General features: G+C 55.9%; 3 protein-coding genes across 7 annotated transcripts; 1 reads left to right on the forward strand and 2 right to left on the reverse strand.

Moving 5' to 3' along the window:
* The first annotated feature begins 2,599 nt into the window (after nt 1–2,599).
* On the forward strand, nt 2,600–20,354 carry MDFI (MyoD family inhibitor). 4 transcript variants are annotated; one of them, XM_047796806.1, is made up of 5 exons: nt 2,600–2,806; nt 4,369–4,455; nt 12,343–12,525; nt 16,131–16,355; nt 19,441–20,108. In XM_047796806.1, the coding sequence occupies exons 2-5, from the start codon at nt 4,380–4,382 to the stop codon at nt 19,695–19,697; spliced, it is 741 nt and encodes a 246-aa protein (XP_047652762.1). In that variant the 5' UTR covers nt 2,600–2,806; nt 4,369–4,379; the 3' UTR covers nt 19,698–20,108. The 4 variants fall into 4 exon arrangements, with proteins under 4 accessions (XP_047652762.1, XP_047652764.1, XP_047652765.1 ...); XM_047796808.1 differs by lacking the exon at nt 2,600–2,806 and adding an exon at nt 3,161–3,422; XM_047796807.1 differs by lacking the exon at nt 2,600–2,806 and adding an exon at nt 4,046–4,235 and having other exon boundaries at nt 19,441–20,354.
* A 23,682-nt stretch (nt 20,355–44,036) lies between these two features.
* Nucleotides 44,037–94,242, reverse strand: TFEB (transcription factor EB). 2 transcript variants are annotated; one of them, XM_047794916.1, is made up of 9 exons: nt 93,968–94,242; nt 51,025–51,247; nt 50,685–50,939; nt 50,098–50,175; nt 48,176–48,296; nt 48,019–48,075; nt 47,407–47,482; nt 46,361–46,508; nt 44,037–45,148 (listed from the first exon to the last, which is right to left on the reverse strand). In XM_047794916.1, the coding sequence occupies exons 2-9, from the start codon at nt 51,229–51,231 to the stop codon at nt 44,660–44,662; spliced, it is 1,431 nt and encodes a 476-aa protein (XP_047650872.1). In that variant the 5' UTR covers nt 51,232–51,247; nt 93,968–94,242; the 3' UTR covers nt 44,037–44,659. The 2 variants fall into 2 exon arrangements, with proteins under 2 accessions (XP_047650872.1, XP_047650873.1); XM_047794917.1 differs by having other exon boundaries at nt 93,944–94,242.
* Nucleotides 94,243–95,639: 1,397 nt separating this feature from the next.
* Nucleotides 95,640–106,282, reverse strand: PGC (progastricsin). Its single transcript, XM_047797296.1, has 9 exons — nt 105,628–106,282; nt 103,414–103,564; nt 102,888–103,005; nt 101,600–101,718; nt 100,934–101,133; nt 99,129–99,251; nt 98,176–98,323; nt 97,354–97,452; nt 95,640–95,927 (listed from the first exon to the last, which is right to left on the reverse strand). The coding sequence occupies exons 1-9, from the start codon at nt 105,699–105,701 to the stop codon at nt 95,775–95,777; spliced, it is 1,185 nt and encodes a 394-aa protein (XP_047653252.1). The 5' UTR covers nt 105,702–106,282; the 3' UTR covers nt 95,640–95,774.
* Nucleotides 106,283–122,432: the final 16,150 nt, after the last annotated feature.

The following is a 122,432-nucleotide window of genomic DNA, read 5'->3' on the forward strand; positions in this document are numbered from 1 at the left end:
GTCTGGAGTGTGGCATGAAAAAAGACAAAAAATAAAAATAAAAAAATGTCTAAAAATGGCAGGAGCCACTTCATTAAATAAATAAACAGGAAAAGAAGTGAAAAGTTTATGAAGAATAATGACATGGTGGGAGGGGACAGAGTGGGGGGTTCTGGGACAGCCTCTCTGAGAAGACGACACAAGCAGAAGAAAAAAGGAAGGGGCCATGTGTCTATCTAAGGGAGGCAGGTTCTGCGCAGAGGGAAGAGCAGATGCAAAGGCCCTGAGGCAAGCTGAGTAAACAAACTCAGGAAGCAAGGAGGCTGGAAGGAAATGAGTGAGGAGAGATGAAGGCAAAGGCAGGTAGAGCCCAGCTCTGAGAGCCTGAAAGACTTTGTGAGGCCTTTCTTTGCATTTGATGCTGAACTGATCTGTGGGCCCCAGGAAAGCTAGTCCTGGGCTTGAATGCAGAGCCCACCTGGTGTTGTGTGTGTGGGTGAAATATCTTCAGACGCCACTCATTTACTCTAAGGTCCTGTCCAGGTTCTTCAGGAAGAAGACAGCACTGGCCAGGGACAAGGTTGAGGTGTGCAGGGCCTAGAGTGAGTGAGGCATTTGGCCCACATGCAGAACTTGAAGGAACATCAAAAAAACTCAGTAATCAAGACAAACAATACTTGGAAGTTGCCCTCTGGCACAGTGGATCTGGCGTTGCAGGTTGCAGCTGCAGGATGTGTTCAATCCCTGGTCCAGAAACTTCCATATGCCATGGGCATGGCCAAAGCAAGATAAACAGTATTTTCCTGCAATATATCTAAACATCAAAATGAATGCAAAAAAAAAAAATCCATAAAGAATAAAATGCCAATATTGAAAATAAAGACAGGATCTAACCCTGAACTTGTATGATTCCATCTCACTCCCTTTGCCCTAATCCAGGCCCTGGTTCCAATAAAATTTTATAAAAATAGGCAGTTGGCTGGCAGAGCTATAATTTGCTGATTTGTTGAGTTCTTGTTTTTGTCTTTTGTCTTTTTAGGGCCACACCCATGGCATATGGAAGTTCCCAGGCTAGGGGTCGAATCAGAGCTACAGCTGCTGTTCTATGCCACAGCCATAGCAACACAGGATCCCAGATGCGCCTGTGACCTACACCACAGCTCACAGCCATGCCAGATCCTCAACCCACTGAGTAAGGCCAGGGACTGAACCTGTGTCCTCATGGATACTAGTCGGGCCAGTTAACCGCTGAGTCACGACGGAACGCCTGTTGAATTTTTTTTTTTTTAATATTGATTTGAAATATTTTTTTATCTTGGCATTGTCCAAAGTTTCGAGCCCCAGGCTGGTGTTCTACTCACCTAACCCTAGGCCTGGTCCTGGATAACAGTGACACTGCTGGGTTTCACTTTGAGGGCCCCAGTGTTAATCCCTCTGAGGCTCAGAGAGGTAAAGGGACTTCCCCAAGGAAACACGTGGATGATGGAGTTGGGATCCGAACTAGAGTCCTATGTCAAGGCCCATCACCTGGTTGTCACACCCACACCGTACTGTGTTGTCTAGAATATTGATTTGAACGAGTGTTGATTTTTTTGTGTGGTGTCTTTTTGTCTTTTTAGGGCCGCACCAGAAGCATACAGAGGTTCCCAGGCTAGGGGTCTAATTGGAAGTACAGCTGCCAGCCTATGCCAGAGCCACAGCAACGCCAGATCTGAGCCTCGTCTGCGACCTACACCACAGCTCATGGCAACACTGGCTCCTTAAGCCAATGAGCAAGGCCAGGGATCGAACCCTCAACCTCATGGTTCCTAGTCAGATTCGTTTCCGCTGCACCACAATGGAAACTCCTAACGTGTTGATTAAAAAAATTTTTTTTTTTTTTGGTCTTTTTAGGGCTGTCCCTGAGGCATATGGAGTTCCCAGGCTAGGGGCTGAATCAGAGCTGCAGCTGCAGGCCAACACCACAGCCACAGCACCACAAGGCAGATCCCAGCGGTGTCTGTGACCTATCCCACAGCTTGTGGCCACGCCAGATCCTTAACCCACTAAGTGAGGCCAGGGATCAAACCCACATCCTCATGGATACTAGTTGGGTTCTTAACCCATTGAGCCATCGGGAATCCCTTAAAACTTTATTCATGTATAATAGTCATACAAAACCATTTTATGTACCTTAAATGTTCAGCTTGCTTGCTTTTCACAAACCTGAGCACACCTATATAACCATGTGGGATTAAACAAAGTATATTTTACATTTCCAACAAACCAAATATATTAATTAATGCTGGGCCAGATTCAGAAGGCTGCTGATCTCAAGCAGGTGATTTTGGACAGTAACACTGGGAGACTGGGCTGATCCAGAGTTTAGGGGCCCTGAATAGAAGCTGAAAAGCAGGAGAGGAGGGAAGTGGTGCAGCTCTAGGGGCTCCCCACTTGCAGGAGCCCGACAGAGAGAGACATGGGGGCTGCCCCGGAGACAACTGCCCATCTCCCTTTCACCCTCCCACTCCCACTTTTGGAGGCAGATGAGGCCAAGCCGGCGGGCCCAGGTAAGCCAGCAAGAATGCTGCAGTGGCCAAGTCCCGCGGGTGCGCCGGGTGACTCAGCCCTTGCCGGGAAGGGGGGAGTCCACCCTGCTCCCCAGAACTTCCAGACAGCAGCCTGATCTGGGCTGGCTCCCGGGGCTCCAGGCCAGGCCCCTCAGCAGGCAGCCCGGCCAGGGAGCGGGACCCTCTCCACCCGGCCTGGGGCCCCCATTTCCGGGCAAAGCTACCTGGGCCCATCGCGGGGGCGTGACGGCCCAGCGAGGAGAGGTCCTCTGAGCTTGGTAAGTAACGACTGCGGGGGCTGAGGGACACCTATGAGAGGCCCCAAGTCCCTAACAGGGTCCTGGCGCCCCAGTCCCCAGTTTCAAGCCCGGGCTGGAAGGCGGAACCGGGAGAACTGGCCTGACGCCGCTGCAGCCGCCGCCGCCTCCCTAATAGCTCACGGGCCCTCGTGGTGCGGAGCCCAGACTCCAGGCTCCGAGGCGTCCTCGGCCAAGCGTAGCCAAGTCACTGTCACCCCCGCGGGTAGCCCTACCTGAGAACCATCCCACGGGCCCTCCCACCCCATCTCCTGCCCACACCCGGCGGGTGGCAGGGTCCCTGCCCACCCCTATCCTCCAGGACCTGGCCCCGGAGCGAGGCTGAGAGTCCTTGAGTTCCCCCCCCACTCCACCGCGACCGCCCCTTCCTACCCCCGGCCCAGAGGAGGGACCAGCTCACAATTCCAGATGTGTCGCCTGGCTGCCCCAGCCTGGAGGGGCTCCTTCGCTCCCCTTTGCCGCGCACGCGAAATCTGGAAGGGCTCAGATTCCAGTCTGGAGCCAAAAGACGAGCTGAACTCCAGAACCTCTCGGCCTCCAAAGTTGGGTTTCTGACCCATATTCCCACGCACGGCTGGTAGGGGTGCGGGCACGCTCAGGGCTGCTCTAGGACACAGGAGGCTAGATAGTCATTTAACCGGATTTCCCGAAGGGACAACTAATAGCGGGGTGGGCACCAGGACTGTGTCAGGGCTTAGGACCCCGGGGGGAGACCGAGGGGGTAGACAAAGGGTGCCTGAGAAACTTGATCGCTTCCATCTTTGGGACAGCGAGGTTTGGGGCCTCAAGTTTTCAGACAATTGGCTCGAGGTAGCCGTGGTCAGCGTGCTTTCTCTCTGGTTCTCTTGCTTTTGTGAAAACTTTTCAGAGTTTAGAACAGGAGAGGGGGAACACGCGGCACTGTTTGCAGTCCCTCGGAGCCCTGGGCCTGGGAGGGGGGCGGAGATTTGGGGAGCCTGGGGCCCAGCTCCGAGAGCGCGGAGGAAGCGCGCGGAGCCGGCTTCCTGTGGGGGCTCCGGCCGCGGCGCCCCGCGGACAGACGTGTCCGGCCCTGGCTGCGCCTAGTCGGACGCGTTGGGGGGGGCAGGGGCGCGGTGGGGGGGGGCGCCCTGGGAAGGCCAAGAGGGGGCGGGGAGAGGGTGGGCCGGCGGGAGGGGAGGGGAGAGCCGAGTGGGGGAGGAGCGAGGGGGCTGCCGCGAGAAGAGGCAGAAAGAAGGGGGCGAGCGGCGCGCGCTGGCGCCGAAATGGGAGAAAGGAGCGAGTGAAAGGGGAGGGGCGCCGGGCGAGCGCGGAGGAGCCGAGTGGCCCCTGGGGCTCCGCGGCCGGCGCGCATGGCAGGCCCCGCGCGGTGATCTTCGCGGGGCGGAAGAGCAGCGCGCAGCTTCCACGAGTAAGTCAGTCGGGGGCCGCGCCGGGAAGCGGGAAAGAGAGAGGCTGCGGCTGGATCGCCCCCTGTCCGGCCCCTTTTCCCCGGCACGCGCGCAGGACCGTCCCCCCAGCCCGCTAAGCTCTGTCTCCCGCAGGTCCCGGGCCGATGTCCCAGGTGAGTGGCCAGCGTCCCCCTCACTGCGACGCGCCTCATGGAGCCCCCAGCGCAGCCCCGGACCCAGGTAGGATCGGGGATGGAGATCGAGGCTGGAAGGGAGCGGGTTAGGCGGCTGGGGGAGGGAGGATTCTCCTCCCTTCTCCCTCAGAAGTGGGGAGACAGTTCGGGGGAGCTTGGGTGAAGGTGAGGGCGAGGACTCTGGGTATGGAGGACAGGGTCCGAGGAGACTGGAGGGCTGGGGCGGTGGGGTCAGCGCCCGAGCGGAGGCGGTGGCAGCGCCAAGTTGGCTCCAACTCCCCCCCCCCACACACACACACACCAGACACACACACACCGCAGTGTCTGTGGGTCCTCCTTGGATTTGTGTCCCAACAGTTTCTGCCCAGTGTGTAAATATTTATGGGGGCCTGAGGCGGGGGTGGGGGTGTCTGAGTCTTCTCTCCTTCCCTTCCCCCAACCCAGCCGAGCAGAGCGCTTCCCGAAAACTTTTGTCCGCAGCTAGCGGCTGCGGGACCCGGCCCTCCCCTCCTTGCCTCCTCTGCTCGCCTTCCTCTCCGCCTGGGCCTGGCCAGTCCCGGCCACTCCTACTCTGCAGGCACACACAGACACGCACAGACACACACCTTCCATCTCTCTCTCCACCAAGTACCTACAACCGGAGTGACATGTCCCTTCCCCCAAGTCTTGGGCTCTTTAACCCCCCCTGGGATTCCTGCAGGAGCCTCCCAAACCAGGAGGGTTTGTGACTCCCTGCTGGAGATTTGGGGGGCCAGGGAAGAGTCCTGGGGCTGTGGCTCTTGATTCTCTCCTCACAGTACAAATGTGAGCTTACAGTGTAACACAGGGTCAGGGAGGAGTCAGGAACATCTGGGCTTGTTCAGGGACAGCAGGGATGGCGTGCAGAAGTACAGGCCCAGATTTCGTGCCTTTCATCCCAGCTCTAGGTTAGTCTAATCTGCCTTCCTCTCACCCACCCCCCCATTCCCGCTCCCTCCCTCTTTGAGTCTCTGAATAATCTGGAGGTCTGGTTCTGGACCTCTGGCACCAACTCCCTGCATGGCCTTGGATGAGTTCCCTTCCCCTCTCTGGCCTCCGACTCCACATCTGCCCATAGGCGCTGGTCCACCTGTTTGGAGAGGCCTAGAACTACCTGGTGTGGGTGCTGGCACTCTAGAGACCCAGGGCTGTGGAGGTGGAGGCAGGGCGGGGGGTCTCCAAAAGCAGAGTGAGGACAAGTGGGAGACGTCGGGCCAGGGGCCAGCACATTCGTGAGGCTGATGTGTCTGTCTGCTGTGCATCCCGCCAGCCCTCAGATCCCCCCGCCCCGTGGGGGCCCTGGAGCAGGGGCTTGTGGGGGATAAACTCCAAGAACTGGGCTCCTGCAGCCTGAAGAGAGAGCTGGCGGCAGGGGCCCGGGGAGGCCCTTTCTCTCTGTCTGAGAGTTTTCTCTCTCCCTCTCTTTCGCTCCTCCTCTCTTTCTCGGCCTCCGGCTTCTTTCCCACCCTCCCACTCTCCTCTGCTTTCTTCCTCGGCTTATCCATTTTCTCTGCTCCTTCCACCGCTCCCTTCTTCCAAGATCCTCTCCCCTGTGTGACCCGTTTGGAGCCCCAGCAGGGAGAGGAGGGGCTGGAAGTGCTTTGGGCCTGGGACTGGGGCCAGGGTGGGCCACTGGGAGGGTTCAGCCCTGGGCTGTAACTTGAGGCCCATCCCCACCCCCACCCCAGCGAGCCCCCTCCCCAGCCTGGGCTGGGCCAGACAATGTGGCTTTCATAACACGAGAAGGTCTGGCTCTGCCGCTTTGGGAGAATGAGCCTGCTGCCCAGGAAGCCCAAACCGCAGGAGACCCAGCCAAACCCCCACAGACGCCTGAATCCGAGACCAGAATCCCCCACGCTCCCTGCCGAGCGCTGACAGAACAGCAAGGCCACAGCACTGCCCCGCTGGGGCCCTGTTGGCAGGACAGCTAGGGAGCAAGTCAGCCCCTCCCTCAGCCGCCCAGGGCACAGACGGGGTGCAGAGGGACTCAGCGGCGCAGCTCTGGTTGCGGCAGGCGGCCAAGCCCCCACACCCTTGGCTCCCCCAGTGGCCTCCTCCTCACCTACCCTGAGAGCCCCCAGAGCCTGGCTCCATAACCCACAGCAGATTTCTGCCCAGCGTTGGGGCGTCACATTCCTGCTCTTGGTTCTAAATTGAATTTCCTGGGGAATTGGAGCCTTCAGACCTAAAATAAAACCAACCGGACCCGGCCTAACGGGCCAATTCAGTCCCGCTCCAGTCCTCAGCCTGGTAGTCTGAGACGGACCTGTATGTCACAGATATATGTCAAGCGAGCCCGTGTTGTTGCCTCCTTGGTGCCAGATCCCAGCCCTAATCCTCACCTTCGTGTTTCCTGGCCTTCCCCTGATCTGGGGCTTTCCAGGCTCCAGAACTGTCCTCACCAACAGACATGGGCTGAGCATCCACTACGATGGGTGTAGAGATGGACATGGACCCGCCCAAGGGAGGGAGCTGGGGAGGGCTGCAGTCGGGTTGACCCCCTGGAATTTGCTACCAAGTTATGATTTCCGAAGGGGAACCCTGGGCGCTAAGTTCTCAGTGAGCCACTCAGAGGAGGATGAGAGAAGGCTTTCTGGAGAAAGAGATGGAGCTCCAGCGGGGTCATGAAAGATGAGTTGGATTCGGGGTGAGGGAAAGGGTAGGAAGACCTCAATATAAGAGGACGTCAAGGAGTTCCCATCATGGCGCAGTGGTTAACGAATCCAACTAGGAACTATGAGGTTGCAGGTTCGATCCCTGATGTTGCTCAGTGGGTTGAGGATCTGGCGTTGCCGTGAGCTGTGGTGTAGGTCGCAGATGCGGCTCGGATCTGCTGTAGCTGTGGCCGTGGTGTAGGCCAGTGGCTACAGCTTTGATTAGACCCCTAGCCCGGGAACTCCATATGCTGCGGGTGTGGCCCTAAAAAGACCAAAAAAAAAAAAACAAAAACAAAACAGAGGAAGTCAATATAAGCTTGGATGGGTTAGGCGGAAGGCTGGTGGTGGCCTGGGGCCATGCCAAGGTCGGGTGGCCTGGAACACAGGATCCTTGTCCATTGATTAGGTTGAATTCATAGAGACTGGAGGCCTTGAATACCTGGCCAAAGAGAGACCGGAATCTGGGGTTCTGGTCACCCCTCTCGGAGTGGATGGGATCCCGGTCCTCTCTCTGCAGAGGTGGTCAGATCTCCAAGGGGAAGGGCTAGGTCCACTGTCCACAAAGGTAGTGGAGAGGGACTAGGCCTGGGAGCTTGGGGACAAGGACCCTGGGGGCACTTTCCAGGCATGGAGTAAACCCTTCCTTCGTGGGAGAGATCCCCCTAATTCCTTCTTGGTCCAGGAACAGCGGCCAGAGGGAGCACGTGGGATCCGGCTGAAATTTTGAGTCTTGGTTTCCCTCTTGGGCTTAGGGTTTTCTTTCTTTTTTTTTTTTTTTTGGTCTTTTTGCCTTTTCTAGGGCCGCTCCTACAGCATATGAAGGTTCCCAGGCTAGGGGTCTAATGGGAGCTGTAGCCGCTGGCCTACACCAGAGCCACAGCAACGCAGAATCTGAGCCGTGTCTGCGATCTACACCACAGCTCACGGCAACGCCAGATACTCAACCCACTGAGCAACATCAGGGATCGAATGCGCAACCTCATCATTCCTAGTCAGATTCGTTAACCACTGAGCCATGACGGGAACTCCGGCTTAGGGATTTAACATGACTTTTCCACCCTCTCCTGGGACTAGCCTTTCCAGAACTCAGGGCCTTGTCCGGAACCTTTTCCTGTGTTAGAGGTGAGAATGCATCAAAGCAGAGGGGTTCTTGCCTTTCTGTGTTTCTCCTTTGGGGATGGGGACCCTTGAAAGAAATGCAGGCTGGGGCTTCTGCTCAGAGGGGCCACCAGCACTGGAGCCCCCCGCCCCCCAGCACGTTAGAAAAAGGTTGTTCTCTGGGCAGGCGGAGCGGGTGTGCCACTGGGTGAGCAGAGGGCACCTCCGGGAAGGGCGGGGCCTTAACCTGGGACTCCAGCCCCGCTCCGACTCCCACCTCATCCCTTCCTGCACAACCCTTGGCCGTTGCTGGCCCCCCTGCTGTCTGGGAGTTTCTTCTCGGAGATGTTCTCCCCACTGAGGCTGGATGGTGCGGGTCTTCTGGTCACAGGAGGGCTCTTTTGGTCTCTTGGTGGTTGGGCACATGGGCTCCGCCTCTTGCGTGGCTTTTCTGCACCATGTACTCCCAGCAAGAGCAGTTTGTTGGAATCTGACTAGTATCCAGGTTCGATCACTGGCCTTGCTCAGTGAGTTAAGGATCCAGTGTGTCCGTGAGCTGTGGTGTAGGTGAAGACATGGCTCAAGTCTGATGTGGCTGTGGCTGTGGTGTAGACCGGCAGCTGTAGCTCCGATCTGACCCCTAGCCTGGGAACCTCCATATGCCGCAGGTGCGGCCCTAAAAAGAAAAAAGAAAAGAAAATTCAAACCATTCAGAAATTTAAAAAAAGAGAGAGAGAGAGAACGGTTTCTTGGTCCAGCATCTTGGCATTAGAGCCTCTGGGCAGCATGTCATCCGCAGACCAAGTCTCCTGCCACTCTTTTTTGTTTGTTTGTTTGTTGTTTGGCTGCCCCACAGCATATGGAGTTCCCAGGCCAGGGATCAAATCTGAGCCTGAGCTGTGACTTACGCCACAGCTGCAGCAATGCAGCAATTCTTAACCCACTGCGCTGAGCCGGGGATCGAACTGGTATCCCTGCTGCTGAGGAGACACTATCCATCCCGTTGCACCACAGCAGGAACTCCTTCCTGTCAGTTCTTGTTCCCTGTCATTCGGCTTCTGTGTCCCTGGGCCCTCAGCACAGCTTCCTCTCTCTGCCCTTACTGTTGCTCCCCCAGGCATCTGCTGGGTCCCCTCGGCTGCCCTCCTGGCTCCAGAAGGTCTGTCTGTCTGTGTTTCCAGGTCAAGATGCCTGGACTGGATTTTCTTCCTCCCTGGTTTCCTTCCAAGGTCTGAGGCTCACCCCAGAATGGCAGGTTTCCTGCAGGAGGGGCCTCCTGGGGAGTCATCTATCCTCTGTAATTTCCTGTTCCCAACAGAGGTCCCCAGCCCTGAAGGTGACTATTAGGAGAGGTTGCCCAGAGAGTGGCAGGCAGGTGACCTGCAGGGAGGAGGGCAGAGGAGACAACCAGTCTCCCCAACGCCTCTTTCTCTCCTCCCTGCCTCTCCACCCTTGGGGGCCAAGAGAGCTGCCATCCTGACTCCTTCCACCATGGAACTAACTAACGGTGTCACCTCTGTGCGCCCCGGCGACCTCAGGAGAAAGCCTGGGAAGTGACCTCGAAGCCCGCCACGCCCTGGTTATCATTCTAGTTTCCCTTCTTCACGCTGCAGCTCTTCCCACCAGGGATTCCCAACCGTTTCTGCTGCTGTCCTCTAAACATCCTTTTCCCTTTCTTTGCTGACCAATTATTCAGGACCCAGGGTGGGCATTGCCTTCTCCAGGAAGCCCCTCCTAGACACCCCCACCACCACCTGGGATAAGTGCCACCGTCTGTGCTTCCGCAGTTCTTAGAGGCCCCTGCTGAGCTCCCGCCCCTCAGCGGGTGCACTGTCCCCCACCCCCACCCTGACGGAGGAGCCCCCGGGCAGCGACCTGGTCTTTCTCATGTGGGCCCACCCAGCGCTTGACGGTATTGGGATTACACCAAACAGCACAGGAAGGAAGGAAGGAGGAAAGGAAGGAAGGGAGAGGAGAGAGGGCGGGCGGGGGAGGGGTGGATGGCCCTCCTTTGGCGGGGGCACTGCTGAGGGATTCATTTACTCTTTGAAACTTCGAAGCACCAGCCTTAGGAGCCCCCTTTCCACACAAGGTGACCCAAGTCCTAGTACCTCGCCCAAGCTGGCATCTGATAAAACCCAGGGCTTGGGTCTTTTGAGCTCCTCACTCAGGCTTTTGTCCTTACGACACCCGGGAGGGCCAGCCCTGCTCTTCATTCAGGGCCAGCGCTTCGCTTAGGCTCCAAGGCTGGGTGGTCTCATCCCTTCCTGAGGATTAGGACGCAAGCCGAGCTTCCCTCTTCATGTCAGCCTGGTCTTGGCCCTCGAGAGCCCTGTCCATGCTGCCAGAGACCAGGCTCTGGGCTGGGAGAGGTGTCACGGAGCAGACAGCCTGGCTCCCCCTTGGGGGTCCTCTCCCCTGGCCTGCTCCCCCTGGTGCCAGCCCTGCCATCTTTAGAAAGCCACCTGCCTTCCCATTAACCCAGGCAGTGAGAGGGACTCTCCATGGGCCCAAGGGAATAGATGGAGCTGGAGGGACCTGCCCTCTGCCTTCCTCGGCACCCGGAGGCTGTCCCAGCATATAGAGGCTGCCTTCCAGGGGCGACTGGAGCCCCAGCCCACCCTCTCCCTGTCCCCGCTTCTGGCTCCAGGCGGGGCCAGGGGTTCCCCTGGGCGGGTGGGAGCATGCCTGCTGCTGTCCGTGGGACTCACATGGAGCCTTTGTCCCCTGGGCCACGGGAGACCAGGATGTGCAGAGCCAGGATTGCTCAGGCCTCGTCCCCTCCCTTGAGGACACTCCATCCCCCGAGGCCTGCGTGCCCCAAAGGGTCCCTCGAGTATCTCCCTCCCCCGCTCCCTCTCATTGCGAGGCTCAGAGAAGGACACCTGTGTAAGGGCCCCTGGGCTCTGTGACTGGTTCCGTTGCCATTTCCAAGACTAGCCTTGGTCTCCCACAGTCCCTGCAGATGTGTCTCGTGATCTCTGTGTGTGGGGTTAGGGCGGCCACTGGCTCATCGCCCTTTCTCTCCATCTTTCTCCATGTCTCCCTGTGTCCCTCTCCTCTCCCTGAGCCCTTTGGCCTCTGTCTCTCTCTGAGTGTCTCTGGCTGCGCCTTGTCCTTGCCCAGCCTGGCCCCTGGCCCTGTGCCCCCAGGCTTCACCCTCCTTGTCCACCCTCGGGCCTTCCCACACTTTTTTCCGTGTCCCCCTTCTGCCTCCTTGCCCCAGCTCCCAGCCCCCAGAACATTCGCCCCCCTCCCCGGGCCCAGGGGGCCCTAGTCCTGCCACCTCAGGAACTGTGGCTCCATATCTGCCTTCCGCCCACCCCACGCGGAGGGGCCGAGCCGCTCACTGTAATTACCTGTGGCTGCCGGCTGCCTCGTCCAGCGCGCTCGGGCCATCTCCCTGTCTCCGTCTCCCTGTCTCTCTTCCTGCCCGTGGCCCCTCCGCCTCACCGCCAGGCTCCTCTGCCTCTCCCTCCTGCTGTCATCCTCTCTCTGACCCAATTTCTCACTGTCTGTCTCCTCCCGCTCTGTCTGCATCCCCCTCCTTCGCCATCGCCTCTGCCTCCGACCCCCGCTTTATCTTTCTCTTCATCGCTGACTTTCATGCGGCGGCTGAGCCTCCCGCCTGTCCTGGGCTGTCTGTCACTGAGTGTCTGGGGTCCCTCTCCCTCTGTGTCTGGTCTCCCACCTTCTGATGTGCTGTCTCGCTTTGCTTCTGCCTTCCCCCCTGTCCCTCTGATCTTTCTCTCTCCAGGTCACTCTGGATGGCTGTCCCTACCTCTTCATTGCTGGCCATCCGTCACTTCTCTCCTGTGCTGTTTCTGCCTCACTTCTCTCCTATGCTGTTTCTGCCTCCTCCCCTGACTTTCCTTTGTGTGGCGCATCTCTGGCCCCCTCCCCGCCAGCACGCATGCATGTGCACACGCGCGCGCGCGCACACACACACACACACACACACACACACAGCCTTGCTTGCTCACGGGCTGTGGTTTGGGAACTTTCTATTTTAGAGTCTGGCGCTGTTGCCACATAGGGTAAGGGCTGGGTAACTGAGACCAAGAGTGAGGGCTTCTGCTGGGCTGTGGGAAGGGGACCGGGGCTGGGCAAACAGGAGGGCACCGGGAAAATGTCCCTCAGTCTGTCTGCTTTTTCCCTAGCCCAGACCACATCCCTCCTGCCTGGGCTGGAGGTAGTGACAGGACCTGCTCATCCTGTGGAGGCAGCGCTAGAGGAGGGCTCCCTGGAGGAGGCGGCACCCCCCATGCCCCAAGGCAATGGCCCTGGGATCTCCCAGGCCCTGGACAGCACTGACCTCGATGTCCCCATAGAAGCTGTGACACGTGAGTCCTAGGGGACCAGGGGACTGGCCTGGCAACATGTAGGGGTTGCATTAGAGAATCCAGTCTAGATGGGATTGCAGAAATGCCATGGGCGCCCGTGGGAGCTGAGCGGGGAGCAAGGACCTGGAGGTGCCGACAGGGGGGAAGAGGTGGGACGCTGTCACTGTCCTTGCTGTCTAGGAAGAAGACCTCCACAGACAACATGCTTAGTATAAAATTAGTTTAAAATGAGTGTGGACAGGCTCCGGGCAATATAGTCCAGGATGGAGAGCATGAGGCTTATGGAGAGAGGCTGGGGATCAGGGCAGGGAGCTGGAGCGGGAGGCAGCCCAGTCTTCAGAGTCTCAGGAGCAAAACGGCAGGAGAGAGGCCCCCACTTGCTCTGGATAGACAGGAGCAAAACTCAGCTCTAGCCCCGGGTTTGGTTCAGTGTCTCCAAGAAGATCCTGGAGGAGGAGAATTCGCCCCCATCCCCCTCAGAAGCAGGGGAAGGGGCAGTCGGAGTCATTTGGTCATTTTGGCAAAATCTATAGGCATATTGGCACGTGCTAGATTTCTTTCCCTGAATGAAATGCCCACCTGCTCTCCATATCAGCCCCCAGCGAGGCCACAGGATAGCTCCTGCCAAGCCCATTTTCCGGATGAGGAAACTGAGGCATGAAGCCCCATGCTCAGCCCTGGACACACTGGGGAGCTCCGATCTCCCAGCTCAGTGCTGGATCCGATGCCTACCAGCCTAGCTGGCACAGCTGAGCGGGGAGCTGCCTTCAGCCAGGGCATCTGGGGTTAAGCTGGACTCCCTGGAAGCCAGGGTTACTAAATCCTGCTAGTGCACTGCCCTCAGCCTCCTCCAGACACAGCCCCCAATGGAACTGAGAGAAAGAGGTGAGCGCCACGGCCACGGAGAAGGGGGCCTGGAAGGGAACTGGACAGACACGCCTGTGTCTCCCGGCCCCGAGTGTTTGCTCTGTGACTCAGCCCCCACGGCCACCCCCACGGCCATGGCCACAGGCAAGCTCTGTGTCTGCCTGAGCCTCTCGGGGCATCTCAGCTCACCACAGGCTCCCGCCCGCTGGTGTCTGTGCCCATGTTTAGGCAGCAGGGCAGAGGGCACCAAAACTGGCCCAGGACTCAGCCCAGTCACCCCCCGTGGGGCCAGGAGGTGGGGCCAGGATGATTCAGGCTTGGCCACTTCCCACAGCCTAACCCCTGTTTACCCAGATGTAGGCACAGCTCAGGGCCAAAGGCTCCCCACATGGAGCGTCCGCAGAGCCCTGTCTCCCATCCTCTGCCTGGTTCTCAGCTTCTTTCTCCCCACCTCCATCCCCTCCCTGCTCCACTTCCAAGCTGTGGAACCTCTGGCAAGTTTTACCCTCTCTGGGCGTCAGTTTTTTCACCTGTGAAATGGGGCAGTACTAGGTCTCTTTGATGCTTAAGGAAGTTAAGCTCAAGACCTGTCAGCTACTGGTTGTAAGAGTAGTGATGGTGGTGGTAGCAGCTTATTCCTCAGACCCTTGTCTCCCAGCCTCTGCCCCCTCCTTGCCTCTCTGCCCTTGGAGTTCCAACTTTTAGCCTCCAGGATGGTCCCACCTCTGACCCTTAGCTGTGTGACCTTGGACAAGTCACTGTACTTCTTTAGGGCGCAATTTCCTCATGTGTAAAAGGAGGATATTCGGAGTTCCCCTTATGGCTCAGTGGGTTAAGAACCTGACTAGTATCCATGAGAATGAGGGTTTGATCCCTGGCCTTGCTCAGTGGGTTAAATATCCAGCATTGCCATGAGCTGTGGTGTAGGCCGGTAGCTGCAGCTCCAATTTGACCCCTAGCCTGGGAACTTCCAAGTGCCACAGGTGCAGCCCTTAAAAAAAAAAAAGAGAGAGAGAGAGAGAATACTGCTCTATAGAGATGCTGAGGCTAATTCTCATGTTGGAATTCCCATTGTGGCTCAGCAGAAAACCGGACATAGTGTCCCTGAGGATGCGGGTTTGATTCCTGGGTTAAGGACCCAGCATTGCCACAAGCTCCAGCATAGGTTCCAGATGTGGCTCAGATCCAGTGTTGCTGTGGCTGTGGTGTAAGCCGGCAGCCTGGGAACTTCCATATGCCGCAGGTGCGATACTAAAACAAAACAAAATTATCACGTCAAATGCACAGAACAGTGGCCAGCAAGCAGGGAGTGCCCAGCCGCCTGCTACCACCATCAGTAGAAGGCCTGGCCCCGCAGTCAGGGGCAGCACGGAGGCCCCGTTCTGCTCTCCTCAGCCTCCCAGCCCATCCCCCCTATCTCTTCCAGAAACAATCCAAACCCAGAGGCCTGGTGCTGGGGGAGCAGGGATCCAGACCCCAGAATCTGAGAGATGGAGGTGCCCCCATGTTTACGCGTTTCCGGAGGTCTCAGAGCCACTGGGTCCCGAGAGGAATCAGGGGCCCTGAGCAGCCAGGGGGAGTCCCCCAGCTCTTGTGACCCCCGACACACACACACACACACACACACATACACACACACACACACACCCCTGGCCTTGTCTCTTGAGAAGCGAGCCGTGCCATCCAGATGGGCACGCTGAGTGAGGGGAGGATCTCCAGAGCCAGCGTCCCTGCACACCACTGCTAAGGCTGAAGCTCAGTCCCTCAGCCTGAGATGGGGACCCAGGCTTCCCAGCCTTGGGGTCTCTCTGCTGGCCTTCCTTTTCCCTTCTTCTCCCCCTCCTCACCCAGACCCCAGAGGCCCCTCAGCAATCTCTGCTGCTGCCACAAGGCAGAGGCCCGGATCAGCAGGGAAGCTGGGGGCGGAAGGAGCAGGGGACCAGGGGCTGCTGTGAGGAGCCCGTGGATTCCAGGGCCAGGGCATTCATCTCCAAACAGATGTCTCCAGTAAATCACCCAGCACACGAAGGGCAAAAACAGCTGGGGGCCTGGCAGGGGCCAAGGTGATATTAACCACTTCCCTACTGTTGATCCACCCCAACTGCCACCATTCTTGCCAAAAACCCCAGGACCAGAGTTGCCATTGTGGCTCAGCAATAACAAACCTGACTAGTACCCATGAAGACTCGGGTTTGATCCCAGGCCCTGCTCAGTGGGTTAAGAATCTGGCATTGCCATGAGCTATGGCATAGGTTGCAGACGCAGCTTGGATCTGGTGTGGCAGTGGCTGTGGCGTAGGCCGGCAGCTGTAGCTCTGATTCGACCTCTAGCCTGGGGACTTCCATAGGCTGCAGGTGTGGCCCTAAAAAAAGAAAGAAGAAAAAAAAAATCCTAGGACCCCAAGAGCAGGAGAGTGCATTTAATGTGGGGTGAGAAGGTGGGATCCAGGGCTCTGAACCTCTCCCCTTGCCTTGTACCTCTGTATTTTCCGGAATAAGCACTGGTGTGGGAGTCAGGAGCCAGGCTCTACTCTGCCGCTGTTCAGTGACGTGCCTCTGGTCAAGTCACTTCCGCTCTCTGGGCCTCCATGTCCCCCTCTGCAGGATACAGATGAGCTGAGTGACCCGTGGTGTATCTAGGGATGGAGCAGGCAGGATGAAAGCAGAGCTGGGAGGCTGTGCACCCACCTCGTCCCCATCCCCCATTTCCTCCATTGTCCTTTCTTATCATCTCTCCAGGCCAGCCTCAGGGGAATCCCTTGAGCTGCACCCCACTAGTGGCGAATGGCTCTGGCCACCCCTCAGAGCTGGGCGGTGCCAGGCGGACGGGGAACGGTGCCCTGGGTGGCCCCAAGGTCCACCGGAAGCTGCAGACACACCCGTCCCTCGCCAGCCAGGGCAGCAAGAAGAGCAAGGGCAGTACCAAGTCCGCTGCCTCCCAGATCCCTCTCCAGGCGCAGGAAGGTAAGCACTCCCTCCTGCCTCCCCCTGGGAAACGCCACCAAAGCTGGGTCCTTCTGAGGCTGAGGCAGGGACCAACAGCAGCCTCTTTACCAGGTTGCTGCTTGGAAGGGCAGCATTTCAGCCCCACACCAGTCATCTTGTTCATAAAGGGGTATTCATGCATTTAAAATGTACTGGGCCTTGCAGTTCCTGCTGTGGCACAAGGGGATCTGCAGCATCTCTGCAGCACTGGGACTCAGGTTAGATCCCTGGCCCCACAGTGGGTTAAGGTTCCGGCATTGCCATAGCTACAATGGAGGTTGCAACTGCAGCTTGGATCTGATCCCTGGCCTGGGAACTCCATATGCCACAGGACAGCCAAAAAATAAAAATAAAAAATAAAGTGCACTGGGCCTCCCTTATGAGCCAGGCTCTGCACTGTGTGCCCAGTAACTCCCCTCGGAAATCTCTCGTGCCAGAGAGGTAATCACCCTCTGATGTGCTAAATGATACAGCCAAACACACGGAATGCTGTAAACACAGAGACATCCACACCAGCCCAGAAAGCTGGGAAGGGGAGTCTGGGAGGGCTCTGGAGGTGTTTGAGCAAACTTTAAAGGACCAGTAGGAGGATCTAGCTGGGGGCATTAGCACAGAGGTGAGAACTGGCTAGTGTGGTTAGATTATGAAGTTCAAGTTGAGGAATTGTGGGAGGTGAGACTCTAAGCAGACAGCACCTGGACTCTGGGGTATGTTGTAGGGGGGTGCTTGGTAAGCCATGTAGTGGACCTTGATTTCACCTGGGGGACAGTAGGGAGCATTGAAGGGTTTTAAACAAGGTAGCAGTCTCATCAGATTTGCAACTGAAGAGCTTCCTTATCCAGTTTGCAGTTAGATAGCAGGGGTTCGAACTGCACTGCACAAGCCCCTGTTCCTTGTACACAGGGACCGGGGTGGGGGGCGTCAGAGCCTCCTTGGCTGTGGGAGACTCCCACAGGACCAGCAGCCTGTGCCAGGGATCTGCCAGTGGCCCCAGGAGGGGGGTCAGCCCAGCATCCTGGCAGCAAGCTAAGCGGTTCAGAACCAGCCCCCCCTCCACTTACCAGCTGAGTACCCGAGGGCAGGATCATGCATTAATTCACTTCCTGTGAATTCCGATGTACCAGGAGCTGTTCCGGGGACTATAACTGGCAAAGATGCTCACCCTTGTGCTTACCCTGTGGTAGGCGGGGAGAGCGGTGGAGGTGGTGGAAGGTGGTGAGCCCCGGGCAGGGAAGCAAAGCCAGCAGTGCCAGGGCTGGGGCCCGGGGGGCAGCTTGCAGTATTCAAGAGGGTGCCAACGCTGTTACTTTTTTTTTTTGGTCTTTTTGTCTTTTTAGGGCCGCACTCGTGGCATATGGAGGTTCCCAGGCTAGGAGTCTAATCAGAGCTACAGCCACCAGCCTACACCACAGCACAGCAACGTCCGAGCCGTGTCTGCGAACTACACCACAGCTCACAGCAACATCGGATCCTTAATTCACTGAGCGAGGCCAAAGATCAAACCTGCAACCTCATGGTACCTAGTCAGATTCGTTTCCACTGCGCCACAACGGGAACTCCAACACTGTTACGTTTAGAATGGATAAGCAATGAGGTCTTCCTGTACTGGAACTGTATCCAATTGCTTGGGGTAGAACATGAAGATAGATAGTATGAGAAAAAGAATGTATGTATACGAATGTCTGGGTCACTTTGCTGTACAGCAGAAATTAGCACAACATTGTAAATCCACTATACTTAAATTGACAAAATTAAAAACGGGTGTTCCCACTGTGGCTCAGCGAGTTACAAACCTGACTAGTATCCATGAGGTTGCGGGTTCGATCCCTGGCCTTGCTCAGTGGGTTAAGGATCCGGTGTTGCCGTGAGCTGTGGTGTAGGTCACAGACACGGCTCGGATCCCCAGTTGCTGTGGCTGTGGTGTAGGCTGGCAGCTGTAGCTCTCATTTGACCGGGAACTTCCATGTGCCCCAGGTGCAGCCCTAAAAAGCAAAAAAAAAAAAAAAAAAAATTAAGTTAAATTTAAAAAAAAGAGAGAGGGCGCCAAGGAAGGCCTCACTGAGAGGAGACCTTTGCGGAAGAAGGGGTGGTGGGGCACAGAGTGAGCCGAGCATACATCCGATGCCAGTGCGCTAACGGGACAGGGGGCAACACCTGCATGGCCAGAAGTAGCCCATGTGGCCACAGCAGAGAAATGGGGGCGGATCTGCAGGGGCCACTATGACCTCTGGTGCTCTTACCCCTGGTGAGGCGGAAGCCCCTAGAGGGACCTGAGTGCTGGAGGGCAAAATCTGCGTGACATTTTTCAAAGGTCCCTCTGGCCTCCTTGTGGGGAGTGGATGGGGAGAGGGGTGGTCAAAGGTGTGGAGTGGGGAAACCCGTGAGAACGCAGCTGATGCCTGGTGAGAGATGATAGAGTAGTAGGATTCTGCATAGATTTTCAAGTGACTTTCCTGTGCCTGAGTTTCTTCATCTATGAAGAGGGGCTAATACTGCCCCATTTCTAGGAGCTTTTGCAACTTTGTTTGTTTGTTTTTTTGTGCTTTTGGTTTCTTTAGGACTGAACCCACAGCATATGGAGGTTCCCAGGCTACGGGTCGAATTGGAGCTGTAGCCGCTGGCCTCCGCCACAGCCACAGCAACACAGGATCTGAGCCGCATCTGCGACCTATACCACAGCTCCTGGCAACGCCAGATCCTTGACCCACTGAGCGAGGCCAGGGATCGAACCTGTGTCCTCATGAATACTAGTCGGGTTCGTTACCGCCGAGCCCCAACGGGAAGTCTCTGTTGCAAGTTTAAATGAGTTTAATTTATGCGCACTGCTTAGAACAGTTCCTGGAACGTGTCATCACTGCATGTTCCCTAAGTATGTGACTGAGGGTGGTTAAGGGAGGGACCCAGGACCCAGACTGTCCTGGCTCAGACCTTCGGCCCACTTCCCTCTCTGTGCCTCAGGGTCGTCACCTGGGAGGTGGGTCCCCACTTCATGGGGCTGGCACAGGCTGGTCGAGCACTGGGCAAGGTCCCTCCTGCTTGAGTGAGCCCGGCCCTCTCTCCGCAGACTGTTGCGTCCACTGCATCCTATCCTGCCTGTTCTGCGAGTTCCTGACGCTGTGCAACATCGTCCTGGACTGCGCCACGTGCGGCTCCTGCAGCTCGGAGGACTCGTGCCTCTGCTGCTGCTGCTGCGGCTCCGGCGAGTGCGCTGACTGCGACCTGCCCTGCGACCTGGACTGTGGCATCCTGGACGCCTGCTGTGAGTCGGCCGACTGCCTGGAGATCTGCATGGAGTGCTGCGGGCTCTGCTTCTCCTCCTGACCCCCCTCCCCTAGGCGCCCCCCCTCCACCCAGGGCCCTCCCAGACCCCAGCCCAGTGACAGGGGTTGTGGGGGGGTGCCTGTCCTCCTCGCTGGTTTCCAAGGACAACAGCACGGAGGACCTGGGCAGGGGTGGGATTGGAGGACCAGTCCTGGATCAGCTGCCAGGGCTGCGGAACACTGTGAAAGTTGGGGGGGCGGGGCAGGGACACGGGGGGAGGCTTGGACGAGGGGCTGTGTCTACCTCTCACTGCCCCTGTGCCTGCCTCCCATCACCCCCACCACCACCACCAGGCTTAGAGGACAGCAAAATGTGAAAAGAGACACCCCACCCGACCTCAGCCAAGCACCTCCCCAGGCTCCTCCCTGACCCGGACTGGGACCCAGAGGGCGGGGCTGGGCTTGGGCTCGGGGCAGGGTGGGATGGGATGGGGTGGGGTGGGTGGGAACCGGTATAGAAAAGACTGGAGGAGTTCCCATCGTGGCGCAGCGGAAATGAACCCAACTAGTACCCACCCGTGAGGATGTGGGTTCGATCCCTGGCCTTGCTCAGTGGGTTAAGGATCTGGCATTGCTGTGGCTGTGGTGCAGGCCGGCAGCTGCCGCTCTGATTCAACCCCTAGCCTGGGAACTTCCATATGCTGCAAGTGCAGCCCTAAAAAAAAAAGCAAAAAAATAAAAAAATTAAAAAAATAACTGGAAGGGGAGAGGGAGGGAATGACTGGGGGGAGGGTCTGTTCTACTTGTTGCTGTAAATAAAGATACATGTCCATCTCAGATTTCCCCAGGACGCATGAATACTGGTCAGGGACCATGACTTTCAAAAGCAAATGCGCCACAACCCCGCTACAAAGTCCCCAAAAGGAAGGGGCTTCCCTGGCCTGCAGGGGCCTCCTCCCTTGTTTCACGTTCCGTTCTAAATGGAGGAAGAGGGGTCTCTACTCCCCACCCTTATTTCCCTCTTCCCGCCAAAGGGACGGAGAAACCAGAAAGGGAAGAGTTAACCCTTGGCATTGAATTAATTAACAGCAGATGTGTTCGGGTTTTGATTAATTAATCTCCTGCTGACTTCAGCTTCTCAAAGCCACGATGGCTCCAAGGCACAGGGTGACGCCTGTGTCAGCGGCAGAGCTGTGCCTGGGGAGGGGGCAATCCTAGGCCTGGCACAGCCTGGGCTGCTCTGGGAGGCAAGTTTGGCCTGAGTGGGGGTCACATGACGCAGCTGCAGTTGTCCCCCTGATTGCCGGGGGGCTGAGATAGAAGAAAACTGGACTGTCTGGTGCCTCAGGGGCCATGTGTCCAGTGCCCTTGGTGTGTGGGGGTCGGGGGCGGGCAAAGCCAAGCACCAAGGTGGAGGGTGGGGTGTCTGTCTGGGCTGAGCCCCTCTCCACCCTCTCCTGGTCCTGGAGGAAGCCAGGAGGGTGCAGGGTGAGTGAGAAGACGTCTCATGGTGGGACAAGAATTGCCCTGAGGAGACATGGCTGAAGAAGGTCTTGAAAAGTGGAGACCTCACCCCAAATTGGGGGGGGGGGCACTGCTTCCAGAAACAAAGGCTGGAGTGGCCCAGAGGGATTCTAGAGGAAGGCGGGAGCTCAGGAAAAGGGCCAGATGAAATCTGAACTCTCTTAAGGAATGCCTCACAACGGGGCAGCCCAGGGCGTAGGGCGTAGGTTGCAGTGTCAGCAGGGAGGTGACAAGAGGTGCGGAGGACTACCCCCCACCCCCCTGCCACCGCCCCCATACCCCCCCACGCCCATCTCCATTCATGCACATGGACACAGGCCTCACTTCGCCAACATCAAGGCTCTCTCACCTCTGGGACCGCATAGGAAACTCAGGACCACATAGGAGACTCAGGAAGCGACCTCCCTGGGATCACAGAGTAAAGATCAAAGGCAGGAGAGGAGTTCCCGTCGTGGCGCAGTGGTTAACGAATCCGACTAGGAACCATGAGGTTGTGGGTTCGGTCCCTGCCCTTGCTCAGTGGGTTAATGATCCGGCGTTGCCGTGAGCTGTGGTGTAGGTTGCAGACGCGGCTCGGATCCTGCACTGCTGTGGCTCTGGCGTAGGCCGGTGGCTACAGCTCCGATTCAACCCCTAGTCTGGGAACCTCCATATGCCGCGGGAGCGGCCCAAGAAATAGCAACAACAACAACAACAACCAAAAAAAAAAAGACAAAGGCAGGAGAGATGGCCTGTCTTCTAGGGCCCCGGCGTTCATTTATCTATCTGTTCATTTATCTCAGGTCATTATTTCTCCTTTAGTTATTGTTCACCCAAAGTACAAAAGGTGCAAAAACCTAAACTGCATTTACAACTTTTGACACCGTTTTCTCTTCTATTTTTAACCAAATTTTCAGAATCCCATGCACACTGCAGCCTAGTTATCACTTGACCATTTGGGGCTCCTCCTCATCACAATTGAGGAGCCCCTGGAGTTTCACACAGGGGGAGGCGGGGTCCGGCTTCATCCCTTCCATCCACTTCTGCCATAAACAAGGGAGAGCAGAAGGTGTCCTTTTGCACAAATGAGCTGTGTCTGTGGACTAGGCCTGAAGGTACGATTGCTGGGCCACAGGGCACATGCATTTGTGATTTTGCCACAATGTGTGTGCGGGGGGAGGGGGGGTGCCCGTCGGCCCCCATGACCTCAGGGAGCATCCACTTCTCTCACAGCCACAGGAGGGCTGCCCTTCGGTTCCCGCTCAACCCAGGTCCTCCGCCAAGGCTCGGGTCCCAGGGATGTTAGGGTGGCCGGGGCGGTGGGGTTGGGGGGTTGCTCCTAACCCGCTGGAGGCCTGGTCCAGGTGGGCAGGAAGGCCCCCTCCCAGCCCTCTGCCCTCAGCGGGAGCGGTGGCAGGAAGAGACACCCCTGCCGTCTAAATCGTGATTTCCTGCTACAGGACAGTGGCTGAAACCGGGAGGCTGAGCTGGGGGGAGCGAGACCCAGGAGCAGGGCTCAGCCAGCCTCCCCTGGCACGCACGCGCGCACACACACTCTCTTACACCCACATACTCACATACAGTCCACAAAGTCACACACGCACACTCTCTCTCTCCTTACAGCCACATACATACATTGCACAAAATCACCCCCCCACACACACACATGCACACACGTACCCACTCTCTCTCACATACATTCTGCATACATTCTACAAAGTCTTACACACAAACTCACACACACAACACATGATATGATGTACACACACAAACACACTTTCTCTCACAGCCATATACACACATTCCACAAAGTCGCACACACGACACACGATATGATGTACACACACGCACACACACACACATGGCCTCTCTCCTTACAGCCACAAACTCACATACAGTGCACAAAGTCAGCCCCCCACCCCCGCCACATGCACCCACACATTACACAGTTCAGAGCCCCCAACGCCCCAGCCCTGCTCAGCCTGACCTGGTACCCGCCCTCGATGCCTGCCCTGCCTCGGCCGCTCCCGAGCCCTTGCTCATCTCCCCTGGGAAGCAGCTGGTGTTTATCTCAGGGGCCATCCACCCACCCACGAGCCCAGGCTCTGGACCCTCCCCTCCAGGCCCTTCTCTGCTGCCTCTGGTCTCTGCCTCCAACCAGTTGGCCTGGGCCAGGCTCTGCCGTGGGCCCTGGGAGGAGGCCCTGCAGCCTCGTCTCCTGGGTACCACGAGGCTCTGGAGAGCGGATGCGGCTGCAATGGCCAGGAAAGGGCCTGCTTCTCGGGTTTCCTTCCACCTGTGGGGCACAGACCGGCCCCACTTGGCTCAGGAGACCTCTTGAGGGCCACCCTCCTGCCCTGCATTGTCTAAGATGGGCATTGCCACATTTGTGGCAGGACAGGGTGGTGAGGCCAGCTTGAGTTGTCCTGGCTAGGACTGCCTGTGACTGCTGGGTGATCAAACCCAAGAGTGCCAGGGGCTGGCTCTTGAGGGGAGGGCTGGTCAGCAAACCTACCCCCCCTTCATAGCCTCCCTCAGCTTCTTCCCATTGGCATCCCCAGAATTCCCGTCGTGGCTCAGAACTAGTATCCATGAGGTTGTGGGTTCCATCCCTGACCTCACTCAGTGGGTTAAGGATCCAGCATTGCCATGAGCTGTGGTGTGGGTCGCAGACTCGGCTTGTATCTGGCGTTGCCGTGGCTGTGGTGTAGGCTGGCAGCTGCAGCTCCGATTCGACCCCGAGCCTGGGGACCTCCATATGCTGCGGGTGCGGCCCTAAAAACAAACAGTCATCCTCTGTGCTTACACTCAGAGCTGGGCCGACTCAGCTTCAGGCCCTGACAGCCCATGGCTCCAGGGCCCCGAGGGAACACCTTTAAGCAGCCTCAGTGCTGGAGTGCTTGCAGCCGGGGACCTTCACCAGCTCCCTAGAGGGGATGAGTTGGTCTCCGCGGCTCGGGACGGTTGCTGAAGACACCCACAGTGGCTGAGCAGCGGGGAAGAGCGTGGTCCTCTCAGGACTGGCCCAGGCAAGGAGGGGACAGGAAGATATAGGCACAGGAGCCTCGGCACAGGAGGGGGCAGCAGAGGGAAGAGAAGTCACAGACCTGGCCCTCGTCACTTCTGTGTTTCTGTTCCTTTTCTCATGCCGACTGTCCTGGGATGATACGGAGACAGGCACGGGATGGCACCTATGGCCACAGCCCTCCCATTACCCCACCTGTCCGCCCCCCCAAGAGCGAAGCCCCCTCCCAGCCTTCCTTGGCCCTCACCCGGTTTTCCTACCTTTCCCACCCCTGTAGTGACCTCTACACCCCACAATTCCAGCCATCTCTGGGTTACAGCCTCATCCCTTCCCAGTGCAGACAGGTAGGGTGTTCACATGCTGTGTCTACCTGGCATCTCTCAGTGTTGCCACCTCAGGGGGCCCAGGGAAGGCGCTATGGCCCATCCCAGGTCCAGGCACTTTGTCAGCAGACAGACGGCAACCCTGTAGCCAGAGGGTGGGTTACATGGCTGCCTCTTCAGAATCCCGTGGGCATGTTTCCCAAAGAAGTCGGGGTGCTCTGACCAAAAAGGGAGGAAAGGAGGGCAGAGTGAAATGACAGAAGTCACAGGAGTTCCCTGGTCACCTAGCATTTAAGGACCCAGCGTTGTCATAGCTGTGGCACAGGTTCGATCCCTGGCCCAGAAACTTCTGCATGAGGCCAACCCCCCCCCCCCGCCGCCCCAAAACCCTGAAGTCACTCTCAGTGGGTCCAGAGGAGGCACCTGGGTAGGGGAGGCCTGGTTGGAAACCCTGAGCTGTTGAATACAGCTCAGGGCATTGGGCTGGAGAAGGGACGCCAAGGACTAGAACTCTTTCCAAATTCGAAGGCTGGGAGGAGAGGGAGGCTGCCGCAGACTCCACGAGGCAGACGGAAGAAGGAGCACGGGGGTTACAGGTGGCTCCTGTGACTCCCGCCAAGCCAGACCTTCCGTGGCTCAAGGATGCAGCCAGTGACTGTCTGATAAAGAGAAACAGAGACGGACAGTAGACAAGAGATGGAGTGAGATGAAGAAAGAGGAGAAGAGCCAGCAAGGCGGATGGGATGGCACAGACAAAGCATCCCCAAGGCCCCGAAGACCGAAAAGCGAAGGAGGCAGGCTGTGGGCACACGTCCCTCAGCTGCTCCCAAGGTCACCCACCGGGGCCGCAGGGGCAGCGGTGCCCCTCCTCGGTCCCAGGGCCCTCTTGTGCCCTGAGCCTCCACAGCGTCGGGCAGCTCGGCATTAATTAGGGGCCCGGCTGATGGCTCGGAAGATTGGACCGTTCCAGGGACGCTGCTGAATAGAGACCTCGGTGAGATTTATTCCTAATTATCTCATTTGTCTCCCCCCATTACTCTTTATGGCTGGGATTTATGGGGCCATTAATGGGGCCTGGTCAGGCCAGGAGGAGCGTGAGCCTTGAGATGCTTCATAATAATAACAATAACAACATTCACCCTGGCTGGATTAATGGGTCCTTGCCCTCCCCACCCCCTGTCCTTGGGACCCCAGCTGCCTGCTGCCCAAACGTCCTCAGCTCTGGGTCCTCGGCCACCTGTGGCGTTCAAGCCTTGTGGCCCTTCCTCTGCCCCCCTCCACCCCAATCCTCTCTCTTAGCCCTTCTCTGGTGCTGCCGATTGGAGGTCTTGGGGAGTGTGGAGTCCCATGGTAATGTCTCTGGGACAAGGCCTGAATCAGTCATTGATGAGTCTGGCTGCCAGCAGCAGAAAACCCAGAGAAAGCTGGCTTCATCTCTAAGGATCATTGCAGAGGTAGGAGATCTGGGCTGATCGGGAAACTCCAAGACGCTGTCAAAGAGCTTCGCTTCCCTCCTTTTGCCCTGTTATCCTCAGCATGTGGTCCCCGTCTCCTCTCCTTGTCACAAAGTGGCTACCACAGCCCCAGGCATCAAGCTCACACAGCATCTGCAAGGACAAAAAAGGCAGAGAGAGAAGGAGAGACCTTCTCCTCCTAAACTATTTACCAGCACAGGGAAAAACATTTCCAGAAGCTCCTGACAGGTCTGCTTACCTTTACCCAGACTGGTCACATGTGGTCATAGGTCAGCTTCCCCAGACGCAGGCCCTAGACAAGGCTTCAAGTGCAAGTGCATTGGTTTTGTTTGTTTGTTTTGTCTTTTTAGGGCCGCACCTGTGGCATATGGAGGTTCCCAAGCTTAGGGGTCCAATTGGAGCTGTAGCCACTGGCCTACACCACAGCCCACGGCAATGCCAGATCCTTAGCCCACTGTGTGAGGCCAGGGATTGAACCCAAAACCTCATGGTTCCTAGTCGGATTCGTTTCTGCTGAGCCATGATGGGAACTCCCAGGTATGTTTGTTTAGGAGGGGATTCCAGGAAACAGCAGTAGGAGGGGAGTGAGACCGGGGCTGGGGGGGGGGGGGCAATAACGTGTATGTTGTCAAATTGGTTACTGTGTTCCATGCACACAGATTGGAAAAAGAATTTTCCAGCTTAGCAAGGTGAAGAGAAAGAAGAGTTTATTGCGATGAGATGCACTAGCACAGCGGGATGAATTCCTAAGGATCAGGGTGGGGTTGTGTGTCTGTCTTTATAGCCCAGGGAGACGAGAGGTCTTGTGATACACCTGCTGACCTGCTGACTGGTTGGGAAAGAGGGGATACACTTGCTGGTTGGTTGGGGGGCATGTAAGGAGTGAGGAATGGGCCATATCCCTTTCCTAGTCTGGGGCAGGAAGGAATAGGCCAGATTGTCAAGTTGGGGGAGGGCATTTCAACAAGATGGGTGAGGCGCTGAGGAGGAGGAGGGTCTGGGCCAGAGGTATTGGGTTGCATATCCTCGAAGGGGACTTGAAGTCCCACAGTTACTACCGTGTGCAGGTGGCACTCAGTCGTTCCTTTGAGGGAGCGGAAGTATTTACACACCAAACCCATGGTCACTGGTTGAGGGCAGTTCCCGAAGGTGTGGCAATTCTCTGGCACTTGTTGCCTGCCTGGGCTGCAGAAGGAAGCCCTCAGGCAAAGGGGTAGAGGTGCTGACAGGCAGAGAGCTCGGCACTGGTAGGGCCTGAGGGGACAGGCAGCCCTGTCACCCACGGTGGGTATGCAATGACTAGTAGACAGACCCTTCTGTTTCCCTGTTGGGCAGGGAGGAGGGGACGGGCTGCTGGGGAGGCCACCACGAGGTCTGTTACAGACTCCCCCCACTGCTCTCCAGGACTGAGCCTCCGCCACCACAAGCCAGTCACAGGGGCTGAGCTACGTCCACTTCCATGTCAGGAGAACAAGCAACAAAATAAACAATAAACAAGAAGGACTCCATCCTCTGCAAGCCAAAGAAGCTACGGACAAAATGAAAAGACAGCCTAGAGAATGGGAGAAAAATATTTGCAAACCATCTATCTGAAAAGGGGTTAATATTCAAAAAATATGAAAAACTCATACAATTCAAAATCAAAGAAACAAATGACCCAATATTTAAAAGGTCAAAGGACCCGAATAGACGTTTTTACAGGTAGGCCAACAAGTACATGAAAAAATTCTCAACGTTGGAGTTCCCACTGCAGCACAGTGGGTTAAGGATCCAGTGTTGCCACAGCTGTGGCATAGGTTGGTTTGGATTCAGTCCCTGGCCTGGGAACTTCCATATGCCAGTGGGGTTGGGGGGGACAAAAAAAATAAAGGTGGTGAACATCACTAGTCATTAGGGAAATGCAAATTAAAACCACCTTGAGACATCACCTCACGCCTGTTAGAGCGGCCGCCCTCTATAAGACAAGTGATAACAAGTGCTGGCGACAATATAGAGAAAAGGGAACACTGCACAGGTGGTGCAGCCACTGTGAAAAACAATAGGGAGGGGCCTCCAAAAATTAAAAATAGAACTACCAGGAGTTCCTGCTGTGGCTCAGCGGTAATGAATCTGACTAGTATCCCTGAGGATGGGGTTTCCATTCCTGGCCTCACTCAGTGGGTTAAGAATCTGGCGTTGCTACAAGCTGGGGCGTAGGCCAACAGCTGCAGCTCCGATTCAACCCCTAGCCAACCACCAGACATTTCCATATGCCTCAGGTGCAGCCCTAAAAAAAAAAAGACTCCAACTGCAGCAGCTCAGGTTGCTATGGAGGTGTAGGTTCGATCCCCAGCTGGGTGCCATGAGTTAAGTATCCAGCGTAGCTGCAGCTGTGGCTTGGATTCAAATTTTGTAATTTCCATATATCACCAGTGCGGCCACCAAAAAAAAAAAAAAAAAGAAAGGAAAAAAGAAAACATACTGACTGATTTACTTCCCCTCCTGTGACGTTAGCTGCTCTATGAGAGAAAAGAGTTTGTCCCAACGTCTTGCTTCCCTGGCGAGGAATCCAGAGAGATGTGTCTACCACGCCTGTGACAGAAATCCTATGTAAACCAACTTAAATAAAAAAGGAATTTATTGGCACTCGTAGATGGAAGGAAGAGTCTGGTACTTGAAAAATTAAGACAAGTTGATTCTAAAACTCATGTAGAATCTGCAGCCATACCCTGAATGCGCCTGATGCGTAACTTCGTGAAGCTAAGCAGGGTCAGGCCTGGTTAGTATTTGGATGGGAGACCACCTGGAAATACAAGGTTGGAGGCTTTTAAACAAATAAAAAATAAAATAAAATAAAAATCCATATAGGGACAAGTGACATAGAACAGCCAAAACAAATTTTGAAAGGAACAGCAATTTGAAGAACTTACACTCTCTGCTTTATAAATCTACAGTAATCAGGGCAAATTGATGGAAATGACAGATGGACAAATAGATCAGTGGAAGAGAATGGAAAGTCCAGAAATAGACAATGCGTATATGATCCATTTATTTTCAACCAAGGAGCCAAAGCTATTCCTTTTTTTTTTTTTTTTTGGTCTTTTTAGGGCCACACCCAAGGCATATGGAAATTCCCAGGCTAGGAGTTGAACCAGAGCTGCAGCTGCTGGCCTACACCACAGCCACAGAAATGCAGGCTCCAAGCCTCGTCTGTAAACTACACCACAGCTCAGGGCAACGCCGGATCCTTAACCCACTGAGCAAGGCCAGGAATCAAACCCACGTCCTCATGAATACTAGTCAGGCTCTTAACCCACTGAGCCACAATGGGAACTCCAAAAGCAATTCATATTTCCCAGATGGCCCCTTCCTAGTCCCCAACACATAGGAATTCTGTCACCAAAAGACCCCATTTCCCTGTGGTGTTGGCTGATGGATGCCAACTTGATTGCCAGCTCCTGGAGCTCAGGCCCCAGGAAGCAGACACAGACCAGGGGAGGCTTGGGGAGGCCCAGGCCCAGGGGGAGAGTGGGGGATGGGGGGTGGTTAAAGGCAGAAGAGAGAGCTCAGAACTCCTAGCTTGTTTTCCGGGCAAAGCCACCAGGACAGAGAAATCCTAAATGTTGTGACACCATATTTCTTCCCCAAATTTCATCCTGGTAGAATTACTGGCCAGTAATTACCTAGCAAATTAGAGAATCTACCAGGACCCTAATTAGGCACCTGAGGACATAATTGGTCCCTAATTAGAAAAAGTTGTTGAACGGGAACAATTATCTCAGTTCGCCTTCATTTCCCCCCTCCTTAAGCCAAATCACTCAGCTTCCCCTCCCCGACTGGGCCTTCCTGCTACTCTTGCTTCTGGGAGACGGGTGGGGGTGGTGGGGGCAGGAGGCAGCATCTCCTCTCACCACCGCTAGTGCCAGCCCAGGAGGCAGTACCAGGGTCCTGTCCTATGTTCCCAGGAGCCCCATGCCCTCACCCACTTGCCTTCAAAGGGTCTGTTCACTTGTCTCTCCCACTAAACCACAGGCTCCCTGCGGGCATGGGTTTGTCTTACCTATCTCGAGGTCCCCAACCTAGCTTAGGGCCTGGCTTCCAGAACAGGGCTTAGAAAAGACTGTTGAGATGAAATGAGGACTCTGGGCCCCTGAGCGATGGTGCTGAGCATCTCTATCCAAGCACAGAGGGGGCTGACTGCATGACTTCCCCACGGCCCAGGGTCGCCATCCTGCCCACACCCCGCGGAGGACGCCTGGCGGGAGGCATGTGTGAGCTCAGCCAGCCGCCCGCCTTGCTCTGAGGCTGGAGACATCACTTCTGGGTTGGGGGGTCAGGGAAAGCTTTAAGGACACAGGTGAGGAGGCTGGTCTGGCCGAATTACTGGACGTTTGCAAGAAGGAAGGGAGGAAGGAAAGAAGGGAGGGAAGGAGGGAGAGAAGGAGACGGGAAGGAAAGAGGCTGATTTGGGGTTTTTTTGGCCACGCCCATGGCATGCGGAAGTTCCTGAGCCAGGGATGGAACCCAACACCACAGCAGTGACAATGCCCGGATCCTTTAACGGCTAAGCCGCTGGGGAATTCTGGGGCTGGGGGTTTTGATAAACCTTGAAGGACCACCAAGAAGCATGGGCTTCATCCCACAGGCCCTGGGAAACCATCCAGCCAAGACATTCCTGGAAGCTGAATCCAGAGTCCGTGCTCACGACAGAATCCAGAGGAGAAAGATGACGGGCAGAGAAGGTCTAGATGGAGCAGGGGAATGTCCCAGGGGCTAGAGGAAGGCGGCTATCACAGGCGCGGGTGGCCCCCCCGCAACCCCCCCTTAGACAGTGAAGACAGGAGTAGAGCAAAACTTTTGTCCCAGCAACTTCCCTACTAGGAATTTACTCTAAAGGATTATTCGACAGGCGCCTAGAGGTCTTGTGTTCCATGATGTCCATCACAGCTATCATTTCCAACAATATTGGAGCTCCCGCTGTGGCAGTGGGTTCATGATCCAGCTTATTTCTGGGTTCGATTCCCAACCCGGTGCAGTGGGTTAAGGATCTGGCCTTACTGCAACTGCGGCTCAGATTCGATCCCTGGCCTGGGCACGTTCATATACTATGGGTGTCGCCAAAAAATACAATCGTATTAACAAGAGAGGGGAAACACTATGCTACATTAAAGAAGCCAGTCACAGAAGATCACATCTTCTTTGGTCCTTTTTTTTTTTTTGTCTTTTTGTCTTTTTGCTATTTCCCAGGCTAGGGGTCGAATCGGAGCTGTAGCCGCCGGCCTACGCCAGAGCCACAGCAACGCGGGATCCGAGCCGCGTCTGCAACCTATACTACAGCTCATGGCAACGCCGAATCCTTAACCCACTGAGCAAGGGCAGGGACCGAACCCGCAACCTCATGGTTCCTAGTCGGATTCGTTAACCATGGCGCCACGATGGAAACTCCTGGTCCCTTTTTTTTTGGCCACATTCGAGGCATGCGGAAACTCCCCGGGCCAGGGATCGAACCCACACCACATCTGTGGCAACACTGGATCCTTAACCTGCTGCGCCACCAGGGACCTTCCTTTTGGTCCCATTTATATGAAAAGTCCAGAGCAGGCGTATCAGTAGAGAGAGAAACAAACTAGTGGTTGCCTAGGTTGGGGAGGAGGGCGAATTAAGGGATGACGGCTAATGGATCCTGGGTTCTGTTTGGGGATGGTGAAAATGTTCTCAAAATAGATTATGGTGCTGGTCAGACAATTCTAAATACACCAAAAGCCACGGCATTTACATCTAAAACAAGAGAACTTTGGGAATTTCCATTTGGTGCAGAGGAAACGAATCCGACTAGTAACCATGAGGTTGCAGGTTCAATCCCTGGTTGCTACGAGCTGCGGTGTAGATTGCAGATGCGGCTTGGATCTGGTGTTGCTGTGGCTGTGGTGTAGGACGGCAGCTGCAGCTCTGATTCATCCCCTAGCCTGGGAATCTCCATATTCTGCAGGTGTGGCCCTAAAAATAAAATAAAATAAAATAAAATAAAAGGCAAAAAAATAAAATGAGTGAATTTTGAAGTTCCCTGGTGGCTCAGTAGGTAGTTAAGGATCCAGGGTTGTCACCCCTGAGGCGCAAGTTCCATCCCCGGCCGGAGAACTTCCGAATGCCACAGGCATGGCTAAATAAACAAATAACTAACTAATAAATAAATAAAACACATGAAGTTTATGGTTTGCAAATTATACCTCAACAAAACTGATCAAATTGTGAAAGGGCAGGGGAATCCTGTGCACTGTGAGAAAAGGGGTTTTTTGCCCAAAGCCACGGTCAGCACTGCACCCGACAGAAAACGAAGCCACCATGCTTTAGGAGATGGAGGCCCTCTGGGAGAGAGTGGGACGAGGCGGACGGAGCCTCAGGGAAACGGCTGGCTGGGAGCAGAAGAGTGAGAGGAGAACCTCCAAGTGGGATGCTCCAGAGATGACTATCATCCCAAGTCCCTCCCTCGTGGTCAGCCAAGCAGCTGGGGCCCTGCCACCTGCTCAGCCTGCAGCCTGCCGTCTGCAGGAGGACAACCCCAGTTGCTCTGCACCCAGCCACCAGGCCAGGTCCCTGCTGAGCAACAGAGGCAGGTGGGGTGCTCAGGTAGGGAGAGGAGGAGAGAGAAGTAAGAAGAAAGAAACTGACAATCCTGGGGTGAAATCCCAGATCTACCACGTAACTGGCTGCGTGACCTTCAGCAAGTTACTCAACCTCTCTGGGTTGCAGTTTCCTCACCTTCCTCAAGGGGGAGCTGTTGAAGTCACCCACTTTAGCAGGTGTGGCAAATGCGGTGCAGTGTCTTAAGGGCCCCTTCCACAGGAGCTGCTCAGGGGCGTTATCACTCTAGCTGGGGTGAGCAAACCCTGGTGATGGGGGGATCCTCAGGGAGCCCCCAAATCACGACCAGAGCCAGTGGGGTTGGGGCCAGGGGTCAATAAATTACTGGTCCCAGAACTGCAGGGGGTACAAGAGGAAGAGGGGGTCCCCCTGCCACACCCCACATCTCTCCTTACATCCACCTCCCCACCACCCCCTCTACCTTCCATTCCAGAAGCTTTCAGCATGAGGGTCTTTCAGTCTTCTCCAAAGGAGGGACTAATTAGACCTTAATTGACACAGCACTAATTAGCTTCTTAATTACACGGAACCACATGATAAGCCACTCAGCAGACACTAAGTGTTCATTAGGAGGGAGCTGCCCCTCTCCCCTTCCCTTTTCTAGAACCTATCAGCTAAGGTACCTGAGGGCCCATGGTAGGCGGTGCCCCGGGGCCCCAGCCCAGTCACTGATCCCACCCTGATCAAGGGGGACGGGGGTGCCCGACAAGTTCACGCTGCCCCCCGCCCCGAAGGCAGGTGCCCTTCTGTGACGATAATCTAAATAACAACTTCTACCATTTTGAGCATCTCAGATTCAGGAATCTGCAGCCTTCCTCCTTCAAAAGCTCCAGCCAAGGAAGTTCCCACTGTGGCTCAGCAGGTTAAGAATCTGACTAGCATCCATGAGGATGCAGGTTTGATCCCTGGCCCTACTCAGTGGTTTAAAGGATCTGGCATTGCCACAGCTGTGGTGTAGGCTGGCGGCTGCAGCTATGATTCAACACCTAGGCTGGGAACGTCCATATACCACTGGTGCAGCCCCCAAAAGAAAAACAAAAAATGGAATTGTGTGGAGTTCCCTTTGTGGCTCAGTGGTTAACAAACCCGACTAGGATCCATGAGGATTCGGGTTCTTACCCTTGCTCAGTGGGTTAAGGATCCTGTGTTTCTGTGAGCTGTGGTGTAGGCTGCAGACGCAGCTCGGATCCTGGTTGCTGTGGCTGTGGCTGTGGCCAGCAGCTATAGCTCCGATTCGATCCCTAGCCTGGGAACCTCCGTATGCTGCAGGTGCAGCCCTAAAAAAAAAAAGAATTGTGGGCTCTGAACACCCACCCACCTACCTCAGTTTCATCTGGATCCTCTGACACACGACAGAACAGGTATTTTCCAGAAGGGGAGACTGAGGCTCCATGAGCGTGAGAAATGTACCCGGGGTTCACACAGCTAGGAAGCCATGGAGCCAGATGCAAAGCTGGGTCTGGCTCCAAAGCCCAGCTACTTCCTACAAGGCCTGCTGCTTCCCACAGAATTTCCCGGATCTCACGAAGTACAGAATTGGGACTTGGATGGAAAGTGACTTGCCCCTCCCCGTGGAGCCACTTGCCTCCAGGGACACAGCTTATCTTCTCTATAAGCCACAGCAGGGCCTCAGGGAACAGGGACAGGCCACCCGGGTTCAGATTCCAGCTCTCCCTAAGTTACTCGTCCCCTGGGTGCCTCAGCTTTCTCTCTGTACAGTGGGGATAATGAGTGCCACTCCCCACACCCACCGAGGCTGGGTGTGACAATGAGGGGAGCATGGAAAGTGCTCGGAGGAGGATCTGCCTGGCAAAGCCAGTGCTTATAAGGGTGACAGTTACCAGTTTCTGTAATGGGGTTGTTGGTACCCCCAGGAGAGCATCTTGGGATTTGGGGTCCCCTACCCATCTTCCCACCTCTCATATTTCCTCTCTCGGGTCTAGCCTTGGAAGCCACCCTCAATAGCTAGGATGTCCCTACCCCCTCAAGAGATTCTACCCCAGCTGTGACCCTCTCTACATGCATCCCACGTGCCAGACAGTGCTGGCTCCCGAGGGCCCCCAGGTGGCCAAGCCTACTGGCCAATGGGAGCGCATGACCACCCTAGCTCATCCTACCAGAGCTGTGGGCAGGAAGGGGAGGGACCCTGTGTAGAGATCTAGTGACCACACAGCCTGCTTCTCCCCAGACAGGCCTAGTTCTCACCTGCTGCCCTGATGCAATCAATCATCCACAGGGCCCCCTTCCCCCCTTCCAGGGTCCTGCTCTGGACAATAAATGATATGTTCCCACAAGGTCAGCCCCTCCCCTGCCTGCCATGGGCCAGGTGCTGTACCCACCACTCCTGGGGAATCCTTAGCCTGGGGGGTTGGGTTGTTGCCCCCCCACCTCCAATCAACAGAAGAAGGAAGAAAACAGCGATATGGGTGGAGGACTTTCCCAGATTCCCGCCACCAGAAAGGGGAAGGGCTGAGATGTAACCCCTGACTTGCGGCCTCAGAAGCCCCGCCACTTCTCCTCCTGCCCCCTCCCCGCAAGGGTCATGTGGGATGTGGGGGCCAGGGCTCCCTGTGGGGGGTGCGGCTAGGGCACACTGGGGTTTATTTTTTTATTTTATTTTTTTGCTTTTTAGGGCCGCACCTGCAGCACATTGACGTTCCCAGAGCTGCAGGTGCCAGCTTACACCACAGCCACAGCAACGGGATTCCAGCAGCATCTGTGACCTAAACTTCAGCTCATAGCAGCACCAGATCCTTAACCCTTTCAGTTAGGCGGGGGATCGAACCTGAGTCCTCATGAATACTAGTCGGGCTTATTACCGCTGAGCCACACAGGAACTCCCCACATGGGGATTTAGAGAAAGAGGTTAAAACTGCTTAATGTCTGGGGTAAAGACTGCGGGTGGCGGGGGGGAGGCAGGTGACCAGATGGATTGGGAGCAGGTATGAGGGAGGACCTGCAGAGGGCAGGGGACAGGGGCTGAGGCCAGATATCCAACCAACTGCCCAAGCGGATGAGGGGCATTCCCTAACTGGTGTTCACTTGCTGCCTGAGGACTTGAGATACTTATGCAGGGTGGAGGGGCCCCAAAGGGCCTGAACCAAGAGAGCTCTGTGGAAGATGGGGCACTTAGGTGGGCTGGGTCTCGAAAAACATACCACAAGTGGGAAAAGCTTGTGCAAACACTGAAAAATACATCTCTGAGCTCTTTTTTTTTTTTTTTGGTCTTTTTGAATTTTCTAGGTCCATTCCTGCGGCATATGGAGTTCCCAGGCTAGGGGTCCAATCAGAGCTATAGCCACTGGCCTATGCCCCAGCCACAACGCGGGATCCGAGCCGTGTCTGCAACCCACACCACAGCTCAGGGCAATGCCAGATCCTCAACCCACCAAGCAAGGCCGGGGATCAAACCCGCAACCTCATGGTTCCTAGTCCGATTCGTTAACCACTGCGCCACCACGGGAACTCCTACATCTCTGATCTCTTTGAGGATGACGACTGGACCAGCTTGGCAGGTCTTGGGCTGCTTTAATGGACATGAGGCCAAACAGGACATTGGGCCGATTGCAGGGAGAGCCTTGGGTGCCCTGCTGAGCATTTATTCCTTATGGAGGAACCCAAGGGAGCCAGCCCGGGAATGCGGCCCTGCTGGCTTGGGGGGACAGTGGCAGACAGAGATATGGCCCCTCACCACCTCCTCCAACGTGCCTTCTTGCCCTCCCGAGTCCTCTTCCAGTCCCTCTCCTGAGGGTCAGGCCTGGTGTCCAGGGGCCAGGATGCTCAGGATGACCCAGCCCTTCCCTGATTGGTCCTGGGCGGGAAGAGGGGAAGGAGAAGCAGCTCCAGCTCCTGCGGGCAGTGCTGGCCACCCCACCCCCACTAGGTCCCTGGTGTCCCCGCCAGAGACACAGCAATTAGGTCAGAACGCCCCTCCAGATGCTCCCCCCTTCTCATTATCTGGAAACTGGTACAGTGTACCAACGAGAGCCCCCGGGAGGCATTTTCCCATCTGTTGCTCTATTTCTGACACATGCTGCTCTCGCGTCCGGAATTCCTCGCCCCTCCTCTCCTCTCAGCCCCTCCTGTCCTCGGACAACTTACCTAATGTGTCTGTACCTTTTTCGCCTCATCCGTAATGTGGATATGCCAGTAACCGCCTCCTGGGGCTCACAGAGAACTTGGGGGATTAATTCACACCAAGTGTTTTGCACAGAGCCTGGCACAGAGTAGATGCTTGATAAATGGTGGCTACAGTTCTCAAGGCCCAGCCCAAAGCCCTCTTCCTCCAGGAAGCCCTCCCTGACCACCCCAGGCTTAAGTACTCCATCTTCTGCCTTCCACTGCCCACCTCTCAGTACCTGTCACATCCTGACCTGCATCGTGGGGGAGGGACCCCTGCACCCAATGCAGGATCCAAGCCAAGTCTGCAACCTACACCGCAGTTCACGGCAACACCAGACCCCTGACCCACTGAGCGAGGCCAGGGATTGAACCCGCACGGTATCCCTATCCCATTTTACAGAGGAAGAAAACGAGACACAGAGAGATTAAGTAACTTGCCCAAGATCACACAGCAAGTAAAGTGATGGAGCCATGCCAAGAACCCAAGCCCTCCCTCTCCAAAGTCCATGCTTTTACCCTCTATTGTTATCAGGTTGATAAACATTTTCTCCAGGGCAGGGATGGGGTGGGGGGGTAGGATATACACATGACAAGTAACTATGGGCTTTGTGGAGTTTCCAGTTCCACTGCTGTGCACACTTGGGGCTCGAAACCAGGGCTGTGTATGTGTGTTCAGTGCACATGGATTGTGTCTGTACAGAAATATGTCTGCATGTTGCATGCACGGAGGGCTTAGACACCACGAGATCAGAGTGTATGCATGTCTGTACATGCGCCCAGTGTATGTTTCTGCAGGGGGCGGGGGGTTTAGGAGGGCACATCACACTCCCTTGTGTAGCTGTCATTCTGCCCTAACAATTGCTGGGGAGGGAGGTGGAGCAGGACCTATTTCTCCTTCTTTAGAAACTGAGATGCTGGACTTGGAGTGGCTGCCTGACTAGCAGCGTGTGTGCACACGGAGTGTGAACACAGTGCTATCCAAGCACGTTCATACATGTGTGTGACTATGTGTGTGTGTGTGTGCTAAATCCACCTGTGCATCTGTGTGTGTCAACAGTGCTAGGTCAATGTCTGCCCAGCGCATGGCTTTTGTTTTTTTCTTGTTAGGGCTGCACCTGCAGCACATGGATGTTCCCAGGCTAGGGGTTGAATCAGAGCTGCAGTTGAGGCCCACGCCACAGCCGCAGCCACGCCAGATCCGAGCCACATCTGCAACCTATGCCACAGCCTGCAGCAACACCGACCCTTAACCCGCTAAGTGAGGCCAGGGATTGAACCCGCATCCTCACAAACGCTCTATCTGATTCTTAACCTGCTGAGCTATGACAGGAAATCCTGCCCAGCACACTAGGAGCTGTATTTGGGTGCACAGAGGAGATAGGTGACCTCTTGTATGAGAAATACACTTGCACACCCAGGCATGCGTGTGTCTGTACATGGAAAGGTGTACACACAGGCACACAGAAGAGGTAACACTGTGGGTGCCAAGACTGCAACGTAAGACAGACCTGACTTCACTGCCGCCTCTGCCACTGTCCAGATGTGTGATCCAGCACAAGTTGCTCCCCCCGCTCAGGGTCCGTGTCAGAAAATGGGACTAGGGGAGTATCCATGAGGACGCAGGTTTGATCCCTGGCCTCCCTCAGTGGTTTAAGGATCCCGCCTTGATGTGAGCTGTAACGTAGGTCGCAGACGAGGCTGGGATCCCAGTTGCTGTGGCTGTGGAGCAGGCCATCAGCTACAGCTACGATTTGACCCCTAGCCTGGGAACCTCCATAAGCTGTGACCCTAAAAAGACAAAAAAAAAGAAAAGAAAAAGAAAATGGGACTAGTGGTGCCCAGCTCAGGAGAGAGAGCCGAGAGGGGAGGATGAGCGGTAACACGCGTGAAGCACAGGGGTGCTCGACGCGTGGGTGCTCTTTGAGGACGCGTGTGTGTCCGCACGTTCGTGGGTGGACGGCGAGCTGTGTGTGTTCGCAGGGTGTGGATGGGGGTGGGAGCATGGTGGGGTGAGCACGGGTGTGCCTGTTGGTGCTGAGCCCAGGCTGTGGGGTGCACAGCGGGTGACTCCGTGTGCCTGGCGGGGGCGGGGGCGAGGGCCGCTGGGCCCCAGGCCCGGGGGGTTTCGGGTGGGGCGGGAGTTGCGGGGCCTGGAGGGCGGAGGGGGGTATCTCTGGCTGTCAGGCCCGCGGCGCGGGTGGGGGGCGCCGGGGCGGCGGGGATGGAGCCCCCGCTCTCCCACCAGGCCTGCCAAAATACAGCGAGACAGGGTGTAATTACCGGCACTTACCGCGGCCATTACCCCCCTTGCCGCCGCGCGTGACACACGACCCGTCAGCTCGGCGTTCGCACCATTAAGGGGCCTCATTAGCATCCCGGCTCAGAAGCAAAATTACCCTCACTGCTCATTTCAAGATGTCATCAATTTTAATTTAGGGCCCAAAGATAGTACAATGGGAAGGCCCTCCCGGCCCGCCGCACACGGAAAGGGAGGAGAGGGTGGGGGCGGGGAGGGGGCCGCCAGGGCCGAGGCGGGCGGGGACCTGGAGGGAGCGACGAGGGGAGGAAAACGCTGGACTCCCTCTCTGCCCCAGAGATCCCCAGGCCAGGGCCTCGCTAGCGCCCCCTTGGGAGGAAGCAGGAATTGCGGGCACAACCGAGAACAGGGTCCTGACCCCCCCCCCACCCCCGAAGGGACGTCTGTCTGGACCACCCGTTGAGCGAAAGGATGTGCCTGGGCTTCCTTTCAGGTCGTCCTTTGGTTCCCACAACAGCCCTAGGAGATAGAGATCCCCAGCCCCCGTGGCAGAAGGGGAAACTGAGGCAGAGAAGGTCTCCCCCACTCCCCTTAACGGGCACGCCATGGCCCAGCCCACATGAGCCCACATTTCAGCTCAAGCACCTGTGGTTTTGCTGTTCCCGGCTTTCCTGGACCCAGAACCCATGCCTGGTAGAAGAGTCTTCCGGTCAATGCCTGGGCCCCCAGCCGCGCCTGCTGCCAGACTCACCAGCCCTCCAATCCGCAGACGCCCCTGTCCCTCAGGCCTTCACGCACTGTGGCCGCCCCCCCAACCCCCTTCAGCCTGTTCCTCACGATTGACTTTCCATCACATCTGCCTTCCTTAAACCCTTCACTGAATCATCACGGCTGTTCATGCCTCTGTCTCCTTGCCCCACCTGCCTGGGCACTGGCTCCTAGAGAGTAGGGACTGTCCCTCATCCACCCAGGGAATCCCCAGCACCCAGCATGCAGCCGGCTTTACATAGTGTCAGGGTTTGCTGAGGGCATGAAAGACCACAATCTTCCAGCAAGTCTTCCTGCCCCCAAGCGGAGGCGAAGGGAGGGCTGCTCTCTGGGCGGAAAGCATCCTCAGCCCACTCAGAGGAGCACCTGGAGCTCAAGATGTGATGGGCGGGGCCTCCAGAAGAGCTATTTCCGTTTGTGCACAACGAAAGGGTGCGCAAATGTTTGTTGAATGACTGAATACATGGATGCATGTGCAAGCAGATGAGAAGCACCTTTCCCCGGGGGCACTTTCGGATCCCTTCAGGCCTCACAGCAACTTGACTTAGCAGCACTGCTGGGGCATGTTCGTCTTACAAGCAGAGCCTGGGCTCTGCCCTCAGCCTCTTTCAGAAAGGGGAACTTCACAGGCCAGTGGAGATTTTCCCAGAAGGCTTGGTGTGGGAGATGGGGGGAGACCCTTTTCATTATTTCCAGAGAGCTCTGCCACCCCTGCCTATCTTAACTCATAGTGGGGTTCAGGTCAGGGGCCTCAGTTTCTCCAGGTGCAATGGAGGAGGCCATAACCCATAGTGTGAGGCTCAGTGACGGGGCAGCCAGAGGGCCAGGCCTGGGGCACCGGCCGAGGGGAAAAGTCACTGCCAGTCGTGGACTGGGTCCTGCCTGCCTCTCCCAGCTCCCTGGCCACCATCAGGTTGAGGGTTGAGAGGAGAGGAAGGCCCCCCACCCTGAGCCCGGAGACAGGGTCCTCGCTGGCGGCCGGTGCCGCTCCCCGGCCTCAAAGAAGACGGATCGCTCCCTTAATCACTCTGGAAAAGAACCCCAAGCTGATATAATATTATAATTAATTAATTCACTAAAAAGGTATTAAATTTCTCTCCCCCCTGTGGATATTATCTGAATTCATTGACCTTTAGAAAAATCACCCTCTAATTGTAACCAGGTCCAAAAGCATTTGCAGCCCGTCCCTTTTACATTAATAATATCTTCCCGGACTTGGCTCTGGCTGCTTAAATATTGTATAAATTCCACTGCCCCCCTCGGAAAAGAGAGAGCAAAGAAAAAGATGAGGCTGGAGGAGCCTGAGAGGGGGATGGGGGCTGGATCCCCTCGAGGCGAAGGTCTCAGGAGGTGAGGGACGGGATGGGGCAGGCCAGGTGGCATGGCACGGCCCCGGCTCTGAGACAGGGAGGGAGGCATGGGGTCGGGAGCAGGAGGGTTAGACTTGGGGCGTGTTTTTAGGAGGCTGCGGGTCGGGTGAGGGAGAGGTGAAGATCCATAGTGTGTATCAGACTCTCATCCGAGCCAGTGGCTCCAAACAGTGAAGAGTTTCTGATTTAAAAGAATGCTGGGTGGGAGCTCCCGTTGTGGCTCAGCAGTAAAGAACCTGACTAGGATCCACAAGGATGCGGGTTCGATCCCTGGCCTCACTCAGTGGGTTAAGGAGCCGAGAGGCAGTGCCACCCCCACCCATCTGCAGCTGGGCCAGAGCCCCCTCTTGGGCCTCTGTCCCAACGAGCAGGGAGATGCTCTGTGCACAGCAGGGGTGGAAAGCCACCTTCCTGTGTGTACACCCAAGTGAGTGGGTCTGTCTTATTTTGTGGGCGTCGAATCCCCACTGCCTCTCAGGTCAAGAGGTGAGTAGCTGGCAGCTGGTGAGAAAGGACAGGCAGATTCAGGAAGTAGAGCTGAGGGTGGCGGGACCCTCTCACCCTGTGCACCTGCTTGGCTGTGGGGCGCCACAGGTGACCCAAGGAAGCTGTCTGTAGCTGTTTGTCCTCCCCCGACAGGGCTTGAATCTCTTCCCAGACCCCACTGCTTTTTCACACTTTTGCTTGTTCTCGAGGCCGTCGTCGGGGCTTCCTCAGTGAAATGAGAGGGTTAGACAGGTCTATTTCCTCTTTCATACCAGCCCTCACCCACTCCACCTTTTTACAAACAATTTCCTCCTTCGTGGACCTGACGTCTGAAAAGGGGTTGTCTACCAAATAAAGGGCGTGGATGAAGACTGCATCCTCGTAGTGCTCTTGTGGCACAGCAGGTTAAAGATCCAGCATTGGCACTGGGGTTGCTCAGGTCGCTACTATGGCATGGGTTTGATCTCTGGCCAGGGAACTTCCACATGCTGTAGGCAGAGCCACACAAGGGGAGAAAAACATCTCTGCCTGTTCAGGAGTTCACAAGAATTCTACAGGGCCAGGTCAATGGATTAAAAAAAGAAGAAGAAAACTCTTCCTATTTAAGAAGAGATGTTCATAGCCACCAGTGGGAAGCTGTCAACCTCCGTTCTAGCCACTGGCTAAGGGTCATGCAGACCAGTCCCAGATACACGAACGCTTTCTGGTGGCTTGTTGAAATTCTGGAGGGAGCCCCTGTGCCTGCCTTAAGCACACTGGTAGGACTGCAGAGCCGGCAACTAGGCGAGAGTCCTCAGTGGCCATCAGATGGGCCGGCAGCTGCCTGCTCCTGGCCCTGTGGCGCCCTCTTGTGGGAAGAACCCTGACTTACACCCTGAGTACCGCCCAGTGGGCGGTCCAGACCCTGCTCCCCAAGCTGCAGGTGGTGGCCAGACTGAAGGAACCACGGGGCAGAAAGCCAGCAGGCAGGTGCTCTGCTTTCCACTCCACTGAGTCAGTCCCCAGGGTGAAGGGAATAACAGACAGGGGTAGGAGAGAGTCCTCCATGGCCCAAAGGACAGGCCTTGGAATTCCCACACCCCCATGCTCCCCAGCAGGTATCTCCCAGCCAGAGTCCTGGTCTTGCCCCAGAAGGGGCTGAGGGTGTGTGTGAGGCAGGAAGAATCTCAGGCCGTGGGCAGGTCCTGGCAGTGGGGCGGGGCCTGGAACTGGAAGGAGGTGTCAGTGAGGGCCTGGGCTGGCTCCACCTCCGCAAGGTCATCCACGCTCTATCTGACCTTGAGATTAATCCCCAGCCCAGCCGCCATCAGCACCCACCCGTCAGGCCCCCTTTCCTTCTCTCCCACACACGTTAATTGCTCCAACATTGATTTGATCTCTCATTCTGCAAGGAGGAAATTGCCCTCTTAGCCATTTTCATCCTGGGATTTTTTTTTTTTTTTTCCTTTAAATTAGGCCTCTTTGGCCTCTCAGGGCCTCATGAGGAGGAAGCTGTTTTGGTCCAAAGAGACTCTGGAAAGTTGAGGGAGAACTAGACAAAGCCCCCAAAGACTCTCTCCTCCCCCACCCCACCAGCCCCCTAGGGCTCGAAAAGCTCACGCCCCCCCCCCCCGCCCCCGTCATCACCCCTCTCTGCCCCAAGCCCATTTCCCCATCCTTGGTGAGATCATGAAGTCCCAGGATCCTGGAGCAGAGGCCTGGGGAACTATGATTGGGGCAGGGCAGGGCAGGGGGCTTTAGTCCAAAGAGAGGAAAGATTTTGCAGAGACTTATTCCCCAGGATAGAGCTGGAGCAAGACCCACGCCCCTGGCTCCAATCAGCCTCCTGCACTCCCGCCTCCCCATAGACTATTCATGTGGGTTCCCCGTTTCCCCAGATCCACAGACAGACACAGCCCCTCACTTCCTAGGGAGCCTGTCCTGCTTGAGATACTTTCAGAAAGCAGGAGGCGCTGCCTCCCCAGACCAGGCAGCCACCCACAGAGGGGAAAGACCTGATGAGATCACCACTGGAACTGGGGGTGGGGAGAGGAGAAACATGCCGCTCGTCCCCTGCCAGGGGCAGCCTGGACCAACAGTGCCCCAGAGCAGCTGCTAGGAACAGTAGCGGAGGTTACAGCAACAGGGTTTCGCCCAGCTCAGCGGTCTCAGGCCAGAGCTAGAGGTGACCAGCGAGGCTGCAGCGCCACCTTGTGGCCACGAGGAGGGACAGTGCCCCCAGCAGCACCCAAGCCCCCTAAGCAAGGCTAGATCTCCATCCCGCTTCCTACAGGGCAGGGCTGGGGAGCTGGGGGAACCCGGGTGATGGACTTGGTCTCTCCTGTCTGTATTTGCCATCCCTGATTCCCACTGGGGGCCTTTGAACTTTGAATCCAGAAAGGAGCCCCTTGGGTTAAATCCTCCCGTCTCTGTCAGCCCCAGACCCCCTCCAAAGAGACAGGACACGTGGATACAAAGCACAGTGTTTACTAAAGGCACAAAGTGGGGAGCCTTGGAGGGGAGCTGCTCTTCCAGCAGTGACCCCACACTCTAACTTGAACCCAGCACTGCCCCCCCCCTTTCTGGCCACCCCCGCCCTCACATCACCTGGTGGAGAGCTGTTAGCACCAAAGGGGGGTGGGAGTGCCCCACCTGTGCGGGGGCGGGGGACAGTGCCAGGCTGGAGGACAGGCTTGTTGCCATTGGAGTCCCAGAAAGGCAGGAGGCCTGGGCACCCCCTGGACCAGTCACTACCTCAGGGAAAGAACTTCTGAACCCCTTATTCCAACGAGGCCCCCTCCATTGGTGGGGGGGCCAGACCCAGAGGCCAGGTCCTCTTCTTACCTCCCTTCCCCTCACGATTTCACCTCCAGGAGCCGGCTTGAAACCTACTCCCACCCAGCCCCATCCAGAGGGCTGCCCGTGGGTGGGGGGCTCCCGACCCCACAGGATGCCAAGCGGGCACTAAGTCCAAACGGGGGGACCGACAAGGAGGAGGGAGGCAGGGCTACTTCACACTCAAGTGCAGCCTGGAGGGTGGGAAGGAGCGGCCCTGGCCCTCCCAGCCCCCCCAGGCCTGCCCCCGGAGCCCCGGTCACAGCACCTCGCCCTCCTCCATGCTGAAGCTGCTCCTGCGGCTGCTGGCCTTGGAGGCCTCAGGGGACATGGTGGAGAAGAGGGGGTCGGAGGCCAGTGGTAGCAGTGAGTCGTCCAGAAGCATGAGGTCCAGATCCTTCTTGGATAGGTTGGGGAACGGGGAGCCGTGCTCGGGCCCCAGAGGTTCAGGGTAGCCTGGGGGCCCTTCGGTGCCCCCGCCCCCAAAGCTCAGGCCGTGGCTGAAGTCCAGGTGGTGGAATGGGGAGGGGGGCTGGGGCGGCTGGGCTGGTGGGGGCAGCTGGGCCTGGGGGGGCAGGGCCGGCAGGGGCTCCGGGTCCGGGACCTCAGCCCCCAGCAGCAGGGCCTCCCCGGGCCCCTCCTCACTGGGCAGCTCCTGCTTCACCACCTGCTGGGCCAGCTCGGCCATGTTCATGCCCGACGGGGAGGTGGTGGGGAGGCCGTGCACGCGAGCCTGCATCTCCAGCTCCTGCAGGTGGGGGAGAGAGAGGGCTGGAAGCAGACACCCAGGGGCGCCAGCTGCAGCCTGGCACCCAGGACCACAAAACACCTCAGCTGGGAGGAAGCACAGGGCAGCCCTAGAGTTTAGACCAGTGTTTTTTCAAATTCCAAGTCACATCTCATTAGTGGGTTGTGAAACCACCTTAGTGAGTCTTGACCAACTCTCTTTCTGTTTTCTTTTTTTAATTGAAATGGACTTGCCTGGGCTAGACTAGACTAGAAATTATCAGAATGCATTGCATCTATGATGGATGAGGGTTCTTTCATGAAACTTTGATTTTTCACTCGGAGGCTTGCTATGTGTGCTAGATTGTAATATAAATTGGGAAAAATGTAAAGCTGCAGTCCAGCAGCACCCCCCCTTTTTTTTAGGGCCGTACCTGCAGCATATGGAAGTTCCCAGGCTAGGGGTCAAGTTGGAGCTGTAGCTGCCAGCCTACACCACACCCACAGCCATGCCCGATCCAAGCCACATCTGTGACCTACATCACAGCTCATGACAACACCGGATCCTTGACGCACTGAGTGAGGCCAGGGATTGAACCCAAGTCCTCACGGATACTAATCGGGTTCATTATGCTAAGTCATGACGGGAACCACCAGTCACCTGCTATATAGATGACCAATGTCAAGTCCAAAGAGGACAAGAGGCCTTTAACACAGAGCCAGGGCTGGGAAGCTCCAGGTGGAAGGATTGACTCTCTCGAGCCTTTGTCCTTTTGCTCGCCCTGTGTGATGAGTCTTAGCACCACCCACCAAATAGCTCCAGCTCTCTGCCTCCCACAGGGGTAGGTTGGCCCTTTCCTGCCCCCTTGAGCTTAGGTAGGCATGTACTTGAAGCAATCAAGGAAATGTGAGCAGAAGGAGCAAGTGTCGCCCTAAGAGTGACACAAGGCTTGAAGAGCCAGCTCTAGATGGGTCTGTCCATCAGCCTGGGTTCCGGTTCTGGAATGAGGATCTCCCAGAGCAGAACCTCGAGCTGATATTTGTTGCTTAAAGTGGCTGGGGATTGTTTGTTACCAAACTATAGCCTCCTGACTGATACATCTTCCCTCCTCATGGGCCTCACCCCCACATCTCCAACTTCAGAAGTGTAAGCACTGCCCCTGGGGTCAGGACCCAGGCCAGGGGTCAGGAGTGAGCGCTACCCAAGAAGTCCAAGGGCAGGCAGGAGCCAGACCTGGATGCGGAGCCAGAGCTGCTTGTTGGTCATTTCCAGGCGCCGAGAGTGGTTCTCCAGCTCCCGGGACTTCTGCAGGTCCTTCTGCATCCTCCGGATGTAGTCAACAGAGGCCTTGAGGATGGTGCCCTTGTTCCAGCGCACGTCCCTGCAGGCCAGGCAGAATCAGAGATGCGTGCTCAGAAGAGCGGCCAAGTATTTGCTGGGAGCTTGGTGGGTGCAAATAAGACCCTGCTTTGGTTTCAGAAGCCTCTGTCGCCTGCCTGTCCCAATTTTGCCCCAAACCCCAGTCGTGGCCATCCTGCTTATGGAGGCGGCTGATCTCCATCTGCACAGAACAGGCCCTCCCGTGACTAAGGTGCCACCACCCACCTCGCTAATCCCAAGAACCAAGCCATTCGGAACAGCTTCCTTCCCCAGGCCTTTCCTTCCTGCCACCAAAACCCACACCCGGAGTTCCCGTCGTGGCTCAGTGGTTAACGAATCCGACTAGGAACCATGAGGTTGTGGGTTCAATCCCTGGCCTTGCTCAGTGGGTTAAGGATCTGGTGTAGCCGTGAGCTGTGGTGTAGGTTGCAGACGAGGCTCCAATCCTGAGTTGCTGTGGCTCTGGTGTAGGCCAGTGGCTACAGTTGCGATTAGTCCCCTAGCCTGGGAAACTCCATAAGCCGAGGGAGTGGCCCTAGAAAAGGCAAAAAGACAAAACAAACAAACAAACAAACAAAAACCACACCCATCCCCAACTCTAACTACTCCTGCACCACCTCTGCACCAGTCCCAGGCCCTCGCCAAAATTTCCCAGCCTGACTCCTCCTCCAGGAAGCCTCCCTTGACCCCACTCTCACTTCCAGGACATCTACCCCTCCATAAAGTGTAAATGGAGGGGTCTTCTTTTCCCCCCACAAATGATAAGCTCTTTAAGGCAGCAACATGGGATTCTCTTCTGTCCCTTGTCCCTTCCCGCTGACATCCGGCAAGATGCTGGGTGCAGATAATACCTGTCAGCTGCTGCCCGCCCCACCCCTTCCTCCAGGAAGCCCACTCACAAGTCGTTGGCCTTGGGGATCAGCATTCCCAACTCCTTGATGCGGTCATTGATGTTGAACCTCCGTCTCCTTTCAACTAAAGGTAACAGATTCCAGAAGGAGCAATTAGAGGGGTGAAGCCCCCCCCCACCGGGGGAGTAGGGCAGAGCCTTACGGAGGGGCACCTTAGCCCTCCTGGGAAGGAACTAGTGACCAGCCAAATGGGATTCCTATGAGGGGGAGGGGGTTGGCGAGGCCAGACACAAGCAAGGGGGTCAGACTGTGGCCGCAGAGCTTGTGTGGGGAGGACTCCCTCCCCTGCTCAGAATTCCACCCCCCCACCCCCCCACCCCCCCCACCCCCCGCCCCAGGTCCCACGCCCTAAAGAAGACAATCTGATCAGAATAGACCCTCGGCAGGGCTAGGAGTTTCATGCATATCTCTTCCCCGGAGCGCCTTCCCACCCCCTCCTGGACACAGCCGCTGGGAAGAGGGCAGGGCCGACCCAGCCGCCAGTGCCAGGATTTTAAGGCTTCCAGTGGTGAATCCTCTCTAGAACCCGTGCCCATGCTGGTCAGAGTGGCTCTTTAGCCAGCCCAGGGGAGAGGAGGAAGGGGGGCCAGTGAGACTCACTGAGGTTGTGATTGTCCTTCTTCTGTCGCTCCTTGGCCAGGGCCCGGCTCTCGGCATCTGGAGGCCAGGGGAAGAGAGAGGAGCTGGGAGGGAGGGGGACCAGGAGGGGGACCCCCCGAGACGGGACATGGGGCGGGGCAGGGCAGGGAGGTGGTACCTGTGAGCTCTCGCTTCTGGGTCAGGTCAGCCGGGCAGGAGCTGCTGGTGACGCCCACCAGGGAGGCGGTGACCTGGGGGTCTCCACTGTACACGTTCAGGTGGCTGCTGGACAGGGGCAGCTGTGGGCGGAGGAGGGGCAGGGGATCCGGTGAGCAGCCCCCTGTCCGAGGGGGGCTCTCTCCAGGGCTCATTGTCCCAGGAACAGCAATTCCCGAGGACAAAGGGGGAAGCGGCACTGGGTTCAGTCAGTCCCGGGAAGAGTCCAGAGCTGAATAAGATGCAGCTCTGCCTCAAGGAGCCGCCAGCCCGGGCCGGAAGCCGTGGAGAGAGAGCAGAAGGGGAGAGGATTTGGCCCAGGGCCTTAGGAAGCCCAGGGGAGCGGCACCTAATCTACTCTGGACCTTCTAGAAGGTTTCCAGAGGGCGTGGTAAGGAAGGGCACTACAGGCAGGAAGGGCACTTCTCCCGAGCAGAGAAGCCGGGCTGCCAGAGCCCAGAGAAGCGCAGAGTGATGCGGGGGACAGGAGACACGGCCGGATTCTGAATGCAGGTTCTGCTTGCAAATACCCTGGGGTTTTGTGATGAGCGGCCATTGAAGGTTCAAACAGGGGTCCCCAGGGGACAGATTTGAGCTCTGGAAAGATCTCCCAGAACCTGCCACAGATCCACACAGAGCAAAACCACAGGCCCAGAACCCTACGGGGTTCACAGGAGCCACTGAAGGGGTCAGATGCTCGTGCCCTGGGCCCTCCCCTTCCAGGCCCTCCCTGCCCCTGCCAGCAGCAGGCTTCCCACCCATTGGCCCTGGCGAGCTCCTCCTGAGCCACTGGGCACCATCACCTTGACTCCCCACTGCAAGAATTGGGGACTTTGCCTCAGTGGAGCAGGTCACAGGGGCAGGAATGAGCAGCTGAGGTTCAGGGGTCTCCAAAAAAGGAAGGCGACACCCAAAATTCCACCTGCTCGGTGTAAATTCTTGCCCCCTTTATACAGAGCCAGCCCCTAGTTTCTTTTTTTTTCTTTTTAGGGCCAAACCTATGGCATATGGAGGTTCCCAGGCTAGTGGTCCAATAGGTGCTATAGCTGATGGCCTGCACCACAGCCACAGCAACATGGGATCTGAGTCGCATCTGCCACCCACACCGCAGCTCATGGCAACGCCGGATCCTTGACCCACTGAGTGAGGCCAGGGATCAAACCCGCAACGTCATGGTTCCCAATCAGATTCGTTTCCGCTGCGCCACAACAGGAACTCCCAGCCCCCAATTTCTTGCCTCATCTAATTTTCCCACCATCCTCTGGGTAGAAAGCATCATGCCCAGGGGCTCAGAACAGTTAAGGGGCTTCCCAAAGTCACAGCCAAAGCCAGACTCCAGGCTTCTTGAGTCCAAGCCTGGCCCCTTTGCACCTGCCCGAGAAGCCCAGAGAGCATTAATGCTGCCAGGAGGCTGCCAGAGGCAGGGGACAAAGCCAGCCTGATATCACCTGTCCCTTGGAGAGAGGGACAAAGCCCATGCTTGCTGGGCCCTGGGCTTGGGTGTGTGTCGGGGTGAAGGGTGGCGGTTGGGGGGTTCATAACCCAAAGGAACCCATCAGCTCCAGGTCCTCCTGTGCCACACTGCTCCCCTCTGCTGAGGCCCAGCCCCGGGCGTCCTGCCCACACCCCAACTCAGGAAGCCCTCCCCAGCTACCTCTCCCAGCAGAGCCCCGCCCTGAACACAGGCTCAGGCAGGTCTCTCTGGATCCATAACTCTCCTTGGCCCTGCGCCCTGGCCCCATGATTTGATGGCGGCAACTCGCATCTCTTCAGCGAGATGCGCGCTCTACCCAGGTGGGGACCCGTCTCTAGGTCTCTCCGGGCTCCCGGCTGTGGCAGGGCCTCTGCCCCTCCGACACCCCACCCCGTGCTGGCCACCAATACCGTGTTGGGCATCTGAGTTTCAGGATTGATGAAGCCCAGGACATCGTCCAGACACATGATGTTGTCGATGACATCGAACTGAAATGGGAAATAGAAGTCCGTACTGGGGAGGCCCACCCCCACAAGGGCAGGGGGCAAGGGGTACTGGGGCAGCCACCCACCTGAAGGGACCCTGAAGCCCACCTCACCCCACCTGCTCACCTGGGGGGAAGGAAACAGGCCTAGAGAGAGGATGAGCTGTCCAGGTTCCCCAGGCCCCAAAGCCTAGGCCCAAGGAGCCAAGTTGCCCAGAGAGGTGACTTTATATATTCCTTCTGTCAGGACAGGGCTTTGCAGATGTGCTAGGCTTTCCTGTGTGAGTCACCTGTGTCTCCCTTGTAGAGCTTTCTAAAGTAGGGACGATGTGAGACTGGGGTCCCCGAGGCAGGGCTGTGTCTCCCTTCAGACGGGGGCTCCCTGAGGCAGGGCTGTGTCTCCCCCTCACCCTGAGGGCTGTACCTCGCCTCTTCCATTAGACTAGGAGTCGCAGGAGCACAGCAGCTGCCCCAGCCCTGCTAGCGGCAGCCACCAGCAAGCTCCTCACTCACCTCCCGCTCAGGGTTGGAGCCGATGTGCAGCATGGCCATGGGGCTGTTGGGAGCACTGTTGCCGGCTGAGGAAGACAACACGTGTCCGGCCCGCACCCCTGGGGAGGCAGCTGGCAGGGGCTTTGGGGAGCCCTGGGCGGGGCTGATGTGGGCGGCAAACTTGTTCCCGTAGGTCTCGGACAGGTACTCCCGCACCTTCTGGTCCCGGGACTGCTGCAGGTGGTAGGAGGTGGGGTTCTCCAGGTAGGACTGCACCTGAGAGTGGGGAGGAGGCAAAGGTTCAAGGCCAGGGCTCGGAGGACCAAGGCGCCAGGGGACAGGCCAGAGCAGGAGGCCCTACCTTGAGTACCTCCCCAGGCACTGGTGGCGGAGACTGGAAGTGGACGGGGGTGTTGATGGCGGGGGTAGGTGGCCCCCCCAGCTGCTGCTGCTGCTGCTGCTGCTGCATGTAATGCATAACGGCCTGCTGCTGCATGCGCTCCCGCTGCTCCTCCTGCTGCGCCTGCTCCCGCATGAGCTGCATGCGGAGCCCAATGCGCGACGCCATAGTGGCTGCTGGCTCCCTGTGGACAGAAGCGGGCAGGGCTGTAAGGCACTGTCCCCTTCAACGCGCACGGGGTCTTAGGGAGGGGACTCGGACAAGAGGGACCACGCTGCCTAGGAGAGAGGGAGGGATTTGCCCAAGGTCACCAAGCAGCTGGGTGACAGGGCTGACTTGAACCCAAGGATCCTGGTTCTTGGGCCAGAGATGGAGACTCTCTCTTCTTGGCTCCTTGAAGTCGATCAGCCTCCAAAACTTGGAGGTGACCTTGACTCCTCTCTTTCTCTCACGCCACATGGTGATCCTGCCAGATCTGACCTCAAGAACAACCTCCTCTGCCAACACCTTGCTGCCAAGGGTGTATGCCAGCCTCTGCCACGCCTCACCCGGCCTCCCGAGGTGCCTCCTCCCTCCTGTCTTGCCCCACAACATTCTACTTGTGACTCAGTAATTAGAGGGATCCTGTTAAAACCGAAGTTAGATCCTGTCCCTCTCTAGGTCAGCACGCTCTGTGGCTCCCATGTCATTCAGCACAGAAGCCAATGCCCTTACCATAAAAAGTCCTCTATGATCTGTCCCTGCCTCACAGTCTCCTGTGACCCCATCACCTCCTATTTTCCTCCTTGTTCCACCTGCTCCAGCTGCACTCGAGCCCTCAAACACACCAGGTGTGCTTCCTACCTCAGGGCCTTTGCACCTGCGTTTCCCTCTGCCTGGGGTGCTCATCCCCCTCCTTTACCCCCACAGCTCAAGCGTCACCTCCGTACAGAAGTTAAAATTGCAAAACATCCACTAGCCCCCTTCTTTATGCCCCTTCTCAGTTTTATGTTTCTCCTGTCACTTATCTTTATCTTAAATATTACGCATTTTTGCTTAGTTATTTCATTCATCCTCTATCTCTCTCTTGCTAGGAATGCAAACTCCCCCAAGGGCAGGCATTTTGTCTATCTTGTTCACTGTTGTGCCTCCGGCCCCTGTGAACGTGTGCCGTGTGCAGGGTATGATTGCTATTTATGAACCAGCACTGGCCACTCAGCAGGGGCCCAGCTGCAGTCCCTGAGCTGGTGGTGTCCACAGTCCAGTAATGAGAAAGGCAAACAAAAAAAGAAAAAAGAAATGAGAAAGGCAAGTCCTCAGGTCATTATAACTCTGCAAAGGGAGGGCCACTTCAGGGCACCCAATCCTGCCTGAACCCAGGGAGGGCTTAACAGCCACCCAGCCCATCAGCCCTGATGCTTTTTTTCCCCCCCCCACTTTTAGCACCTGCAGCACATGGAGGTTCCCAGGCTAGGGTTCGAAACGGAGCTGTTCCCCTGGCCTACTCCACAGTCACAGCAACACAGTATCCAAGCTACATCTGTGACCTACACCACAGCTCATGGCAATGCCGCATCCGTGACCCACTGAGCGTCAAGGCCAGGGATTGAACCTGCATCTTCATGTATACTAGTCAGATTCATTTCCGCTGAGCCACAAAGGGAACTCCCAGCCCTGATCTTTCAAGGGTCTCAGGAGGACAGAGGACTAAAGCTTCCAGGCCTTGTCTAGAGGGGGGCAGGAATCCCACAGCTGGGCCCACTCTGTCCCTAGCTCACTGAGTGACTTTGGGCACATCCCTGCCCTTCTCTGAGCCTCCATCTCCCCATCCACAAAAATGAAACGGCTGGACTAGGTGATTTTTTTTTCACTTTTTTGGCCACCCCACAGCATATGGCATTCCCCATTCAGGGATCAGATCCCAAGCTGTAGTTGAAGCAATGCCAGATCCTTAACCCACTGTGCAAGGCCAGGGATTGAACCTGCATCCCAGCACTCCTGTTGCACCATGGTGGGGACTGGGTGATTCCTAAGGTCTTTCCCAGCTGGGATGGGCTGAGACTCTGACAGGTGCAGGGGGTCTGGAGGTGCCCAGACACCATAAAAGTCCTGGTGGGGGCTGGAGAGTCCCCTATCAGCCATATTGCAAGAGGCAGTGTCACTTCACAGTTGAACAAGTGCTGTCAAACAGCGCTCGAATCCCAGCTCTGCCACTTCTTTGCTTTGTGGCCTTGGGCAAGTCTCTTAACATCTCTGAGCCTCAGTAGCCTCATATGTAGAGTGTCAGAAGACTGATAAGAGTGTGAAATGAAAATATGCACAGTGCGTGGCACTTGGCAAGCGGAGTAGGTGAGTGACAGATCGGCACAAGCCTGGCAGGTCAGCCGCAACAGAGACCAGAGCCCAGAGCCGTACCCCCAAGTTTCCTAAGAGTGAGTCCCAAACTTCTGGGGTGGCAAAGGAGGTCAGCACAGGCTGACAGATTCTGCCTCATGCCAGATACCAGACTAAGTCAGCAGGAGCAGAAGGTACTGGCAAATATTCAGTGAAAATCACCAGATCATGGAAATAATAATTTGCATCTCTTTGAGCATTTACTGTGTGCCAGGCACTGTTCAAGCACTTTAACCTCAAACAACCCCACTTGGTAGCTGTGGTTATTATTCTCCTCCTATAGAGAAGGAGAGACAGAAGCATATTTTGCAGCAGGGACAGTGTTGGGACCCAGTCCCACAGGCTGGATCCCCAGCCCACGGTGGGTGGGGGTGGGGGGCTCGGCAGAGCATCGTGTCTCCATGCAGAGCTGGGAAGGCCTGGGCCCCAAACTGCAGGTCTGCTTGCTCCCAGGCCAAGAATGGAGCCCAGGCCACGTGACCCTCAAGCCATGGTTCGTTCTCCCACTGCAGCTGCTGCCCTACAAAGTATGGGCACCTCGAGGGCTGGGTATGCAGCGGCTCTTCCCTCATCTCCCTTCCTGCCTTCTCTGCCCCACTAGGCCAGGAATTAGCAAAGAAACTGCCTTAGGGCCCGGGGTCTCCCAAAGAGAAAGGAGCAGACCCCCCGCCCCCCGCTTCTCTCCCTCCTCCATCCTGCAGCAGGACACAGCTGCAGCCTATCCTGTGCTGCTACAGAGGGGCAGCCTGTCTTTGCTCCCTCCCGCCCCTCGAACTGCAGCCCTACAGACCTCACAGGCTCTGACCCCAGCCCGGGCCACTCCCCCGGCAGCCGCCCCCCTGCACCCGCTCACATGCAGCGCTGGGGGCCCCTCTCCCCCAGGAACAATCTGACTTCAGTTGGTCCCTGGGGCTGGGGGAGGTGCCGACAGAGGGCCTGGCACTGCCAGCCAGCACAGGGAGGAGTGGGGAGAACGAGCCCCTTGTTTCTCTGACAAAAGGCTGAATGAGAACCCAGGCTCGGCCCTGCTCAGCCTCTCACTGGCTGTGCCAGCCTCAGTTTGCTCGTTTGTGAAGTGGACGCAGGAATCCCCACCCCCACCACTCACTGGCGTCTGCAAGGGCCTCCTGGCAGGGGATACTGAATTGTGAACAGGGAGGGGTCTGTGTCTCAAAGAGTATCAGAAGCCTTAGCCTGTCTCCTGTCCTCTGACAGAGGGTAGCTCTCCCACCCCCACCCCCATTGTCAAAGCTGTCGCCCCCCTGGCAGAGCCTCTGCTACCTGCAGAGTCCCCGCTACCCAGGGTCCCAGCCCCTCCCCAGCTGCAGACTGGGCTGCTCTGAGCATGGCCCGGGGGGGAGGACCGGGGTGGGGTTAAGGGTAGGACCTGAGAGGGGAGCAGATCTGAGGGCAGATAGGGGTCGTCCAGGAAAGACCCCCATGCTAACCAGCATCTCTCCAGCCCCCAAGTACACCTGCTCACTCAAAGCCTGAGGCTCACTCGCAGCCTCCCCAGGGCCCCATCTGGTCAGGAGGAGCTGAGAGGGACACCGGAGACCCCCCCGCCCCACCATCTGATCCCCAGACCTACCAGGTCTGGAAAGGGTGCACCATGCATGTACCCATGAACTTGAGTGCCCGCTATGATGCAGACACCAGGGTTAGGGTGTTTCCATGAAAAACTTCTCCCCTGCTGCCTCCTCCTCCTGAGGGGACCAGGGGGCCGGACGCCCCAGAAAATTCCTGCCCTTGCCCAGTCGCATAGAAAACATGGCAGGGGCTGAAGTTCTGGCCGAGGCAATGACGGCCACCCCTTCTGCACCCTCGGAGCCCATGGCCGCTTCCCGCTGCAGTTCACCCGGAACCTCCCACCCAGCTCTATTTGCCCTAAGCTGTATCTGGGCTCTAGTTTAGTTGGGTCCAAAATGGGCCTCACAGTTTAACAGAGGTGGCTGAAGTGCCTGCTCCACCTTTACCAGCTGGGTGACTATAGGAAAGCCACTTAACCTCTCTGTGCCTTGGGTTTCTTCCTTGGTAAAATGGAGCCAATAATGGCACCCGCTTCACGGGACTGTGAGGATTCAAGGAGGCACAGCGAGTGTGCAGAACTCACTCAGTAGCCCTTAGGCAGTCAATAAACAGGTGGATCCTGGCTCCCCTTCGATCCTGGCTCTCTGCTCACGGGCAGAGCTGATTTCATACCAGTCAGTATGAGGGCCTCCCTCATCAGCCATTTACACCTTAGTAAGAACAGGCTGGTCAGAACCTTTCCCAAGGGAAGATGTGAAAAGAGGGAGGGAAAAGACAGGAGGAATCAGTGGATTCCATGAGGAGAGGCAAGTAGAGAGAAGGTTCCAGAACAGGAAAGTCTCAGACAGAGGGAAGAACATCTCAAAGACACAGCTCTGAGTGGGCAAAGCAAACTGCAGAAGAAAATGTATAGCTGGAGCCCATGTAGGCAGGATATGAGTAAATGCAGAGAAAAGACTAGAAGAATCAGGATGCATCTTGAATGCTTGCCATGGGTCAAGCTGGGCTCAGCGCTACTAACTCATCTAGGAGTTCCCATCGTGGCTCAGTGGAAACAAACCTGACGAGTAGGCATGAGGACACAGGTTCTCTTCCTGGCCTCACTCAGTGGGTTAAGGATCCAGCATTGCCGTGGGCTGTGGTGTAGGCCGGCAGCTACAGCTCCAATTTGACCCCTAGCCTGGGAACCTCCATATGCCATGAATATGGCCCTAAAAAACAAAACAAAAACAAACAAAGATGCATCTTGAATGCTTGCCATAGGTCAGGGACAGGCTAGGTGCTTTTCAAATATTAACTCATCTGTTCTTCACAACAACCCTAGGAAGTAACTACTATTGCCCTTGATTTTCAGGGAGAAACTGGGCACAGAGAGGTGAAGTCACTGGCCTGAAGTTACACAGCTGATAAGTAGCAGGATGGCGAGATTTGTACCACGCAGCCTGGTTCGCAGCCCTCACACTTTATCCACTAACCTGGGCCCCCCAACACCCAGACTGTGCACTGTTGTACCTCTGGGGAGAGATGGTAGAGTGGGGAGAAACAGAGGGGGTCTTACAAGTTCTCATTCCACTTCGAAAGCACATAGCTCTTTGCATTGCAGATGCGCTATTTGCATGATTCTCTTCACGAGGAAAGGAAGTAGGGCAGCTTCTCAGGGTTTGTGAGGGGTTCAGCCTGCTTCCAATCACTTCCAATGTTGGGGTCCCCCAGCTCACCTGGAGTCTGGCCCAAGCCCTGCCCTGCTCAGTGTGATGGCTGTCAGGACAGTCAGGGACCCCAGGTGAGGACACTGAGTAGCCTCAGGAGGCACCAGCCAGGGTCAGAAGCCACAAGCCAGTTGGAGCTGGAGGGCCAGGACCAGGACCCCGGGCCCTCCAGGGGCCCATTTCCACTCCAGCCCCAGACATGAGCCTTCAGAGGGGGCTTCATGTGGTCCCCCCTAAACAGCCCTTAGCTGAGTCCCTTCAATTGCTTGTGGGGCCTGAACAGCCCTGGGAAATTTTCTGCCTTCCAGGTGATCCTTTAAAAACATGAGCAGGGGAGCTCCCGCTGTGGCTCAATGGGATAGGCAGCATCTTGGGAGCGCTGTGTTGCAGGTTCCATCCCCAGCCTGGCGCAGCAGGTTAAGGATCCAGTGTTACCACAGCTGCGGCTTAAGTTATGACTGCGGCTGGGATCTGATCCCTGGACCAGGAACTCCATATGCCGTGGGACAGCCAAAAATGAAAAAAAAAAAAACAGAAAACAAAAACATGAGCAGGAAGCCGAAAATACAGAGACCCCATGAGGCAGCAACTCGGTTCCTAAGTTTCTGCCCAGCAGGAAAGCATCCATGTGGACACAGAGGACATAGACTAGAATGTTCATGGCAGCAAGGGCACTATGGAGAGTGGCCAAAACTGGACACCAGCCAAATGTCCATCAACAGGAAGGTGGGTAAAGAAGCTGTGGTACCTCCGCGCCCTGGAATGCCCCTTGGCAATGGGAGGGAACCAGCTATTGCTACACGCAACTCAGATGACTCCCGCAGACATGACAGCGAACAAAATCAGCCAAACACACACAGAGCGTGATCGACGTATGTGCAGTTCAAAAACAGGCGAAAGGCACCTTTTGTGTCAGAAGTCAGGGTCCTGCTTACCCCTCGGGGGAGTGACGGGGAGGTGGCCCAGGACAGCTTGAGGTGGGGGTGGGGATTAGGAATGTCCTGTAATTTGATGCAGGTGTTGGTGACATGGGAGTGCGGAGTTTATGAAAATGTATCCAGATGCTCACTGGATTTGTACACTGTTCTGTGGGTGTGTCACACTTCCATTAAAATTTTACATAAGAAGGAGAGCAGACCTTACATAATGTAAAAGAAGAGCCGAGCAAATTACCCTCCCCCCTTCCTCCATCCAAGTGGAGCTACAACATTAAAATGCCTTTGGTACCAGGTAGCTTCAACACAGCTGGTACGTCCTCTTTGGAAGAGCAATTTGGCAATATGTATCAATGCCTTAAAAAACAGCCACTAGCTGGAAGGAATCACAAGGGCAGAAAAGGCTCTGATGCACAAAGATGCCCATCCCATTAAAGAGGAAAAAAATCAAAAATAATCTCGATGTCCAGCCATAGGATGGTTAAATCAGGTTGTGTTCCTGCTCATGGAATGTTGTGTTTACCAGGGGATATGTCAAGTGAAAAAAGTAGGATGCCAAATTCCATATAAAATCTGGGATTTCCCGTTGTGGCGCAGCGGAAACAGATCCGACTAGGAAGCATGAGGTTGCGGGTTCGATCTCTGGCCCCACTCAGTGGGTTAAGGATCTGGCGTTGCTGTGAGCTATGGTATAGGTGGCAGACGTGGCCTCAGATCTGATGTTACTGTGGCTGTGGCATAGGCTGGCAGCTGTAGCTCTGATTGGACCCCTAGCCTGGGAACCTCCGTATGCCACAGGCGCGGCCCTAAAAAAAAAAAAAAAGAAAGAAAGAAAAAAGAAAAAAATCTGATCAGGAATTCCCACTGGGGCACAAAAGGATTGGTGGTGTCTCTGCAGTGCCAGGACACAGGTTTGATCCCTAGGCCGGGACAATGGGTTAAAGGATTCAGTGTTGCCACAGCTGTGGCGGAGGCCACAACTGCAGCTTGGATCTGATCCTTGGCCCTGGAACTTCATATGCCATAGGATGGCCAAAAATTAAAAAAAAAAAAAAAAAGAAAGAAAGAAAGACAAAGAAAACAAAATCTGATCATAGGAGTTTGCTGGTGGCCTACTGGTCACTGCTGTGGCTTGGGCTCAACCTCTGGCCTGGGGACGTCTGCACACCCATGGGCCCAGCCAATAAATAAAATAAAATTTATAAATATAAATAAAATTTGATCATTATCACGTACAAATACATGTAGAAAACCTCTTGGGAGGTAATATACTAAAATATTACTGATATCACAAGTGATTTTTTTTTCCTTTTGGAATGTTCTTTTTCTATATGAACATGTATATCTTTCCAACCAAGAAAAATATTTAATACTAATAGCTAATGCTTAGAGAGTACTTACAAGGCGCCAGGTATGGGTCGAAGCATCTTACTTAGTCACCACAATTACTTCCTAACGTGAGCATCAGTCCTGTCCCCCCTTTTACTGATGAGGAAACAGTCACAGAGAAGCAGTCACTTGTCAAAAGTCCCAGAGCTCATGAGCAGCGAGGCTGGACTTTGGCTGTCTGGCTCCATCACCCTCATCCTGGGTCCTGCACTTGGGGCAGGGTTGCCACATTTTATTTTAGGAACCCCCACTGAAGAAGTTCCCCTACAATCAAAGGTCTTTCATCCAGCCAAGGGGCCAGAGGGTACCCAGGACGATGGAATGGTCTGGAATCCCCAAACACGAGCAGAAAAAACTCTGCCCTTCCTCAAAGGGCAGAGATAATTTCCTGTATTCCCAGAAAAAAAGAAAAAAAAAACATATGTCTGGCGGCTGAAACAACAAAGTGTGTGGAGGCTCGGCGACCAGGGATGCCTGGTTAAGCCATTTATTACGTTCTGCGCCTCTGCGGTTGGAACAAGTTCTCCTCTGATCCAGCCCGTTACAAACTACCACTTGTGTGGGAGCTGCCCAGTCGTGGCGGAGGGGAAATCAACCAAGCCCTGAAGGAAGGCCTCCAGAGCAGGTGCCGAGGCTCCCGGAGGCAGCGGAAGGGACCCCATGACTGCCTGGGCGAACTTTCTGCCCTGGAAAGGGGAGAGAGGGGAAGATGCCAGGGCTGGGGTTTGTTTTGTCTTCTCGGAGCCCCTCTGGCAGAGGAGGTAGCAAAGGAAAGCTTGACAAACTAGGAAACAGAACAAGAATGTCCACCCAATCCCCACACCTCAGGACACGGTGGTCACCGGTCCCCACAGGGCCTGGGGAACATCAGCTGGGCTGGACCCAAAGTTCTCTAGGGGCAGAGGGGGTGTTGTAAGATTGCATTCCTCAGTCACTGTTGACTGTCACTCCATCCATGCCCACTGGGGGCGTCCCTTGGTGAGTCTCCTCGTTCTGCTTTTTGTTGTTGTTGTTGTTTAGGGCTGCACCTGCAGCATATGGAAGTTCCCAGGCTAGAGGTTGAATTGGAGCTGCAGCTGCCGGCCTAAACCACAGCCACAGCAACATGGGATCTGAGTTGCCTGCGACCAACACCACATCCTTAACCCACTGAGTGAGGCCAGGGATCAAACCTGTGTCCTCATGGATACTAGTCAGGTTCTTAACCCACTGAGCCACAAAGAGAACTCCCTCCCCATTCTGTTCTTAAGTTTCTTTCTTTATTTCTTTTCTTTTTTTTTTTTTTTTTGCTTTTTAGGGCTACACCCACAGCATATGGAGGTTCCCAGGCTAGGGGTTGAATCGGAGCTATAGCTGCCAGCCTACACCACAGCCACAGCAATGCAGGATCACGTCTGCGACTGACAGATATCACAGCTCAAGGCCAGGGATCGAACCCGTGTCCTCATGGATACTAGTCAGGTTCTTAACTCACTGAGCCACAATGGGAACTCCTGCTCTTAAGTTTCATTTGAGAAAAGGATCATATCCATTCCCTGATACACACACACACACACCCACATCAAGGCCTCAGTAGGCAAGGGCCGCGCTGCCTAGCAGTCACCCCAGCCACTCTCTCTCCTTACAGACTGGCCAGAAGCAGGAAGACCTCAGCCAGTTTTCCCCAGACCAGGCACCCACTTTGGTTCCTCTCCAGAAGTCTTGGGTTTTAAAAAGATTTTCTTTTCCGAAGCTTGTGTATTACCCACCCTTCACTAGGGGAGAGGCAGGTGGGAAAGAGCGACCCCCACCCCTCTGGGCACTAATGAGATCCAGGCTGGCAGAGCACTGAGCCTGGCGCCTGGCACACTGGAGATACACTGCATGCAGGTCGTTATTATATTAGCTGACCCCCTGGTCCCCTAGGGGTCAGGAAAGGCAACAATGGGCCCTCTGCCTGCTTCCGGCCCTGATAAAAAGCAAGTGGGAGTCACACTGGCCCTGGGAAGTGTGCACCCCCCAGAACACTGCCCGCCCTGGCGGTGGGGGGAGGACAGTCAGGGGCTTGTTTTTAGACAAGCCTGAACACAGGCGGGAGGTGAGGAGGAGGGGAAGGAAGAGAGGGAGGCGAAGGGCAGGGGCGGCAGCTCCCGGCCTGCCGAGTGGCCCCAGGGCCCACAGCTCAGGCCCATCAGCCTGTCGACCAGGCTCCCATCCCACAGGAAAGGGTGGGAGCTGGCGCCTCCTGGCTGGCCCGGGGCAAGCAGGGCAGCTTCAAAGGCAGTCCCAGACCAGAGAGGCGCCCGTCTTGTCCCATAGGGATCAGCTGGGCCCTGGCATGAGGCCGGCCTCAGGAGGCCCGCCACTGGGCTTTGAAGGACGGGGGACCAGGGGGACACAGGGCTGAGGGAAACCTGGAGGGTAGAAACCAGAAAGGTCCTGCGAGGGTCCACCCTTGTCCTGTGTAGACTCAGCCCAGCCCCGCACACAGAGCCTCTGGTGTCTGTCTGTCTCTCTCACACACAGACACACACGTTGTAGATCCCTGCCCCCGTTGCTCAGTGGGTTGGAGGGGGACCGGGGAACTGAAACCCCTTCTTTCCCTTCTCCCATGCCCCCCTCCTGGACACGCCGTCCACTCGAGAGGCCTCCCTGCAGCCACACTGCGTTGTCCTCCAGTTGCTTCCTGGTCGGCTCCCATCTCCCCAGGAAGCTCCCAGAGAAATCAGCGTTCTTCTTAGGACCTCCACCCCACCTCAGAGCACGGACTTCCCAGAATGAGACTCGGGCCCCAGGAGGCTGTCCATCCAATGACGCATCATGCGCGCAATTCCACCTTATCCAGCAAACACCCCGTGTCCCCACGATGGACCTGGCTCTGGGCTCAGCTCACAACAGCTATCAGATCTCACCCGTCCCCCACAAACACGTCACAGGACAAACAGAACTTCTGCAGATGAGAAAACCAGGACTCAGAGAGGGGAAGGGACCCAGGCGAGGCCACGCTGCAAGAACCTGGGGAAGCGGGGAGACCAGGTCCCCTCAGGTGGGCAACCACCACCAGCCCCAGCCCCAAGAGGAAACCAGGGGCCCACAGGGAAGACCCATGTAGACGGATTATTGTTCCCATAAGCTCCCAGTCCTGCCTCACTCCCCCGACCCCATGTTGTCCTCAGTGAATCCCACAGAGGGTCCCAGAGGGGCCTGCACCCCCCTCGGCCCTCCCAGATGCCCCAGAACACGGGCCAGGCCCCGTCCACCGGCAGACCCTCTTCTGCTCCCCAGCCAGGACGGGTCCATGCCCAGGGCTCAAAAGGTCACAGATCTGGGTGTCACTGAGGCAGTTAACACGGGCCACAAGAGGGCCTCGGGGGGGGAAATCATAGCAAACTGGCTGGACAGAAATGTGATTACATGGACCAGAGACCTGGCACCGGACGGCAGTCGAGGTGTGTGTGCAGAGGGAGGGGCTGGGAGGGGCACAGACAGCAACCCAGACAGGAAAGGGACCTGAAGAGCAGGAGAAGGGTTTCTAGACTGGGACTCAGGAGTTCCCTTTGTGGCTCAGTGGAAACGAATCCAACTAGCATCCATGAGGATGAGGGTTTGATCCCTGGCCTTGCTCAGTGGGTTAAGGATCCAGCGTTGCCTTGAGCCGTGGTGTAGGCCACAGAGGTGGCTCAGATCTGGTGTTGCTGTGGCTGTGGCATAGGCTGGCAGCTATAGCTTCAACTTGACCCCAAGCCTTAGAACATTTATATGCTGTGGGTGTGGCCCTAAAAAGCAAAAAAAAAAAAAAAGACTGGAGCTCTCCAAGAGCCCCAAGCTCCATGTGACCTCCTCCCTTGGCCACCTCAGCCCACCTGATCCTGTCCCCCTGCTGAGGAAAGATCAGCTAAGTCCTGATGGATGATAGGTCAGCCCATAAGCTCACTGATGCCATCCCCCCAGGGAAGACAAGGCCCAAGAGTCCCTCCTGACTGGCCATTGTGTGCCATCATGGATTTGGGGCCCGAGAGTTTGGACCCTCTGGCGTGAGCCTGCTCCAAAAGGGCAGAGTGGAGTTGGAAAACTGCATTTGGCTCTCCCACTGGCAGCTGTGTGACCTCAGGCACGTCCTGTTCCTTCTCCCAGGTGGACCCCTGGTTGATCACGGGAGGGGCTGGAGGGGACCCGTGCTGGGCCCCTTCCTGCTCTGTCTGGGCATGCGCAGGCTTCCAGCAGCACAGGTGTGTCCCGGGCAGGTGCCTGCAGGGCTGGGACAGGGAGAGAGGCCGGCGCTGCTTTCCAGCACTCAGGAACTCCCTCTCCAGAGCTGCGTCAGCCTTGGGGACACAGCCTTTGCCTGCCCATCTCTTCAGGAGAGAGGAATCCACACTCCAGCCCTTCCTTGGGCCGCTTGAGCAGATCCAGGTGTGAGAGGATGCAAAGGGCAGAGAGGAGTGGCTTCTGGCCCAGCCCCGGCCCACAGCACCCCTGCTGCCATTGGGGGCTTCCTCGGCTCCCTCCCCGCTGCCTCGGCCTCTCCAATCTCCAGCCTCCCTGCAGCAGCTTGGCCACTGCAATGAACTCCTACGGTTCAGCTTCCTTTGGAAGAATTTAATCTGCCTCTGAGAACTTTGAAAACAACCTCTCGATAATTGAGGTATCCAGGCTTTGCCTAATTAAAGAAGACACTGGAAGAGCAGAGGGGAAAAGGGAGGAAGAAAAACACCTATGAGCCTGGATGATTGCATCAAGTTCACAACCAAGCTCGAGCAATTCCCTTGTACCAGGCATAGTTCTGAGCGGATACTGTTACTGAGACGACCCTCAAATCACACACTCCTGGGGAAGGAGTAATAATACATCCCCCAGGTCACAGAGGCAGAGAGGCTGACACCTGGCCCAAGGTCCCATGCTGGTGGGCAGTGGAGCTGAGGCCCCTGGCCTGGGGGTCTGCACACCCCATCTCCGCCTGCTCGGGCTGCTGAGTGCATGGGGCACAGCAGCTGGCTGGGTGCCTAGGTGAGCAGTCAGTCAGGACAGGACCTGAGGAGGCAGGTAGGGAGTCGGAAGCCCACTGGCAGAGGGGCCCTGGGCTAGGCAGATGCGGCTGGATGCTGTTCCCTGACAACTTCGTCTCAGCCTTCTGAGTCCGCTCTCTGGAAGACGGCTGGGTTTAGTGGAATGCGCCTATGCGCTGGACCTGATGGACCAGAGTTCAAGTCTGGCTTTTCCACTTACTAGCTGTGTGACCCAGGACAGGTGCTTAACTTTCTTTCTTTGTTTTCTTTTCTTTTTTTTTTTTTTGTCTTTTTAGGGCTGCAGCATATGGAAGTTTCCAGGCTAGGAGTTGAATTGCAGCTGTAGCTGCCAGCCAACACTACAGCCACAGCAACGCGGGATCTGAGCTGCATCTGCAACCTACACCACAGCTCACAGCAATGCTGGATCCTTAACCCACTGAAGGAGGCCAGGGATCAAACTCACATCCTCATGGATACTAGTCGGTTTCCTCAGTCAACTCCTGAGCCAAACAAAAATTTCCGTATTGAAGCGCTCAGAGCCTCAGTTTCCCCATTTGTAAAAGAGGATGGCAGTAATGCCACCTCCCATAGAGTAGGTGAGGCGATCAAAGGAGCAGACGTGTGTGGGGCGCCTGGCAGCTCAGTGGTGGCCCGTGAGTGTTAGCTCCCTGGTGAGGGGGTGAGCAGCGTCCACCTGGCTGGATGGAAGTGGGGCTTTGAAGACTCCACCACTCAAAGCATGAAAAACAGGCCTCACAGAGAGCTGGCCAGACCTTCGGGCTCTCAGGCCCCAGCCCAGACCTCTTGAGTCGGAATCTGCATTTTAACACAGCATCCTGGGCACATTAAAGTTACTTTACTTGCAGCTTGCTGGGGGCTGGGTCACCTAGAGGTTCCAAGGTGGCAGGTGGGCAGGGAGAGCAGGAAGGTTCAGGCCCCTAAGGGACGTATTTTGAGGCAGCCCTTCTGAGCCCCATAGTGAATCTGAGCAAACAGTTCAACATTTTAGGCCCAGGAGCCAAGGTGGAGGTGGGAACGCAGAGCCCAGCCCCTCTGCCCTCATGGTGTCAGGAACTCTGGCCTGGGGAAGGGGAAAACAACTGTCTGGAAGGTGATTGGGTTACCGGGGGAAATGAATTCAGACAGGCCTTGAGAGACACACCCACTCACACACACACACACAGCATCTCCTACACACACACCACTGTACACACATGCACACTTACCAGCACACACACAGCACCCCAGGACTTGCCTGCCTAGAGAACGGCTCCAGCAGAGGGCAGACAACCTTGAGGACAGGCTGTGCCTGGACACGGTGGTGTATGCGCCCCAGAGGTGGGGGGGGGGCAGTGCCCCCCCCCGCCGCAACGGGCCTGGGAGACCCCCTATCCCCCCCGCATTGCTCTGCCCCTCCCCGCCCCAAACCCAGCTAAACAATGAGAAACCTAAGTCCTGCTCACCTGAGCTTAACAGGGACCCACATTCTAATTAGTCACCTGCAACGTGCCTGCTAACAGCGCCCCCCACCCACTGCCCCAGTGCATGAAACCAAGCACCCCAGGCTGCTTGGAGGGTAAATAGCCAAGTGGAGCACTGACCTCAGGGTCCCCCTGAGAGGCGGCGAGACCCAGCGGACGGAGGCTGCACCCCTGTCCTGGGTACACATGCATGCAGAGCAATAGCAAGGCCCACCCTCTGTTGACCACACAGTTTCGAGCAGCAAGGCCCCCAGTCCCCCAGACTCACCCACGGGTGGGTAACACTCTCACCTATACACCCCCATCTTCAGCTCAGAAACACACACCCGCTGACCTCTTTCACCACCACAGGCGGGAAGGCCAGGGGTCCCCAGGCTCATGAAGACTCCAAAGAAACCCTACAACGTGGAGCCTTTAAGCAGGCCTAGGATGCCCAAGAAAGAACCATTGACTAGGGGGTCGGTGGGGCTGTTGGAGGGTGCGTGATGTCACGGGTTCTGGAAAGGCCCTCGGCCCCAAAATATCTCCCCTCCGGGTCCGGAAATCCCTCCCAAACCTCTCCGAGTCACTGCCGGGCGAGGCTCCCACCTGAAGCTCTTGTCAGCTCCCAGCCCAGGGAGAGGCGGCTGACAGCTGGCCTGACAGCGGCGGAGGAGGGGCAGGCCGGGCGCCTGCCAGCCCAGCAGGGCCGCCTGAGAGCCGCTGACCGTCTCGTACCCGGCCTGCCAGCTCCCACCGGGAGGGGGCGCTCTGCCCTCCTGACACCCTAGGAGCCGGTTCCGGAGAACCCGGCACCTCTTGGCCAAGGAGGCAGGGGTGGTCCAGCAAGGGGAGGAGCTTTAAGCAACGCCCCCCACCCCCATCCATGCCAGGGACATCAAGTCCCCGCCCCAATGGTCCGCTCGAGGAAGGCCAAGAGCCGGTGACCAGTAGGGGGTGGGAGCCCTGAGTGAAGAGAGCTGAGGGGAGAGGAGGGGGAATTAACCAGGTTCCAAAATAGCACTGCTAGTTCTGCCTGGCTTCACCCTGTGCAATGTCTGGCAGCTTCTGCTTTCGGTCTGACTCATGCCTTGTGGGGGCAGGACAGGGCGGCCAGAGCAGGCAGGGGCGGCTGGACAACCACAGGCTCTTCTCCCCCGGCTACCCGCACCCACCGGCTGGGTCCCCTCCCCGGCCCCGCCCCCGCCATGAGCTGGGCTTCTGGGAATGGTCGGTAGGGGCGCGAAATCCAGGGGCTCCCTGGCCCGGGTCCTCGCTCAGCCCTCACTCGGCCCAGGGCTTCCCCCGTGGCAGCTGCCCCAGGCCGAGAACTCGGCTTCCCTCCCGCCCTGCCCGGGCACCCAGCTGCCACCTCTAGGCCATCTCCCTCTGGAAGCCAGAGGAGATCTCTCCCGCTAAAGTGAGAAAAGACCCTGGATGGCAGTGTCCCGCCCCTCCCCGCAGGCGACAGAGCGCGGGAGCCGCGTCCACCTGCCCCATCCCCGCCCCCAACACACACAGGTATGAGATGAACCCTGCGGTGGGCTCACTCTCAAAAGGCACACAGCGGCTCACCCAACCCTTATCTGTCCTAAAACAGCACAAGAAGCCCTTGGCCTCTGCCGAGCAGAGAGAGGAACCGATCGATCGTGTGGAGCTGGGTGGGGGAGGGGCACCTGTCACTCCGCTCCCCCCATTCAGCATCTCCTACCATGGTGTCCTCCCGCCTGCCCAGCTTCCCCACAGCGGTGGGACACGGGCAGCCCACCTGCAGCCTCCTTACCCTCCTCCCTGGACCAAAAGATGCTTAAGCTCCAACCTGAGACAAACCAAAACCCTCATCCTAAGTCCCCCCCTTTCTGTCCCTGGGCAAATCGTCTCCAGGGTCCCCCCAGGCCTCACACCCACACGCCTTCCGCCAGAATAAGCACAGTCACCTCCCGATCCAAGTGGGGCAGGTTTGCCCTGCCGGCACCAGCCCTGCCCGAGGGGTGGGAAATAGAGGCCACTGGTAAGTAGGGGGAGAATGTCAAAGGGAATGAGGTTGGCCAGCCCCGGCCGACACCTTCCTGCCCCCGCCACCCTGGCACATGCGCCCAGACCAAACCCGGTTTGGAAGTGAAAACATCAAGGGGAAAGGCTGTGGGTGGTGGCCGGACAGATGAGTCAAAGGGACTTGGCAGGCCTGCCTGTGGCCCAAGACAGGGTTTGGAGCATGGTGCCGTGTGTGCCCTCGCCAGGCCCAGCACCTGCCCCAGTGCTGTCTCCAGCCCTCCCTGCCCCCACACAGTGCAGGCCCTACCTGTAGGCCACCTCTTCTCCTAACTCTGCCCCTGCCCCAGACCCCAGAAGGCAGGAGCATGTCATGAGGGTCTGCAGGGGTGGGGAGTCAGGGAGGAAGAGGCCTCTCTCCAGGAAGCAGGCACCAGACAGGGCCTTCGACAGGGACAGAGAAGGGCGCCCATGAATATACCAACCCTCTCCACTGCACCCCATCCTGCATCCTGTCCCCACAGAGATGCAGGGGGAGAGCCCTAGGAGGCTCAGTTCCTGACTGACTAAAAGGCAGCCACGTGGCAGCCATGGGGTTCGTGGCCCCAGGAGGGGAAGAGACAGGGGCAGCCAGAGACAGGAAAAGGAAGTCAGAAAAACCGCTACAATCACAGCCTCAGCCTGCTAGAGCCGGGAGGGGACTCCAAGGTGCCTGTGGCCACCCAGCATGTCAGCCTCGCCCTCCAGGAGAGGGCGCCTGGTGTAGCTCAGAGCGGGCTGGAAAGGCCATATGATAAGGACTGCCTTCACGCTGGATCTCTTTCCTCTGCTGCGAGCATCTAGAGGGATCCTGACAGCTTCTCTTCTTATCGTGGTGCCTGGCACATAGTAGGTGCTCCTTAAATATCTGTTGAACACAGTGAACATGGTACTGGTGACTGGCCCCAGTGAGAAGCATCTGCCAGGGCAGTGGGGGTGGGGTGGGGGGCTGGCAGTTTTGTTCGTCATGGAGAGAAGGGAATAATGGGACAAAGGCTTGGCAAGAGGCACACTCAGAGAGACTGGCTCAGAGTTCCTGCTCTGGCACAACGGGATCAGCAGCGTCTCTGGCACAGGTTCGATCTCCAGCCCTGCACAGTGGGTTAAGGATCTGGCATTGCCACAGCTGCAGCTTGGACTCCATATTCCATGGGGCAGTCAAAAGAGAGACTGGGCAGGCCATCCTGCCTGGGCTCAGGGAGAGCCCCAGCCATGTGACCTGGGCACTTGCAGTCCCTCCTGCCCACCTGAGCACTTCCAACTGCCAGCATCTGCATCTTTGCCAGAGCCAAGGGAAGCAGCACCCGCCATCCCCCAGCAAAGACTGAGGGGAGCTAATGAAGAAACACCCGATTCCCTCACCCCGTCCCGTGGCTGGGGAGCCCCAAAGCATGTTCTCCATGCCTTGGTGCCCAGCAGTCACCTGCTCCCTAACACACATCTTACTGGCTCTAACCCTCCATGTCTCACTCAGGCTACTGCACTACGATGCCTCCTGGGGTCACCTCCCACGGAAATACCTGCACGCACATCCTTGTCTCAGCCCATGGGGCCTGAGGAGACAGTTCTGACCTGGAATTGTGCAGCTAACTCTATAGCTTAGAAAGAAAGGCCAATAAAAGGGCCAGAGTAAAATGAGGGCTGGGAATCCTATGGAGAAGCTGAGGGGCAGTCTCCTGGCGGAGACTGGTGGGGTTGGACGCAGTGAGCAGGCATATACCTAGAACTTTCCTATCTGTGGGAGGTAAGACGGCAGAAGCATAGTGGACTAAATGAAAAGGAAAAACAAGGATGGGCTGGGTTGCAAGTTATGTGATTAAGAAGCCTCTGCAGCAGGGCAGTGCCGGCCACATTAGGTTACTGGTAACAAATGCCATTAGGACTAGAAGCCCGGCATTGCCTCCCATCCCTGGGCTGCTCCTAGGATAGAACTATGGAACTCCAGCATCCCAGAACCTCAGCATGCCCATCCATTCATTCAATAGCAGGGCAGTTATTTCCACACTTGGAATGAGGCACGAAGGACACGCATTTGATCCCACGCTAAGAGCATGTGTTTTGAAGCAGGTGGAGCTGGATCCCAGATCTGCCACTTACTGACTTCATGTCCTTCAGCAACTTATTCAACTTCACAGGCTCCCGGTATCCTCATGTGCAAAATGATAATGTCCATTCTGGAGAGTTTCTGTTATTGAGCATCTAAATATTTGGTGGATGGATGGATGGATGGATGGATGGGTGGATATGAGGGATGGATGCATGGAGGGACGTAATGCATGAAGTGATGGATGGATGGATATAAGGGATAGATGGATGGATGTTTGCAAGGAGACAGAAGAGACAGTAGTTTTCTGCAGTCTGGTTCCCATTTGCTTCAATATCCTTTTAGGCTAAATTTAATAACAAGAAAATGAAGGCCCATCACTCTCTAATGTATCTGCTAGAGGAATTCATATCTCCATTTATCAGGTTGACAAATGCAAAGTAAGATCTCCCTAATGAGTTTTAGCCACATGACCAGGGGGAGGGGCGCCATTCCCTGAAGAGGGTGGCAGGCCACATTAGAACAGAAGGTATCCTCCTGGCTCATCACCATCCTACTGGCTCCCACCATGCGGGCATGCCACACACCTGACCCCTCTCCCTTCACCTCCAAGTCCTGTCAACCACAATCCCAGGGAGGGTGGGTCTGGGGCCAGGGAGAGGAAGGGGAAGCCAAATAAGAGCAGGCAGAGGGCACAGGCCAGGAGGAAGCCAAGAACAGAATGTGGATACATGGGCTGGGCTGAGCAAGGACCAGAGAAGGGCCTGAAGAACAGAGACGGGGGTTACTGGCTTTGGAGAAGTGGAGAAAGGAAACAGCCCTGAGAAAACAAGAGAGCAGAAACAAAATGGACTGAGCAACAACGAAAGGTCATCCCCCTGCTCTATCACCCCCGCTCTAGGGGTGGCTCCCCTCTATCTACCAGATAAAGTCCAAACCTCTAGTCACACCTTCAAGGCATCCAGGACCCCTCTGCCCTAACCAAGCCCTGGCCTCAGCTCGGGGGGCCTCGTCCCTCTCTCCCCAACACAGTCCAGGCTTCCAGATGCCTCCCCACCGCCCTCCCACAGCTTATCTAATGCCCGTGCATCTCTGGAAGCCCTGCTCCAGGGCCACCTCTTCCAGGCAGCCCACCCTGACTTCACCTTCCTCTAATCACCATTTGAAAACCATTACTGAATCTGCTCCAAGCCAGGCTCTGCTCCTCACCCCAAGATATGGCAATGAGGAAGCCAGTTGTTGCCCTCATTGGTACTCACGATCCAGTTTGGAAAAAACAGCATTACCTGGTATCAGAGGCTGTACCTCTTCTATTAAAATGACTACTACCATAACCCTGTACGGAGCGCTTACCACTTGTCTGGAACTGTGTCTAGAGGCTTTATTGTGTCCTACTTCGTTTGCCTTTCTCAACAACACTGGGAGGTAGGAAATACCAGTGTACCCATTTTACAGAGGAGAAACTGAAGCACAGAGAAGTTACTCTGTCTAGTTTTCTCAGGTGTCACAGAAGCTCCCTGAGGGCTGTCCCCAGGTTTTCGCTTTCTTGGTGTCCCTCAGGTTGAGAGCACTCAAACGTGGCCCCTCGGGGCCAGACATGCCCTCCTGCGGGCTTGAATGAAGATGTGCCAGCTGTTTGGAGGGAATGGCATCATTGGAGAAAGCTGAGCCAGAGCCGAGTGGGGAAGCGGACAAGGCTCCAGGACGGGGCAGAGAGGGGAGCTGGCCCCAGTGTCCCCTTCCAGCCTCTCTCTTTCCCACCTGTCCCTGTGGCTCAGCCCTGGCATTTTGCAATCTTGAGGGCCCTGCCCTGTCCATTTGCTGAGAGGATGAGGTGATGCCAAAGGGGAGCCAGGCCTCGTGCCCTGGAGTAGGGGACAAGGAGGCTGGGCTGAAGAGAAGGGAGGAGTTTCAGCCCTGCCCACCCCGTGGGGGTCGGGGCTCTGAGGGGCTGAGTTGAGCCCAGAAAGTGAGAAACTGGACAGACCCCCTAGGATCTGAGGGACCTGGGTGCCAGGCAGGAGCTGGGCTGCCCCCTCGGTAGTGGCAGTCTCGCCAGCCTCAGAAGCTCTCTCAGGCCAGAACCTGAGGACATGGGGCAGCTCAGGGCCGACTCCCAGAACAGAAGCAGCAGGAGGCCATGGTCTGGCCTGAGGAAGGGGCCTTCCTGGCCAGCCTCTGGGGCACAGGAGAAAGGGCCCAGGTCCCAGCGCTGGCCTCACCTGCCCGCTTCGTTCCTGTGCCCTTCTAGGAAGCATAGGGCATTTACAGAGCCCTCGGGGCAGGGAAACTGAGCACAGAGCTGCCTTCCAGCCCCAGAAACTCATCCTGCCCTCCAGCCACCAGTATTGTTCTTGAAAACGAACCACCACACTTCCCACAAGCACATGGGGCCTCCTGACCCCACGGTTCCCGGGTACCCTTCTGCCTCGGGGATGTGCACTTTCCAGAAAGTAGCCTGCCTCACTCCCCAAAGCTGGGCTGGGAAAGGAGCTCTGCCTTTCTCTGAACTCTGACCTGGCACGGTAAGGGGTGCAGAGCAGACTCCGGACCAAGGCTGCCTGAGCTCAAGCCCCAGCTCTGCCGTTTGCTAGCCATGTGCCCTTGGGCAAGTCACTGCAGCCTCTCGATGTCTCAGTGCCTCGGTCTCCTCCGTGGATGGAGGCAGTGCTCCCTGCCCTGTATCCACAGTTGATGACAGAAACAAACAAATGCATCTGGTTCCTCAAGCATCCATGGTCCCGACCCTCGGCTCAGGACGCACTCACAGCCTAAGAGCCAGGCCTCCCTCCTCCCCCAACTGGGGCCCAGTGGCTCCGGCCCTGGCAGGGGCGGCTGAGGAGCTGACGGAGCCACTGCTGTCGATGGAGCCGGTGCCAGGCCCACGGCGGGCACAGGGCCCAGGCATACAATGGGGCTGTGTGTGCACCCAGCGTTACCCCAGAGCGGAGCTGGGCAGGCCGGCATCTGGGGTTAGGCCAGGAATTCATTTCCCTGGAGAGGGCCTCCCCACCCCCTTCCTGGCTGCCCAGCCCCACGGGGGGGGGGGGGGGGGGTCGGTGTCATGGGGAGAGGGGGCCAGGCACCACCCCCACCCCCATCCCCACCGAGCCCGGGCAGTGGAATGGGGACGAGCCTGTGGCGGGCACTGGGGAAGGAGGACTCCTGAGTCAAGCTGCCAGGCTTGGGCCGCTCACTTGTGAGGCTTGTGGGACCCATTAGGTAATCAGGGGCCAAGGCCAAGCAGTGGCGAAGTCCGCAAGGGCCAGGAGAAGCCGCGATCCCTGACCAAGCCCAGCGCTTCGCTCCTCCCTCCCCGCTGGCGGCGGCCCTGGGCTCAGCAGCAGGGCCCCGGGGCCCCAGGAGAGGAGCCGGCTCAGTCCCTGAGGGAATGAGTCACCAGAGGCTGCAGCCAGGACGGCGGGGAGCCGGGGAGCCGGGGAGCCGGGGAGCCAGAGAGCCAGGAGGGTGGGCAGGTGGAGCCTCTCCCGTCCCTGCCCGCGGATCTGCTCCGGCTGATAGTGGGTGCTGAGCACGGCTCCGGGGCTGCGGGCCACTTCCTCGGACACAGGGGGTTACCTGTGCCAGGGTTGGGGGCACCCTGGCTCCTACAGCTACAGCTGCAGGCACGGCCCCCCCTCCCCCCTCCCCCACAAAATGCCACTGAAAGGGGTGTCAGATGGCAGGTCCCTTTCTTTTCTTCCTAAATTTTTTTTATTATAGTTGATTTACATTGAGTCTCTTATGCTTTTTGGTTTGTTCGTTTGTTTGTTTGTTTAGCTTTTTAGGGCCACACCCCGCAGCACATAGAAGTTCCCAAGCTAGGGGCAGAATTGGAGCTACAGCTGCCAGCCTACACCACAGCCACAGCAACTCGGGATCCGAGCCGTGTCTGTGACCTACGCCACAGCTTGGCAACACCGGATCCTTAACCCACTGAGCGAGGCCAGGGATAGAACCTGCATCCTCATGGATCCTAGTTGGGTTTGTTAACCACTGAGCCACGAAGGGAATTCCCAGCCATGAAGGGAACTCCCTAAATTTGTTTTTAAAGATAGCGTTATTGCTTCGCCAGGCAAAGGGGGCCACAGCAGGCTAATGCCTTAAGGACTGTGGCCCCTTTTTAAAATGTTTTTATTTTAGTTGATTTACAATGAACCCCTTACCCCCAAGTGAAATGCAGGGTCTGAGGCAAGGGGGGAGGGGACAGGGCCTCTGATGAGAGGGGTGAAGGCTGGAAGCCAGACCACCCTATACCTCAGGTTGTGGCCAAAGTGGGAGCTGGGGAGGGGCCCCTCTGCATGAGTCACTTCCCATTCTCCCCGGAGCCCAGGGAGCTCCCAGCAACGGGAGATAACTGCCCTTGCTGCCTGGCCGGCGATTCACACACCCTCTCACACCCAGTCACAGCAACACAAGTGTGTGTCCCCATGGGCGGCTGCCCACACTCGCAGAGGGTCACACACAAAAATCACAGCAGCCACCCCCGACCAACGGACACAGTCCGATGCCCACCCTTCCTCTCACACCCCCGGGGCCCCCACCCCACCCAAGCCACCGCCCAAGCAGAGCACATCCTGGTGGCCCCAACCAGAGCATGGCAGCACCCCAACCTTCACCTTGGGAACTGAGGGCCCCTGCCTGGGGAGAGGGGTCAGACCTTCCTTGATGCGTGTGTGTGTGTGTGTGTGTGTGTGTGTGTGTGTGTGTGTGAGACCTGCCTGGAGAACAGAGGCTGCAGAGACCGGGAAGGGGCTTTCTCAAGCCCAGTCTAGCATCCTCATTTCACTGGTGACCAATCTGAGGCTCAGGTTGGGGAAGTGTCTTTGTTCAAGTTTATGAGCAAGGCTGAGCCTGGCCCCCAGGGCTGGGGTAGCTCAAGGCCGGTCAAACACAGCAGAGGACAGGGAAGGCGGAATGAGGGGTGGAGGGTTGAGAGGCGGGGGAGGGGCAGATCTGCCACCCAGTTAGAGCCACCTCTGTCCTGGGAGGCTGTGCTGGCACCACTTCATTCATTCATTCATTCATTTCAATTAGGAAGGTGCCCGCACCCTGGCAGGGGCCTTTCTGCCCAATCTTGGCCCCCGTTCCTTCCTCTAAGATTTTGCTCCTGGAACCAAGTGTGGTCTTCAGGGCACCTGCACCCCACACGGCAGCACTCAAGCCTCCCCTGATGCCCACGCCCCATGGGGAGAGCCGGCACCTGCTGGGCATCAGTGCCCATGACACTGGCCACCTCCCAGAGTCACAGCCGAGTCAAAGATGGCAGATAACAAGGAGCCTGAGAAGTCACCCACCAGCGATTCCCAGGCTGTTTTTATCAGCAGACCCCTGTTTTCTGACAAAATGGACCTAGAAGCTTGATTCATAAAACATGAGAAGGAAGCAGCTTTGTGGGGAAGAGGAAGGGCCAGACCGCCTGGCCTCCCACTGGGGACCTCCCCCAAGATCCCAGACCTTCCCAAGGGACCCCACCCTGGGTTCTGAGAAAGGAGCACTGTGACAGGTGCCCAGGGGAGGCAAGGACCGGGTGTGCCAGTCATATAACTCACGGAGAGCTAGGACCCCAGCCTCCTCCCCCACCCCAGGCCCCACAGCCCCTCTCCGATAGCATCCCTCCCTCACATGGAAAAGGGACAGGGCGGAAAAAGGAAGAAGCCTCTTGGAGTCAGGTCTTACCCTGTGCCCAGCACTGGGCAAAATTCTCCACAAATATCAAGTGCTGTATTTCCCACACCAACCCTGTGTAGTACCATCTCTGCTGTGTGGGTAAAGAAATAGGTGTTCAGAAAGTTAAGCGATTCAGAGTTCCCATCATGGCGCAGCAGAAACGAATCTGACTAGCATCCATGAGGATAGGGGTTCAATCCCTGGCCTCATTCAGTGGGTTAAGGATCCAGTGTTGCCATGAGCCGTGGTGTAGGTCACAGATGAGGCTCAGATCCCAAGTTGCTGTGGCTGGGGCATAGGCTGGCAGCTGCAGTTCCAATTGGACCCCTAGTCTGGGAACCTTCATATGCTGTGGGTGCGGCCCTAAAAAAGACAAAAAAAAAAAGAAAAAAGAAAAAAAAAGAAAAGAAAAAGTTAAGTGATTCACCCAAGCTCACGTTCCAACCCAACTGCAGCCCAGGAGAAGTCAGCCACCGTGAGGATGCCTGGGTATCCCTCCCTCTGACCCTGCATCTCCAGCATCTCCTCACTCAGAGAACAGCCTCCTCCCCACTTCACCCCAGGGACACGACGCATGCATACAGAGCTTCTCACTTGTAACAACGGCAATATCAATAGGGACAATGCCAGTCACTCCCTATTATATAGCACTTACTCTTTGGGCACTTTCCATATTATTATTCTTCTTCATCCTCGCCACACTCTACTCCCATCCGCACACCACAGATGAGGAAACTGAGGCACAGAGAGGTTGATGATTTGCCTAAGGTCACACAGCTAGGCAGAAACAAAAGCCAGGACTTGAGCCCAGGCAGTCTGGCCCCCCGAGCCCACACACCTCACCCCTGAGCCCCCTCCTTCCCTTCAAAGTCTCCTGGCTGCCCCCACGGTTGTGACTGTAACAGGTGCCCCAGCTTGGGGTTGGCCTCCCTCCTCTGAGGCCCTTTTCTTCAGGGGTCAGAGGCCAACTGGCACCCCTGAGGGATGGGTGTGGGAAGGCCTCCCCCACAAGCACCATCAGCTCTTGCCCTCAGCTCCCCAGCCCCATCCCCAACAGGAGCTGGAAGGATGAGGCCCTGGGCGAGCCAAGAACACACAAGCATGCATAGGACCCCTACTGCATGCCCATCTTCAAGTAGTGGCAGGTGCAGGAAGCAAAAGACTCTGTCCTTGCTGTCCTGCCAGAGGCTCCGGGCCCCAACAATGCCCAAAGGGGTCGCCCCTGCCACCCCCACCCCCTTTAGCACTGGCTGCACCAGATGTTGGCAACACTTGGAAACAGGGCTAAAAATAGTCTCTATAATGAGTCAGGGCTAAAAATAACTCGGGCAAACAGCCCTCCGGGAGAGGACACTCTGCCAGGGAGGCATCACCTCCTCCCACCTCTCAAGCCAGCCCCCCCACCCCAAGCCTTTCCCTGGGAGCCGTCCACCGCCAGCAGAGGGCCTGGGATATTTATACCCCAGCTGCCATGCGCCAGATATCCGCTCCCATCCCCCTCCCTACCTGAAGCGGGGCAGGCATCACAGGAGCGGGCAGGTTCAGAGACCAGCACGCTCAAGGCAGAGTTGTACTGTGGCACTCAGACACTTGGCTTTCTCTCCCAACTCCCCATGGGACACTAGGAAACCGTGCCCCCCGCCCCCCTCCCTTCATGTCTCACCCATGAACCAGGGTCCTGGCATCAGCCAGACCGGCCCACTTTCTAGTTGATCAGGGGAACAGAGACCAGACGGGGCCAGCAAGATACTAAAGGGCAGACGTCCAACGTGGGGGGCCAGTCGGAACTTGGGAGTGGGAACCATGCCAGATGCACGGCCAGGGGGCCCCCTCATTTCTTCTGCGTTCTTCCCTCATCACCCCCAGAGGTGCTTAGACCTGCTAGGCTCATGGACATCTGTACGTGAATTGAAGATCAATAGAGCACATGCGCACAGGGTGTCAGAGCTGGACCTCTCAGTAACTGTAGGTGATAGAAAAGGTGATGAGGAGTTCCTGCTGTGGCACAGTGCGTTAAGAATCCAACTGCAGCGGCTCAGGGCGCTGCAGAGACCCAGGTTCAACCCCTGGCCTGGGGATTGAACATAAAGAGAAACAGAAAGAAAGAAAAGGTGACGAGAGTCACTCTGCAGTTGAGGAGACCGAGGCTCCGAACACTTGCTAGAGGCCCCACAGCTGGGACAAAGCCTCATCACCCTCTACCAGCCGGGAAGCATCTCCCAGGAGCCCCCATGTTGGGCTCAGCCCCATCTCCCAGCAGCACCCAGAAGGAACTGGGCACCCTTGAATACTGCTGAGAGGCAAAGGGAAGGGACCAGAAAAAGGTGTGGAGCCTCCCGGAAGGGAGCAGCGTCTCTGTTAGAGGTAACTGCACAGATCTGGGAAAATCATTTCCTAGGTCTCACCTTCTTCATCTGGAAAATGAAGTTTTGAACACAAGCCTTTGATATCCGGAGTATATCATGACCACAAATTAGAAATGCATAAGGCATATTAGTGTATCAAAGGCTCTGACAAGTCCTGCAACAAAGCAACCCAAAACCCATTTCCTTTTTTTTTTTTTTTTGACTCAGCCCTCTCCCATACCTGCTTGATCACCAAACCTTTCCACAGAACACACCTTGGGAAACAATGGAGTACTTCTCAGCTCAGCAATTCAAATGCCTGCACAGGCCAGCAGGAAACATGAAAGCCTGAAGCAAGCCCAAGGAAAATATATGTAGACCTGCAGTTAGCTCCAAGGCCTGAAAAATTCCTGGTAGCTCTGGGGGTTCAAGAGCCTAGCACTTCTGCTCCATGAAGGCCTCCCTCAGGACCCATTCAGGGTTTTGATCCCTTCTGAGCCTCAACGATTCCGTTGAGAAGGGCAGGCAAGGGGTCCGTACCCTACGCCACACAGCTGAGGACACGGGACCCAGGGAGGCCAGGGAATGGGCCCAGGGTCACACAGTGGCTCACTGGCGCAGGCAGGAGAGACGGTGTCCTAGGAACTAAGCACTTGACTGCCACGATCTCACATCATTCTCTCAACAAGGCTCTCAGGAGGGCACTGAGGTTATGCCCCATTTCACAGAGCAAGAAAGGAACGGTCAGAGAGGTGCGGGCTCTTGTCCAAGGTCACAGCTAACACGTGCTACTGGATTTCAACCCTGGCAGCATGAATCCAGAACTCATGCCCTCGGCCCAGCTCTGCCATTCACTAGCTAGGGAGAGAGTGAAAACCACTCTGAGCCTCAGTTCCTCACCTATAAAATGGGATGGAAAGAAGACCTGCATGTTAGGTTATGGTGAAGATTAAATTCGCAAATATACATTAGTGGTTGGCACAGTGCCTGGCACACAGTAGGTGCTCAATAAATGTGACCACTGATTAAAAACCACGTCCTACTGTGGGAGCTCATGCCTGAGCCTCTAGGCTCTGTGCTGGGCAGGCTCAAAGCCACCCACAGCTTCCTGGAAATTGACCTCTGCCAATACGTCCCTGGGCAAGACCCCCTCCACCTGGCATCACGGGCCCCCATGGGGTGCTCCATGTGGGTGGGGGCTCTGGAGGCTGGGTTTCCCAGACTCCGGCCAAACCTGGGTGTCATCCTCTGGGGCCTCTAACAGGCCACCTCCCCCTCAGAGCCGGGGACATCCCCAGCTCACCCTAGGTCACAGGCCTTTCCCCACCCTTGCCCCAAGGCCACAGGTTGTGGCGTGGAGAGATGGGGGCTCTCCAGGCATCTGACATCCTCGTGACCTGCCCTGGCCCTGCCAGACTTGGAGACAACAGTCACGACCGCCCAGAGCTCACCACACTTCCTGCAGGCAGCTCCCCCTCATTGGGTCACAAGAAGCATCACCACCCAGACAGCCGCCTGCTACTCGTATGCCCACTTTACAGATGAAGAGATGGAGGCCCGACTTACCCCGGGCAGGGATCTGAGTCATAGAAAGACTTCTGACCCGCTGGACCAGGGCTCAGGCTCCCCACAGCCAGCTGCAGCAGCAAAAAGGCTCAGGAGGCTCCCAGAAGCCAAGGGGAAGAGGGAAAGTGTCTGAGCCCTGGGTCTCATCCCGTCACTGCTGATCCTGCAAGTCTTAGGGCTGGGCAAGCATCAGTAAACCTGAGTCCTCCTCTACCCACCTCACCCAGTGTCCTGAGATGACCTTCACCCTCAACTCTGGGCAGACTCGGCCAGGCAGCTCTCCAATGATGGGGGCCCCCACCAGGGGGGCTCTCTATCTCCAGATCCCCAATCAACCCCTCACCCCAGGCATAGCCTCCTCTCGCTGTTCCCACCCCACACATGTCATATGCCAGGAAGCCCTCCCTGACCACCCCTTGTTCCCTGCCTCTGATGACCCCACAGGGCCCCTCACCAAGCCACCTTGCTAAGAATTGGGCCCTGATGCCCCCAGTCTGGCTCCCACATGTGGCGCTGGGTGTCACACCCGGTAGGGCCCTGTAAATGTTATCGAAGAGGAGGGAGATCATCTCTCAGTCGGTGGCCCCAAATATTTTGACCATGACGCACAGAAAAGTTTATTTGACTCAGTACATACACACACACACACACACACACACACACGGAGTGTGTGTACACATACACAAGAAACCCAAAAAAAAAAAAAAGTGGTACAGGCGTTCCCATTGTGACTCAATGGAAACGAATCTGACTAGTATCCATGAGGACATAGGTTTGATTCCTGGCTTCGCTCAGTGGGTTAATGACCTGGCATTGCTGTGAGCTGTGGTGTAGGTGGCAGACACAGCTGGGATCCTGCGTTGCTGTGGCTGTGCCGTAGGCAAGCGGCTACAGCTCTGATTCGATCAGTATCCTGGGAACCTCCATATGCTGCAGGTGCTGCCCTAAAAAGACCGAAAAAAAAGGGGGGGTACAAAACAACACTTATCAATCCTGTGCAATATTCTTTTTCATTTAATTCATTATTCCTTGTCATTTCATTTTCATTGAGGCCCACTAAGCTGACGTCATGGCCCGATTAGGGTCCAGTCAGTGACTCTGATGCACACAGTTCAGAGAATAGCCCTCCCAGGCTATCCGCGCAGCCTGGCTCCCAGCCTGGCACGTGACCCGCCGTGTAACAGGTGCCTGAGACAGGCGTCCGTTTGGTGGAGACGTACTCCAGCCAGGCCTATGCTAAGCATTTTATCATGGTATCTCATTTCATCCTCACCATCATCTTAGGAGGAAGGGACTCTGAGGAATGTTACTTGTGAGGAAACCGGCGCCAAGGTCACACAGTAAACGGCTCAGGCGGGATTCAAAGCCAGGCTGCCTGAGTCTGGAGCCATATTCAAACCACGGCAGCAGCCTGCACCCAGGTGTGTGGTCCCTCTTCTCGAAAGTCCACTCTTGGGCAGGAAGCTCAGCCCAAGGAAGTCCACTCCCTCCAAACATAAGACAAAAACAAAAACCTGTTCCCTATATGAACAGCATTCTTTGTATCTGTGGACTGTGTGATGGGAGATGGAACAGACAGGAGACAGGGCTCCCAGGCCAGCCCCCCTCCCTCCCCACCCACCTCCAGCCGAACCCAGAGAAGGGGCTGGGATGGGGCTGTGGGTCCACTCGGGGCTAAGGCAGAACGCGCTGCTGTGTCCTGTCTGATGTCACTTGACGTCTCTGTGCCTCTACCTCCTCATCTGCGACCTCACAGGGGGACGGGGAGGGTCTAAGGGGCTAGTATGGGTCCAGCATTTGGCACAGCATCTGACATGGAGCGAGGCCTGGAACCATGAGCTCTTCTCCCTCGCCCCGCTCCCCCCACCCCCCGTCCCCACTCAGATCCCCACCATCAGAAATACCCCCGGCAGCGGTGCTGTGCTGCTGCACACAAACGTGCCCCCATGCAGGTCCCAGGTCAACCTGGGCAGGGCACCCGCTCACTGGCTGCAGGTGCTGCTCGACACTCTAGGCGAACGAAGTCTTTTAATCCTCAGGATGACCCCCACACGATGGGCACTGTCATTGTCATTTCCATGCTTCAGAAGAGGAAGCTAAGGCACCAGGATGACCCAGCTGCAAAAGCAGCTGGGCCAGGATTCGAACCAAGTGGCCCGGCAGGGTCTGCTCCCAATCCTGATGCCCCCAGGGCTACGAGGCTCCTCGGAGGTGGGGCTGGCACTCAGCTCCTCCGACTTTCCACCATCCCACGCTCCCCCGGGCCCATGCCCCTGCACCACCTGCTCCCCCAGCCCTGACCCTGCTTGAAAGATACTCCCCTGCCAGCCTCACCCCCACTCACCCACCTCCCCAGACACCCAGTCACGCAGGCACGCATGCGCATACACGTACACATACCCACATACCTGGGTCAGGGCGGCCCCCTGGAAGGAGGCCCCCAGGAAGGCTCAGCTCCTCTGGGGGCCAGAGCCCAAGGCCGTGCCCCTGCCCCTGCCCCTGCCCCAGCACCGGCCCCAGTTTCCTCATTTTCCCCAGGGCTGTTTCTCACCCAGCCCCCTGCACCTTGGCCGGAGAGGAAGTTGCACAATCCCCTGGGAGCTGCAAATGTGGCTGAGGATTACTCACAGCGCAGAGGGAACCACACGCCCGGAAGGCCTCTCACACCCACAGCTCTCCCCAAGGCAGCCGGGTCCCCGCTCCCATCTCACAGACCCTGGGGCTCCAGGCCACCAATAGTGTCCCTTCCTGCTCCCAGATGGAGGCCCTGCCAGCCCCACCACCCACACAGCCCGGCCTCACGGGGCCCCAGGTCATGTGGCCCCTGCACCAAGATGGCCAGGCACCAACTTGCAGGGGCCTTAATAGGTCCCGCGCAGGCCAAAGCCTAAGCCACCCATCCTGTCCCACCTGGCGACCTGCGTCCTCTCGGTCAGAAGCCCTGCAGCTTCTGATGGATGGACCTTCCTGACGGACCCCTACCTAGGACCTCGGCCTTCAGCCTTGCCAGGGCCTCCAGACACCCACTTCACAGTCTGCCTCTAGCCCACCTTGCAAAAGGACCCAGCAACCAAGCACATTACTGCGAAGCCCTGCGGGGATCTGAGCTACCACACGATTTCCACTTGTGGCAAAATGTTCTTGCTACACATGCAATTTCAAAGGTTCCTCAGCCCCCAAAGCACTTCTCTAACCACCTGCAACCTGACATTTGGCATTTCGCTAGCGTTTCTCCCTGGTGGCTCAGGGATTCCCATCTTTGGTAGCTAGATCCCACTTGTCCAGAGAGGCTGGCAGTCCCTGAGCTGTTATCAGTCATGGACTCCTCAGGGTGGATGAGTTTACTGGGCCCTTTCCTGAGCACAATGTCTCGGGAAGGGATGGTGTAGTGGACGGAAGGCTAGGCAGGCCCTGGCTCCTGCCTCACCGGGTGAGGTGAGCCCCAGAACGGGGAGGCCAGAGAGGCCCAGAGCACTCTCACCCAGACTTTGACCCAATCCCGAGCCCTCCGTGGGATAGCAACTTCTGGAAAGGACCCAGAGGGTGAGTAGGAGCCTGGCCTGAGTGGGCAGAGCCCCTAAGGATGACCTCAGGCTCCCACCCTTCACCGCCCAGACTTGCAATGGGCCTCTGATAAGGAGCAAGATAAGCACCTCTTATCAAACCACACAACCTTGGACTCCCACCCAGCTGAGGACAAAGTCAGAAATGGTTTTGTCAGGGCCCCAGAGCTCCACAGAGAGCCCCTCATTTCTGCAGCCCTCATCAAAAGGCTGAGGCCCTCAGGGCAGTGCCCCCACAGCCCTCTGAGGCCTGGAGGAGCGGGGGAACCATGGCCCAGGCTTGCAGCCCGGTCACCTGACGCCTCCAGCTCAGTGGATGGGGAGCTCAGTGGAGGGGAAGGGCCCAGGCTGGACCCCCTCCCCCGCTGGAAACAACAGCCATGGGCCTCTTGGCAAGAATGCTTCCCCAGGTGACTACACAGCTCCCCCCGCCAGTCTCGACAACAACCGGCAAATGGGGGGGAGCAACCCTGGCCACCCTCATTTTTAGATGAGGAGACAGAGGCCCGAAGCACTTAGTGATTCGCCTCAGGCCATGCGGCAAGTTCACGGGCAAATCTCAGGTTCCTGGCTCCTTTCCTAGATCGGAGTTTCTCAACCTCAACACGACTGACACTTGGGGCCAGATAACTCTCTGGTGTGGGGGCTGCCCTGAGCATTTTAGGATGTTGGGCAGCATCCTTGTCCTCTACCCACCAGATGCCAAGAGCATTCCCCCAGCTGTGACAACTAAAAATGTCATCAGACGTTGCCAAATATCCCCTGGGAGGAAAAATCACCCCCAGCTAAAAACGACTGCCCTAGAAGGACCCGAAAGCTGGGCGCCTGCCAATTCCTTTTTTTTTTTTTTTTCAGTTCCAGTAGTTTTTATTTATTCATTTATTTGTTTACTCATTTATTTGTTCTATCCATTTCCGCTGTACAGCAAAGGGCCGCATTCATACATATACATACATTCTTTTCCTCACATCATCCTCCCTCATGTTCCATTACAAGTGATTAGATATACAGTCCCCTGTGCTATACAGGCAGGATCTCATTGCCCGTGCACTCCAAATGCAAGAGTTTATTGGAAGGGTATCTGCTGGAGCCCTAGATGGGCCAAGCGGGCAGGCCTGAGGGTGCTCACAAGTCCCCTGTGGGCTCAGTACCGCCTGGGCTCAGCTGTTCCATTGGTAGGCACCGCCACTTGAGAATCTCGTCCCCAGACCAACTTCGCACTCCCAGCCTGTACATATACTGAATGCCTCCCTGGCATTCAATATTTCAATGGTCTTCCAATTATTTTGTTCACACACTCCTGTGATCAATATAAGCATCTTCTCTCATACATTGCTTATAAATACCAGTGTGTGGCTATATCACGCATGCGAGTAAACATACACAAAAATAGACCTATAAAAAATGATGAGAAGGGAAATGTAAATTACACCCAGGAGAAGATACTGTTACACGCTCACCAGCAGGACAGAAATGAAACAGTCTACTGATACCAAGTGTTAATGAGGGTACAGAGCAATGGGATCCCGTAGGTGTCACCAGTGAGGAATAAATGGGTGCAACCACATAACACAATATTTACTAAAGTTGAAAGAGGCATTGCATACCCTATACCCTGTGCTCTAGCAATTCCATGCCGGGATCTACGGACTCTAGAGAAATGTATGCACCCGTGAACTAGGAAGAACATTCCAGGATGTTGTTATGGTACTGTTCACAGTAGCCAAAGAAGGAAAGCAAATGTCCATAAGTGGTGGGAGGGATACAAATATGGTAACAAATTCATGTAGTGGAATACTATACAGCAGTGAAAATGAATGCAACTTCGTGACACACAACAATGTGAATGGATCTCACAATGTGACAAAAGAATATGTTCAATGTCATTCTAGCTGGGTTAAATTCAAATTCAGGTGAAACTAAACCCGATTGCTCAAGGATGAAGATATTGGTGGTTACATGTTAAAAGGAGCAAGGAGCTGATTATCTTACAAGTCAGGATAGGAGTTTCCTGGTGGCTCAGTGGGTTAAGGACTCAGCATTGTCACTGCTGTTCAATCCCGGCCCAGGAACTTCCAGATGTGGCTGGTGCGGCCAGAAAAAAAAGTCAGGAGAGTGGTTACCTCCTGACTTAGGGTTAGGACTGAGCTGGGGCACACAAGCTGATTTCAGAATAAAGGTTACATTCAATTTCTTCATCTGGGTGGTAGTAACCTGGCTGTCCACTTTTCCAATTATTTATGACATTATCTGTGTAGGTTTGGGCTCTTTTTGATAATGATGCTATATTTCATGATAAAAGAGGGGAGAAAAAGATGAGATATAAATACATAGAAATAGAAGCTCTAATATTTTTTTCTTATACCTGGCTTTGAAAACCATGATGATTAGGCCAAACAAATCTGACGAGAACCTAGAGTTGGTCACAGGTCTGGAGGAGCCAGTGACACCCAGGGCTGTCTGCTCAGGGGGCTTCTCCAGCTGGCCCAGGCTCTGGGCTGCCCCTCAGCCCACAGGAGCTGGGCACCATGGCCCCTTTCATCTCCCACCCACCCCAGGGCATCCCAACCACCACATGCCACCAGCCTGCCAAAGGCAGGGCACTGCATGAAGCTGGGCTCCTTCATAGCCCTCTGGGCCATCCCTCTGGGTGCCCAGCAGCAGAGCTCAAGGGCCCACACTGGGAAGGCCCTGGGGGAGCAGGGTAGGCCTCAGACACCCTCTAAATACACGGAAAGAAGGAAGGAGGCAGGGCAATGAAATGATGAGGATGGAGAAGAGGGGCCAGAGAGCAGGACAGGGAGATACACACCCCTTGAGGGCTGATGTTCAGACGCCGTGGAACTAGATGGGGGTGGTCAGCGGGATGGGGGTACGGGGAGCGAGGAAGGAGGGGGAGGAAGAGGCCCCTGAGGAAGGGGAGCAGATCCACAGCCTCGGTCCCAAGCCTCAGGGCTCAGCACCAGGGGGGGCCAAAGAGGCCTGAGCTGTTGGGCCCGATTTAGCACCACTTGCCCCAGGGCCCAGGGCTTCAAGTGACAGGTGGGTGGCTCAGGGCCCAGCAGCCTCTCTGCGGCCTCACCGCACCCTCGGCAGCCTCTAGGCCTCCAGGAAGGAGGGACCCTGTTCAGGAGAGAGGACCCAGGGAGCCAGAGCAATGCCCTTTCTGGGGCTCAGGGCGTGGGAAGGGCTGAGCCAAGGTCTCTGTGCTGGCATGAACCCTTCTGTAAAAACTCTCTGAACTGGGAGTTCTCATTGTGGCTCGGTGGTGGCGAACCCAACTAGTATTCATGAGGACATGGATACGATCCCTGGCCTCTCACTCAGTGGGTTAAGGTTCCAGCATTGCCATGAGTCACTTTGGATCTAGTGTTGCCATGGCTGTGGTGTAGGCAGGCAGCTGCAGCTCTGATTGGACCCCCAGGCTGGGAACTTCCAAGTGCCGCAGGTGCAGCATTAAAACAAACAAACAAACAAAACACACACCTCTCTGGACCAAGGAAGAATAATCTGCAGACCAAAGGGCCACACACCGATACACTGACGGTTAATTAGTCCACGGCTCTGGACTCGCCTACCGCACTCTGCCTTCTCTGTCCTCTGCAGTTACTGAAACTCCTCGCCAGGCTATCAGCTTGGGGGGAAGAGCCGTGTCTTTCTTCCCACCCACCCTACTTGGCTGGCACAGTTCTAGGCACCCAGCGGGGGCTCATCTGTGCCTGCTGATCAACGGTGCCCAAGGCCACAGGGTGCTAGAGCGGGTCCCCGAGCTCCCTGAGCCGCTGTTCCCTCCTTTGACAGCACCAGGCAGTCTCTAAGGTCCACGGCCTCACAGCCCCAGTCAGCCCACAGCAAAGCCAGCTGGCACCACACTGGCAGGGGCAGCTGAGAACACACCTGGCCAGAGCAGGGCGGGGACGAGAGGCAGCAGGGGGTGGACAGGATAGTGTGTCACCTCCTGGCCACTCCACACCCCTCAAGGACTGTAGAGGCCCAGGGCAGGTGCTGTCCCCAAACCAATTATAAACAAGGCAGAGGACAGGCTGTGACTTCCCTAGGCAAACAGGAGAACACAAACCAGAGCTCCACCCCACAGACCCACTGGTAGAACTGGGGCAGGGGGGGGGGCGTGGGAGGAGGGTAGGGTGGCTGCAAGCTTTCCTGGCGGGGGACAGGCTGCAAGCCCTACACCAGAGCAAGGCTGGGCCGGGATCACTGCAGCAGAGTGGGGAGTTCCTCCCTGGGTCTTAGATGGAGATGCTCCTGCAGGGAGCATTTGTGTGTCCTCGTTTCTGAGCATGTGACCGGGGTCCCTCACGCTCCCCGCAAGGACTACCGAGCACCTTTATGACATGCAAGGCTTGCTCCTAGGCACCCGGGATACTGTACCAAACAAGATCTAACTCCTGCGCTCAGAGTGACCTTGGAGGGGTCCCTTCATCTGTAAATGGATGGGCTCTGACTCCAAGCTCATCTCACTACCGCTGCAAGGCTGCAGGACCCGTCACCACCTCTCAGCGGGCTCCACCCCAGCTCCCCCAGCTTCCAAGGACGACTCCATCCCCAGGGGCCCCAGGGCGAGCCACCAGGGTCACCCAACTCTCTGCTGCCCTCAAGGCCCAGGACCCTTCTAGAAGATGATGGAGGCTTCCCTACACCCACCGGTGCCCCCCGCCCCCCCCCCCCAATGTCTCCAGTCTGGGTGAGCAAAGGAGGAGGGAATGGCTGTTTTTTTGTGCGTGTTTTATCATTTTTATTATTAACAACAACAATAGAAAAGCAATTCAAACAGTGATCAGGAAGTTCCCATTGTGGCTCAGCGGGTTATGAACCAGACTAGTGTCCATGAGGACATGGGTTCAATCCCTGGCCTCACTCAGTGGGTTAAGGACCCGGCACTGCCATGAGCTGTGGTGTAGGTCTCAGATGCGGCTCGGATCCCACTTTGCTGTGGCTATGACGTAGGCCGGCGGCTGCAGCTCCAGCTCCAATACCCCTAGACAGGGAACTTCCGTATGCCACAGGTGTGGCCCTAGAAAACAAACAAACAAAAACAGTGATCAGATACCTTCCACGGGGAAGGAAAGTAAAACAACACGATGGGTCTTTCTATGGCCCCACTTGGGCAAAGTGAGGGGCTGCCTTGAACACCTCCGTGCTGAGGCCAGCACCACTACTCTGGTTGCAAGCACTTTAGCAGGAGCTTCAGATCCTGGCCCTTATTCTGACGACCCTTGGGGCTATAGTGCGGTCCACCTCACCCTCCTTAAGCAGTAAATATTTCCTGAGCACCTGGCCAGAGGGTGGGGCCAGGACTGGACACTGGTCAGTTTAATGGGAGGTGGGGACAGACAGCCAGGGTGGGGGAGGGAGGGCTGACCATACCAGAGACCAGGGAGTCACTAAACGGTCTCAGGGTGGTCCCTGCCCCTGGGGACCTGGCTTCTGAAAGGAGACAGGCCTAAGAGGACCAAAGCAATCAGAGACTGAGGAAACAGATAGCTCAGGCCTGGGTAGTAGCAAAGCAGTAGATTCTCCAAGTGGGGTCCCAGGGCCAGAAGCATGAACAGCACCTCAGAGCATGTCAGAACTGCAAATTGCAGACCTATTGGAAGTTGCAGACCTACGCAGTTAGAAACCCTGCGAGTGGGGTCTGGTGATCTAACAATCCAGCAGGGGATTTTTTTTTTTTTTTAATGGTCGCACCCACCCATACAGAACTTCCCAGGCCAGGGATTTTGAATCTAAGCCGCAGCTGCAATCTATACCAGAGCAGCAGCAATGCTGGATCCTTAACCCACTGCACCAGGTCAGGGATCAAACCCGAGGCTGCCACGGAGACAATGCCTGATCCTTAACCTGCTGCACTACAGCGAGAGCTCCCATGCAGGGGATTCTGTTGCCTACTCAAATTTGAGAACCACTGCCCTAGAGACAGAGCATCAGAATCTTCAGGAGAAATTCCTTCCTTTCTTTATGTCTTTTCCTCTCTCATCATCACATCCAGCCAGAGCCACAGTAGGATGGAGCTGTCCCCTGGTCTCCTGGAAAGGTTTGTCTTCATAGACAGACAATTTGGTTAGAGGGAGGGAAGCAGGGGAGGGGGTGCCAGGAGAAGGGACCAGCGTGGAAAAGGGCTGAGACGAGGGGCTAGGGATCACAGGTTTCTGGACGGTCTGTTGGAATTGCTGGATTACTCCGCATGGCATCATATTTGACTCCGAGAACCGGCTGTGCAATAAGAGCCAGGAAGGCAGCCTGCTCCCAAGGAAGCTGCACCAGGGTACAGATGACCAGACCTCATTTCTGGACTTCTCCTTATGCCCGCATTTAAGAGACATGAAACAAAACTGGGGATGCCTCTGCCTCTTGTTTCTGCCCGTCTCAGCTGCCCTCTGCCTTCACCCACTGCCCCACCACTCTATAGCCTGCAAAGCACTTGCTATGGGCACGGTAAGGCCCAGATCCTGCTTATCGCTGGGATTTCATCTTGCCTTTAGTGATCATGGGACCACTGGGATGGGTGTCTCTGGTGCAGAGTGCAGGAGGGGAAGGCAGTGGGAGGGCGGCGGTGGAGGTGGGGGGTGGGGGCTCCAGTCAGGAGCGAGTTGCAAGTGGCCTGGCCAGATGCTCTCCAAGGAGTCCCAAGGGGCAGGGCAGGGCAGGGCAGGGCAGGGCAGGGGTGGATGTGCTGCAGGCATCACCAAATCTGGTATCTTAATTGTGGAGATCGGGGCTGGGTGCGGAACAGCGGGAATCTGCAAAGCCTGCGTCAGGCATTTTGCTTGAGGATGTTAGACGCATGGGGGGCAGGGGCGGGGAGGCTGTTTATAACCCATAAATAGGTCTTTGTTTCTCCCCTAGAGCTCTCTATGCCTCTATTTCCTCACCTGGAAATGAGAAATAAAGAAATAAATACGTTACAGGAGTTAATTATGACAATTAACATTTTTGGAGCCCGGCACTAAGTCCCGGATGCGCAGTGAGCGCCAAATACTTAGCCCTCCCTAGGGCACTGCTAGGTCGGTGCTGTTCCACAGGTCGCTCTCAAGGTGTGGAAACGGAGGCACAGCAGCTGGCCCAGGGTCACACAGCTAGCAGGTGCAGAGCCGGGGTTCCTGGCCCTGGACGCCGTGCTCTCCACTGCCCCCCTGGCTAGGGTACCCTTCTCCCGGTGCTCAATATAGGGTGGCTATGGCTCTGTCACAAGGAAAGTTGGCTGCTCGCTCCATGGGGCCAGGCTTTAGTGAAAGCTCTACTGAATGAACTTCAGCGCCTCCCCCACCCCCACCGCCGCCCCCCACCCTCCAGCTCCCTTGCACCCTACCCCCACTTTCTGAAGCCTCGCCTGTCTGGATGCCTTGCTCAGACCAGTAGAAGGCGCACCCTCGAGGGGACCCCACAGATGATCCAGGTTCACAGGTGCTGAAACAGAGGCTGAGAGAAGCAGGGCCCTCCCTCGGCCACACAGCCTGTCGGCATGGGGTCTCCTGGTTCTTCTCCATCTTCCGCCACAGCTGTCTCGTTCTCACCCAAGAGTCCCCACAGCCCCTTTTGCCCCCTCTTTTTAGGGCTGCACCCATGGCACATGGAGGTTCCCAGGTTAGGGGTCGAATGGGAGCCGTAGCTGCCGGCCTACACCACAGCCACAGCAAGACTAGATCTGAGCTGCGTCCGTGGCCTACACCACAGCTCATGGCAACACCGGATCCTTAACTCACTGAGCAAGGCTAGGGATCAAACCTATGTCCTCATAGATACTAGTCGGGTTCTTAGCCCACTGAGCTGCGGGCACTCCCACCACAGCCTTTTCTCCATGTCTGATTAAACAAGTGCCTGCTGAGGCCTTCATTGCAAGGGAGTGTTTGAGGTATCCACGGAGACCCAGGAAGCCTCGTCTGAATCCCTCTCCTCCCCACACGGTCAAGACAGCTCTTGCCAGGGGTCCTTGGTCACCTGTCAGCAGCTCAGAAGAGCAGCCAGGAGACAAGCGTGTCCTGGGGCAGGGGTGTCAGCAAGCCCCACCCCTGCTCAGAGCTGGAGACCTCGGGTGGGGAAAAAGAAGGTTCCGGCACCACCACATCTCTGCTCTGCCTGGAAAACCCCGAGGGGGTCTTCTGCAGGGACTGAGAATGGGAATTCTGGAATCAGTTGGGCCCGGGTTAGAATCCCTACCATTTTCAGGCTGTGTGACTTCAGGCAGCCTCGCCTAACTTCTCTGACCCGAGATAATAATCCCTACCTTATTCTGAAGATTAAATACACCATGAATGTTGGCAACTATTGTTCATAACTAACTTTTATTACAGTATTGCTCTATTAGAGCATAAAGAGGACGGATGGATATTCTATTAATATTCTGTTATTGTTACACTCACATAGACATGCATAGACACACTTCACCTATATACATGTACCTAAATACTTATAATCTCATAACCACACACACAAACTCCCATTAACTGCACACATCCCACCCTGACATACAGAGCAGCACGGTGGACTCACCATGTACCAGGCACCTGGCTCCTCAAAGTCACCTGCCAAGTGTGTGCAATTTTCTCTCTCTCTTTTCAGATGAGGATACACACATTACACGCAAAAATGAGCACTGTATCCTGGGATATGGACACTTCTGGCAGCTCTGGGAACCCTGAACTTCCTCCCTCTGCAGAGGAAGCCAACCCCATTTCCATGGTCATCTCCAGGGCAGCCCCATGCTGGGCCCCCAGTGCTGACTGCCTTCCATCCCTAGGACAAAGGCCCAACCTGGCTTTCATGCCAGCTGCGGTTGGGGAAACCCCTGCTGCAGGCAGAAACCAAGTTGACTTTGAAAAGGAAGAGACAGAAGCCAGGGGATGGCTGGGCCACTCCCTGTGGGGGCAGGTGCTAAGTAACTCCATAAACTCTGGCTAATGATGCAATTACAGCCATAAACAGAACCCCAGGAGGGATGGGGCCAGAAGCCAGACCCTCAAAGGGCAGCCAGGCCTGAGGGGTGGGAGGCCCCTCCCACCTGCTTTCCAGCTGAGAGGCAGAAAGGGAGGCTTCACTGGCCACTGGGGGTGAGACGGGGAACCTCCATCACCCCAGAACCCTAGCCGGGCTCCTGCCAGCCCTGGCCGGCCCTCCTCGCCACCTCTGACTGTGAGTGACTAGGCCATCAGCCCGCAGACGGAGAGATCACCTGAGGAGGTGTCCCCAACCCCAGCACCCTCTCCACGGGGCCTGGAACCAGGAGACCCGGGTTCCCATCTGGCTGCCTTTCAGAGAGCAGAGCTGAGGGCATAACAGCACTGCAGCTGGAACCGGCCTTGTAAACTGTAAGCAACGTTGGCTGCCCTCCCAGACAAGCAGAGCGCAGAGTCACCCCAAACAGCCATTCATTTACACTCTCTGCTTCCCAGCTCTCCCTTCCCAGGACGCAGGCAGAAAGAAGGGGGCCGAGAGAGTCGCTACTGTTCCCAAGCCCGGGGAACTGAGGCATGGTCCCAGCACACCTCAGACCACCCGGTAGGTAGGGCTGAAGGCAGCCAGCCCTTCCCTTCTATGGCCTCCTCTGGCCAGCCTTTAACTAGTGCTGGTTGGCTGGCTCCCAGACTGTGACTTCCCTGAGGGCAGGGCCTGGGGGCTGTCTCAGGCTGGGCACAGTGAAGGGCTCAGAGGGAACAAGCCAAGGACCCAAGAACTGCATTCTGATCTGCGGGGACCTGCAGGTGGCAGCCCTGGAGGACACCAGAGACCAGCCCCCTACCTCCCCCTCCACCCCTAGTTACCCAAGGATGCCAGGTCTTGGGCCAGTGCAATTTCAGCCAGGAAGGTCCTGAGCCCACATCTCAGAGGTATCTTTGGGGAGGCCTGCCCCAGCCTTGACCTCTTCCTCACTCGACTAAGCACCCCTCATTCAGGGTGGGAGGCGGTGGGAGCTGGGCGGCAATTTATGGACACTTCCTCAGGGAACGCTAAGCCAAAGCGCTAAAGTTTAGCCCAGAAACTGTTCGCTCAGAACCATCCCCCAGAACGGACGGCGGGGGGGAGGAGGACGGCAGGCGCGGATCGGGCATCGGAGAAATACTCGGCGGTGAGGTGCTGGCTGAAATGAGGAGAGAGTGGGGGAGCCCTGGGCTGTGCGGGCGCTCGCGCAGACAAGCCCCGCCCCGAGCGCCCTCCCTCTCTCTCCCTGGGCGCGGGGCTGGGGCGCACCAGGCGGCTGCGGCGCGAACCTGCTCGCGCAACCCTGAGCAGCTCGGGGCAGCCGTGCGTGAAGCCAGAACCCCGGGCGGGAGGGGGCCGAGGGGCGGGGGCGCCTAGCTGGCATCAGCCCGCTCCCTTCGAGGAGGCGACCGCCCGTGCTGCGGCCGATTAGCTGATCGGGGTACCGGGAGGGGGGAGAAGGAGCGCTGACTTGGGGGCGGGACAGCCTCGGGTTGGGCGGTGCGGACTCAGGGACTCGGGGGAAGGGGGCGTGTTTTCCGGGATTCGGGACTGAGACAGAGGGGGGGGGTACTCGGAAGGCGGGCAGATGGCTGGGAGTTCCAGGGAAGGCAGAATCCGGGGCGCGCGGTGGGTGAGCTCTGGGGTTGGGGTCCCCTAAGGTCATGGAATAACGCAAGAGGGAGAAAAAGACGGCGCTCGGGGATGCCACAGGACGCGGGTAGGGGCGGCTTCTTCTAGAGACGAGGGGGAGGAAGGGACGGGAAGGGAGGGAGAGGTGGTACTTCCACCCACCACCCCCCCAGCAGCCCAGCCCCCGGGGCGTGGCGCCGCTCCGGCCCTCCCACTCCCCGGACCATCCAGGCAGGGCCTGGCCTGGCCGGACTCGTCCCCCGCACACCTCCCCTACCTCCGGCGCCCTCCCCCTTGCCACCCGCCCCAGCCGCGTCCGGTGGAGAAGAAGTGGGCGCAGGGCCCACACGCCCTCAAACTTCTTGCAAGTTCACTCCCACGCCTCCCGCCCCTTAGACTCCCAGCTCCCGGGCCGGGAAGGCCCATGCCCGCCCCGGCCCCTCCCGCCTGGTTACATAAGGTCTCAGAGAAGCCGCCCCCCGGCCCAGGCCTGAAGGGAGGGGCTGGAGGGGCTCCCGAGCACCGCGGGCAGCGCCGCCCCGGCCATGCGCCGGGCGTCCCGGGCTAGACAGACAGCGGGGCGGGTGGCACAGCGGCGCACACGGTCTCGCTCCCCTTTCTAGCCGACACCCCCACCCACCCACCTGTCTCCCGGACCCACTGGATCGGAGCAGGGGAGCCTGGGTCGGGGGTTCCGGGCCCTCCGCTCACCTCTTGCCCCCTGGTACCGCTCACCTATCTCTGAAGGTCAATCCGTCCGCCGCCCGCGCCCCGCGGCTCTGGCAACTTGTCCCAAGTTCAGGTGTCCGGCCCGTGAGCTGCGCCGGCCGCCCCCTCCCGGGCTCCTCCGGCTCCGCGCCACTAGGGAGGCCCGCCCAGTCTGCCCTTCCCTCTGCAGTCGGCGCCGCCGCCTCTCCCTACGTCCAGCCTGCGGCCGCCGCCTCCGCTGTCACCGAGCCCCGCGCCCGGCGCCGGGGCTCCTGCTGTCACTCGGCATCCACTTCCCGCCGCGCCCGGCAGAGGGCAGCATCGGATACTGCGGCCCCGCCCCGCCCCGCCCCGCCCCTCGCCGGCCTGCCGCGATGTTCGCTGGGAAATGTAGTCCTCCCTGCGGCTCCGATAGGCACGCCGGGATTTGTAGTACCGCTCTAGTCCAGCCTCCTATAGGGACTTGGCATTTAATTTGGAAACTTTGTTCCAATTCGTTTCTATCCCTTGTGCAAGTTTTCTTTCTCTTTTCAGTAAGTGATGTCCGAACCACAGCTTACTACAGTACACCCTGTGGCCCATCTGACCCCCAAGGAGAGGCCTACAGCAGGAGTCTAGGAAAGTTAGTTGTAGAGTTCCAGATGGTGTGCTGTTGCCATAGAAACCCTCTCTGTCAAACCTCAGTTTCCCTCCTAGTTTGGAGTGGGGTACCAGACCTGGATCTTGAGCATAAGGGACAAGTTTGGTCAGTGTGGTGAAGGAAATATGACTATAAAATTGAGCCCACCTCCCCTCCCATGAGTTCTCCATTTATACCCTCTTCCCACATAGACCTCATTAGCCCAATCTTGTAGGTACCCCACCACCACCACCACCGCCATGTGGCCAAACAGAAATTTCCTGCCTGCTGGAAGTTACAGGATACTGAGCTATCATTCTCTGCTTTCTCCTCCTCTCCATACCATCTTGCCCCCCCCCTACCCCACCCCATGTCCTAAGGATTACAGGGATGATGTCCAGAAGGACAAGACCTCTTGCTCAGGTGGTTAGAACAAAAAGGCTTGATTTTCATTTTCATGTAATTCAAGTAGCAAAGTCCATGGTTAAGAGCCAGGCCCTGGGACATAGGAGTCTGAGTGAAGATATGATCAGCTTGACTCAGCCCAGATCTTCGGAAACCCTCCTGGAAACAGGTTCTGGTGCCATCAGCTACCTCCCTAAAGGACCCATGACAGTTACAAGTGCACATCAGCATCCAGCCTTCCTCTGAAAACTCCTAGTGCAAACCTGACCATAGATAAGAAGGAGGCGGCCTAGATTTAGGAGACGTTGGCCCTCCAGTCACACTGTTAGTACACATGCCCTGGGGTCACTCGGGTGGTCGTTTGGTAAAGTGCAGAGCATTTTGGATTGTCCATTACAAAGGAACGCCCTGCTTCAAGGCCACTGTCTTCCCTCTCCGGAGAGACGCTGTGGACTTCCAAGCTTTGAGGGATACGGGGCCCATCCCCAGGCCCTACGTTGTGCCCTATTTCCCTGAGAACATCAGTGCCCCACTGCAAACCTCCTAGAAACTTGGGGAGACCATGATCCAGCGGGAGCCAACTGGCCCTTGGCTCTCATTCCCCTCATTCCCTGAGACCAAGAGCTGCCATGCAGCCACACCTGCCCTCTAGAAACAACAGGCTGGTCAGCATGGAAGAATGATTTATTGTTAGAGCAAGTCCAGAGTCCAGAGAAGGAAGGCTGAATGCAGTAAGGAAGTGCAGAGAGAACCCCCCGTAGGGTGGGGTGCCGAGAAGAAAAAGGGGACCCAAGTGTCCAGGGGCTGAGTCTAGGCAGCGGTGGCGAAGCCCACCCTGTTGTTGCCCAGGTCGAAGACAGAATAGTAGGACCTGAGGAAGACGTCCCCGAGGATCCACAGGGGCTGGCCATTCTGGGAGGACACATAGGTGGGCTCGACCCCCACCATGCAGAAGCCGTCCTCCTGCACAACACAGAAGAGCGACGCTCAGACACCTGCTCACCCGTGGATGGCACCGCTCAGCCCAGAGCCCCAGGCCAGTGGCCCAGATGCAGAAACAGGCCAGCTAGAGCTTCTGGAAGGCTCACAGGCCAGCTGAGCTGCCACAGCCAGGCCTGGTGGGAGATTCTGGCACAGGTGAGAGCAGGCTGCCCTTGACCCCCTCCTGCTCCTGATTTGGAGCAGGTCAGCTTCATGGAAAGCCTTGGAACCAGACCAACTCGGGTTCAAACCTGACTTTGCCCTGATCAGCTGTGCAGCCTGGGGTCCGTTACTTAACCTCTCTGACCCTCCAGGGTTTTACTTGTAAAATAGAAATTAGTGCCTTCCTCACTGAATGCTGTGATGTATGAGCGGGATGACGTTAAGTGCTTCACTCAGTGGCTGACCCTAGTCGGTGAGGCAGCTGGGCCTCAGGCCCCCGCCCCACAAATTAATAATAATTATTAATAATAGATGACACGCTGCTGTTTCACAGCCTCATTCCAGAGAAGGGGGTTTAGACTCAACGAGTGGAGAAACTAAATCAGTGCCGCAAGGCGTCAAGAAATGGTGCAGGTAGGAACTCCTGCTGTGATGCAGTGGGCTTAAGAATCCGACCACAGTGGATCAGGTCGCTGACTGCAGGGATATGGGTTTGATCCCTGAACTGGGAACTTCCGCATGGCTATTTAAAAAAAAGAAGAAGGAGTTCCCATCGTGGCGCAGTGGTTAACGAATCCGACTAGGAACCATGAGGTTGCGGGTTCGGTCCCTGCCCTTGCTCAGTGGGTTAATGATCCGGCATTGCCGTGAGCTGTGGTGTAGGTTGCAGATGCAGCTTGGATCCTGCGTTGCTGTGGCTCTGGCGTAGGCTGGCAGCTACAGCTCCGATTAGACCCCTAGCCTGGGAACCTCCATGTGCCGCTGGAGTGGCCCAAGAAATGGCAAAAAGACAAAAAAATAAAAATAAAAATAAATAAATAAATTACACTTAAAAAGAAAAAAAAAAGAAGAAGAAGAAGAAGAGGAGGAGGAGTTCCTGTTGTGGTGCAGTGGAAACGAATCTGACTAGTATCCATGAAGACGCAGGTTCGATCCCTGGTCTCGCTCAGTGGGTTAAGGATCCAGCATTGCTGTGAGCTGTGGTGTAGGTCAAAGACGGTTTGGATCCCGCATTGCTGTGGCTGTGGCGTAGGGCAGTGGCTACAGCTCCAGCTCCAATTTGACCCCTAGCCTGGGAACCTCCATATGCCACAAGTGCAGACCTAAAAAGCAAAAAAGAAGAAGAAGAAGAAGGAAGGAGAGAAATGGCGCAGATAAGGAACCCAATCATTTCTGACTCCTCATCCCCCTCCTCCCACCCCGATGGTGTCCCCACTGGCTCAGCCTGCTCAGGGCCAGGACTTACCTCGAGGATGTAGGCGGAGGGTGGCAGAGGGAACTGCACACCATTGATGATGAAGGTGAAGGTGGGCAGGCTCTGGATGTCTTTACAGTCCACGAGAAACTGCAGAGAGGAGCAGGGCCCGGCTGCCTCATCTCCCCCCTGAGAGTCCCCACCAGCCCCGCCATCTCAGCCCCTGGGGTCCCAGACCTGAGCCCCAGGCCCGCGTGTGGATTAGAAGTTACATCACCAATAATGCTGTTTTTACACATGAGGGTGCGCATACAGTGGGTGGGATGTGGGGAGAACTGAGCATCTTTCTCCCAAAACATGCCTCTGGCCTGAATTTCCCCCACAAAGGCCATCCATCCACCAGTGTGAGTGGGAATGCATTATTATTTTTTTTTAATTCAATGAAGTTTATCAAATTTATAGTTGTGCAACCAAGGAATGCATTCATTAGGCAAACCTTGGGTGGGCTCAGGAGGGGTTGGGGATCTGTGGAGGTGACAGAGGTATGGATTGAAGGGTTGTCCCTGGTCACTCACAGGCCTGGCCTCACATTCTAGTTATTCCGCTCTTACAGCGAAGCCCGGCGGGGGTTTAACCTCTTTCCTCTCAGGGGCTGAAGCTCAGGGAAATCCAGCCTAGTAGTGACCTCCTCACACCCCTTAAGCACAAGCATCTGGCCCCATGAATCAGCCTTCAGGCCCCCAGGAGCCCCCGGCCCCAGGCATCCCAGCCTTGGGGCGGCTAGAAGCATGGAGGCCAAGAATCAGGCTATTCTGGTGCTCCCAGCAGCAAGCACAATTGCCCCCTGGCTGTCCACACCTCCGCCACACGCACCTCTCCATACTCGTTCTCCTCGGCCCCCGTGGCCTGCACGAGGTCACTCAGGTAGTCCTGGGGCACGGTGAGCAGAGACGTGCCAGTGTCCACAATGGCCTGGCAGCCCTCAGAGCACCAGCCAGAGGCCTCGTCACCAATGAGGAACCTGGACAGTGAGGAGATGGGGGGCGTCAGCACCTCCCAGCTCAGGGTAGCTGGGGGTCAGGGGACAGCCAGAGGATCAACGGGCACCTCAGGAAGGTACAGACTCTGCAGAGGCCAATCCAGCCACCCCCTGGCTTCATAGCAGAGTCTGTCAAAGGCCACCTGAATGGCCATGGAATCTCTTTCTTAAAAGCTCCAAGGATGGGACTTCCCATCTTGGCGCAGCGGAAACAAATCCAACTAGGAACCATGAGGTTGCGGGTTCAATCCCTGGCCTCGCTCCGTGGGTTAAGGATCTGGCGTTGCCGTGAGCTGTGGTGTAGGTTGCAGATGCAGCTCGGATCTGGCGTTGCTGTGGCTGTGGTGTAGGCCAGCAGCTACAGCTCCGATTGGACCCCTAGCTTGTGAACCTCCATATGCCGAGGGTGCAGCCCTAAAAGACAAAAAAAAAAAAAAAAAAGGCTCCGAGGATGGTTCCAGAAACGCTGAAGGCCAGGGCTCCTAATTCTTTGTAAGTACTTTGAACAAATTACCCCACACACACACACCCAGAGACCCCAGTTTCTAATCTCGACATCCCTAGAGTCGAACTACAGGGTCTGAAATGTCTGGGGTTCCAAGTCCTGCTGCTTCCTATGCTGTCCCCACCCCACCTGTCTTCTCCAGGCCGACCTGGGCCTTGACACTCCAGCTGACGTCAGCTCTGACTTTTCGGGCTCAGGCCTCCAGGGTCCTCTGTCCCCACCCTCCAGCAGTGTGTGTGTGACAGGAAGTGCCCACATCCCCAGGGCCCAACACAGACTCACTCCTCAATGCCAATCTGCCAGTACAGCTCCTGAGTGACGGGGGCCCAGTAGATCTGACCAGTGTACAGGCTGCTGTCCACACCCCCCAAGACGAGTTCTCCCCCGTCCTGAGAGCTCTGCTGGCTGAGGGAGGTAAAGTGAAAGGTGAGTCAGGGAGTGGCTGTGGAAAAAGTCTTCCCTGTTGAGACGTCACCCCCAGAGGAAAACAGAGGTCCTGCCCCGGGCTTCAGACTGCGGCTCCCTGAGGGCAGGGCTGTGTCTCCCCTCAGACGGGGTCTCCCTGAGTCAGGGCTGTGTCTCCCCTCAGACTGGGGCTTCCTGAGGGGAAGAGGCTGAATCCCCTCATCTTTGACTGGAGCTTGGAATTTCCGGTGCCGTAGGCTCCCCGATGCTGCTGCTCTGAAAAGTGCTGCCCCTGGGGAAGCTGCTGGTCGTCTGGCCCCGACCCTGCCCCGTGCTGCCTTCTCCTCTCCCTTTCACTTCATGCTGCTGGTGGAGACTGTCAATGGGGAGCCAGACCCTGGCCCGGCTTGTTACTTTTCTGCTGGGATTGGAGGCAGGTAGGGCCTGGGTAGAAGAGAGCCCACCCCCCCCCCCACCCCCGCCACCCCTGTTAGACAGTAGATGAATCGAAGCTCCTAAAGGCGAGACTCAGAGTACTTGTAAACAGAGGTCAGCAACATTAGTGACAGGATAATATTGTCGAAAGTCAGATTCAAATAATTAAGCCCCAAAGAGTAGCTGTTGACTGTCTCCAGAAAGGGGCTGTCTATTTTGGAGAGCACACAAGGAAAAGTCCATCCCAGGCCACACACCCCTTCCCACCACTTGGCTCTGAGACCCAGCCTCATTAATAACCATGGGAGTTCCTGTCGTGGCGCAGCAAAAATCCGACTAGGAACCATGAGTTTGCAGGTTTAGCCCCTGGTCTTGCTCAGTGGGTTGGGGATCCGGCGTTGCCATGAGCTGTGGTGTAGGTCACAGACACGGCTCGGATCTGGTGTTGCTGTGGCTGTGGTGTAAGCCGGCAGGTGCAGCTCCAATTCAACCCCTAGCCTGGGAACCTCCATATGCCGCAGGTTTGGCCCTAAAAAAACAAACAAACAAAAATAAAGAAATAAATAACCGCCATTGGCTGTGTTTGTGGTAAGGATAACAGCGTGTTAGGAGTTCGTGGTGGACCTGGACCTGAACCTGAAGCTTCCAGGATCTGGTAGAACAATAGATCCAAGGATCTGCAAGCAATAAATTACTACACAAAAGAGGTGTCCAGATGGAAAACATTTGGTCAGGGGTAAAGGAGCTGACCCAGACTCTGGGCAGGAGGTAAGGCCAAGAGGTACTGAGGATCAGCAGCTGTACTCAAAGCCAAGTTCAGCCAGAGGAGGGAGAGGTTTTGTCTGGGCCAAGAAACACAAAGAAGGAGTTCCTGTCATGGCTCAGCGCTAACGAACATGACTAGCATCCATGAGGATATGGGTTCGATTCCTGGCCTTGCTCAGTGGGTTAAGGATCTGGAGTTGCTGTGGCTGTGGTGTAGGCTGGCAACTGCAGCTCCTATTCCACCTCTAGCCTGGGAACTTCCATATGCCGTGGGTGCAACCCTAAAAAGACAAAAGACAAAAAAGAGAGAGGAGTCAAAGAAGAGGCCATGGGGGCCAGGGACAGACTCAGGAAGTGGGGAAGAGTCAGAAGCCCAGGAGGAAAGGCCCTGCTGCACGATGGCTGGGAGACCTCCAAACCCCAAAGTGACCAGCCCCAGTCGTCCCCGGTGGCGGGGCTGAGGGGGGCTGGGCGGTTCTTACTTGCTGAGGTAGAAGCTGAAGACTGGGCTTGTGAGCGCATCCTCCTGCAGGAGGCCCTGCATGGCAGTGGTGGCCCCACCCGCAGACAGGTCGGGGTAGGCCAGGCCCATGATGCCATCAAACTGGGCATACAGGAAACTGATACCTGGCTCTGTCTCACTCAGGCCGAACTCCTGGTCGGGGACCTGGATGCTCTGGATCTGGAGGAGACACAGGATGGGAGGGGACACATGTCACTCCACCCACCTCCCCCAGATGGGCCCCCAGCTAGACCCCTCAAGGGTCTGATCTCTCTTCCTCCCTGGCCTCTGCTTCTTCCCTTCTTGACAGGTTTGCACAAGCCACCTGCTCTTCCAAGGAGCCATTCCTGGCTGCTGCAGCCGCCTCCATCCCGAGGCTCTAAGCTCCTTCAGGAAAAGGACCAGGTCACCCCAACCATCATGGTCCCCTCAGTACCTGGCCCCCGATAGCCCTCTGTGAGGATTCAGCGAGCCAATGGATGAGGCTTTATGGTACTGACTTCCCAGCCTGTAGTGCCGGAGATGTTTTCCCATATTTTTCAGGGCCTCCATCTAAGTCTCTCCATCATCAGACGCTGAGACCTACAAGGTTCGAATCCAGCTCGGGGCCCCGTCTACCTTCCCCACATCCCAGGGCATTGCTCACCTTCAGGGTGTCATAGCCGAAAAAGCCAGTGAGGCTGCCGCTGCCGTACTGCAGGGAGAAGGTCTGCCTGTCGGTGGAGTAGGTAGAGGACTTGCTGGGGTTGAAGCGGGCATGGGTGGCTGCAGGGGAGGGAAGATTCTGGAAGTCAGGCTGGGCCACGCTCAGACCTGCAGGGCTCCCCCACTGTCTCCCAGCCTGTGCTGACGTCCAGGGCCCACATCCCACCCCCGCCGCTGAGTCAGGAGGTGGCCAGCTGATGTCCCTGACATTGGAAGGTCCAAAAGAACTGGCCAGCCCTGACCCTGAACCCCCCTCTAATTCTCTGATGGCCAGAATCTTGAGACACCCTAGGACAGTGACCTCCCTGTGGGCAGGTTGTATAGAATTTACCTCCGTCTCCCCGGCCCCCAGCAGATCTGACACACGGTGAGGGCTGAGAGATGACTCATCAGACGGAGGGGTGCTGCTGGGGCGTCTGTGCCTTCCTGAGCCTCCCCTCACCCCGAGAAGCCAGCCACGCCAGGATCCTGTGATAGCCAAGCGTGGGGCCAATGGCGTGGTGGGGGCGGGGGCGGGTGCCTTCTGGACTAGAGGTGTCAAGACCCAAACCCCAAGGCTTTGGTAGGGACCAAGGCAACCCCAGGAGTGAACATCTCCAAACACAACTACAGGAGTTCCCATTGTGGTTCAGCAGGTTAAGACGTAACTAGAATCCATGAGGATGTGGGTTCAATCCCTAGCCTTTCTCAATCGGTTAAAGATCCAGCATTGCCGCAAGCCGTGGCATACAGTGCAGATGCGGCTGAGATCCTGCATTGCTGTGGCTGTGGTGTAGGCCAGCAGCTGCAGCTCCAATTGGACCCCTAGCCTGGTAACTTCCATATGCCGCAGGTGTGGCCCTAAAAAGACAAACGAACAGACAAAAAAATACAAGTGGCAGACCACACCTGTACTGTTCTCCCGCATCCCTCTGAGACAACCCTACATCATGGGAAAAGTGTCGTAGCACCGAGAAGGATGGATGGCATTGCCCACAGTGAACAGCACCAGGCGGAAGGGCTGGGCTGGGCCGGAGTGGGACCAACGAATATGTACTGGGGAGCGAGGAAGGCAGAGGGGCCACCCAGCTCCGTGCCCAGCTTCTTCCCCGTGGCCTGGGCATGCCGTGTGACCCTGGCCGAGTCTCTGGGCCCTTTCAGGACTGAAGCCCCGCCTCCAGCAATCTTTAGGCAGCATGGCCCTTCCCCAGAGGGTGTCATTACCCTCCCCTGCCCAGCCCAGCACTCACTGCAGGCCAGGCTCTTGCAGTAGACAGAGGGCACCCACAGGTTGGAGGAGCCGGTGTCAAAAAGGACCAGGAAGTTCTGTGGTGGGGTCCCGATGCTGATCTCGCCAAAGTAGGCAGCCTGGGGTGGTGGGGGGCGGGCATGGGGCAGGCCAGTTAGCCCTGGGGGGACCCAGGGACCTTCAGGCCTAGCCTTCTTCGTGGGCAGAATGGCAGCGTGACCAGCCCCTGCCCCACAGCCCACACCAGAAGCAGGGGCCCAAGCCTGCCCTCCACGCTTGCCCAGAACCCCCAGACCCTCTGCCTGAGCCTGCGCAGGGCAGCTGCAGAGGTGTCTGTGGACTTAGCTGCCAGGGCAGACACTGCCCCTCCCAGGCACTGCTGGGCCATCGAGTTTCCAGGCTGGCAGGTCTGGGAGAAGGGGGCAGGCCCCGGGGGCCAGATGGGAGGGTGCTGCTTGCAGCCCAGGCCTGGCCCTCAGCCTTTGGCAGCAGGGAGCCCGGGAGCCTTGGGAAGGGTCAGGACTCACTTCCAAGTAGGCCATGGGCTCCAAGGCCACGCTGAAGTCGCCGAAGCGGTACCTCTGGGCGGGGTCGTACTTGTGGGTCTTGAGGAACTCCTCCAGCAGGCCCTTCTCCTTCATGGCCTGACGGATGGACTTTAATTTCTTCAGCGGGACTCTGCGGAAGGGCTGGGGTCAGGGCAGGGGCTCCCTCTCTCCCACAGTGCCTCTCTCTCTAACTGTACACCTCAGGCTCCCTGCCACTCTGTCCCTGTGTGCTGATGTTTGCATGGGTCTGTGTGTCTCCCTTTTTCCCATTTTCTTTCTCTCTCTCTCTCTTTTTTTTTTTTTTAGGGCCACACCGTTGGCATATGGAAGTTCCCAGGCTAAGAGTCCAATCCCGGAGCTGCAGCTGCCGGCCTACACCACAGCCACAACCACGCCAGACCCAAGCCGCATCTGCTACCTATACAGCAGGTCACGGCAAAGCCGGATCCTTAACCCAGTGAGCAAGGTCAAGGTCGAACCTGCGTCCTCATAGACGCTATGTTGGGTTCTTAACCTGCTGGGCCACAAAAGAAACTCCCTCCCCTTCTCCATCTCTGTCTCACTCTATCTCTTTCTCCTTCTACTTCTCTTTTTCTTCCTCTCTCTTTACAAACTCTTCTCAAGATTTGGTCCAACGGGTTCCCTGGGGGCTCAATGGGTTAAGAATCTGGCATTGTCCCCACCGTGGCTCCGGTCACTGCTGTGGTTTGGGTTCAATCCCTGGCCCAGGAACTTCCCATACCATGGGCATGGCCACAAAAAAAGACTTGCTCTGAGATTCAGAAACCTTCACCCACACCTGCACCTACCCTCCTCATGGGTCCACAGTCCATCCCTGGTCCTCTGCTCTCGAATATCCCATAGACTCTTTCCCAGGAAGGGAAAAAGGACTTCAGACATTACCCTTTGCAGAACTGGGGCATTTTTAAAAAAGGTTTCAGAGATGGCGTGTTCACCTCCAAGAGAGTTCTCGTGTATGGCGGCCCTCAGGCACCAGGTACCAAGAGAACAGCCTTAGACCAGGGCTCAGAAGACAGGGTCCTAGTTCTGTCCATGCTGCCACCTGTCTGGCCTGGGTCCCATCACTGTCCTCTCAGGACCCTGGGATGGTGGGGAGTTTGGCCTGGGTGGCCTGGGGGCCCAGATCGGTTCTGGGACTAGAACTTCTGTATTATGGGTTTCTGCCCATGTCCCCCCCGAGACCTGCTTACTGCCATTGGCTGGGGGTCTCCGCAGGCCCACCCAGACTTGCTCCCGGCTCCAGAATTCCTGCTTCTTTCACTTCTTTCTCCATCTTGTCCCCATTCCCTCAGGACCCTGCATTCTCCAGAAATTCTCTGCTAAACCCATTTTCTTTGAGCTATGAAGGCTGATAGTTGCTTCTTGCTACCATCGCTGCAGGATGCATATATATATATAATCTTTTTAGGGCTGAATCCAAGGCATAAGGAAGTTCCCAGGCTAGGGGCCAAATCGGATGTGTAGCTGCCAGCCTACACCACAGCCACAGCCATGTGGGATCCGAGCCGTGTCTGCTGCCTACACCACGGCTCATGGCAACGCCAGATTCTTAACCCACTGAGCAAGGCCAGGGATCGAACCTGCGTCCTCATGCATATTAGTCAGGTTCATTACTGCTGAGCCACCACGGGAACTGCCTGGAATTTGCATATTAAAAGAAGTTTCTGAGAGGAATCATCTCTTCACGTCCCCAAAATTCAGTTTAATGTGGAAACACAGGCAGTGTGGCAGGCCGGGAGCCCTCCCGACATCTGTGAGCCCTGCCACCTCATCCCCTTCCTCTGACACCTCAGCATATAGAGATTACATGACTGCTGTTTCTGCTTAGATGATTTTGGCATATGCCAAACAAATTGGGGGCCTTAAGGAAACTTCTAGCAAACGTCTCCCTATCCAGAAATAATTGTACCGGCCATTCAGGGTCTGCTTGGGTGGCAGTCACCCCTCTTCTCTTAGCTCCAAGTCCATCTTTTCTCATCACTGGGAAAAGGATGGTGCTTCCCCCTTTCCTGAAAGTTTCCTGAGGGCAGAGGCTGCGTCTCCTCCCGCCTCTGCATCCTGTCTGACACTGACTCGTGCCGCTTATCGCGCTAATCTAGAAATCCCAGAGCAGCAGCAGGTCGCCCCTTGCAGACCCGCACTTGCAGACCAGCAGCCGGGCCCCAGACTCACTTGATAACTGACGCCTCCAAGAGTTGGAGGCAGACCAAGGTCACCACCATCCACTTCATGATGCCCATGCCCATCTGGCCGCAGCAGAGAAGTGACCCTACGTCGTGCGTCGCCGTGGAGTGAAGGCCCGAGCGCTCCTTCCTGCTTTATACCCCTGGGGACGCAGCCCGGGCCCCGCCTCCCTGCCCTGGACAAGCATGACCTCCATCCCCGACGAACCCCGGGCTCCGGGCCTCAATTGTTTCTGTGTGTTTTCCCCTGTGAGGGCGGCCGCAAAGCGCTCTTCATCATATTGACTTTTCAGTAGAAGCAGTGGTGGCCAGGAGCTGCAAGCGATAAGAGAACAAAGAGCCCAACGCTGCAGGGTGTTGACTTCTTGTCCAGGAACCAGAGGTGTGAGGTGGACACTTTGGGGCGAGGGCCCGAGAAGGGTGGAGTGAGGGCAGTAGGATCTGTCGGCAGGTTTTTCCGTCCTTGGGACTTCTGACACTGGGCAGCAGATAACTCTGGTGCCTCTACCAGAGGTTGAAGAGCATCCCTGGCCTCTGGCCCCTAGATGCCAGCGGCACCCCCAGCTGTGACGACCACACGTCTCCAGGCATTTCCGAATGTCCCTTTTGGGAGCAAAAATGTTGAGACTCGCTGGTATAGTGGTGAGGCACCCAGAGGCTCCAGCACCTCCAAGCCCTTGGGGGACACAGTGTGGGGTGTCCAGGGGATGGGGGGTCCATAGCTAGGATGAGAGTAACGATAACGGTGGTAGTGAGTGTGGTGCTGATGGTGGTGACGATGGCGCTTTTCTCAGCAAGGATGCACGTGGTGGGGCTGGGTGGCCAGTGGCTCAAGTCAGAGCTGGGCAGGGGGAAGGTTTGGGAGGCTTTCCTGGTCAGATGGGGCATTTGGAGAAATTCTCTTCATAATTCAGCAAATGCTCAGGACATGCTCACAGCGTAAGTCATACTGGTTTCTTTTCTTTTTTTTTTTTCTTTTTTGGCTGCCCCATGGCATAGGGAGTTCCCCAGGCCAGGAATCAGATGCGAGCCACTGTTGCAGCAACATCAGATCCTTAACCCACTGTGCCAGGGCCAGGGATCAAACACGCGTCCCAGCGCTCCCAAGACGCCACCGATCCCATTGCACCACAGCGGGAACACCCTACTGGCTTCTGGCTGTGCCTCTGGCATTAGTCTAGGACAGCTGGAGGGCTGGGCAAGGGCACGGGGAGAGAGGACATGCAGGCCCCTGATGCTGCTTTTCCACGTCTCTCTTCTTCTGTCTCATTGCGACTCTGTCCACGTCTTTAGTTCTCCTAAAACACCTGTGTCTACCCTCTTCCCCAGCCCCTGCCCCTTCCCCATCACCCTCTTCCCCAGCCCTCATCGGCCTCTTCTTCGGCTCCTAAGCCTGATCTGCTGTGTCCTCCTCCGTTCTTCATTCCCAGGTCCTCCCTGCCTGCCAGCTACAAGCTTCTCATTGCCTGAGGTGACCTGGAGCTGAGGTGACCTGGAGCTGGCCTAGCACCTACTCACCTGGCATAGGAGAACTCACCATTTTAGGGCAAGTGGAAAAAATCCCCAGGCCAATACCCTCTCTGCCACCCTGTACCCCTCACTCAGGGCTCCAAACAGATTTCTCAGGGCCTTGAGCCCCAGGCAGAAGGCCAAGACCAGGCCTGCCAACCGCCGATGTAATCCAGCCAATGGGGACTTTCCACTCTGGCCCCTGCCACCCACTGCACAGCCAGCACCCTGGAGCCTCCCCCCAGCCCAGCCTGTAGGGAGGAGGAGAGGGAGGGCACTAGAGGTCTGCCCGAGCCTGGCACAGAGAGGGAGGTACCTGCCTGACTGGGTCTCAAGGCCAAGTCAGCTCCCATTCCTCCCTGTCGTGTCCAGGGACATGCTGGACCCTGGAGTGAAAGGCAAGGTACTGAGTGGGGGCCATCCTTGGGGTGGGAGAATCACAGATTTGATAGAGCAGGCAAAAGAAAGCCACCCTCTCCTTGGAATCACATCCTATGAATAGAGCAGAATCCACGGGGTCCCCTAAGTCCCCTAAGTCCCCTAAGAGGCCAACCAGACTCCCCAGCACGGGCCTTGGCCTCTCTGGCAGAACCTGAGGTGTCTAATGGCTGTGGGCTAACTGTCCCCAAACCCCAGTCACACCACACCCCTTCTGAGTATCCCTGGCTTGCTGCATTGAGCCAGGCCACCTGCTTGGCTGCCAGGCCCTGGGGCTCTGAGCCCCTGTCTGTCTCCTTGGGGTCCTCAGAAGTTCTAAGTCCTTGTCTGCCCCCCGCCCCCCAGGACCCAGCCCCCGCTTCCTGGAAAGCACATTTCTCTTCCTTCTGCATGTCCGGTTCAGACCATCCCTCAGGACCTCTCCTCCTAGAGCAAGAGTCTGCGGACACCTTCGAAGTCATTCAAGAGCAGGAGTTCCCACTGTGGCTCAGGGGCTTAGAACCCAACTAGTATCCATGAGGATGCAGGTTCGATCCCTGGCCTTGCTCAGTGGGTTAAGGATCCGGTGTTGCCATGGGCTGTGTTGTAGGTCACAGACGCAGCTCAGATCCCGCATGGCTGTGGGCCAGCCTGGGAGCTTCCATACGCTGCAGGAGCAGCCATAAACACACACATACACGCACACACCTCATCAAAGCCTAAGTAAAAACGATCCAGACTCATCACTCTGGCCATCAGGACACACTCAGTCTGGCCCCCTCCTACAATTCCGTGCTCATCTTCTACTATGAGCTGACACTGGCTCTGTGCTCCAGCCATGGCGATCTTTTTCTTGCTCTCCAGGAGGCCAGTTATTTCCCAGCCTCCACACTTTGCTCCGTGCCGTGTCCTTCATCGGCAATACCCTTCTCAAGCATCTCCACCTGCAAGATCTCATCCTTCAAGACCCCTGAGCCTTCCCTACGGTGCCCACCTGCTCTCAAACTGGCCCCTTTGCTTTTCCTCTCCTTATGGTATTTATTCCATACCACCTTATATCCCAGTGGCTTGACCCAAATCCTATCACTTGTAACAAATAAAAGAGATCTTTTCCCGCACACGGCCCCTTAAACATCCCATTCACCTTTCAGAGTGACTACAGAAGTGATGCTGGCGGAGTTCCCGTCCTGGAGCAGCAGAAACGAATCCAAGAACCATGAGGTTGCCAGTGTGAGCCCTGGCCTTGCTCAGTGGGTAAAGGATCTGGCGCTGCTGTGAGCTGTGGTATAGGTCGAAGACGCAGCTCGGATCCTGCATTGCTGTGGCTGTGGTGTAGGCCGGTGGCTGTAGTTCCGATTGGAGCCCTAGCCTGGGAACGTCCATATGCTGCAGGTGAGGCCCTAAAAAGCAAAAAAAAAAAAAAAAAAAAAAGTGATGCTGGCAGCTGGCAGTGCCTCAAGAAGAGATGGCCGTGATTAGCCCGCACACCACCACTGCCAATCCCTCACCTGTGGCAGACATCACTAATCAAACAGCTCACTCTCTCCCATGGTGCTGAGACCTGGCCTAGGATCCCTCCCAATCTAGTGCTCCACATAGCCATTCTCCATTTTGAAATGACAATCCTCAAGTCCTTTAATGGAGGGTTTTGGGAAAAATTCTGGATACCAGATTTCATTTAAATTATAAACCTATACAGAGTTCCCACTGTAGCTCAGTGGGGTAAGAACCTGACAGTGTCCATGAGGATGCAGCTTCAATCCCAGGCCTCACTCAGTGGGCTAAGGATCCAGCATTGCCACAGGCTGCGGCATAGGTCGCAGATGCAGCTCGGATCTAGTATTGCTGTGGCTAGGGCGTAGGACTCAGCTGCAGCTCCCTTTCGACTCCTAGCCTGGGAATGTCCACATGCCACAGGTGCGGCCCTAGAAAAGAAAAAAAAATGCTATACATATATCCTTTAAAGAAAGAAAACCAAGGCAACCTGAAATGACAACTGTTTGCATGATTCTAAATTACTAAATTATCTTCTAGCTCTTAATGTACACACTGAGATTTTAACACAGCCGTAATCAGTGTGTAAATGCTACTTCTGTTCTGCTCTCATTATTTAAGATTACTACATCCACACTTCCGAGAATCGAGATAAGCCATGTTCTTATCACTTTCAGTGGCTGTGCAGGCCTCTGGGAGCGAACATAACTCGGCCCTGTTCATTGGGTTGATTCTGATTGCTTATTTCTATCGAGAGCACTTGGGCACAAACTAAACATCAACCCAAGGAAGAGAGTAGTGGGTTCCTTGTTATCAGGGTCCTTCAAACAGAGGCTAAAGGAGAACTTTTTGAGGAGTACAGGAGGAAGGGTCTCTTGTAGCAGGTGTGAGACTGAGCCAGGGATCTGAGTTTCTCTGTGTATGCTAACCTCTGAAATAAATTCACACAGCTGAGAGACCTCACCTCAACTCCAGGAATAAGGACTTTCTAAACCTTAAGTCTTTGACAACTGTCTACATGAATTTTAGTTACAGCTTTTGCTGTCATCTTGGTTTTATAATTTATTCCTTAAATTTTGTAGGGTTTTTTTTGTTTGTTTTTTTAGTTTTTTTGCTTTTTAGGGTCGCACCTGTGGCACATGGAAGTTCCCAGGCTAGGAGCTGAATGGGAGCTGCAGCTGCGACCTACACCACAGCCACAGCAATGCTAGATCTAAGCGGCATCTTCGGTCTACACTGCAGCCTGTGGTAATGCCGGATTCTTAACCCAGTGAGCAAGGCCAGGGATTGAACCCGCATCCTCATGGATACTAGTCAAGTTCTTAACCCACTGAGCCACAATGGGAACTCCATAAATTTTGTATCTTATACCATTCTATTAGTTCAATCAAACATGTTGGGGGCAGGAGTTCCCTGATGGCTCAGTGGGTTAAGGATCCAGTGTTGTCACTGCTGTGGCACAGGTTCAGTTCTTGACCTTCTGCATGCAGAGGCACGGCCAAAAAAAAAACTAATGAATTTTAGAAATTAAAAAAAGAGGAGTCTATGGAGTTCCCATTGTGCCTCAGCAGGTAATGAACCTGACTAGTATCCATGAGGACTCAGGTTTGATCCATGGCCTCGCTCAGTGGGTTAAGGATCTGGTGTTGCTGTGAGCTATGGTGTAGGCTGGCAGCTGCAGATCTGTTTCTACCCTTAGCCTGGGAACCTCCTTATGCTGTGAGTGGAGCCCTAAAAAGACAAAAGACAAAAAAAAAAAAAAAAGAGGAGTTTCTGCTGTGGCACAGTGGATTAATTTCCAGTTTATCTCTGTGGAGGTGCCAGTTCAATCCCAGGCCCAGCATAGTGGGTTAAGGATCCAGTCTTGTTGCAGCTGCGGTGTAGGTCAAAGGTCTGGCATGGATTCAATCCCTGGTTGGAGAACTTCCATACGCCATGCGGTGGCAGAAACAGAAAAAACAGAACACTGCTGGGGACAAACCGGATCTGAGGTGGTTTGTTTTTTTTTTTCCCCCGTAATCAAAGGTTTCTGCTTTTTTTCCTTTTGATATAATTTTCAGACTAAAGTCACATAGTACAGAGAGTTCCCTTAAACCTTTCATCCAGAATCCCCTCGTGTTAATATCTTACATCATAACCAAAGCACAATAATCAAAGCCAGGAAATTAACCCTGATCTAATATTATTAACCAGTTTATAGACCTTATTTGAATTTTATCAGTTTCCCCACTAATGTCCTTTTTCTGATTCAGGATCCAATCTAGGCTTGCGCATTGCATTTAGTTGTCCTGTCTTGTCTTCCACCCATGACCTCGCCTTGGTTTTTCTTTGCCTTTCATGACCTGACCTGACTCCTTCTGAAAAGTACCCATCAGCCCATTTGGAGAATGTCCCTTCGTTTAGGTTATTCAGATGTTTTCTCATGAGGAGACGGCGGGCATGCATTTTGGAGCAGAAACCTCAGAGATGTGATGCCTGTCTCAGGGCTTGCTCTCAGGAGTCACATGATATGGATGTGTCTTATTACTGGTGATTTAACCTTAATCACTTGGTTAAGGTGAGGTCCACCAGGTTTCTACCAGGTGAGTAAGGTAAGGCTTTTACCAGGTATAGCAACTATCTTTCCCGTAATAATTAGTACTTTCTGGGGAGGCACTTTGAGACTATGTAAGTATCCTGTTTTTCATCGCTCTCCTGCCCATCAATTTTCACATCCGTTATTGGTTCTTGCCTGCAGCAGTTGTTATGGTGGTGCTGATGATGCTTTTTTTTTTTTTTTTTTTCCTTTTCTAGGGCCGCTCCTGCAGCATGTGGAGGTTCCCAGGCTAGGGGTCTAACCGGAGCTGTAGCCACCGGCCTACGCCAGAACCACAGCAACGTGGGATCCGAGCCATGTCTGCAACCTACACCACAGCCCACGGCAATGCCGGATCCCCAACCCACTGAGCAAGGCCAGGGATTGAACCCGCAACCTCATGGTTCCTAGTCGGATTCGTTAACCACTGCGCCACAGCGGGAACTCCTGATGATGCTTTTCTTTCTTTTTTTTTTTTTTATTTTATTTAGTTGTTGTTGTTGTTATTACTATTTCTTGGGCCGCTCCCGCGGCATATGGAGGTTCCCAGGCTAGGGGTCCAATCGGAGCTGTAGCCACCGGCCTACCTCACAGCCACAGCAACGCGGGATCCGAGCCCCATCTGCAACCTACACCACAGCTCACGGCAACGCCGGATCGTTAACCCACTGAGCAAGGGCAGGGACCGAACCCGCAACCTCATGGTTCCTAGTCGGATTCGTTAACCACTGCGCCACGACAGGAACTCCCTGATGATGCTTTTCTATTTCCATCATTCCTTCTACGTTTATTACTTGGAACTTTACTGTAAGGAAAAGCTAAGTCCAAGGTTTTAAGATAGACTCTTCCTTCCCTACCAACATATCCCATCATTGAAATTGTACCAGGCAGGGTACTTTATATTTGTTTTATCAGGCAACTTCACACCAGCCCCACAAGGTAGGTTACCTTATTGCCATTCAATAGTAAAGTCCCGTGGAGTTCCTGTTGGGCTCAGCAGGTTGAGAACCCAACATAGTGCCCGTGAGGATTTGGGTTCAATCCCTGACCTTGCTCAGCGGGTTAAGGATCCAGCATTGCCACAAGCTGAAGTGTAGCTTACAGATGTGGCTCGGATCTGGGGTTGCTGTGGCTGTGGTGTAGGCCGGCAGCTGCAGCTCTGATTCCACCCATAGCCCAGGAACTTCCATATGCCACAGGTGTGGCCCTAAAAGGAAAAAAAAAAAAAATAGTGGTGTCCACTTTACCCGTCTCTGTCTCAACAGCCCAAAACTGATTTCTGTGTGTGTAAATGGATAGATAGACAGACCGATGTTTTTTTCCCTCTGGTCTGTTGATTGATGTACCTTTGCTCGAAGGCCACAATGACTTGTCCGGCTTAGGTGGAAAGGCAGGTGCACTGAATGGATGGCGAGGCATGTCACACTGCCACCCAGCTGCAGGAAGGTGAAGGATGGGGCAGGGCCTCGGGGTCAGCTGAAATCTGGGATCCAGACACTACCAGGAGCTTGCTTTTTGTTCCTGCTTCCCTTCCCTCTCCCTCTCCCTCTCTCTCTCTCTCACTCACTGTAGGCTGCCTTTTTCCACATAACCGACCACCAATATCTGAGTTTTACATTTCCAGAGAAAGAATGAGGAGTTCCCATCATGGCTCAGTGGAAACAAATCTGACTAGGAACCATGAGGTTGCAGGTTTGATCCATGGCCTTGCTCAGTGGGTTGAGGATCCAGCATTGCCGTGAGCTGTGGTATAGGTCGCGGATACGGCTGGGATCTGGCATTGTTGTGGCTCTGGTGTAGGCTGGCAGCAACAGCTCTGATTAGACCCCTAGCCTGGGAACCTCCATGTGCCTGGTATGGCTCTAAAAAAAAAGAAAGAATGAATGAAATCAAAATTCCCAGGAAAACTCTCTGAAAAGCCCCTCTTGGATCAGGTGCTCAGTCCTGGACCAACGAATGGTGGCCAACAGGCAGAGCCCTGTAAGAACCTGGTGGCTCCCTCAGGAAGCATTTTGAAGAGTGAAGACAGGAGACGTCCCCAGAAGAAGTTAGAGATGTTTGGGGGCAAATAATCTCAGAAATGTCCATGCAGATTTTTTTTTTATTCTTTTATGGCCGCACCTGCGGCATATGGGAGTTCCCAGGCCAGGGATTGAATTCGAGCCACAGTTGTGAGAATGCTGAATCCCGTAACCCACTGCACCAGGCGGGGGATCAAACCCGCACCTCCACAGTGACCTGAGCCTCTGCAGTCGGATTCCTAACCCACTGCACCACAGCGGGAACTCCCATGCCGATTTATTTCTGATGACCTATGGACCCTACTCGGAATGCTTCATTCACCTCTCTTTCCACATAGTCAAGAATGTGACGCTGATGTATGATACAGAAATGACTTTAGAAGACCAGTCACCACCACTTGTTGACTCTTTGACCCCGACAATTCACTTACCCATTCAGAGCCTGAGTTTCCCTAACTATAAACAGATAATCCTCTGCCCCTTAGGGTTGCTGTAATAATCCAATAAAACCATGATGATAAAAGTGCCAGCATAGAGCCAGCCTTCAATAACTCTCAGCTGAGTCAGAATCTTTAAACTGGGCAGGGGGTTGGGGGAGGAGCTGAAGAAAGAAGGGATTTCTGGGGAGTGTAGATGCTGTTCTGCTTCTTGACAGACCTGAGTTCCGGTCATGTGGGTCTGGGAGACGTCAGCATTGTATACTCCATATGTCTACCTTTCTGTATGTATGCGTAATGAATGTCAATTTTTTTTTGTCTTTTTGCCATTTCTTGGGCCACTCCAGCGGCATATGGAGGTTCCCAGGCTAGGGGTCTAACCGGAGCTGTAGCCACCAGCCTACGCCAGAGCCACAGCAACACAGGATCCGAGCCGCGTCTGCAACCTACACCACAGCTCACGGCAATGCCGGATCATTAACCCACTGAGCAAGGGCAGGGACCGAACCCGCAACCTCATGGTTCCTAGTCGGATTCGTTAACCACTGCGCCACGACGGGAACTCCTGAATGTCAATTTTTTAGCAAGAGGCGAGTTCCCCGGTGGCTCCGTGGGTTAAGGATCCAGTCTTCTCACTGCTGTGGCTCAAGTCACTACTGTGGTGTAGGTTCAATCCATGGCCCAGGAACTTCCTCATGCCATGGGCAGGGCTGAAAATAAAAGAGAGTTCCCTGGTGGTCTAGTGGTTGGGATTCAGCACTTTCACTGCTGAAGCCCGGGGTTCAATCTCTGGTCTGGGAATTGAGATCCCACATCAAGTTGCTGCATGCTGCAGCCAGGGAAAAAAAAAGTCAATTAGGAGTTCCCGTCGTGGCGCATCGGAAAGGACTCCAACTAGGAACCATGAGGTTGCAGGTTTGATACTTGGCCTCGCTCAGTGGATTAAGGATCTGGCGTTGCCGTGAGCTGTGGTGTAGGTTGCAGACATGGCTCAGATCTGGTGTTGCTGTGGCTCTGGCATAGGATGGTGGCTACAGCTCTGATTAGACCCCTAGCCTGGGAACCTCCATATGGCATGGGTGGGACCCTAAAAAGCAAAAAAAAAAAAAGAAAGAAAGAAAAAAAAGTCAATTAAAAGTTTTACAAAGTCACTTTTTTTTTTTTTGGCCAAACCTGCGGCATATAGACGTTCCCAGGCCAGGGATCAAACTCATGCCAAAGCTGCCTCCCAAGCCACTGCAGTGACAATGCTGGATCCCTAACCCACTGCACTATAAGGGAACTCCCTAAAGTCACATTTATTTATTTATTTATTTTATTATTATTATTGTTTTTTTTGTCTTTTGTCTTTCTAGGGCTGCATCCACGGCATATGGAAGTTCCCAGGCTAGGGGCCGAATCAGAGATATAGCTGTAAGCCTACACCACAGCCACAGCAACTCAGGATCAGAGCCACACCTGCGACCTACACCACAGCTCATGGCAATGCTGGATCCTTAACCCACTGAGCGAGGCCAGGGATCGAACCTGCATCTTCGTGGATACTAGTTGGGTTCATTAACCACTAAGCCACGACGGGAACTCCCTTAAGTCACATTTTAAAAGGAAGGAAGAGGGGGAAGAGAACAAAGAGGAGCAAGGAACCAGAACACCTGTCCTCAGAGACACCCCCCCACACACAAAATGAGGTGGGGAAGCAGCCCCTATTCAGGGAGCTCTGGGCTAGTGGGGACACTGCACATTCACCCATGATAACTTTGTCTATACCGCAGAGAGGCCGACATGACTTGAGGTGCAATGAGGATGAACATGTCTTGTCAGTGCATGGCTGTGTTTTATTAAAATGTGTTTTAGCACGGATATAGATCAGACACATCACACCCATGACTTCGTGGACTGTGAGTGTCCATGACACCCTCCTAACTGAGGAATGTCAGGCAGCAGCAGCATTGCAGCCTGAAAGCCTTGTCACTGAGGCCTTAATCTGCTAGGCTGGTCCCTGAGGGGGGGAGCAGAGCCTCGGTTCCCCAAGGGCCTGGGCCCCCCAGCCCCGGAATCCAGCTGTTAGATTCCTCCCCCCATCCTCCTCCGCAGCCCTGGGCCCCACAGGGAGGGGCAGTTTCCTAGACGTGAAATCCAGCCAGGAACTCCCAACCTGTTCCCCTCCTTCCCCCACCCCGGCCAAGGCCCTGCCCGGAGGTGGCCCTCTCCATTTGACGGACAGGACAACTGTGGGCACAGAGGCAGTCGTCCTGCCAAGTAGGGGCTCCATGTCCGTGGCTCTGTCCACATAGCTGGCTCAATTTCCTCCCGACCGACTGTCCCACATCTCCAGAAATGGCACCTCGCACAAGCCAGAGAGCTGGCGGTGAAACTTGCCCTGGCCTCTCCCCCACCCCCACATCAGCAGATTCTAACCAGCGGCGGCGACACTGCAAAGATCATGACGGTGGTATTTGAGTGACCCTTTGGGGACCCACTGACCTATATTGAGTAAGCATGAAAGTTGAACCGATCTAACCCCCCTATTTCACTCCCCAGCCACCTGCCTTGCTCCCCAAAGCCAGAGCCTATAGCTGCTTTATGTGGGATCTCCCAACCTTCAGCCCTGAGAAGCAGAGTTTGGATGGAGTGAGTGAAAAATGGGGGCTCCCCTGAAAAATCGGGGCTTCCCAGGTTGCACACGACGCGGAGACTCAGAGGGCGTGCCCCTGGATGTGGGGTTTAGGCAGAGCCAGTCTGCACAAGAGCAGCCAGGCCCACCTTGAGGTTGCCTGCATCATAGACGGAGTAGCAGCCCCTCAGGCAGATGTCAGAGCCACGGGGATTGGCTGCTGGCTGCTGTCTCAGAGCCAGTATATGCTTGAAACCCCATGAGGCCGTGACCTGGAGGGAAAGGGGTGAAGCTGTCGGCAGGCAAGTCTCAAAGGTTAAGGAAGGAACTTGAGCTCTAAAATCAGAGAGGCCTGGGTTCAAATCCCAGCCCACCTCTGCCTGGCTATGTGACATTCAGCAAATTACTTAACCCCTCTGAGCTTCAGCTTCTCCACCAATTGAGGAAATGGACTAATATGCCCCTCTGCTGTGTACTGCATGGTGAATACAAGTTAGACAAGTGAAGAGAGTGAAGAAAGAACATTTCTGGCAGGCAAAATAGCATGTGCAAAGGGCCCGAGGTAGGAAAGATGAAGGGATGGGGCCAGTGAGGCTGGAGTACAGCAGTGAGAGGAGCTGAAGGAGGCTGAGGACGAACTACCAGAGCTGAGGGCTTAAGGCTTTTTTTTTTTTTTTAACCACAACCCAGAGTTTGAAATATATTTTACACCATAACCATATATAAACAAACATACAATACGTAATGAAAACAAAACTTCTCAGTCACCCCGTAAAATTCTAGTCCATTCTACATGAGATGCACCCTAATTTTTCTATTCAATTTATTATTTTTTTTTAGTACTGCACCTGCAATATCTGGAAGTTCCCAGGTTAGGGGTTGAATCAGAGCTGCAGCTACCTGCCTACGCCACAGCCACAGCTGCAACCATGCCTGATCTGAGCCATGTCTGTCTCATGTCCGTGGCTCTGTCCACACGGCTGGCTCATGGCAACGCTGGATCCTTAACCCACTGAGCAAGGCCAGGGATTGGACCCATATCCTCATGGATACTAGTCAGGTTCTTAAGCTGCTGAGCCACAACGGGAACTCCCTCAATTTAATTTCTTTTAAGTGCTTGTTCCAATCAACTGAATTGATTTCTAATGTGTCGTGAGCTGCAATTTGAAACACACTGATCTCCGTGGCCTTGAGCATATGTGCACACATGCACACACACGCACACACACATACACAGTCTTGCACTCTTAGCTGTCATTTGTCCCAGAAATGATTAATCACTAGTGTTCAGAGAGCAGGATGGTGTCTCTGCCCCCACAGTGGAGGCACAGAGGGTGCTCCCTGCATATGTGTTAACTAGCAGTGTCAGAGTTCCCCGGCAGCTCAGTAGGTTACAGATCTAGTATTGTCATTGATGTGGCTGGGGTTTGATCCCTGGACTGAGAACTTCCGCAAGCCAAAGGTGCAGCCAAAAAAAAAAGAGGGGGAGGAGAGAAGGGGGGCCGGCTCAACCACATTTGGAGGGTTTAGTTTTGTTTTTTTTGTTTTTTTTGTTTGGTTTTTTTTTTTTGTCTTTTGTCTGTCTAGGGCCGCGCCCATGGCATGCGGAAGTTTCCAGGCTAGGAGTCCAATCAGAGCTACAGCTGCCGACCTACACCACAGCCATAGCAGCACTGGATTTGAGCCACATCCACGATCTACACCACAGCTCACGGCAACGCCAGATCCTCAACCCACTGAGCGGGGCCAGGGATGGAACCCGAAACCTCATGGTTCCTAGTCAGATTCGTTTCTGCTGCACCACAATGGAAACTCCACATTTGGAGGTTTGAGTCATCTGTAGAGTGAAGAGGACCTCCAGGTATACTTCTTCGGCAAATGGAACAGGGACAGTCCACATGTGCTAAGTGCCACGTCTCCGTGAGTGACCACCTGCCAGGGTGCTGGCAGTACCCGCTTCTGGGATTATCAGGAGGATCTGAAGAGCAAATGTGCAGAGACCCGGCAGTTCAGCACCCGAACCAGTGCATACAGGGTGCTCAGCATGTGGCCGGCCCTGTCTAATAGCTTTAGGTCAACTGGTCCATTTAATCGCTTCAGGACCTTATGAGATAAACATTGTATTGTCCCTACTTTGCCTATAAGAGAATAGAGGCTCAGAGAAGTTAAGTAACTTGTCCAAGGTCACAAGGCTCAGAAGTAGCAGAACAACTATCCCAATACAGACAGACTGGACCTCAGCCACCACACATACTGTGTCTCAGAAAGCTCTGGATAAACAGTGGTTCCTGGTACTCCGCTTGTGGAAGAAGCTGATCAAATGATCCTTAAGATCCTATGCAAATCTGACATCCCAGAACTCTACAGGCTGCAAACGGGCCCCCCTCCCCCTGGCCTCCTGGTCCTCCAGCCATGCCAGGTATGAAGAGAAGAGGGGACAGATGGGAGAATCATGGGGATAAGGCACTGAGGGCCCAGCAGGGGAAGCCGAGGCCATTGGCGGTGAAGGTGATGGTGGGCGGCTCTGGGCTCTGCTGCTGTTGGTGACAAAATGGAGAAACAGTCAGGGACTCGGACACAGGTGGTCAGAAGTTGTCCTCCCAGAGTTCCAGGGACAGAGATGGCCGATCCCGCAGCCTGGAAATCCATCCTGCACCCAAATCTTCCCCAACCCCACCCCTCGACCTCCCAACCTTCCTCTTCCCACCACTGCAGCTATGTCCCCACCCCAATGGGGACATGATGACTGCCCCAGTGAAGGCACCAAGATGGAGTTCAAGCAGGCAAGGTGGTGATGACAAAAGGGCTGTTGCGGGGGGAGCCTTCGAGGGAAAGGGGGCAGGGAGGGGGGCGGGGCAGGGAGACCCCGGTGCATTAAGCCGCTGCAGGAAAGTGACATGCCAGCCCTCGGGATTTGGAAGGAGTCCCTCAGGCCAGTGTCCTTTGACTTCCCAGTGACAGTGGGTTGGGGTGCCTCCCTCTCCCCGGCTGTTCCCTGGAGCCCCAGTGAGTTGGAACAATGATGAGGGAGGTGCCTGTGTTCGTGACACCCGTGCAGCCCAGGGAGCAGCAGTCAGTGGCCTGGGCCCCTATGAACAACCTGCAGGAGGAGTCATTAGAGGTCAGAGGTCATGCCACCCCTCCCCCGCCTCCACACATGCTCTCCCTTAGCGCCCAGGCCAGTGCCCTGGTCTGCCCTGGGCTGGGAAAAGCCCTGTATTTTTTCAAGGATGCCCCCCAGCCCTCCTCCCTTGGTGGAGGGATGGGATTTGACGGTGATCAGCCAGTAACCTGGGCAACCGCAGGGCTCCAGTGGACCTCGCCTGTGTACAGCTGGCTGTCCTCACCCCTAAAGGCGACTTCTCCCATGGTGGTGTCATCATGTCAGCTGCAGACCAGAGGTGCGATCAGACCGTGGAGGAGGCAGCTGTGGGGTGACTGGACACCCCGTTTCTGGAGCCTCTTCTCTGAGTCAAGCCAGCAGTCCTGCCCGCCTTTGCCACCTTCCTGTTCCTCTTGTACAGCCACAGTCCCTGGCTCAGGGCAGAGCATCTGGCCAGCTCTCCATAAGCCCCTGTCCAGTACCGAGTTGACCATTCGAAGAGCAGATGAACGTCCTCTTGCCTGGTGAGATAAAAGCTGACCATGCTGGACTTCCCACTGTGGCACAACAGGATCAGCAGGGCCTCTGGGGCTCTGGAACGAAGGTTTGATCCCCAGCGCAGCACAGTGGGTTAAGCATCCAGTGTTGCCACAGTTATGGCATGGGTCGAAACTGTGGCTCAGATCTGATCCCTAGCCGGGGAAATCCACATGACTCAGGGCAGCCAAAAAGAAAAAAGAAAAAGAAAAAAGAAGTCACTGACCAGAGTCTCTGGAATTAGGTTCCATTTTAAAAAGCCAGCCATGTCTGAGGACAGGTGCTGGACAGGGGCAAGAGGAGGCCAGGCCCTTATTCCATCCAAGTGGATCTTTCAAAGATGGTGCCTGGCTCTGTCTGGCTCAGGCCAAAATCCCTGTTGGTGATGGCCAAGCCCTGGATCTATCCCACCACAGGAGGAGCAGACCCCCTGGGTGGTCCCTCGAGGCCAGGACCCTGCAGCCTCCCTCAGCAGGAAGCTGGCTAGGGTCCCAGGATGCTGTGAGAATACAGATTCCGAATGGCTGCGGGAGAGGAGTTAGTCCACGAGGGCTTCTGGGCTGGAAGGGCATGCGCTTGAGTTTCAGGGGAAAGGAATGGTGATCAGGGTCCCGCCCTTCCCTCTCTCGTTGCAGCATTACCCCCTCTGGTCCCTGCAGTGACTTAAACCCCACCTGGTCACAGGGACCTTCTGGGACCTGACCTGTGACATTCACAACAGGCTGGACTTTCACAGGAAATAGGGCACCCACAGGTTGGCAGAACCCATGTCAAAGAAGATCATGAAATTCTGAGGAGCAGTCTTCATGCCGATCTCTTCACAGTGATACATCTGAGAAGACTGACACTGAGGACGCTGCGCCTCAGGCCCCCCCCGGGCTCTTGGCTCCAACAGCTTCCTGAGGGCCTGACTTGGACTCTTATACACCACCGCCCAATTGGCTCGAGTCTTTGAGGTGACTCCACCTCAGACTGGGGCTTCCTGAGGACAGGGTTCTGTCTCCTCTCAGACTGGGGCTCCCTCAGGGTAGGGCTGTGTCTCCCCTCAGAGTGGGGTCCCTGAGGGAAGGCTTGTATCTCCCCCTCTGGCTGGCACAGGAGGGGGCACCATTTGGACTGGGGCAGGGTCTGTATTGAATTACTGGGGGTCACGAGGCTGGGACAGGCTTCAGGGGAAAGGCTGCCATGTGGCAAGGTGTGAGGTCCTTAGAGCCAAAGAGCTGGAACCCAGTGTGTGACTATGCCCAAGGTGGCCCTGAGATCCCCAAGTGTCTTTGTTGGGGGTGCCTGGGGGAGGGCAAGGGAAGAGCTCCCTGACACTGGTTTTAGCTTCCCCCACTCCCCACGTGTCACAGGTCATCACCAAGCACCCCTTACATCCAGACACTCCGAGTGCCAACCCCTCAGCAAAGTGCCTTTCAAACAGAAGGTCTCTTCCCTCCAGCTGATGGCAAAGTCCATCTAGTAGATCCTGAAGAGGGTTCTTTTTTATTTTTTGTTTATTTTTTATTATTATTGCTATTATTATTATTATTATTATTATTATTATTTTATTTTTAGGGCCGTGCCTCCAGCACATGGAGGTGTCCAGGCTGGTGGTCTAATTGGAGCTACAGGTGCCGGCCTACACCACAGCCACAGCAACGCCAGATCGGAGCCGCGTCTGCCACCTACACCACAGCTCAGGGCAATGCCGGATCCTTAACCCGCTGAGTGAGGCCAGGGATCGAACTCAAAACCTCATGGTTCCTAGTCGGATTCGTTTCCGCTGCGCCACTGCGAGAACTCCGAAGAGGGTTCTTTTTAAATACCACTGACTGGAATGGAATAAATCGGAGGGCCATTCAGACAACATGGCTACACAGTGGGTGTGTGTGTGGGGGGGGGTGTGTACGAGCTCACACGTGTGCCCCGATTCGTGATGCACACTGCTGATAAATACCACTGACTGGAATGGAATAAATCGGAGGGCCACTCAGACAACATGGCTACACAGTGGGTGGGTGGGTGTGTGTGGGTGTGGGTGTGGGTGTGTGTGTACGAGCTCACACGTGTGCCCCAATTCGTGATGCACACTGCTGAATGGG

The sequence above is a fragment of the Phacochoerus africanus genome, chromosome 9 (assembly GCF_016906955.1).
Source record: "Phacochoerus africanus isolate WHEZ1 chromosome 9, ROS_Pafr_v1, whole genome shotgun sequence".
Classification (NCBI taxonomy): domain Eukaryota; kingdom Metazoa; phylum Chordata; class Mammalia; order Artiodactyla; family Suidae; genus Phacochoerus; species Phacochoerus africanus.

Excerpts from the sequence above, each read along its gene's own strand:
- TFEB (XM_047794916.1), bottom strand. The coding sequence starts at position 51,231 with ATGGCGTCGCGCATTGGGCTCCGCATGCAGCTCATGCGGGAGCAGGCG. Across the intron at positions 47,483-48,018 it reads GAAGGACAATCACAACCTCA|TTGAAAGGAGACGGAGGTTC; the intron begins GTGAGTCTCACT and ends TGTTACCTTTAG. Across the intron at positions 46,509-47,406 it reads ATCCCCAAGGCCAACGACTT|GGACGTGCGCTGGAACAAGG; the intron begins GTGAGTGGGCTT and ends CCTGGCCTGCAG.
- PGC (XM_047797296.1), bottom strand. The coding sequence starts at position 105,701 with ATGGGCATGGGCATCATGAAGTGGATGGTGGTGACCTTGGTCTGCCTC. Across the intron at positions 103,006-103,413 it reads AGCCCATGGCCTACTTGGAA|GCTGCCTACTTTGGCGAGAT; the intron begins GTGAGTCCTGAC and ends CCACCACCCCAG. Across the intron at positions 101,719-102,887 it reads CTGCAAGAGCCTGGCCTGCA|CCACCCATGCCCGCTTCAAC; the intron begins GTGAGTGCTGGG and ends CCTCCCCTGCAG.
- MDFI (XM_047796806.1), top strand. The coding sequence starts at position 4,380 with ATGTCCCAGGTGAGTGGCCAGCGTCCCCCTCACTGCGACGCGCCTCAT. Across the intron at positions 12,526-16,130 it reads CCCCATAGAAGCTGTGACAC|GCCAGCCTCAGGGGAATCCC; the intron begins GTGAGTCCTAGG and ends TCATCTCTCCAG. Across the intron at positions 16,356-19,440 it reads CCCTCTCCAGGCGCAGGAAG|ACTGTTGCGTCCACTGCATC; the intron begins GTAAGCACTCCC and ends CTCTCTCCGCAG.